At 39.0% G+C, this 144,179-nt stretch overlaps 2 protein-coding genes across 3 annotated transcripts; one reads left to right on the forward strand and one right to left on the reverse strand.

The window, feature by feature from the left end:
* Positions 1-9,652: 9,652 nt before the first annotated feature.
* On the reverse strand, positions 9,653-77,182 carry PDHX (pyruvate dehydrogenase complex component X). 2 transcript variants are annotated; one of them, XM_055300884.1, is made up of 12 exons: positions 72,473-72,602; positions 71,407-71,548; positions 61,929-62,009; positions 50,034-50,134; positions 43,898-44,097; positions 41,058-41,156; positions 32,573-32,747; positions 30,844-30,991; positions 23,724-23,782; positions 20,250-20,408; positions 16,134-16,198; positions 9,653-13,266 (listed from the first exon to the last, which is right to left on the reverse strand). In XM_055300884.1, the coding sequence occupies exons 2-12, from the start codon at positions 71,462-71,464 to the stop codon at positions 13,008-13,010; spliced, it is 1,404 nt and encodes a 467-aa protein (XP_055156859.1). In that variant the 5' UTR covers positions 71,465-71,548; positions 72,473-72,602; the 3' UTR covers positions 9,653-13,007. The 2 variants fall into 2 exon arrangements, with proteins under 2 accessions (XP_055156859.1, XP_055156858.1); XM_055300883.1 differs by lacking the exons at positions 71,407-71,548; positions 72,473-72,602 and adding an exon at positions 76,998-77,182.
* Positions 77,183-77,548: 366 nt separating this feature from the next.
* On the forward strand, positions 77,549-99,020 carry APIP (APAF1 interacting protein). Its single transcript, XM_055300885.1, has 7 exons — positions 77,549-77,722; positions 87,275-87,375; positions 91,903-91,951; positions 93,129-93,246; positions 95,163-95,298; positions 97,933-98,100; positions 98,703-99,020. The coding sequence occupies exons 1-7, from the start codon at positions 77,666-77,668 to the stop codon at positions 98,800-98,802; spliced, it is 729 nt and encodes a 242-aa protein (XP_055156860.1). The 5' UTR covers positions 77,549-77,665; the 3' UTR covers positions 98,803-99,020.
* Positions 99,021-144,179: the final 45,159 nt, after the last annotated feature.

Consider the following 144,179-nt stretch of genomic DNA (forward strand, 5'->3'; position numbering starts at 1 on the left):
CTGCTGCACGTTCTATTACGCATTTCCACATAGGAGAAGGTAAGGTACACTGAGATAAACTGTCTCAGTGCAAAGATGGAGCAGTAGCAAATAAAACAAATCACATGGGTTTGCTTGCTTCTTTTTCCAATCTCTGTTCTCCAGGCCCATAGCAGTCTGCCTGTCACATCAAGTTAAACATTCTGCCTTGGAAATCATGCAGTCACAGAGCTTGAGGAAGCTTGCAAATGGAAATGTCATTACTTTAAAGAAAAAAAAAAAAAGGTCTCAAGTCCTGTCCTAATCACCTCCTATTATTGCTCCTATCTGTAGCATAGCCTGTGCGCTAATGCGCTTCAGACTCACCAAAGGCCTTGGAAACTGCTCGGGAGAACAATTCGATGCCTAATGATCCCTGAAAAATTCCTTTCATGTTTTTCTCTGGACACTGACTTTATATATTTTCCTTGAGAAATTTTGGGTACGGCTAATTAATATACACACTAGAAATGTTACGAGCGTGTGGAAATTAGTTTATCTGGTTTCATGAATACTGGCTCCCTGCTCCACAGGAAGCCATGTTTTTTTCCTCTCACATACACATTTTATGAGAGATTTCTCATCATAAATTTAAAAGTTTAAAACTTTCACCCGAGCTGAGGTTCCTCAATTTTCATCAGTAAGTTCATTGGCCAGGATGTGTTACAGCGACAAAAGCGATTTCAAAATTGCTGGCTCAGTGACTCTCAGCATGGCAAAGAAGAAAAGTCTCTCATGTTGTTACTGTCCTCAAACATACCCTCTCTGCTCAGATGTAACCCCTAGTTCCTCTTATTTGGGCCACATTTCCTATTTCACAGCTATACAGAGACAGGTTCTGGAAACTGTATGGTAAAGGTAAGGTTCCTACGTGTAATGCAATAGGTGTATTTCTACAAAATATGCATGAACAAGGGTTTTGTAAGCACCATTTAAAACTATTGGAAGGGTATTTTCTAGGGAACTTTCTGTGGATCTTTTCCAAAAACAAGAAGCCCTTTAGAAAAATATCCATCTCTACTTCATGTGTTCTAATTTCAGGTTTTCATGGACTAATTACAAAAACTGATGGAGGCCACCATTCTTTTTCCTTGATTGAGCTGACTTCACACCCACATAAGAGCCAATCATGCTTGGTTGTTAAGCTTTACTAAACAAAGATATTTGCAATATAGACTACTGAAACAGAAAACTTCCCCATGAGTCAGTAGCCGACCCCAGCAAAAGATTTCATGGTTCTGACTAACCAGCCCACAACCTTTTGTACCCAGTTCCGCTTTTTTTGGTGGTCTCTACAGTCGAATTTCTAGTTAGGAACTGAAAAATTGGTTTGGTTTCAACTTCCGTAGGGTAAGTAGTGGTGCTAGCCATGATACCCTGGGAGTTTCAGGATCTCAAACACGTGAACACTTCCCCTACCTGAAGCCCCCACTCTAATCTCTGCCCCATGGTGTTCCAAACGGACATTGTATATGAGCAGAGAAGGCCAGGCAACAAAGACATCTTGTTAGAGGGACTCCTGCATCAAACCCTGGGGAGCTGGCCTGGAATGTCAGCACTCTCACTAAAGGATTAGTTCCTAATTCTCCTGAAGCACCTTAATCACCTATGAGGTCTGGGTTTTGTAGTTTCAGGTCTTGCCTCAGACCAATCTCCAGGCATAGGGCCCTGGATTCTGTATTTTAAAAGGCATATTGGCCACGGTCCCCACTACCCTGTCTCCCCTATCCCCACTACCATGGGCATTAAGGAAGTATGGGTTGGAGTTGGAGGGTGGAAAGCCAGCGATGTCTGGAAGCTGCCTTATACCAGCTTGGGAGAGCTGACTGTCAAAAGCAGCAGACTGTTTCAAGAATTTTGCAAGGCCTTATTAAAAGCTAAATCATACAAGCTTATTATTTAATAATTATCAAAACCAAAAATAATACCCACAGTTCATCACCTCCTACTCATTTACTATTATCTATGTTCTTGAGGTTTTTCACATCTATTGTATCTGTACCAATGGTGGGAAATGCTATATAATGGTGTACGGCTGCGTGCCTCTTCCCAACTCTGCGTTCAATGACATCACATTGGTAGCTTGAGGGCAGAGCATTTATACAATAGGCAAAAGCTAAAAATCAGGGCTTGATTTATTGTTGACTATCTCCAGGCTTAAGAAAGTGACAGGAAAATGTAAATAATGTAGACTGAACTGAAAAATATGTCACACGTAGGGGTTCAGGGCGGCACAGTCAGTTGAGTAGACTGACTCTTGGTTTCGGTTCAGGACGTGATATGGAGACCTGTGTCTGGCTCCCGGGCTCAGTCAGTTAGGAGTCTGCTTCAGATTCTCTCTTCCTCTGCCCCTCCCACTAGTGCTTGCTCACTTTCTCTAAAATAAAGAAGTAATTCTTTAAAAAGCAAAGGTCACACCTATAGCTGGCAGATTGCGAATAGCACAAAACTTCAGCAAATACTCTTCCAGTATATCTGAAAATGGCCCAATTTCAGTAGAGAAGTGACTCTCTCTTCATTGACAAACAAGTGAAATTCCAACATATCCCTTTGTTGTTTTAACTTTCATCTTAGTCTTTCATATAAAGTAAAATCAAGCAACATTCCTGATGGAAATCATACTTATTCATCAACTGCAATTACAGTTTGGCTATGGATAAAAGAGTTCCATAAAAACCAACGAATGCAGTCTGTGAGAACCAATGAGCTATATAAAATTTACAATAAAGAGGACTGTATGTTCTATTATTATTTATGAATTGCATATTTTATTGCATATTATTAATGTATTTACACATTATTATAATTCACAGTATATATATTCTATTCAATTTAATTGTATATTTTAGTATTTGTATCTCAGTAAAATTTATAATACTTACATTTGATTATATGTAAATATACATTCTCCCCCAGAGAGCCAGTTGTTAAACATTTACAACACACCACTGCCTAAGTCAAGAACAAAAACAGGTTGAACAGCTTCCTTGGCTTCTATCCTATAGGTCCACACCCTTATCTTAGCCGTTTAGTTTACCATTCTCCTGTCAAGAAAAACACCAAGAACTGTACAAGAATACAAATCAAAAGGAAAGAGATTTTCCTAAAGATTCAAAACATAATTTAATCTGCTTAATCTGGGATCCCTGGGTGGCTCAGTGGTTTAGCACCTGCCTTCCACCCAGGGCGTGACCCCAGGGTCCTGGGATCGAGTCCCACATCAGGCTCCCTGCATGGAGCCTGCTTCTCCCTTTGCCTGTGTCTGCCTCTCTCTCTCTCTCTCTCTCTCTCTCTATCATAAATAAATAAAAAGTTAAAAAAATTAAAAAAATAATCTGCTTAATCCAACTCTTCCAAAGAAGGCTGGTTTCCAAGTAGGGACAGCTTTGGGCTGATCTGACCACACCTGCCACGTGGAACACAAGAAGAACCCTAACAGATGGCAGTTTTGGCATCAAAGCCTAATACATATCATCCCCCTTGAAGCTACATCAGATAGTTCCTTGGGAGCAGAGGACAGGTGAATATGAAGGCATCCAAGTAGGTAGCGAACAAGAGGAATTTGACTCTTACTGTCAACTGTGGTATATGTTTGGGGTACATAACAAAAGGATCAGTGAGGAATTCCACTTTTCATCAACCAGATTTCTACTTTTCATCATTTACACATGTGTGCCATGGCTCCTTACATATTAAAATTGTCTTTGCTTGTGATTTAAAATTGTCTTTCTAAAGGTGAAACAGAACATAGTTACCAAGCCAAGATGTACAGAAATCTTAAAAATTCTGTTACTTTGGGCGCACCTGGGTGACTCAAGTCAGTTGAGCATCTACCTCTTGATTTTGGCTCAGGTCATGATCTCAGGGTCATGGGATCCAGCCCTGTGTCAGAGTCTGAGTTGCGCTCTGTGTGGGTGTGGAGTCTGTTGAGATTCTCTTTCTCCCTCTCCTCCTCCCCCCACCGTCGTGCACTCTCTCTCTCTCAAAAAAAAAAAAATAAGAATTCTGTTATTTGGTAGTTTTGTTGTTTGGTAACTTTAGGCCAATGCCAATAGCCAACACTAATCACTAAGGAGTTTCCTTTAGTGTTGGAAAAATCGATTGCAATTAAATTTTCAGGTTTTCTTTAAACTAGAATTTAAATAAATAAAAACCCGAAATAAAAAAGCTTTCTTAAAAAAAAAAAAAAAGGCCTGTCCTATCTCTAATCAAATCAGATTCCTGACTGTCCATATTAATCTTGGCCCTTGTCTAAGTGCCTACTTAATTCCAAAACTATTTTTCCATTTGTTAGTCTTACCCGTCCCACCTCACCTTCTCCCTAATGATCTTCCTCTTAAAAACCAAAGAAGCAAAGCCCACCAAATACCTGTTGCTATTGTCTAGGTACCATGAGCTAGAAACCTCTGGTAAAAGAGTCATCCTCCATTTAGAGAGTGTAATTTTTCATTTATGAAAGAAACACAATTGATGCAGATAAAGGAGTTTTCAGTAAGTTGCTTTTGAATGTCTTATGTACAGTATTGCAGACATGAATGCACGAAGAGACCCCCCCTGACCTTCAAGTAGAAGACTCTGCTACCAGCATAAAATGTTCACATACCTATCCACGAGAAAGGGAGACTGGTCTCAGATCTCATCCTCTAGATAGCATGATGTTATGTTAATCCTGATGAATGTTAACATTTTTACTTCATTAGTATGTTCTTGAAACCTAGTCACAGAACTGCTCCAACAAGATTCCCCAGGCCCTTCAAAAAGGAATGTTTTTGATGAAGGTCAGACCACACATTCGGGGATTGGAAGGAAGGAAGATGTGAGAAATCCAATCAGCCAGGAATCCTACCAGATAAGAGCCTTGTGTGACGTATTGACATAATTAATTTGAATTAATAGCCTTGAAAGTGATAATAAGGATGAGAGGGGTGCTGTATAATACTTCAAACAAAAACATACCCAAGATACTTGCAAAACAATCCAGGAAAAATCAAGATATGTTTCTACTAACCTGGTATCTGTCTGGTATCTTATCTGGTATCTGCATAGAAAGAACATGTACTTTTAAGTACAAAGACACTATGTTTTTTTTTTAAAATGATTAGATATTTCTTTATCCATGACTTGTTATCTCATAGAAAAACTAAAGAACTCTGGTCATCACCCAAAAACTTGCCCTGCATATAAGAATGTGTAGGTGTCGTCCTGTTTGATTACTCATCCACATGAGCTACCATCCCTTCACGAATCAGAAAATTAAAGGAACACATCACTCGTTAATACAAAAATCTAGAGGACACTAAATGTCAGATTACTTTGGCTTTAGCCAGACTCATTTCTATGATATTCCTATAGGAGATGCTGAGTTCACAGAGAGGCATTTCCTCAACTCGTGTCTTTGTCATGTGCTTAGCTCCAGAATTTCCTGAGACTGGCATCTTTAACAAGAGAATTCTTTTGCAAGGGTCTGGGGCCAGACTGCCTGCCTTGACTCCTGTCATCACCACTTGGTGTCTGATCTCAGACAAGCTACCTAACATGTCCTCTGTGAAGTACTGATAGTTCTGATTCCTACATCAGGCAGTTGTGAGGATTTAATGAGTTAATAATACTTTATAAAGCATTCAGAAGAATGTGTGGAAGACAATAAGTTAGCCATTTGAATCATATTATTATATTTTGGCGCTCAGCATATGTGTGGTTGGGAGAAGAGAAAAGGTCTGCATCTACTTAATGAAAACTAATAACTAGAAAAACTGTATCAAAATATCTGCCTGGAAAACATATGTCCTGAACAGGATTTCCCAAGTAAAAGAATACTTTGGTTTTTATTAATATGTGCTTATTTATTTGATCAGTTTTCCACTTTTAAAACACTTTAGGAAGCTATTCCTTCTAATACTTCCCAAAGTTATGAGGATTCCTTTAGGAAACGAGGAAGCACACATACCAATGCCCTAATCTCCCAATGAATACTGAGTTTTCATTTTGCCAAATTCACAGGCTCATATATTCTCAGCATAAAGGAATGATGGCTTCTGAAAAGCGGCCAAAATTGAAATTTTATTTTTTATTTATTTTTAATTTTTTTTTTTTCAAAATTGAAATTTTAAAAGGAGAGTTTGAATCTGCTTTCAGGAACAGATATATCTATAAAACTTAGCATATATTTTCACTTTTCTGAAGTTGTATCAAAGCATTAAAAGTATGAGAATACCTGGAAACTCAGTTCTGATTAGCATTTAATTAACAGGTTGAGATAAAATGCATTCTTATTACTTTACCAGTAATTAATAGATGACTTGGTGTCAAAATGAAATGCCCATGGATTGCATAATGTATTAAGTAATGAAATCAAGTTAACTGCGGAGGAAGCAGAGGGGGGCTGCATAGGGCTCATGGGCAAATGAAGTTGGCCTCAGAACCTACTAATTTGATACTTAGCAATAAATATACTGAATGATAAAAATAAAACTTGATTTTTCACTTGTTACTATCATTTTGCTCAGTTAGCTAGAGACGGCAAAGGTCATCATGATTCTCTGAAAATAAATTTAACAGATGGCCCTTGAGATGTGAAACAATGAGCCTGAAGGTACCTAAAGAGGTGTGTGTCCTGGCGATTACTTACTCCATTATCAGAAGGCATTTGCATGCACAAGATACCTTCAAAAAAGCAGAGGCTGGCGAAGAGGTAGGGAAAGAGGTAATATTAAAATATATTTCAATTAAACCAGGCATGAGTGCTTATTCCTAAACTCACTTAACCTTCTTTAGGCATGAAGACCTTGGCAAGAACATTTTCTTGCAGGTAAAGGGATGTAAAGTTTTCTCTGCCCACACAACTGCCCAAGGAGTAGCTCTCCTTCCAACTAAGTTTCTAAGTTCTGTTGGAGTTAAAGTTACTGGAAGGATGTGTATAGGTACTGGGTCAAGGTCATGCAGGATGGACTGCTGACACTTATACATTAGGTATGTAAAAGGTGCCAAATATTTGGCTACTGAAATTTGAGAAGTCAGAAAACAAAAGGGGAGGTGGGCTTAAAAGCACTTAAAACCTGCTTCAAATGTTATCTCCTGAACAAAGTCTACCTCTCAACCCAGGCCCTATGCATATACTTTGAAAATGGACGTGACTGAGTTGCCTATTGCTTATAGGAGTTTAAGTTGATTGAGGGCGATTTAGCTGTAAATCCTAAGTGCTGATGCACAGGAGATGCTCACCACTACCGAATGAATATTCAATTTCACATTTTACTTTTGTTTCACACTTTAGTTAACTGTCTCTAGGAAATAGGGGAACTTATTTGAAATGAAATATTTTCAATATTACCTCTAGCTTACACAGATTTCTGCCCACAAAGCAGGTCTAACAGAGACTGCTATGCTTGAGCTGTCTTATTATTTGGCGTTATTCCACCACCAAAATAATGACATCACATTTTATTCCCCACCCCCTTTCTGGTTGGGCTTGTCAGTTACTAGTTCATTGTCTCTCAGCTTCAAATTTACCCTTCAATGCCTGCTCTAAAATAATGAATGCAATTATTTTAAGCAGTTCCCCTTTAACTGCAAGAACGATGTTAGGCTTTCTCAGAAGACACACGAGGGTACAAGCAGGTGTCTTTGCCCCTGCCATTTGTCCAGAATGGCCCTGCCAACACCATGTTCCCATGGTCCTCTCAATATTCAGATACCATGCACTCCAAGCCTCCCACCCACCGTGCCACCCTGACCCCGTGGTGTAACAGTCCACTGGCTGAGCCTCACCTGTGCCCTGTAGGGCTGCTTCCTATTTCCCTGGTGAATGTGGGCCTATCTGGCCTCGACAGCCCGATGGACTCTGCCAGACAGTGAATTGCAACCAGTGTTCCCGACTAATCAGGTCAATATACAAGACTGGATCCTGACTGATATGGTTGTCATCACAGAAGTCTGGGGCCTCCACATGAAAAATGGGAGAACTACTTTTGCTTCTGAACTTGGGACCAGATTCTAAGGTATTTATTAAAAGTGAAATGTTCTCTAGATCATGTTTTTATCCTCAGAGGAACTCAGCCCCAAGTTTAAGTCTGTATTGTTCTAAGCCTTCCATTCAGAGGGAGAAGTTATAATACTGAAGTTCAGCACCTCAGGTGAACAGGAGTTGTCCATATAAAAACAAGAATACCTTAGCACTTTCTGCAACAATTACCAGAAAGATACAAAGTGAACTACTACAGAAAAACTAGGAGCTGATTTAAGAGTGGTCACATAGCAAACACGTCAGTGTCAGGACTGAGGAATGGGACCTTCAGTTATTCCAAGTGGAAGATGTGTTAACACGCGAAAACTGAACTAACTCGGCAACAGTACTACAATTCACACAGCTATATACTGCACTGTGGCGAGCTTGAATTTGGGTGCTGCACGGACCTGGGTTCATTTCAGCTGTGGCATCTGAGTTGTGTGCCCTTTTTTTTTTTTTTTTTGCGCCACCCGTGTGCCTTTAGCTGAAGGATATAAGCTCTGAGTTGGTTTCATTACCTCGTCTTGCGATGATGATGTCAAAACTGGATAGATCACCTACCTTAAAGAATTGAGATGATGTTAAAAAAGATCAGCAACCACTGTGGTTAGTTTTCCCTCTTGTTTCTTCATTTTATAGGTAAGAATACTGAGGCACAGAAATAAATAAAATTCTTGCCAAGAGCATAGCGTTTTATAGGTGCTAAGTGTGCAAACCAGGGGATAAAACATGTACTAACGCAGTTCTATGGAGGAGAGTAATTTATTAAGTGCTATCCTATACTCTCCTGACAAATGTCATTCATTACCAGACTGTTGATGAGCCACTGAAAATATAGAATAAATGCAACTTATGCCATTAAACATTTAACAACTTACATTTATAGAATACTCTATAAGTGCTATGACTAGTATTTCACTTGATCACAACAGCCTTATCCTTAAAAGACTGATTTTTTAGTGATAAAAATTCTTTAGCAATAAAGAATTCCACAAATCAAGGAATTTCAGAAAAATAAATTATGTGTAAATAAAGGCAAATCACCATAATTAATGACTTTGTGAATAATTTCTCAACTTTTAATAAAAGTCCAGGTTTCCGGGGATCCCTGGGTGGCTCAGGGGTTTAGCACCTGCCCCTTTGGCCCAGGGCATGATCCTGGAGTCCCAGGATTGAGTCCCACATCGGGCTCCCTGCATGGAGCCTGCTTCTCCCTCTGCCTGTGTCTCTGCCTCTCTCTCTCTCTCTCTGTGTCTCTCATGAATAAATAAATAAAATCTTTTTTAAAAAAGTCCAGGTTTCCTTTAGTTGTATATGCCATATGTAGTAGAGGGTAAGTTAGAAGTTTAAAAGTATCTGCTTTCCGAGGAAGGAAAGGCTGCTTGAACATGTTGCAAAAAATATAGATGAGTGATAGAATGTGAAAGTAAGCTTTTCATATGATCAAAGAATAAAAGACTGCTACTAACAGACGCTAATCATTATTTTTCAAAACACATCTTTATGCCTTATAATTTCATTCAATATTACAAGTCTAGACAAACCACACCTTTCCTCCAACCCTGCGCCTGTCCCCATCTGCTGAAACCAATGGAAGTGCTAGAAAACACAACATAAAAGTCCACAAAACAATTTAAAATTATTTTATTGGAAGACTGCTACTTTTTACACTTATAAAAAGTTTAAATGGAGATATACCATCTGCTGGACATAAAACTTAACCTTTTGGAGACCGGTGACATTGGCCTTGGGGGACTGTGTTTTGGCCCAGGAAATTACATCATTCTTGCTGCATCACCTGACAGCACATGCCCACCCCATATATTCATAATACACCACAGCAAACTAACATTACAATATTCTTCATTTTCTCTCTTCTTTAAAGCCCCCTGACCTAGTGGAGAATTTAGTCAATTCACGCTCTCATTAACGCAATAGCTTCCAGATGGTTCCTGCTGACTGCTGTCCTCTCCTTGTTTTGACCTGCCTTTGCACATTGTGGCCAGACTAAGCTTATAGGAATTGTGCAGTTACTTCCTTCTTTAAAAATCAACAGAATTTTCCCATTGGTAAGGTCATATTAAAATTAATGGTTAATTCTTACCTGAAACATACTTGTTTCTTTTCCTTCTTCAGGTCACCTGAGACAAAGTCCATCGTGATGCAGTGTGTAATGAGGACACCTTTCCTTTCAACACGAAGATTTAAATGCTATTTTAATTCTTCTCTCACACTCTAACTACAATCCATTAACTCACAGCACCACCTATCTTTCAATTAAAAGGTTAGAAAACTAGGTTTACTTTGAACAGAATGCCCAAATGATGTCTGGCCTATACAATTTACTGTGAAATTAAGTCCAAAATGCAAATACAAACGAAAAAAAGTCTAAAAATAAAAGTTCCATTTGACACGATATACCAAGGTATCTGTTCCAGTCCATATAAATCTCTTAGTAATGTTTCAAACAAAAAAGCTGGGTGAGCAGTATACTGATGCACAGTATACTGATTCCACATCACTATACTGATATTCACAGAACAGTGAACAAAACTACATTTGTTAATGTCAACCAGAAATTGCAATTGGAGAAGCAGGGCCATTTGACTTTCAAATTCTAATATTCATTGATATTTATTTTCATGCCCAAGTGTTAACTGAAATGTGTTATCACCCTTTTCTTAGAAGTCTTCCCAATATTTTACATGTTTTCCCTGTTTAAATGAGAAAAAAGATGACCAGATATTAAATTCAATGTTTATGTTCTCTCAATGTGATAACTATCAGTACAAGTAAATATCTATTATATACATACAATATAATATAACTATTTATAAATAAATACAAATAAATAAATGAATAAAATGGGGGTGGGAAGGGAGCCTGCCTGTGTAGTGCATAGTTTGTTCTGCATAGTAACCCAAACCAAGCTTACCGTTCTTCTTTCTCAAATCAGTGTTATGGCAATTTCCTTATATAGTCAATATAAATATTCAAGCAAATGAGCATTTGTACCAAAAGCTAAGATGTCAACCTATGAAAAATCAAAATGTCTCAAATGTACACTGCATTCCTCCTGTGTAGTTCACAACTTAATAAGGCAGGCTGCACCAGGCATTAGCGCCCATTTTGCTCATAGGTAAATGGATGCACCACTGCTTATGCACAACGGTGCATGGGAAACAGAATTCCACACCAGCGCTTATATATGTCTGTCTCATGTTCTGTTCCTCAGATACAAAAATTAGGAAAAAACAATGGGGCGCCTCCGTGGCTTAGTCAGCTAGGTGTCTGACTCTTGATTTCAGCTCAGGTCGTGATCTTGGGGTCATGAGATCGAGCCCTGCCACTGGACACCATGCTCAGCTCGGAGTCTGGTTGAGATTCTCTCTCTCCCTCTCCCTCTGCCCCTCCTTCCTGCTCATGCTCTCTAAATAAATAAATAAAATGCTTTTTAAAAATTAGGAAAAAAACAAATAATTTCAGTTAAAACCATAAGTAATTGTAACTTATAAAAGTTATTTTGAAAAAAGCATTTGGTTATAATTTTCAGTGTAACTGTCACTATAACAAAAGTTTTGAAGACTACTTTGGAAGACTACTACTCTTGTTAACCCTGAGTAATTGGGTTATGTGTATTCTTAACAATTGATACATTGGGGCCCTAGTTGTTTTAGAAGCTCTTTTGACAGAGTCTAAGTAATGTGGTGTCTACCACATGGCCTTTTTTCTTGTGATTTCTGGCAGCAGACACTAACACAAGCCTTTCTGGGAGTGGTGAATTAAATTACTACCCAATTTCAGTACAGTTAACTTGCGAATTGTAGCAAAGTTGCTAATAGGGAAAAATAAGCCCTTCTAATTTTTAGAATAATTAGTGAAAATTTCATACTACTGACAGAATAAAAAGAAGAGTCCTTTGCCTACTTTGAAAACTTTCCCTTCCACTCTCTTTCAAAGTTTATATTCCATATCCATTGTTTTCCTAATATCATCATATCTTTCCTCCTGTAGAATTCCTTATAAGCTGTTTCAGGCAAATTACTAACCTACTTCAAGGTTCTGCTAAACTTCCGTGTCCTAACATTTAAAATACAGTAGAATTTTTATTTTTTTCTCACATTTTATTGCACAATACAAACTTGATTAAAATGCACTAAAAAACCCAACATTTTGTGTTGAAAGTAACACTAATTTAAAATGTTTGGTAGGAAATAGCATAATTTATTTTAATATATTCCAACTTAATATGAAGATGAATAGTTTATTTCAGAAAGTTTAGGTATCTTAACTATAGTTTATTACTGAAACAAATTTTTTGGTCTCTCTCTCGCTCTTATTTTTGACTTTTTAATTCTTCTTTAGAAGTTCACAGTGTCATAGAAGTGAAAAATAAGATTGATAGAAACCACTCTAAGACCTATGGCTTTATATACATAAAAAATTCAATAATGTTGCCATAACCCCTAATACAATGTGATCCTTACTTACTATTATCCAGAATAAACTGTACATATATTAAATTGTTCAAGTATATCTAGAGCAGGGCTTATAAAAAGTGAGGTCCCACTGCTTAAATTAATGGGCTTCTCTTTGAAGATCACTTCTAACTTCAACATAATTAGTTCTAACAATTTTTTGACTTTATAATTTATTATACATTCTCATAATATTGTCTAAAATGCTCAAATGAGCCAACATTTAATTTACATCAAGTTTAATTCCACTTTAGTACAGCACCAGAGGTTAAAAATGGATCTGACTAACCAAATGTTCTTTTTTATTAGTTACAGTTTATTTATTTCTACACCATTAAACCCAAACTGAAAATGAAGACAACCTGGGCCAAACTCATTCACCTTTTTTAAATAAATAAACAACTCACCCACATCACGCTTATATACCTAATTGTTTTCCTACAGTGTAGATTCTGGTAACAGCTATACAATTAACTAAGCCAAAGCCAACTTCTTATTTTGGAGGACTAGGCCAGTCGGATAGGATTCTCCAGGTTTGCCTTAAAATTTTCAAGAAACCTGGTAGCCAGTTCATCGTCCACCACTCGGCTGTCACTTGACATTGTGACTGTTATAAGCTGGCGCTGCTGCAGCCTGTCATTCCCCTCTTCATCCTGCTCGAGCTTGAGCACAGGTCGGAATCTCCCAACAGCCAGAATGCAGGCCTGAGGAGGGTTGATCACTGCAGTAAATTCGTCGATGCCAAACATGCCCAAATTGGAAATACTAGGGGAAAACAAAAAGCTCTGAAAGTGGCATATCCTTAATCAAAGAACCCTCTTCCAGAAGCCCATGTTCTCATTCTACTAAAACACTGTGATATAGAATCTTACCAAGTTATTCCAAGGCCAAAGACAAAGATAACTATTTACAGCAGTATCAAAAAACAACACACTTATAAATAGTGTATCTAATATGAACATTCATTCAGCATGAACTGGAAGTCCTTGGAAGTGGGTTAGGACAAGAAAAAGAAATAATTAAAATATAAGAAGGACTGGAAAAAAGAATAAAAATCATTATTCACAAATGAATTGAGTGTGTGTACACAGAAAACCGAAGATTCTACAGATAAACTAGTAGGATTCATAAGTGAATTTAGCTAAGTCACTAGATAAAAAGGTCAATATAAAAAACTATTTTATATCTATATACACGTTGCTGTAGTTAGAAAATGAAATTTTAAAATTTACAACAGTAGCAAAAACCAAATATTAAGAAATACATCTAATGAAACAAATATAAGACCTCTATATAGATTACAAAACAGAACTGAAAGAAACCAGAGAACTGAATAAACAATGGTTTATACCATGTTCACTACCTAGAATACTCAATGCTGTAAAGATGTCAATTCTCCTCAAACTGATCAAAAGATTTAATGCAATCCCAATCAAAACTCCAGCAAGGTTGGGGTGCCTGGGAGGCTCAGTCAGTTAAGCATCTGACTCTGATTTTTGCCTCAGGTCATGATCTCACAGTCCTGGAATCAAGCCCTGCATCAGGCTCGGAGTTCAGTGTGGTGTCTGCTTAAGATTCTCTCTCTCCCTCTCCTTCTGTCCCTCCCCCCACTCATGTTTGTGCTCACACTCTCTCCCCCAATAAATAAATAAATAAATAAATAAATAAATAAATAAATAAATAAATAAATAAATAAATAAATAAATAAAATGTTTAAAAAAATAACCTCCAGTAAAGTTTCTATGTATGTGTCTATATACGGAAAGTGATATGTTGATTCTGAAATTTATTTGGAAATATAAAGAGCCAGGAAAGACAACTGTGAGGGTGAAAAAAATTAGAAGATTTTCCTCACCAGATATCAAAAGTTACAGTTTGGTGGTATTGAGCAAGGGATGGACAAACTAGCCGATTAAAGACAGAATACAGAAGAGACCAAACACATACACACTTTCAGTGCCATGGAGGTATAAGCTTTTCCATAAGTGATGCTGGGTCAACATAATATCCATATGGGGGGTGGGGGGAGAATCATGACCTTTTATCTTCATATCACATACAAAATCCAGTTTTAGATAGATTGTGATCTACATGTGAAAAGTTATAAAGCTTCTAGAAAATAACAGAAAAATAACTTCATGATTCTGGGATAGGCAATAATTCCACACATAAAACAAATAGTACCAACTGTAAAAAAAATACTAATGAATAAAATTTCATTAAAATTCAGAACTTGGGATCCCTGGGTGGCGCAGCGGTTTGGCGCCTGCCTTTGGCCCAGGGCGCGATCCTGGAGACCCGGGATCGAATCCCACATCGGGCTCCCGGTGCATGGAGCCTGCTTCTCCCTCTGCCTATGTCTCTGCGCCTCTCTCTCTGTGTGTGACTATCATAAATAAATAAAAAATAAAAATAAAAAAAAAAAAGGAAATAAAATTCAGAACTTGTGTTCATTAGAAACACCTTGAAGAAAGTTCCTAGAGCAAGGGACAGAGTGGGAAAATGTATTTGAAATAGTATGTATCCTATAAAGGTCTGTGTATCTGGAAATAAGAACCCTCAAATTCCATTTTTAAAAATGGACAAAAGGCATCAACAGGTACTTTATCTGATAAGTTACCAGATACCCAAAAGGCTATAAATGAAAATAGTACTCAGCATCACTAATTTGCATTTCCCCGACCACAAAGAGTACAAAAACATGCTCTAAGAACTGTTACAATTTAAAACCTGACATTACTAAGTGTTGGTGAGAATATGAAGCAATGAGAATTCTCATACACTGTTATTATAAGTATAGATTTGGAAAAACATTTTGGAAAATTGTTGGGCAGTGTCCATTAAGGCTTTTAATTCAGGGATTTCACTTCAGGTCAATAAACAAATATACTCACCATAAGACACTAATAAAAGAATGTTCATAGTGCCATTATTTGTAATAGCATCAAACTGTAAACAACAAATGCCCAACAGTAAAATGGATAGTGGCATACTCATACAACATATGATAAAATACTATATACTGCAATAATAACTGCTTCACACTGCAATGTGGTTAATCTCAGACATTAATGTTGAGTAAAAGAAGTCGGACACTAAGGAATATGTTTGATTTATATAAAGACCACAGGGAGCAAAACAAGTCTATGGTGATAATTTTCAGAATAGTGGTTACTTTGGCAAGGTAAGGGAAGCTTCTGGGATGCTGGTAATGGTCTATATCTTGCTTTGGTTGGTTATACAGGTTTCTCCACTTTTTGAAACATTCATACTATACTCAGTATACACACTGTGTGTGACACTTAAAAAAAGAGCTGATAATAACTAAAGGGCCTAAGTGTCACTATTTTCCTCCAAAGTGCCTTAAAATAACAGAGCACAAGTAGAAAAAGTTGAGGTTTATAAACGTATTGTATTTGTAAATATATTTTTTTAAAGTTGCAGAAACTGGATGTCATTCTGAGAGTACCTGAAGAATTAAGTAGCTAACCCTAGTGAGTTCCTACTAGCCTTGATATGTTGCTTCAATTAAAAAAAGTGTTTCAAAAAAATGAATTAAACAGACTGATGACACAGACTTCTAGGTCTGTTATCTGTTTGATGCTACTGATAATTAAGAGTTTAAATTTTACCTAAAAGATCCTCCTTGGTATTCTTCAGGTAACAGTTTCCCATCTCTTGCTTTCTTTGATAGAGCCTGGGAAAGAAAAACACAAATACAGCATGACAACCAACATCATGTTACAGGGCTGATTTTGTCACTTAAAATATTTGGATAGGGTATGCCTTCATCTCTGATATGCCTTGACTTGACTTTAATACAATTAAAAAATGAACAAGTGCAGAGAGTCTAAGAAGCTAAAAATGTAAATCACAGCTCTACAAAAATTACTTCCCTTTAAAAATTCTTCAAGTGTTAGAATTACCCTGTAGGCCATTACTATGTAGAACATTTCAGTGTTTTCTATAGAAAACAATGAAATTTATTCTGTTTACAGAATTTTTTTCTTTTAAGACACAGTACTAGAAGAAGCCATTCCTGTCAACCCAGTTGGTTTTAAATAATTGTCCATTGGCAACAATCCCATAACCAATATTAGTTTCCATCTTTCAGTATTTCTTTACATGTAACATATACATATATATAACTTCAGACAGTTGTAAAAAAAAGTAGAATTTTGTATTTTACTCTCAGTATTCTAAGCATCTTTTGTGTTGTTAGTCTTTATAATTGTTTTTTTAATGTCTGCTTAACATTCTAAACACTACATCTGCCATAATTCAATCATGTCCCCAGTGTTTTACTTTGGTTCACTGACTTTTCAATTATTTTATATAAATTTTCAGAAGTGGAATTACAAAGTACTAGAACATAAACATTTTCTTGGTTCTTGATTTACAGCTGAAACATTTCCTGAATGAGCTAGTACAATTTGCACTGCCTTGAGATATAGAAGAAAGTAGTAATTTTGTGTCACTATTGGCAAAACTGATTTCTAAAAGCCGATAGAAGACAGATGACACTGAAAGTGACACTAAGTAGTTAAAATTTCCCTTACTTGCACTTGCAATTAACCACACCTATGCTAATTTTTATTTTTAAAATAATGCTTCAAAAACAAAGGAATGGAGGTTGAGTTGTTATATATGAAAAATTAATAATGAACTTATTATGAATGGAAGAGAGAAATGAAACTACTGTCACTTGGGGAGATGAAATAAATCTGAGGCTTAATTTTCTGTACTATATAGCTAACACAGGTACAATTACAATCACTGTTGGCAACTGTTAAACTTTAAACCAGAGATGACTTAATTTTTTAGAAAAACATTCTTTAAAAGTCTAAAAATGTTTTCAACCTATCACTGCGACTTTCTGACAACTGAGATAACTACATATTTATACCAGTTGGATGTAGTTATTTATAAAACTACTTGGATCCAAAATGAAAACTGAAAAGATGAACTTAGACTTAGACTTGTATGGTCCTTGGATTATCAGAAATAGAAGACAATCTACAAATGTATTTTTTCTGCCTAAAGCAATGTGACTGCTCACATGATATAAACAGGCATGTATCATATGAACTCTGAAAGGCATTTCTTTTAAGGCAGATGATCTCAAGAATCCTGATGAGTTACCAGGCTAAAACAAATAGCACAGATATTCATTTAAAAAACTGGATTGCAAGTCCCCATAAATTTTTTTTTTTTTAAATCTCTGTAAACCCTAAACATATCAGCAGGACATTCTTAGCAATGAACTCTAAAAGCCTGGAATAAGAATAATTCTGAGGAGGATCACTGGTTTTGAAAATAGTTAATTCTCACTGGGATTTCCCAGCAATGTAAACTTAAGATCAAAACACATGTTACCTGAAGCCTCCAGCTTGAAAGGATGTAATACAAGATGATCAGCAAATATTTTTACAATAGGTTACATTCCTTACTAATTCACTTAAAAAATTTAACTGCATAAATCAAGGAAAACTTTGCCTTACTTTTAAAATTGTTACAATTAGTGAAGAATTAAGAATGGCATGGGATCTAAGGTTTGTTACTATATTATTTTATGTTTAGAGATACAAACTTGAACTCAGCAGAGGCATGCCTATAGCACCACACAAAGAAATCCCTGAGATTATCGAGGGTCAAGAAGTAAAAACTTAGAGCAGGTGTTCTTAACTCAGGTCCATAAAAGGAGTTCCAGAAACCTACAAACTCCTTGAAAAATTAATCTCAGTAAAGTTATTTTTTGAAAATTAAAAAAATAAATTCACTGGGCATCTGTGATCTTTATGCACTCTTGTAAAATTGGCTATATGGCAAGAACAAAAAAGACCCTCAAAATCAGACAGAAGGGAACAGATCACAAATAAACAAGGGAGCCTCAAAGACTGATCAGTTGCATAAAGATAGTAAAATAGGTAATGTCAGAAAGCTACTTTAGCTATGGAAGCCATAGAAGGCCTAAGAAAGGGGCATCTGAACTGAGAAATGCCCAGATTTAAATAAATCCTCACTTCTACTGTTTTCTAAATGCATTACCTTGGGCAAATTTCCTAAAGGCACTAAAACTCTGTTTCCTCAATATTGAAATGGGGAAATGAAGGCTTCAACTGTAACATGGGACTAAGACAATTAAATCAAGTGCTTGGCCTAGTATCTGGTATATCCTAAGAAGAAGAGTGGAGTGCTCCTCACAGACAGCAGGGTGGGAGAGAGAATGGGAAGCAGAGAGAAGTAGCCAGAGCACAGTGAACCATAGGATTGGTGGGAATCCGAGGGAAGCTTCAAGGCCCTGGGACATTCCAAAGGGTTAAGACTGCCCTTCCCATCGCTGAGAAGCTGCTCACATAGCCTCCTTACCTCCGCATCCTAGGTTCTTCCAGATGTATTAGCATAGTAAAATTAGTAACTTGGTCAAAGAAACCTTCTTGTAATGGTTAATTTTTAAAATTTAATATAAGAAATATACAAACAATAAAAAACAAGAAAAATATATAAAGAATATTAAATTCTAACTCTATAGTTAAATGCAGTCTCATCTGAATTTCACAAAAACCCTAAAACAGATGAATTCTCATTGCTGTTGAAGACTTTTGATGAATAAAAGGCACATAACTATCTCAGTAAACCAATCTATATTACTTTGATTTTTGAACTGGTCAAATTACTGCTCAATTAAGAAAAACAGTTTTATTTTTATCTTTAAAAACATACTGCAGATCTTTTCAGTGGGTAGTTAATTAATTTGGGGATGCCTGGGTGGCTCAGTGGTTGAACATCTGCCTTTGGCTCAGGTTATGATCCCGAAGTCCTGGGATCGAGTCCTGCATCAGGCTCCTTACAGGGAGCCTGCTTCTTCCTCTGCCTGTGTCTCTGCCTCTCTATGTCTCTCATGAATAAATAAATAAAATCTTTAAAAAAAAAAGTAGATTAACTTGTGTTCATGTATTTTGGGCAAGTTTATGTATATGTGTATATACTATCCACGCTCCAAAGAAATCTTATCTTCTACTTTTAATTCCTCCTTATAACTTGTTCATCCACTATGCATATAACTGGTCTTTGGTAAATGAAAAAAGAAAAGCATCACTTAACTAAATGAATCTGAAATTTTCAATTCTAACACTATAAGAGCCATGATATTTCTGTCAAAAAATACCTTTGGAAATTATAGTGGTTGTCATAGCTGACCTACTGCCTATGTTCCTGTCTATTCAATGGGATATTTTGGGGGAAATCAGACTCCTCCATATGGGAGCTATAAAAACTGCTTTTAAAGAAACTCAGAAAAAAATTCAGTACTTTTGCCTCTGGAATATTAAGGACTTTTAGTGGTTTCCATTCTAGAGAGGAAATGAATAAAATCAATTTTGAAGAATAAAACACTGAACAGTGAAGTCTCTCCATTACAACCTTCATAGAAATACGGTTTCAGCCTTAACTTTAAAACTATCTAAAAAAACAAACAAACAAAAACTATCTAAATAGAGTTGAATTTTAGACTTTGGGAAATAAAGCATTCACCTGTAACTTGAATATAGTTGATCCTCATTTATCTGTATTTCAGAATTTTTGAATCTTAAATGTTCTTAAAGTAAGTCATACTTAATAAAAACTTAAAAACTTTCATATGATTGATGGTCACTTGGAAATACATCACAGTGTGACTAGTTCATGTCAAGACTTTACCATAAAGTAAATACTAACACTTTGAAAGCACAATATTTCTTAAGACATACCTTTACAGAGTCAGCAATTTCCTGTATACCCTTAGCAGCAGCATCTTTTATGATTGGTGTAATTAAACCTTTATCTGTTGCCACAGCCACTGAAATGTCAATAAAGGGCAGTTGCTTTGGGCCCTCTCCATCCCAGCTTACATTAACATCTGGCATTTGCTAGGAAAAGGAAAAAACATGTCACTCTAAGGAAACAGCTTTATTTATTTATTTTTATTCTTTTTTAAGCAGTAGCTTTAGTAGACCAAGGTGGTTACAGAAAAATAACATTATTATGCTTTTCTGAAAGTGAATATAGGTGGACAAAAGCAAATAAACGAAGACTCAGTTTGAAATAATGGTTTGGATCTCTGTATTAAATGTTTCTATGTTCAGGAAAAATAAACACACCATGTTTTTTAAGGCAAGCTTCAAGAAATGCTGATGTACATGTTTTGATCTCTTTACAACAGATGATGGTTAAAAAAAGGTCTCCCTTTGTTAAACCTGATTGCTAAAAAGCATTTAACATTTGTTATACTTCCTGCCTCATATGCTGACCGAAATGGCCTTGAGGAGAAAAGGGGAGGGGACAGGGTAGCGACATTCAACCACATTCCTCCTATGGCATGTAGGAAGCTCTATTTTCTAGCACAGCCCTGGGAGAGATATCAATCATCTGGCCTTTAATAAGTGACTTCTCTATTTAAAAGAGATTTCCTAGACTTCATAAACATATGACAAACGTATGAGCATGCTTGTATTTAACATATATACATGAAAAGAGCAGAAGAAATCAGTAAACACCTGGAGACAGTATAAACTGACACTGTTGCCAAGTATCAGAGAAATTAAGCTGAAAAACAGAAATTAAAAACTAATTTCTTTTCTCAAAAATTCTTTGCTTTGATAACAGCCTACCTAATCATACTTATGGCCACACCCTGGAGATGCATTCCCCACCATACATGGGCTTCTCACCGTCCTGCTATGCTCACTCCCACTGCATTGCTTTATTATTTATTTACTTATTTGTTTGTTTGTTTGTTTATTTTTAAAGAGAGAGCGAGAGAGTGAGCACATGAACACATGTGCAAGTGGCCGGGCAGAGGGAGAGGGAGAGAAAAATCTTAAGCAGGCTCCACACCCAGCACAGAGCCTGATCCAGGGCTCCATCTCACAACCCTGAGATCATGACCCGAGCCAAAATCAAGAGCTGGACACTCAGCCGAATGAGCCACGCAGGCACCCTCTACTGCACTGCTTTCAACTGCTCTTGGTCCTTCTCTGTCTCTTAAGGCTCAGCTCTTTCATTCAAAGTAATCAAAGCTTGTTTATGTTAAAATAATAAAGACTGAAGTCCCTAACCCCCAGAAAATGTTAAATTCTTCGTAGGAAACACTATGGGCCTTAAAAGAGGAAAAAAAAAATCTCTCCTAAGTGAGAAGTATCTGGTAAATAAATGTAATTACAGAACTATGTAACAAAAACCTATGGGCCTCAGTTGTAGTCAAAGGAAAAATTCATATTCTTAAACCTTCTTATTCATATTCCTAATTATAATAATTACACATCCACATTTTCTAACAAAATATTTTCAAAGAAAAGTCTAACCTAATCCCATTCTAAAGCTAAGGAAATGACAGAAGGAACACATAAGGCAACAATATAAATGGACTGAGGACACAAATATGCAATAATAAAAGACAGAGTTTAAAACAATGCCAGCACTGAGAACATTAAAATAATATAAGAAGCAAATTTAAATGATGGGATAATAAGTTTGGGAATCCAGATGAAGTCAGTGATTTTCTGGGAATATAGAAGTTCCCAAAATCAATTCAAGAAAAAGCTGAAAATTAAACAGTTCAATAATTACAGGGGAAAAATGAGAAGGTTGTCAAGGCTCTTTCCCCCAAAATAGAACTACACTCATATTTTTACTGGTGAATTCTATAAAGCTTCAAGAAATAAAAACCTTTATAATATTGAAATAAGCACAGAGAAAGGAAAGGGGAGAAGTACCTGAATTCACTTTAAGAAGCCACTAATTTAAAAAAAGAAAAGCTTGACAAAACTAGCACAAAATTTAAATTACAATTACTTATGTTCTCCTGATACAAAATTATGAAATGAAATGTAATGAACACTAGAGATTCACTTAAGGAGGGCAAGAATGATTCATAATTCATGATGTAATTCAAAATATTATCTGGTCAAAAGGCAAAAGCCATATGAACACTTAGATATGAATGGCTAAGAAAAGGCATGACTTTAAAATTCTCTATTACTGTACTGTTCAAGAAATAAAAAGAAATATCTTGTAAGTATATATTAAATACAGCACTTAACAAACAGTGATCCAGAAAAACAGCCCAGTCACAGAAAGACAGGGCAGAAAATGGTGCAGAGCAAGAAGGCAGGAAGCCTGGGTTTCAGATCCAAACCCAATTCTAGACGCCTGCCTCAAACCTGCTCCTCTCCCACTTTGCCAATGTCAGTACGTGAAAAACTTCATTCCTCCCACGGCTCGGGCCCAAGTCCTTATCCCTTCTCTCGCATCCCACATCCAATCCATTAGCAAATCTGGTTGGCTTTACCTTTGAGATGCACCCCAAATCTGGCCTTCACCCCAGCTTCACCTCTAGCTGCTACCTTAGTCCAAACCACTGTCCTTGTCCACAGCCTCCCAGGAGAGCACACGGCTGCCCCCTGGCCTCCCCACAGGCTGTGTTCCACAAACCACCAGAGGACCCTCTCCATCAGTCCTCTCTCAAAACCCTCTGAAGGCTTCCTTCTTCATCAAAAGAAACTCCCTAGTCTTCCCAGGCCACCAAGGCTTCATCCACTTTAGGGCCCTCGCAACTCCTCCCTCTTTCTTCTGCTTAATCTCATCTGCTACCTTTCCTCCTCCAGAAACACTGTGTCCCCGGCACCGCAGCATGTTTCTCCCAGCCTTCTGCCTGCAGTTTCCTTTGCCTGGAGCACTCTTCTAGCCGAGAGCTCTGTGGCTCACATGCTCTCTTCCAGGCCTTGGTTCCACCACCACCTTGTCAGAGAGGCCTTCCTGGACGAACTGTGTGCACCATGATACCCCTACTTATTCTGTAGCGCTTCCTCTTTCTCCCAGTACTTTCACTATCTGACAAATACTGGTCTCTTCCAACGAGACTATAAGCCCCAGAAGAGCAAAAACGTGTCAGCTTTTGTTCACCACTGTTTTCCTAAATGTCTATAATGCACTCAGTACATGACAGGAAATCAGTTACTATTGGCTGAATAAATGACCTTTATTCTGCTATAATTAGCTGTGAGTCCCAATGATTCTCAGTTTCATCTGTAAAACTGAGGGCATGAGATTAAATGACATAATATTTTCAGCAATATGATTATATAATTTTGGGGACTTAAAAATGACACTTCTATTTACCATATAAAAATCCCAAGATATGAGTCCATTTTAGAAGCCAAAATGATTTGGGGTCTACTACTTACTTTAAGAGTAACAGCTGCTGCCTTAATTATAAAATCATTCACTGATACTTTAATGTCATCTGAAAGAAAAACAAGCATATCAAAATTAGCGTTCATAATGAAATTTTAACATTGGCCATTACGATTTCAAACTTGTTCATTAATAAATTACAATGAAAAATATTACAGGTTTTTGTTTGCTTGCTTAGATGGTACTGAGTCTCCTAATTACAAAAACTTCTATATTATTTGAGGTCCTGCATAAATAATATTAACCACAAATGTATAAGATTACTTCTGGACCTTGATTACAATTCTTTTAAATTGCTCAGATATCATACACGAGAACCTGAAGGACACATTATAAACATAATTAAAAAGAAAAGAACCAACTCCTGTCTCTAAAAACACAAATGGTCTCTCTACGGTGATTCATTCTTTTTCTCTCTCACCCTTTTCAAATGTCTTTATCCTGCATATGCTTTATAATATTACTGATTATACTTGAACAGTGGTAACATACAGTCATTTTAAAGATCTCTGTATCTATCTATCTACCTGTATCTAGAGAGAGAGATTTTTTTACTAATGGAGTGTATACCAAAAAAAATTTAAGACCACTGAGCTGCTTTTTAACTTAACAAAACAGGATATAACAAAGGCCAAAGATGAAGCAATGTTGGCACAGGTCCTAGTGCATTGAACAAAATGAGGTTTTCTGTCTAGTTTTATGGTGATTCCATTTGAATCAATTTCCTTCCAGTATACATAATGATTTCAAGATAAAGCTAAGGTCCCCTCCCTTCCCACAGAGCTGATCATAACAAAAGCATCTGATTTACACTTTTGCTTTTCCCAGCGGGTAGGAAAGTGTTGCAAAATGTAAACTACACTTGATTCCCTACTGCAAGAGCTTCTAGAAAAAGAGTTTAAGATCAAGATCTACTCAATGGTATGTGGCAAGATACACAAATCCTGTTACTATAGTATCATGGAATTTAACATGAACAATAGCTCATTCTAAAGGCATGCTGGAGATTTCAGAAAGACATGAAATGAATTATCATAAATCCAAATACTGCCAAACTGTCATGGTAACCACCACCTGCTCATCCAATTTATAGCTCTTTTAATTCAGATTTCCATAGACATAAATATTTTTGTTGCTTATTTAAAACCCCTTCAGGAGTAGAAATATCAGTGGACTTCCAGTGCTTACAGAATTTTAATGATAGCCACTGAAGACATGGTCAGTATAAATTCAAGTATGTTGACATATTTTATGAACTTATTATGCTTACCTTTCATGGCTCCCTTAACCTCCTCTGCACTTTATCTACTACCCAGAGGTATCCACAGTGAAGACTTCCCAAACCACCATTAGCCAATGCCAGACCACCTATTTACTGCCAGAGTGCATAATGCTCATGTAAATTCTCTGCCCTCAACATACTCCTGAGCTGGTCACTTTCTTTGTTGTGAATCACAATTCTCTTACTGGCTTCCTGTATCACTGTATTCTTCTGTTTTCTTCCACTTTTTATCATTCACTCATTTTCCTTCCCTTCCTCTCAATGGTGGCACCTTCTCAGGCAAGAACTGTCTGTTTCATGGTTTTGATACTATTCATACAACGATGAATCCTTCAAATGCTAACTCTTATCCTGATGCATCAGAAGCTTCAGACTTTTATATCCAATTTCTCATATGATACTTCTAACAGGCATTGAAAATCAAAAAAGTACAAAGGAGTTTTTTTTAAGATCTTTTATTTTTAACTTTTTTATTATGGAAATTTTCAAATATATAGAAAAGAGACTTCCTGGTGACATTGAGAAGAATAGGAAATAGTTTGTGAGGGAACATCAAACATTTTCACTTACATATCATTATAAAACAATAAAGACACACTTATAGAATGTTATATAACTATATAAGAAAGAGTTCTGGAGATAAATAACGTGGGCTCTTTGAAGACCCCTTAGAAACTTCCTAGCTGCAAGGACATACCAAACTTGATACTAAACTAATTCACCTTTCCACTGAAATAGTACTGTTTCCTGCCTCATGAAAGGAAGAAACCAGAAAAAAATACTCTCCTAGTAATCTCTATATTATGACTAAGCAAGTACACTTAAAACCTATATGGAAGGTGCCAGGATTAACTTTTTGAATATTGATAATTTTCTCGGAAGTAAGCTTTCCATTTATTTCCTTGAACTTTTAAAAGGGGTCAGGTTGTCTTCATATGAATTCTTCAAAGTCTGTATCTAAACTGAAATATCAGTCTGTTGTTGCTTGAGATGTAGAAAGCCACAGGAGAAAATTTTTCCCACCCTAATAGGGCAGGGGGAAAAGTAGGGGTTACAAAATCATAACATAAGTCTGTTAGGAAGTCAAGGTTATAAGGCAAACAAGTGACTGAACATCAAGGGTGATAACTCCCCTCAGAGGATGGACAAACACATGAAATGATTTAACCACTATCAAAGTATGAGAAAGTATGGGACAAAGTACGGGACAAGGCACGTGAACCGATGGGGATATCAGCAGAGATATGGAAACCATAAAAAACATTCAAATGGACAGTTGAGGAAAAAAAGCCATGCAGTTAAAGATAAATAATTTTTTGTTAAGCTTCAGAGACTAAACATAGCTGAGAAAAAGTCAATGACCTTGAAGCTAGATCAACAAAAATTATCTAAACAAAAACACAAAGAGAAAAAAAAAGGATGAACAAAAATAAGAATTGGTGCTCTAAGAGCTTTGATTATGAATGTTCAACTGTTTGAACTGTCCAGAGTTCCAAAAGAAAAAAAAAAAACACATGGAGAGAAGTGAAAACTAATGGTTAGTTTTCCAAAATTAATGAAAGACAACAAGCCATAAATCCAACAAGCTAAGAGAAACCCAAAGAGGATAAACACAGTTCATTTATTTTTGAGAGCCAGTGAGCAAGTGCAAGGGGACGGCAGGGAGAGGGTGAGGGAGATCAGCACAGAGCCAGACGTGGGGCTTGCTCTCATGACACCGAGATCATGACCTGAGCTGAAATAAAGAGTCAGACACTCGAGCCACCCAGAAGCTCCTCATTTTTAAATTTCTTTAAAGCATAGTTGATTTGCTAAAGCAAAAACACATCGAACATATATGCCGGGGCTCACACTGCACCATATGTAGAAATAAAACAGGACAGTAAGAGCACAAAGAATAAAGGGCGGAAAATGTAATATATTGTGAAGTTCTTACATTATACATGAAAGGGTGTGATAAGAAGAGATGGGACAAATGAAAACAAAGGACGAAATTATTAAATGTGAATGGTCTAAATAATTAAAAGACAAGAGTATAGGATTAGATAAAAATCATGGGATCCCTGGGTGGCGCAGCGGTTTGGCACCTGTCTTTGGCCCGGGGCGCGATCCTGGAGACCCGGGATCGAATCCCACATCAGGCTCCCGGTGCGTGGAGCCTGCTTCTCCCTCTGCCTGTGTCTCTGCCTCTCTCTCTCTCTCTCTCTCTGTGACTATCATAAGTAAATAAAAAAAATTAAAAAAAAAAGGATTAGATAAAAATCAGAAAAATTATATGCTGTCTGCAAAGTTAGTTTGATTATAAAGACAGAGATAAGTCAGTAGTAAAAATATACAAAAAGATATAAAAAGATAAGTCAGAAAGAATAACTATCAATATCAGATAAGGAAGGCTTTGGGGTAAGAAAGATTATATCAGGAGTGGACAGGGACATCGATGACAAATCTATTCATCAGGAAAACATCAATATCCTAAATGTGTTATGTGCCTAATAACAGACCTTCAAAATGATGTAAAAACTGACAGAACTCAAAGGGGAAATAGATGAATCCATAATTATAATTGGGGGTTTCAGTACTTTTTCCAAAAATTGAAAGAACACATAGGAAATCAGTAAGAAGGGGCAGCCCCGGTGGCGCAGCGGTTTAGCGCCGCCTGCAGCCTGGGGTGTGATCTTGGAGACCCGGGATCGAGTCCCATATCAGGCTCCCTGCATGGAGTCTGCTTCTCCCTCTGCCTATGTCTCTGCCTCTCTCTTCGCTCTCCCTGAATGAATAAATAAATAAATCTTTAAAAAAAAAAAAAAAGAAATCAGTAAGAATATAAAAGACATGAACACTACTACCAGTCAACTTCACCCGACATTTAAAGAACATTCCTCAAAAGTAGAACGCATTCTTTTCAGGGACACCTGGGTAGCTCAGTTGGTTAAGCGTTGAGTCAATTTTAGCTCAGGTCATAATCTCAAGGTCTTGAGTTCAAGCCCCATGTCAGGCTCTGTACTCAGCTCAATCTGCTTGAGATTCTTTCCCTCTCTTTCTCCCTCTCCCTCTGCTCCTCCCCTCACTCATGCACTCTCAAAATAAAATCTTTAAAAAAAAGTAGAACACACATTATTTTCAAGTACACATGAAACATTCATCAAGATAGACCATATTACAACTATAAAAGTCTCAAAAAATTTAAGAACATTGAGGTCATACAAAGCATGTTTTCTAAGCACAATGGAGTTAAGCAAGAAATCCTAAAAGGCTGAAAAGTCCCCAAATATTTGGAAATTATACTTCTAAATAATTCATGGATCAAAAAAGATATCTTAAGGAAAAATAGAAAACATCTTGAATTGAATGTGAAGAAAAATAAAAGACATCAAATTTTGTTGAATTCATCTAAAGCACTGCCAAAAGGGACCTTACCTTAAAAGCATTATATACTTATATTAGGAATAAGGCTTATTATACTATATTATACTTTATATAATATGTATAATTATAATATATATGTTACAGTATAAATATATGTATTTATTATATATAGTATAATATATATATTACACATTATACTATATATATCTCAGCTTTCACCTTAAGAAACTAGAAAGCAAAAGAGCAAATTAAACCGAAAGCAAACAAAAATTATAAAAACAATGGAGAAAGTTAATGAAATCAAATGCTCATTATTTGAGGAAATCAATAAAATTGATCAATATCCAGCCAGACTGATCAAGAAAATAAGGAGACATAAATTACTAATATTGAAACTAGGGACACCATTTCAGATTATGTAGAGGTTAGAAGTATAATACGGTAACATTATGAATAGCTTTATGCCAATACAGTAGACCTCCTTATCTGTGGTTCTGCTTTCCACAATTTCAGTCATCCGTGGTCAACAGGAGCCCAGCAGATGATCCTCCTGACTTACTGTCAGAAGGCCACCAGAAGCCTAACACTGTGTCACAATGCCCACATCATTTACCTCATGTCAGCTGATCACATAGGCATGTTATCTCACAGCATCACAAGGAAGGTGAGTACAATACAGTAAGACATTTAGAGAGAGACCACATTCACTTAACTTTTATTACAGCATATCATTATAATCGCTCTACTTTACTATTGTTGTTAATCTCTCACTGTGTCTAATTTTTAAATTAAAGTTTATCATATGCATAGAAGAAAACATAGTATGTATGGGGTTTTGTACCATCAGTGGTTGATCCACTGGGGGTCCTGGAATGTACTTCTGTGGAGATGAGGGGGGGGGACTACTGTAAATTTCATTACTGAGGTACATAAAAAAATTCCTTGAAAGACACCAACTACTAAAGCTCATTCAAGAATAATCAGAAAACTTATACCTATTTTTGTTATTTTTTTATTTTTAAAAGATTTTATTTATTTATTCATGAGAGACAGAGAGAGAGACACAGGCAGAGGGAGAAGCAGGCTCCATGCAGGGAGCCTGACGTGGAACTCAATTCCAGGTCTCCAGTATCAGGCTCTGGGCCGAAGGCAGTGCTAAACCACTGAGTCACCCAGGCTGCCCAACTTACACCTATTTTTAAAAATTGAATTCATGGTCAAAAATCTCCCCACGAGAAAAATCACAGGCCTAGATAGCTTCATTGGTGAATTCTACCAAACAATTAAAAACTACCTAATTCTACCCAAACTATTCCAGAAAATAAAGGAGAAGGAAACATTTCCCAACTCCTTCTATGAGATCTGGTAACAAACCCAGAAATAAACATCTTCAAGAAAAGAAAACTACAGGGTTTTCTCATGTGTACAGGTATAATGATTCTCAGAAAAATTTTAGAAAATGGGATCAAGGGAACCCTGGGTGGCGCAGCAGTTTGGCGCCTGCCTTTGGCCCAGGGCGTGATCCTGGAGACCTGGGATCAAATCCCACATCGGGCTCCCGGTGCATGGAGCCTGCTTCTCCCTCTGCCTATGTCTCTGCCTCTCTCTCTCTGTGTGTGTGTGTGACTATCATAAATAAATAAAAATTAAAAAAAAAAAAAAAGAAAATGGAATCAAGAAATAGGTGAGAAAATTAATGACAAATGAGTTTTATATGAGGAATACAAGGTTAACTCAACATCTAGAAATCAACCAATACAATTTACCAAAATAATAGAGTGAAATGGTATATATACAAAAAAGCATGTGATAAAATTTAACATCCACTTATGCTTAAAACTCAGCAAATTAGGAATATGAATTTCCTCAACCTAAAAAAGGAATCTACAAAAAACCTACAACTGATGTAAAAGTCTGAATATTTTTCCTAAGACCAAGAATAAGACAAAAAATCTGCCTTTACCACTTACCATTCATTATTGTACCACAGGTCTTAGCCAGTACAACAAAGCAAGAAAATGAAAGCCATACAGATTGGAAAGAGAGAAAGAAAACATAAAAATTTGTATGTCTCCCAGCAACCTTAGTTTTAAGTGATTGCTGGGAGGTACATTACCAATTTCATAACCTGAAAGTTCATTTTGAAGAAGAAATTAAAAAAACTGTAAAGCAGAGGGATATCTAAAATATGTATGTAAAATCTAAAACACTCTTAAATCATTTGGGGATTTTATACTAAAATGTTAAGGACTGCTTGGTTCGGATATCATACCAAAAAGTATGATTTACTCAGTACTATGGAACCAGTTTGTTTCTTATAGGCAAAGTGAGCCAATTCTTTTCTCTAGCACTAAAATGCATCCAGATGATAAAATTGAAATAAAAAGCTATACATGTACCTTTATAAGTAAAGGACTTCATGACAGTTAGCACATGTATTAAGTAAGTTTAACTTTACTAACCTTTGACCAGACTTTGTCTAGCTTTTAAAACAGCTCCGAGGTCACAGTCAGCAGTAGCATATGCATGCGGCACAGTACTCTTAGATTCAGTTAACCTCTTGGCAATAACTCTTCGAATATTGCTAGCAGGGATTTCAGTGAATGTGCCCTGCAAAGAAATTATAATCTGTCCATTACACCATAAATGGAAGGGGAAAAAACAAACTCCATAACTAAAATATATTCAGTGTCTTAGCTTTTGTTAATAGTTAAAGATCAATATAGGAAAGTACTATTAAAATTTCTTAGTATAAGGAGGAATATAAGAAATCCAAAGAGTTTTAACTTTATAGTATATGACTGTAGAAAATAGTAAAACTCATGTTTTAGTTGTAAGTGGGTCATCTTATGTTACTATGTTTAAGATGATCAAAAAGAAATCTCCCAAGTCATGAATAATTCTTCCATTAGTGTGTGTGTGTGTGTGTGTGTGTGTGTGAAACAGAGACAAAGAGATAGACACACACACAGAAGCTTCTGTCACAAATACCATGCCTTAATAAAACTCAAAGCATACAATAATTCAACAAACCAACAGCAGACAATTCTTACTTATAAAAATGGTACACAGTAGAAAAAGATAATTCAATATATTAAATAATCTGTCAAACTATTTCCATTTTGGTTTGTAATTTATATAGAAATTGCACAAGTATCATATTTTCCAAAAATTCACAACATGAAGTATAAGTGAGATATTAAAATCCTCTTGTAACTTTACTTATTGTAGCTTTCCGTTTTGTTCCTTGAGCCTCTGACAAAAGCAAGATGGACCTTACACTACGTGTGATTCTTTCCTTACCCTTCGCTCCATTCTGGGACTAGATCACAATCATATGAGAATAATAACTAAGCAGCTAAAAATACACTTGATTTCTTAGGAAACATTTTATGTTGACAGAGTACTTGCTCAAATAGAATAAATGCTCACTCTATACCATAAAACTTTGAAAGTAAGATTTATCTTCTGAATTTGAATAGCCTACTTCTTACAAGTATAAGATTTGATTACACATATTTTTTTGTATGTGCAGTATGAAGTATGAACTTATTAAAAAATTTTGCTTCCCATGAAATTTATACTATTTGCAACTATTTTTAAAATGTCATACTGGAATACATTTCTCCACTAGAAAGAACAGGATAGGTTTGTGTGTTTATTTTTTAAGTGTCCATTCAGTTTTACATTAACCTGATTATCCTGCATTTCTTCCAATGGGAAGCAAATGACATGAAAGATACTAAGAAAGGGAGGTAAAAAGAGGCAAAATGGAGTATTTTGACAACAAAAATGGGCTGCTATCCTACCTGTATCTGAGAAAGAACATCTAGGTATGTGGCCTCTATAATTCTTCACAGGGAGACTATCAATTCCCTCAGTCAAAATAAAGCACCCACAGAAGATGGCTAGTGGCACCTACCAGTTAATAGTACCACACCCAAGGAAGTACCATGATTACAGAGCATACACACATGGCGCTGAATCTGGAAGTTAGCACCACACAAACAAATCGGGTTTGAACTAGGCATCTGCAAAACAAAGCGTATGGAGTACTTTTTTTTTTTTTTTTTACCACTTTCAGTTACTACTAAAATGGATTCGTAAAATTACTTGTAAAAGAGACAGTAATGGTTTTATTTTCTTTCTCACTTAAATCTGAAAAATACAAGTCTACTCAAACGATATTACCGGTACATTAGGTTGTCCAGGAGTTGACACTGGTGGGATCATCGGCCGTGAGTAAGGTGGTGTGGCTGTGGCCTGTGGGGGCAGAGGCACTGTGGGAGTGGCTGGAGGGGCTGGAGTGGGTCTGGATTCAGTAATCTTGCCGGTTTCTTTCAACTGCACCAGTTTGAGAGCATCCCTGAAGATAAGAGAGAACCATGATTAACAACAAGGATAAAATGTTTAGTAAGTGGGTATGAGGTACAGAGGGAAGGTACTGAACTAGAGATCTCAAGGCTAAAATACAAAATGAATTATTTTAGATAAGCAAATCTTATCTGTTTTGCTGATTTATATTATTCATGCACTACAATATTTGGACATTTCCAAAAACTGAACAACAATTCAAATTTATCAAAGTATTGGGTGTAGGTATCTTTAAAAAGGAAACTGTCTTTTTTTGCGGGGGTTGGGGGGAGTATCATTTGGTAGATGAACTATTCATAAATTAAGCCATACTCTCATTCTTTACACTTGGTCAAGTAATTTTCACATGGCATTCAGAAAATGTCAAGTTTATTACGATTTTTACTACGATATTCACTAAATTACTGGATTTTCTAGTACAAATTACCTTGTTTATGGCCAGGAAATCACACCATTTTAAGTATTGTTCAATATGTTATCAGCACCATCTAATGAAATAAACCTAACCCACAGCATCACTCAGAATGAAAGAAAACCAAACTAGTAATAGACTTACCTTGCATTAACGGTATCTTTGTTTTTTAAAAGGATTTAATTAGATTACTATATATATCAAGCTTTTGATCTATGTAAGTTACAGTGGGTATGAAGTAATATATTCTCTTAAAACAGCTTTTTCAAAAATTATAATATTTGATAATTCAAAAAATTCTTTTCAAAAACAAAATTTTATATTTTAAAAACTATTTTTAATCTAAATTTTTTAAAAGGTTCTACATAATATAAAAACAACTTCATAGTGACACAAATTTAAAGGCAAATAACATTCCTTAAATTCCTCATAGTTAATTTTGTTACGGTTTTTTAAAAGAATTATGAGGGGAAAAACCTAGCAACTGCTGGACACGTTTGAAATGACAATCATCCTCTCCTACACAAAACCTCTTCCTTAATACCTTATGGCAACATGGTAGGCAGAATTCTGAGATGGATGGCTCCAATATTCTTGTATATACAGAATTATTACCTGATATACACACCCATATAATCTCTTGTGAGTATGGGTCGGCCTGAGTATGATGGATGTCTCCCCATGATTAGGTTACATTACAAGACAAAGGTGATGGATTTTGCAGACATAATTAAAGTCCCAAATCAGCTGACATTAAGTTAATCAAAAAGCAGAAGTATAATTACCCTGGTGGGATTAGACATCAGATAAGCCCTTTAAAAGGAACCAGGAATTCCTGGAAGAAGAGATCCAAATGGACAGAGTCTCCTGCTGGCACTGGAGAAGGGAATAGGCATTTGTGAGCAGCCTGTGGAGATGACCATGAGGCAAGGACCTGAAGGATGCCTCTAGGAACTAGGACTAGTCCTTGGTTTAAGAGCCGGCCAGGGGCCAGACTCTGACAGCCCCAAGGAACTGAATTCTACCAACAACCATAGGAGCCTGGAAGAGGACACCCACCTTTAGATGAGACCCTAGTGTTGGCCAAAACCTTGATTTCAACCTTGTGACCATAAGTTGAGAACCCAGCCATGCTAGGCCTGGAATTCTGACCTACAGAATTGTTAGATGCTAAATAGGTCTTAAGCTGCTACATTTGTAGTAATTTCTTACACAGTAATAGAAAATTGACCCAGGAATCCCCCCATGTGTATTGATACTGGTTTTAGAAAAGAGCGTTCATCCTTTCTTTATAACTGGTCCAAAAAGGGGGCATGGAGCTAACCCTAACTACAACTAACTTACTTGTTTCAAAATTAAAGGGTTGACATTTAACAAAGGAAGTCAGATTGATGAAGTCTTACATGTTTTACCATCTCAGATCCCTAATAAACATTAAGAGTGGGAGTAAAAGTGAGAAAATGAGCCTCTTATGCCTACATTGTGTAATTATGTAATCCTATACCAGTCCTGTGAGGGAGGTATTATCACTCCCAATTCATAAATGAGTAAATAGGCTCAGAGAGATTAAATTTCAAATCTAAGTCGGTATTTCTCAGTTACCTACTCTATTCTAGGTGTTGAGGATCCACTGTTAAACAAGACACTTTATTCCACAGGAGAGTCTATGTTAATCAGGCAAACAAATGGCAGATATAGCTGCGCTATGAAGAAAATAAAGCAGAATAATGATATGAGTGATAGGTGAGAGGAGGGCTTCTTTTAAAATAGGATGGATGGTCAGGGAAGGTCTGAGGATGTGGTGCTTGTGTGGAATGACGTGAAGGAGCAAGCAGCCACGAAGAGCTGGGGAAAGTGTATTTCTAGGCAGGGAAAAATACAGCATCTTCTAACAACAGAAGGCAGACCAATGTAGAAAGAGGAGTGAACAAGGAGGAGAGGGTTAAAAGATGAAATGGGGACTGGCATCAAACCCAGGGATGGCCAAGTCCAGAGCCTGTGCATTTTCTACTACTTTACTCACACCTGTGCACATAGTACACAAATTTTCTCGCATGAACAGACTAGAATACAGTACATCTCAGGTTAACAGCAAGTCTGGGATTGAAGGAAAAAATGTGATCTACCTAATCTAAGGCAAAATATAGGACCTCTTGACTCTGGCCTCGAATTCACCACACAAAAAAGTAGCAGGGGCATAACCAGATAGTGCTGGTTCTCAGAGCACAACATTGTGATCGGAATGGAAAGAATGAGGGAGAAGAAGAGGTGCGTGGCCTAGGGAATGACCTTATACACGGTTAATGCTTTTGACAAGCTTACTTCTGTTTGGAAATTAATTTTTAATTTACTTATATTTGTAACCAAAAGTACCATTTTCCAGTTAACTATGATTAACATTTACATGTGAAATAAATGGCTGACAATATCATTTCTGAGGATTTATGCCATGAGCCAAAACCCTTGCCAGATAAATAAAAATACGAGCATTGAGGGGCGCCTGTCCGTTAAGCATCCAACTCTTGATTTTGGCTCAGGTCATGATCTCAGGGTCATGAGATAGAGCCTCACATCAGGCTCCACGCTCAGTGGGGTGTGTGCTTAAGGGCTCTCTGCCCACTCCCCCTACTGGCATGTTCTCTCTCTAAAAATAAATAAATAAAACCTTAAAAAAAAAAGAGTATTGATATATAATAAGGCCTTCTGTTGTTGAGTCAGAAAAAAATCCCTTCACCAAAAGATATTTAGCTTTTAAGAGCTCTTACAAGTCATAGCCTAACACTACTAGTCCCTTTCCATTATATAAGGTAATTAAATACATCTAACAAAACTAATCTGGGTTTTAAATCAAATTAAAGGGGCACCTGTGTGGCTCAGTGGTTGATCATCTGCCTTTGGCTCAGGTCATGATCCCAGGGTCCTGGAATCAAGTCCCGCATTGGGCTCCCCACAGGGAGCCTGCTTCTCCCTCTGCCTGTGTCTCTGCCTCTCTCTCTGTGTCTCTCATGAATAAATGAATAAAATCTTTAAAAATCAATCAAATTAGAGTTTAGCATTAGAGTGGCATATCCAAAACACATCCATACCTTTTTTTTTTTTTTTTTTTTTTTTTTTTATGATAGGCACACAGTGAGAGAGAGAGAGAGGCAGAGACACAGGCAGAGGGAGAAGCAGGCTCCATGCACCGGGAGCCCGACGTGGGATTCGATCCCGGGTCTCCAGGATCGCGCCCTGGGCCAAAGGCAGGCGCCAAACCGCTGCGCCACCCAGGGATCCCCACATCCGTACCTTTATATGGGGATCACTAATTTACTCTCAGGCATCAGTTAAAAATAAACAAACAAAAATAACAATTGAAGAGATTAAAGACTAAAATATTAATGCCTGAATATGTCTACTTAAGAAAAGATTTGTCACACTAACGGACACATTTATATTTCACTATGCGCATAACTATTTTATCAAGAAACAGGCAATTTAGTTTTATGGTTGCAGTAATTAAGATTCTTGGGTAAAAAGGCTCTTGGTAAGAATAAAAGTAAGAAGAAATAATTAATCATAAACAAGTAAACAGAAAATCAATTCTGGCCACTGCTTCACAGTAAATTTTTACTGCTAACTTTACACTTACATACCTAATAAAGTGTAAATGTTAATTATTGTTTAATAACAGCCAACAATTTAGTTTCTATAATGCAGAGAATGCTTTTAATGATTTCTGTCCATGAAATAATTAATCAGATTCTACTTGAAGATTTAGGTAGGCATTAAAAGCTCTAAAAATTAGAAGAAAAACAAATATGCCACACATTTCTGCACAAAGGCAGACAATGCCCTGGTAATTTACTCAGGGTAGAACCTTCTCTACCAGGATCCCTTAGAGAGTAATTCATTTCAGTGAGCTATGACTTAGTTTTAAAAAGAAATACCACTAATATTTAATATAATTATATATTAATTATAATATATATTATATATTTATTATACTAATATAATACATGCTACATACTCACCTACCACACCTATCAAATTTTTGATACTGTGATATGAATACAAACATTTACTACAACTATGATGTAAGACAGATATACCAAAGATGTTAGGTTACAAAGAACGAAAATGTATTCTGTCTCTGTGGCCCCAGCACTAGCTTTCTTAAAATACATACACAAAGTCAAATCTATATGCTTTTGTGCAACATATATTCTGAGCAATATGTTTGGACAATATATTTGCTCCACTGCAACATTTAAAATAGCAACCCTAACACTGAGGATTTACTTCATAAACAATGGATCAGAGGCACTTCCTCAACAGCTGGAACTATTCTACTTGCATTTTTAGTTGAGAATGGAAGAAGGAAGGATGTCCCTCCAAATTTCAAGAATCTGTGCTAAGGTACTTTAGGGGAAGCTTAGCCTGCACTTTTTCAATCTTATCAGAAAATGACATTTTTGTAGGTGACAGCAAGTCGGTTTTTTCCAAAGTCCACTTTAAACTTAAAACACAGGCATCTTTAGTAGTATATAAAACGAAAATCCTAAATAACATATGCTTTCAGGATCTATGTTTTTCTCATGAAACCTTTTGTAAATGTGTCAGATTTTGAAGACAAAAGGTTGAGTTTTATGGTGCAGAGTTAAAGAATAAGGAAAGAAAATTGAATTAGGAGGAGGAAGACGGCAAAAATATTAAAAATAAAATTATTTTAATAGTGGTTCCTTGGGGTATGCAGCAAGACAAATACCATTTTGTTCTCCTTAATAAATGTTACATTCCTATTATAACTTCAGTTCAGGTTAACAAAAAGATATTTATTTGTTCATCATATAAGCACATATGGAAAGAGAAGGGAAAAAGGAAAAAAGGGCTATTTCATTCCTCTACTGTCACACCACATAATGTCTTCTAAAATATCACCTAATAATTGACTTCCAAAGACTTTTCTCAGATCACACCTTAACTTTTTATCCAGCTCCTAGATAATCCTCCAACACAAGAAAAGCTGCCTTCTAAAAGTTTACCTCTAATTGATTATCTCAATTATAACTACTGGTCTACTGCCTACCAAACCTCCCTCTTTTTTTTTTTTTTTCCAAACCTCCCTCTTAAGTTCTGAACTGTCTCCTGCAAATAATCTCCACCTCACTGATCCTGATGCCTACGTGAATTGTCAGCACTGACAAAAGGCTTCAGAGCTAACAAGCACTCACTCCACCAAGACAAAGGTCTTATTTATATTTATTATTTGTATTTAATACCTATTATTTGTATTATTATTATTATTATTATTTGTATTTATGGAGCCAAAATTTCATTACCCAGACCAGAATCTCAAATTCATTCCTTGATTCATTGCTATCCTGGTCTATGCTCCACATTCCATCCTTTAGGAAGACTTCTGGATCCTGTCCTTATACTACTACCTAGATCAGTAATCTCCCTTTTATTTCTTCCATTTACATTCAGGCATTTTACCTTTTACCTGAATTACTTTATAAGCCTATTTTATCTCCTAACCTCAAGTTTTTTTCTGCTCCAATGTGTCTTATACAAATTTGCAAAATTAATCCTTCTAAGGTACAGCTATGATAACTTTATCAAAGATTTCACCAAATCTTGATGAATTAAATACAGACTCTCTGTCTTATCCCTCAGAAATATAGGTAAGTCTACCTGGTTATAAAGAAAGGTGCTTTATCCCATTTTTATGGAGAATTTACTAAAACTCTAGATTGAGGGCAGTCTGGGTGGCTCAGTGGTTTAGCGCCGCCTTCAGCCCAGGGCGTGATCCTGGAGACCCAGGATCGAGTCCCACGTCAGGTTCCCTGCATGGAGCCTGCTTCTCCCTCTGCCTATGTCTCTGCCTCTCTCTCTGTGTCTCTGTCATGAATAAATAAAACCTTGTAAAAAAAAAAACATAGATTGGTAGATTAATAAAATAAAGGTACAAATAGTAGGATGGATATGGGGGCGGGGACTAAGCTTAACTGGCTATGAGAATACTTAATTTTAACTTTTTATGGTTAAGTGAAACCATTTAAGTCCTTTAAATAAAAATTCACAGTCTAGTATACAACTTTTCAGTCAGAGATCAGGACAGCTGATTTCTGACTCATGTAGTATGGCAGGACTCACAGTATGTGTTTAAGAAAACAACATACACAGGTCTAATGAACAAATCAATAAGGGTGTAACACAGATAAATGAAGCTACCTAAGAATTAAACCTGAATTGCTCATCATAAAAGAAATGCCCCAAAATAAACCAATGTTTTAGTGAAGAGTAAATTAAACCCAATGAAAAAAGGAAAGAAAGAAAGAGAAGAAAGAAAGAAAGAAAGAAAGAAAAGAAAAAGAAAAGAAAAGAAAAGAAAAGAAAAGAAAAGAAAGAAAAGAAAAGAAAGAAAAGAAAAGAAAAGAAAGATCCCTTGGTCCAGCACTGCCACTTAATAATTTCATAACCTTCACTAATCTCAACTTAAAAACTTTTAGCCAATATTACTGATCACAGTTATCAACAGTAAATGGGGAATAAGCATATTGCTTTAAAATGTTAACTCAATTTGTTTTTTTTTTTTAAATTTATTTATTTATTTATTTATTATAGTCACACACAGAGAGAGAGAGAGGCAGAGACACAGGCAGAGGGAGAAGCAGGCTCCATGCACCGGGAGCCCGATGTGGGATTCGATCCTGGAGACCCGGGATCGCGCCCTGGGCCAAAGGCAGGCGCCAAACCGCTGCGCCACCCAGGGATCCCTCAATTTGAAGATGTAATATTACTGCCAATAGAAATGTAACACAAATGTGCCTGGGTGGTACAGTTGGTTAAATGTCCAACTCTTTGCTTTGGCTCAGGTCATGATCTTAGGGGCTTGAGACTGAGCCTTGCTTTGGGCTCCATGTTCAGGGCGGAGTCTGCTTAAGACCCTCTATATCCCTCTGCCCCATCCCCCTCCCTCCACGCTCTCTCTTTCTCTGAAAGAATACATACCACTATGGCAATTTTACATTAGTCATATGTCTGAAGGATTAATCTTTGTCCTCCCCACTAGACTAAATTGCAATAGAGCAGGGGCCATCTGTTCTCATAAACTCTTGAAAGAAACAAAATGTAAACAAATGGAAAAACAGATCAGTGCTCTGGAATAGGAAGACTTAGCATCATTAAGATTTCGATTCTTCCCCAAGTTAATTGTAAAATGTGATACAATCCAGTAAAAACACCATCATTCCCCTGTGCCTGAACTGTTTAAAATTCACTTAGAAAAAATTATAAAATAAGAATAAGCCAAGAAAACTGGTCCATTGGGAAAAAAAAAAGAACAATGATAACTCTAACAAATTTTAAAACCTACTATAAAATATTTATAATTCTGAGTGTGGTACTAAACAAATTAGGTGCTAACTTATAGATAGTGGAATAGAAGAGAAAATCCAAAAAAAAAAAAAAAAAAAAAGCCAACAGCATATGGAAATCAGTTTGATTATCCAAGTGACTAAAATCCAAACAGATAAGAATGAAATTATTTTTAAAAGTACATTTCCAGGTTTAAAAAATTTAAATGTGATTGCAAACTTATTTCAAACCAACATAAAACAATATAAAAAGTTCACTGCTCTGTAATCTAATTTTCTGCATTTAACACCATTTCTAAGGATCCGGCTTAGTGACCAAATTAGAACCATTCTTCATTAATGCTGTAATTACTTCAAAACAACCCTTGCACAGAATACAATTTTGTACTCACAAAAGCAATTAAAAATACAAACGAACAGTATACATCCTTTTAAATCTTAACACTGAATAAGCTCTTCTTTAAATACTTTCAGAAAAAGATCATGATAAATAATGGAATTGGTTATTATAAAAAAAGCACAAACATACTCTTTAGTGAATATACCCCGAGGGCCAGTGGCTGTGCCCTGGCTAGCATCCAGGGCGTGTTTTTCCAGAATATTACGGGCAGCTGGACTTAAACGGAACCTAAGAAGAAAACAGAAGATTAACAAAACCAATAAACACTCATATTTGAATCAAATATACCTAAACATCAAAGGTTTTGCCGATAATTAGAAAAATAAAACTTATAATAAAGTTAAAATGACTCCTGTTGATAGTCGTAGTCAAATAAATTAATCTGTACTAATCTGGTTTATTTTACTAACAAAACATTTTCATACACATTTACTTAGTTACTATTTCAAAATATTCTTTTAATAAGAGTAAATATTCAAAAGGACAGAGCTTCTATTTTTACTAATAATTTTTCACATGACTCTTCATTAAATATATCAATAAGGAAATAACTACTCTTCCTTCACTTTTTTGTGGTAAAATATACAAAAGATTTACAATTTTAAATGTTTTTAGGTGTACAATGCTGTGGAATCAAGTACTATACCTGTTGTGCAATCATCGCCACCATCCATCTCCAGAACTTTCTCTCACACTGAAACTCTGTACCCATTAAACAATAACTCCCCAACCCCTACCCAGCCCCCAGCAACTCGCACTCTACTCTCTTTACCAATGTGACTACTCTAGGTAACTTATATAAGTGAAATCACAGTAATTGTTCTTTTGTGATTGGCTTATTTTACTTAGCATGTCTTCAGGGTTGACCCATGTCTTGTTATGTGTGTTTGTCAAAGCTGAGTAACATTCTATTGTATGTATGTATATAGTACATTTTGGACACATGAATTGTTCCTACCTTTGGCTACTATGCATAATGCTGCTATACGTGGCTATACAAGTATCTCTTTGAATTCCTGCTTTCAATTCTTTTGAGTATATAGCCAGAGGAGGAATCACTCGATCATATGGTAATTCTACTCTTAATTTTCTGAGGAACTGCCGAACTGTTTTCCACAGTGACTGCACCAATTTACATTCCCACCAATGGTGCACAAAGGTTCTAATTTCTTGATACATCCATCAACACTTATTATTAACAGCAGCCAATCCAATGAAAAAGTGGTAGCTCATTGTGATACTGATTAGCAATTTCCTAATGACTAGTGACACTAAGCATTTTTTCATGTTTATTGGCTATTCATGCATCTTCTTTGGACAAAATGTATTATCTGAGTACTTTGCCTATTTTAATTGGGTTGTTTTGTTGCTGAACTGTAGCCTTCATATATTTTAAAAACTCATTATTATTTACATGAAAACATTTTTACATTACATATACTCCAAAAGAGTAAGAGGCAGAAACTTAGGTTGATTGTTAGACATGGAAACTGAAATATACCAAAAGGTGACACAACTACTAAGTATCTACTCTTTGACTGAGACCTTTAGGCAAAGCAGCAAATACAATGACTATACAGTCAAATAAAGAAAATGAGTCAAAGGGGTTGGGTCCAGAAGTTTATAACCAAGAAATGGAGAAGAACAAATGTGGTACTTGCTGCATTTCAGATAAATAGCTCTAGGTGATATGGGCTCAGTGCCATCAAATCCTCAGATTTTTCAGATGAAACTGAAATTTTAGATTTTTTTAAATGTAAAATTAACTACAAACAATTCAAAAAATTTATTTTAAAAAAATCACTGTATGGGCCAATAATGTGCAGTTCACAGGTCTGCTGGCTTTTTTTAAGGCTCCATATCCAGTGTGGAGCCCAATGGAGGGCATGAACTCACAACCCTGAGATCAAGACCTGAGCTGAGATCAAGAGTCAGATTCTTAACCAACTGAGGCATCCAGGCACTCCAGGTCTGCTCGTTTTTAAACCTACACTTCGGGGCCACACACTCATTAAGTCTCTAGTGATGAATCTTCACAGAATGACAGAGCACACACTATGATCTCTGCAAAAGGAGAAGAGTAGTTAAGTACATTCATTACCCCGCCTTATGATTTCCATGGTAAAGAAGAGAAAATAAAGGGAAGTTAAAGCAATGCAGTGAGAAATGCTATGTGTGGGCATGGAAATTTATTAACTCAGCATTTCAAGAACACTGACAAGAATGGACTGGTGAACTGAAGGAAAAGATTTGAAACCGTATGCATTTTTATTCAAGTTCAAAAGTGGTTCTTAAGAAGACTTTCCTCCATGAAGAGCTTCTTCTTATAAAGGAAAAGTAATTTTGTGATTGTGGAGAATGTTAAATGCATGAACTTATTAAAATAAAATCTTCAGACTCCGTCAATTAAAGCCATGTAAAGCTGAAGTAAAATGGTATGCACCAAGTACCTGTGTTATACAGGGACAAAACTGGGCTCAAATCCTCAAATCTGTATCAGACACTCAAATGAAGAATGGCCATAAAGGCATGCATGGTAAGATGCTAACTCCATTTTGTCAGTTATATGTATAAAACCGGAATTCACACTGCGGTAACTAGAATTCCATGGGTGGAAACATGCTCTGAAGTTTGGTTCATTGAACCCCAATGAACCAAACTTCAGAATCCTAAAACTGGACTTCAAATTCAACATGGACACAGACTGTTTGCTTTGATCTCAGCTGGCTGAGCAGGGCTTTCACACCACCTGGAACATGGCAGGTATTCAATAACTACTTATTTGTTGAATGAACGAAAGGAAAATAATCATTCCCAGATCTCAGTCACCTAAGGGAAAAAGGGAAGATCAGCCACTTCCTACATAAGGTGCAAAGATGTTTTAAATATGGTAATGACTAAAATATCCTAAAAGCTGCTTTAACATTTTTTTCTTTTTTTAAATCAGCATTCCAAATAAACATACTTACTGCAGTTTTCCCAGTATGTGTTCCTTTTTGACAGGAGTAGAAATCTGTGGTTCGGGTGAGGGGGAAGGCACTGACGGTTTTGAAGCTGGTGATGGAGGACCTTCATCTTTGGGGATTTCAACATGTTTCCAATCTTCTCCTTCTTCAACTAGCAAACCAATTAGTGAACCTAGCCGTATATTTTTAGATCCTTCTTCAACCTATATTTTAAAAAGAAAATAATTGCAGAGATGGAAAGGCTTATGACCATATGAAGTAGTTTAGGTAATTCTGTATTAATTAGAAAGATCTCTTAACTTGAGGTAAAATCTGCTTTTAAGTCAGCCTGCCTCCTCCTTCCACCTGCCACTATCCTTGCTTACTTTCCCCCTTTCTTCACCACTTTCCCCATCCCAGTTATTAATGGTACATCCTGAAATAAAAAATCTAGAATTTCTCCTCTGACAGCTTTCAAATATTTAAGAGCAATCATTACCATCTTCCTTCTGATGTCAATCAGGACAAACAGGAGACTGTGGTTTCATACTTCAACTATTTGTCTTTCCCAGATAGTTTCTGTATGATGGCTCAGGAATTCCAAGAGCTCACAAGGAATTAAGTACCCAAAATTAATCCTATTACTAACATCAATGTTAAATATGTTCAGTAAACTTAGTCGCTGGAAAAAAGTATATCCCATCATATAAACAGTCTTGGTTAACTACTCTGGCTAATGTTGATTTCTCTTTCCTTATACTTAATTTTTTTCCTATGTATCTATTTATAAAACCTGAGATATAAAATACAATCCCATGAATTTTTACAAGTACATCAAAAACACGGTGGTGTCTCAGCTAATCAATTTTTCATAGATAATGCCAATTAAAAGGATAAATAAGATTGAAGTTTTCTTTAAAAAGTGTATGTATTTCAAACATTTCAGCAACATTAATTTATAAAGAAAGGGTTGTTTTTTATTTGCTTAGTAAGAGAAGTCCCTAGAGAACCTTCAGATGACAATGTTTTTAAGTTCAGCTCTAGAAGAAAATGTCATATCTTTAAAATTTTTATTATTCTCTTTCAATTACATTAAATAAAGTTCATTGCAGATGTAATTTAATGAATACTAGAATGAGAGGCTACAGGATATTCGCTAATAAAGTTATTATAAATAAGAGTGTAACTTCTAAATTGGGCTTGGCATTCCTGATTAACATTAAATTTGATGCTTATTAGTATGTGCACTATTTATGTATAGATGAGGAAAGTGAAGCACAGAAAGGTTAAATGACTTGTTCAAGATTATAAGGCCAGTAGGTATCCAAGCCAGGATTCAAATGCAGTCCAACATTACAGGTAAGCATTCAACATGCCAAGTACCAAATCTGTAAAAACTGCACTCACAGAAAAAAGATGATCACATAGCAGTTCAACATCATGCTCCTACTTTAAAAAACAAGCCTAACAGAGAAGAAGATATAGACTGAATTATAATTTATTTAGCTTTTAATTCATGGGAAACACAGACTCATTTACCACTTCAATGTCATTCACTCAGTTCAACATGAAAAAATTAGAACTGAGAATATTTCCCACTTAGTAGAATTTGCTCTGAGCTTTGAGGGTTTTCTCAATTAAGAATGTTATAGTCTACAGAGGAGAATCAACTGAAGGTCGCACAACTTCAAATTTCAACCATCAACTTTCGAACAATGAAATGCAACTTTGAAGGTGACCAGGCAATTTAATGAAAAATAAGGGGGGAAAAGGGACCTAACAATAAAACCATGTTGAAAAAATACATTCTTAAAAAAAAAAATACATTCTTTAGAGAAACACCAGTGATAGTATTAGAGTGAGATGCAGCTAAGAAATTGATTGAACAACATGAAAGTTACCAAAAATATATATTTTTTGCTGTTTTTTAATTTTAGGATGATCAACAAAAGGAAACATTTCTTTTTTTAAGCTCTATGCCCAACATGAAGCTTGAACTCACGACCCAGAGATCAAGAGTCACATGTGCCACCAACTCACAGCCAGCCAGGAGCTCCTAATGGAAGTTTTTTGTTTTCCTATCCGTGGATTTTAGTTTTCAGAAAGAATTGTATTCTTGAAAATTATTTTGAATAATAATGGTCTATCAACGTAATAAAAACCTATCAATTAATGTTTTGCCAGTCAATAAATTAAAATTTCAGAAACTTACGTAAGTTTAAATAATCTTAACCCTTTTCACCCTCAAAAACATCCTCGTTTGTAATAAATCATATAGTAACCCTACATATGGTAGAAGCCAAACCAGACAATCCTCAATAAACTCTCCAAATAGGGGTGCCTGAGTGGCTTAGCCGGTTAGTGTCTAACTCTTGATTTCAGCTCAGGCTATGATTTCTGGGTTGTGAGATTGAGTCCTACATTGGGCTCAATCATTAAGGTTCTCTCTTCCCCTCTCTCTGCCCCTCCTCTCCACCAAAAATAAAACCAAAAACTCCAGATATGTCATCCTAATATTCTACTTTATTGACTTAACATTTAAAATACCTGCTATTGGGGCATCTGGGTGGCTCAGTGGTTGAATGTCTATCTGCCTTTGGCTTGGGCCATGACCCCAGGGTCCTGGGATCAAGTCCCGGCTCTGGCTCCCTGCAGGAAGCCTACGTCTCCCTCTGCCTAGGACTCTGCCTCTCTGTGTCACTCATGAAAAAATAAATAAAATCTTAAAAAAAAAAAAACCACCCCAAAACACCTGCTATACAATTTTCTGAATAAATTTAAGACTAAGCTTATGAACTGGTACATATGTAAAAATTTAAGGTTATCTGTACTAGTGGCTAAATAAGATATTAACAGCTTTCTCATTAACTGAACTAAACTGGAAATGAATCATAAAATAATCTAACAGCAATTATTCTTTATTAACATTATTAAAAGCTTCTAAGCCTGTTTCTGGATCTAACTGAAATGTAATAAATATTTTATATCTAAAATGGAAATCCAGATACAAAAATTACTAATGAGAACAAAGAGATATGAAATTGGGCAGGGGGAGGTGAACAATACTAAAACCTTTCAAAGCCTATGTAAATAAATCTCCATGAAGAGCAAGATACGTAATAATTGCTAATGGTTTCAAAAATGTGTGCAAGCTAAAAGCTAGAGTTTTATATGATCACTTGCCTTTTATAAAAAGATCAATTTCCAACTCATTGATTTTCAAAGTAAAGATCTCTCTCTATATTCTTACTAAAATCAGTTTATTATGTGTACTCAAATGAGGAATATTCCACAAAGAAAGACAAAGGTATAACTTGCACGGCAGTGGAAGGGCTGAGTGCAGAGTATGGTAAAAGACTAAAAAACCCAATAATATCACCTAATATCACCTTGTTTTTTTCTTTTAATCCATAAAACTGTTACATTGTGACATGAATATGCTCCCATTCCTATTATTCAAAACACATGTGGAATAATATGAAAGCCATAAAGCCCTAAAATACACAATCTTTTCTTTGACAAGGAAATAGCCATTTGTGCTGCTAAAAGCCCTTATCAATCATATCTCCCTCTCAGCCCCCTGCCTTTTCAGAGCATTAGAGGCCAGATGAATAGGCACTACTGACCTATAACACTGTTAACAATCTGAAATGCATTATGAAGCAGCTAACTGGGAAAAGCTATCAATTCTGGAAGACTTTCATAGTCAAACAACCCAGAGCTAGGGCCAAGAACACAGCTTGCCGAATGCACACAATGGTCCAAAATGTAGCTGGGTGCATTACACATGGTAATTCAAACAATCATTTCCTTTTGTCAAAATGCTGCATAAATTAGTTGAAACTGTTTTTGGTATGAATATATTTTCCTTGTTATGAAGGTATAGAAATTTTAGCTTTCCATTCGTATTTCCTCTAAGGAAGTATTTTCAACAATATGTTTTAACATGGCTGTTAATATTGTAGATGAGAATCTACAAAGAAGTTTTGATAATTAGAAGGTAAAAAGCAACATATAAGTGACTAGAAAAAAACAGAAAGGATTTTCTAGTAAGAAACACAAATGAAAAACTGTATACAGATCTATATCTAATTAGGCTATAACATTCCAAAGTGTAGTCTTTGGATAAAATGTACAAAGGAAGGTGCTGTATCCATTCTCAAAACAGAGGTGAGCTGGTTTTAATCAAAATTAAAAAGAGATATGCAGTGTCTCCTCCAAATCAAACTACAGAGACACAAATGGATACTTACTGTTCAGTTGCAAACAACCAATTACAAATTATTTAGATGAACATACAAATTGACATGGGGATTAATAGTCACTAAGAGCTGAGTAATTATAATAATGAAAGTAGCAATATTTATCAATGCTTGGTGGATGACGGGTCTTATAATGAGCGTATACAGATTATTCTCAATCTCTATTACTGCCCCATGGCGCAGATATTACAATCTCTATTTTATTATGAAGAAAAAGGCACAGAGAGATTAAAGAATTTGCCAATCACAGGTGGAGGTGGCACCTGAGTGCCCCACTCGGTTGAGTGTCCAACTTGGTTTTGGCTCAGGTCATGATCTCAGGATTGTGCGATTGAGCCCCACGTTGGGTTTCACAGTCAGTGTGGAGTCTGCTTGAGATTCTCTCTCTCCCTCTCCCACCCCCTCCCCCTGCTTGTGCTCTCTCTCTAAATTAAATAAACCTTAAAAAAAAGAATTTGCCAATCATTACATAACTAATAACCAGCAGAACTTATTAACTCTATGAATCAGGCAGTGGGGTAACTCCAGAGCCTACAATCTTAGCTCCTACAACATACTATTACATGTTCTAGAAGTTAAGAAACAATCCATCAGTGAATATACCATGCAACCCTAAATAGGGTTTAGCATTTCAATTCTCATATAAATTCTAATTATTTCATTATAAAAACAAAATAGCTATTATAGAATATTTAGACAATAGAGTAAAATAGAAAATATAGGGTAGGAGGATCATTTAGTTCCATCTTCCAAGAACTGACATTTTTATAACTTTATTCTAATCTTTCCTATATATATTTTTCTTTAAAATCCTATGAGATTATAATCATTACCCATACACAATTTTAAATGCATTTTTTCAAAAAATTTTTGAATTTTTATTGATGTATAACATCATGTAAAGAAATTACATTTTTTCCTAGAAACAATTTCTAACAGCTACATGATATTCCACATTTTCTTCTTCTCTGTTAACCTTTCTTTTATTGCTAGACATTTTGACTAAAGGTCTGTATTAATGGCTTCTGCTTCTAGCTATACCATTGCAGATCAAGGTATAGCTCTATATTTTAAATTAGTTATAAAGTAAAGATTACCCAGAGAAGAGTATTTAAAATTACTGCATATTTTTAAATTTAGATCACAAAGGAAATGACTTTGGTCTTGCTAAACCCACAAGCCTATTTTCCATTAAAAAGCTCACAAAACAGAAAATATACTATCAACAGACAAGACATTCAACTATACTCGAGTATGTGGAATATTCTAAAACATATATTTTTATATTGATACATTTTTAAATGATTACAAAAATGTCCAAACTGTAAGGATAAGTCAGAACTGGACAGGGCCATTGAATGTGGCTATGAAACCTGCAGACAAGAACCTGCACAGGACAACTTAAGAGAACAAAAGCTGAACAGATGGTCACTTTACACACTTCTAATCCTGGGAGTAGATAGACGAAGGGGATAGATGAAGATAGGGTTTCTTGGTTTCATGTGATAAGACTAAAACACTCTTTCTTTCTGATTTTACCAACTACATATTTAGAAATTGCTAGCTCTAAGCTTTAATCTATTGCTTTGTCTTCAAATTCTCCCTCAAAGAGCCTTCTCTCTTCCCAGGCCAGAATGGTTCTCATTTTCCACTAGGGAACCCAAAATACTGAGCACCACTGTCAGGCTGAAATATTTCTATGTTGCCTGATCATCACTGGCTATTCTCAGACCTTCAGACTAGAATATTTTAAACATCTGAATTAAAAATATACTATGTAGATTCAGAGAACACAACACTATAAATACACTACTGAAAATAAAAGGTGACTTTAATTCAAGGAACTTCACATGTTAGAGATCTTCATCCCGTTGAAGACAATCAAAATGAAAACTTACCACTATTTTGGCCAAGATGCCATCATCACTTGCATCTAAGGTAACCACAGCTTTGTCAGTCTCTATTTCACATAAGGCATCTCCAGTACTCACAGCTTCACCTACAAAACAAGACTGGGTTTGTTTTGTTTTTTTAAAATATGAATATTAGTATATGGGCTGGAGTGTGTGTTAAGTACATAAAACACGAAAAATGAATACCAAAATATTCGGTAGCTAGCTCTGGGTTGTAGAATTATAAGTAATTCTCACTATGTAAGTATGTGCTTGTATGTGTCTTTATGTATGGTTTGTTATATTTTCCAAAAGGTCTATAGTGGACATAAACTACATTTGTTATAATAAAAAAAAACTACAAAAGATCATTGAGCAGGTATTAAAAATGAAATCACATTTTAGAAACAATAGCAACAAATGCATATTTTCATCCACAAATCAATTCTGGACCCATTTCTTTCTTTTTAATATATTTTGACTATTATCCCACAAAGAGAAAAGTTTTACAATTAATAGCACTTCTGAGTTAACATTGTAGGGTAAGTTCAGAAACCCTGTTGGCACTGTAAAACATAAATAATAAGGCATATTAAACAAAGACAATGTCAAAGACACAACTGAGGTCAAATAAGAAACATTTCTGTGCAACAGAAGCAGTATGGAAACAAAAATGTTAAGCAAGACCTGACTTGCTGTTTCTGGATCTAGAAACAGGTGGGGGTGGTTAGCAGTGAGAATGCAACAGTTTCTTTTGGAATAAAGAGAGCTAAGTGATTTGCTGAAGACAGGGATGCAAATCAGAATCTCCCCTTAAGGCTCGGGCTGGGTCAGTGCCCCCACTCATAACAGGAGGCTGACAGAGGCAGCAATCAAGACCTGTTGACTAGGACTATGACTTTAATCAGAACTGTAGGTCTAGGAAAGTGGGGAACAAAACCACCACCTCAATTCCAGAATCTGAGCCAAGCCACCCTCTAGCTCCATTATACTGCACCTCCGGATATCTCCAAAATCAATAGCAAAATCCCTAGACTGGGTGTGGGGAGAGGGTGAGAATGGAGGTGGATGGGAAGACACTGAAACACAAATGAAAAGCCTTCTGCTGAAAAAGAAATGACAAAGTTCCAAAAACACTCCAAAAAATTTAATGCTAAGAAAGAAAACCACAAAAACCAATAATGGAAACAGAAATTTGTTTCAGATGCAATTTACTGAGTGCAACCTCTCAGAGATTTTTAAATAAGTATTTGAGGATGTTTAGAAATACAAAATGGAGATAAAAGATCCATCACAAGAATAAGAGATAAAAAACAATGTACAGAAATGAAACAAAATGACATCACATAGGAAGAAAAATAGAAAATTTTGGAAATGAAAAATATAGTCATCGAAATAAAAAGAAACAATGGGATGTACTATCTAGACTGGACATAGTGAACTGAAGTAGTAAATTACAGGCAGCATTAAGGAACTACCTTGAATTGACTATAGGCAGAGAAAAAGGTTAAAAATAGAAGAGAGCAGTAAGAGACACAGACAGAAGCTGCAATGTTTATTCTGTCAAATGGATTTTCCAGGGCAAGACTGGAGGGAAGAGTGGCAAAGCAATACATGAAAAGAAAATTGCTGATAATTTTCTACAATGGAAAAGAAATACATATCCTCAACATGAAGGAGCTCTGAATGAGTTTAGAATAATTGTAACCTAGGATGTATTGCCTAGAAGAGGGCACTGGGAGCCTTGTAGCTTGCCTGAAAATAACTGTATCTTGACTGGGGGTGGTAACCTGGTTATATGTGCAAGTAAAAATTAATTGAGCTTATTATGCTTTATGCAATTTATACCTCACTAAAAAAAATTAGCAGAAAAAAAGTATCAGACTGTATGAATCCACATTAGATACACTGTAGTGAAATTCCATACAATAAAAAGAATATTAAAAGCTACCAGAGGAAAAACAAACAAACAAAAAAAAAACCAGATTACTTCGACGGAATGACAGAGCCAACTTCTCAGAAGGTGTAATAAAGGTCAGAAGCCAATGGAGGGAAAAGCTGAGGAAAAGTAACTATCTAGAATTTTATATGCAGCCAACCCATCAATCAAGAGTGGAGGAAGAGTGGGCACCTGGGTGGCTCAGTCAGTTATGTGTCTGACTCTTATTTCGGCTCAGGTCACAATCTCAGGGTTGTGGGTTGTGAGACTGAGCCCCAGGTTGGGCTCTGCTCTGGGGTGGAGTTTGCTTAGTATCCTCTCTCTCTCCCTCTCTGTCCTTCTGCCCCTATTCACCCTCCCTCCCTTTCATTAAAATAAACAAATAAAGGAAAAGGATTCTTGAGACATATAAAGGCTAAGAAAATTCACCATCTTTTAATGAGCTATTAAAAAATGCAATTCATCAAGAAGAAAAATGGACACAGAGGAGACCCATGGACTATATGAAACAAGCTACTACAGAAATTGATAGGACGGTAACTATGAATCATTTAAAAGTTAATTTCTGAGGGTTTAAAAAAAATGTAGAACTCAAACTCTAAAAACAGCATAAAGCATGCTAAGGACTTTGATATAAATAGGCACAAAAAATGTTTAAGAACTCTAGATATTGGCAAAATTAACTATGTATCCAAAATACTTACTGATGTACACCCCTCCAAAAACCAGAAATATAATCTTCAGCATTCCACAAAGCAGAGGAAAAATTAAATAAAAACTATTATCCAACTGAAGACAAGCACATGAAAAGAAAAAAAATTTATAAAGCCACACCAAAATTATAGAAATAAGTCTGAATGTATCAGTCATTGTAATAAATGTAAACAGATTAAAACAACCTACTAAAAGCAGCAGAAATGATCAAAATGAATACAAAAAAATAAAATCTGGATAAATGTGGCTTACAAGAGACAGACCTAAAACAAACCAGGATAAAAATACCTGGTTTAGAAAAGCATGTAACATACAAATACACTCCCTCACACATACACCAGAAACAGCTGGTATAGCAGTATTCATAGGCACACTCAATAAAAAGACATAAAGGAAAATCTAAAATGCTAAGATAAATATGCTCTGAAAGTTCACTGTACAGAAACTATTTCATTGTATACCAAGATGGTGATATAGATGGTTATATTATCTCAGTTAAAACAGTTTAGAACTGTCAATATAAACTATTTTAATGAAATAAACACATCTGTTAGATGATATTTACGGAACACCTACAAGGGGATTATTGGCCTAACCTCAAACAGATTTTCCTACTCAACAGATATTTATTAAAAATGCTTTAGGGCACTGAGGATACAGCAGTGGTGGTGGTGGGGGGGGGGTTAGTTAAGATTCTAACCTCAAGAAGCTTGCTTACTTCCTAGTGACAAATTGGAAATTATGGTGGGATTAGATAAAGTTAGGATGCTATAGGAACATTCAGGAGGGGTATCTAATTTAGTTTTTGCAAGGTGAAAGGCTTCCTAAAAAGTAATATATACATTTACATAATTATGTATATTATATACATATTATATATAAATCTCATAATATAAACATAAACAGCATAATATTTATATATAATACATATATAAATCTGAGCCTGAAAAGATGAAAAGAAGACAATCAAGTAAAGAAGCAGTGATCCAAGCAGAAGGCACAACATACCCAAAGCCCAGGAGGCAAAAGAGAACAGGAAACTTTGGAGGAGCTGGCTAATAGTACCTGAGAGAAGCAATGAGAGATTAGGCTGGTGAGGTAAGCAGAAATCAGACCAAAAAGGAACCTTGTATGTCACACAGAGAAAGCAGATTATATCATCTTACACACTTCTTTATAATGACAGATGTTTTCATAGTTAACACCTAGAAATTCTGTCCATAAGAAAACAGTATGTTTCATCACTTGTGCTCACCCCCTGCAAATTCTAAACACCCTTTAAAAACCATAGATAAAACACACACACACACAAAACCGAACCAGATTAACCATTGATGTCAACCTAGATGACTTTGTTCCTATTCCTGAATTCCTACAACAGCTGTAATTAATTTGAAATGAATCACAAATTGCATTATAAAATGTTATACTGCTACAGTTACTTGTTTTTTTCAATTGGGTTTTCCTACTTTTTACCAGGTTATGAGTTTCTTCACAACAGCAATAAGACACCTCTTAAGTGTTTTACATTCTACCTCATTACCCTGGACTCCAACTAGTGCTTCATATATAATGAGTTTGAGATTAAAACACTTGAGGAAAAAAACTGCAGTAATTTCACAAATCCTCATGTCATCATAAGGTATACATCAAACTATCGCTTGTATTTCATTTGGTTCTAAAATTTGATTTGTAGCATGTAACAGTAAATATCTTGGTGGCCTATTTCCTTTCTGTGTTTTAATTATATGTACACCTACTCACATAACACAGACATATAGATTAGTTATATGAGAATGTCTAGAGAGAGAAAATGGAAAGAAACACAGAGAAGGGTCAATCCATTATACAGTGAGCTTTCCCCAGAAACCATAGCAAAGTTTAAAACATTGCATTAACTATATAAGGGCATATTACCCCTAATTTTATGAAACTAAGGTTCTAGCTATCAGTAATCAAACATAATATAAATATCACAAGAAAATTTTGAGTCTAATAATAAGCCATGATGACTCTAAATAGCCTCAGTTTTGGCCTTAACAATTTGGTGCTATAATTGAGAAAAGATGCAAAGCAGAGTGGTTACAAGAAACTTTTCCAACTCAGACACAGGTTTGATTCCAAGCTCTGACACTTCCAAGCAATCTTCACCAAATTACTTAATCTCTCTCTCAGGAAGGTTTTGAATGCATAGCTGTTAAAGAAAAAAGATCATGGAACTGGAAATGTTAGGTTAATAACTCATCACATACATCTTCAAATAAAACACTTCACAACATCTTTAGATAAAAACATTAGGTATGCTATTGAGGACCATCAAGAACCAAGACTCATTCTCACTCCCTAACCCATACTGTCATTTCAAACAGATCATTCAGCAAACATTAGTATAGAAGACGTTATACTAAGCACTGTTAACACAATGTTAAGACACGGCGCTGTCCACAAAGAGCCTGGCGTTTAGAGGAGAAGGCCGAAAAGCTAGGCCCGAGGATCATGGATGATGTGAGGTGACAGATGGCTCCTGAGCTGCCATGTTGCAGAGATGGCAGCTTTGCAGTGTCCCTGCCCCATCTCCTTGTGGCGCATGTCAGCAGCCGAGGTGGAGCGGGCCCGGAGCGAGAGTGCGGGCCCCAGGAGGGGCCAGAGCAGAGGCCCGCCCGGGGGCCGCTCCCCAGCACCGAAGCCAGCATCATCGTTGGTTCCTTTGTCCAGATGGGTGGCTGCCGGAGCTGAGGCCTGGAGTTACAGAGGCTTCCCTCTCTCTTTTTAAATTCTGCCTATGAAGTAGAGTCCTGATCAAACACAATGGTCATGTTTATGAAGTAAACACATCCTGTGACTTTAACAAAATAATTCGGTCCTGCCAAAAATTAACCAAAAGTCTTTATTGAGAAGGTGTATATGGTGGTAGTGGTGGGAGCAAGCTAGCTTTTATCAGTAAGACCACATAAAATCACACCTACATGAACATTAAAGGAAAAAACCTCTTCTTAGTGCTTGGTTGAAGTATAGTAGCAGCTACGATTTGAGAAAAATATTTCAATTGTTTACACAACAAATACTAGGTAAGTAGGTAAATGACACTGTACAAGACAGTATAGTAAAAAATAGTAAAATCAGACAGACCTGCTTCAAGAAGTTTTTAATGGTACTGAAGAGTACAAATAAGCAGGCCATGGCCATCCCACCCAACCAGGGCTTACTGTAGTGTGGGATGACAGACCAGGGGCCCCTAGTCACTGTTTGCCAACCCTTTTCAACTCATCACACAAACGCAAAATATTATTTGCACAATCAAAATCCCCAGGCAACTGTGTTCCTAGGCCATGTGAGGTCCTACCCTGAGGGTTAAAGGCAGAAGTAGCAGTTTGAGAAGGGAACAGCTGGGCAAAGTTAACCTCCCTTATATCCTTCTGACCCCTTACATTTTATATGTTGCCCATTTCAAGTGCTCAACACACTCGCGGATAGGGGTTCCCCACTATATGGGACAGGGCAGACAGAGAACCTTTCCATCGGCAATCAGTAATTGCACTCACTAATTCTAAAATAGTGACATAAGAGAAATAGTAAATGTAAAAAAGCACAGATGTAATGCTGTTCAGCAATAAAAGGAAGGCACTGGTGAAACAGGCTACAATATGGTAGATGGAAGAAGCCAGTCACAAAAGACAGCACATTATAGGATTCCATTACAGGAAATGCCCAGGAAAGGCAAAATTTGAGAGCCAGAAAGCAGATCAACACTAGGGATAGGAGAAAGAAGTGACTGCAGTCAGGCACCCAGGATCTTCTGAGTAACAGAAATGCTCTGAAATTGGATTTTGGTGATGTTGCACCAATCGTTCTACTTTAACTAAAAATCATGGAATTGTGCATGTAAAATCACCAAAATCTACGATATGTAAATGGTATCTCAATAAAGCTGTTAAAATTGTAATATACTGGAAAAAATGGTGAAGCTACCTGTGAAATGCATGTTTCAAAAGTTTTCCATTTTAGCATCACCAACATGGATACAAATCCCCAGAAATAACAGATATCAGAGGTCTTCTACAGGGGAACCCAGACCCATTATAGCACCACAATGGTACCTACGGATAACACTTCCAACACTGATGAACTCTCTCAAAACGCTTTACTTCAGAATCTTATACTCTACAATGAGATACAGTCTAAAGACTTACGCAAAAACTATCTGAGATAGTCGTAATTTCCAGTCACATGACAGAAGGAACGTCCACATAAAATGACAGTCCCTAAGGGAAAGCATCAAAAGCCGTAAATATCACTGACGACACACATCCTTGTCTATGTTCCAGTACTGGGACTAAGTACGTACATGCCATACTGCCTCAACCTAGTTTGTTCCAGTATTTCATGGTATGTGCTGAAATAGCTCAAGAAAGAAAACAATGTTTTTCATACCCTCAAGTAGTTGCTCACAAAGGGGGGAACCAGAATGTCTTCCTCCTTTTGTCATTTTAGCAGATTATTTCAACTGGTGAAAAAATAAGCTATATCCATGTCAATTAAACTGAAAATATCTGAAACACATTTTTCTCTCCAAATAACACACTTGTAAACAAAGATGTGGAATTACAGTTCAGTTCACCTTTCAAGAGATTCTAACATTGTGTATGTTACCTATCGTTGTGTCTTCTCCACAAATTTTATAATCCATATTCTTTTCTTAACCCCAGACTGAAATTAGGTATTGTAATACTTGTTATAAAAATGCTTCGCTAACATTCATTAGATCAGCAAAGATGGGAAAAATTTACATATTATTGCATATTATCAAGACTTCAACAAAACAAAACAAAACAAAACAAAACTGAGTTATCATAGAATTCTGAAGTCAGGGATGTATCTTAGATTTCAACCAGTTCAACTCACCCCCGGATATTTCAGGGCAGAGTGGGAACCCCAAAGGACAAATCATGATTCCCAGGCCAGAGTTCCTTTTGCTGCATCTTTATCACCTTAACTTAAAACATACACAGCCCTAACTGCCCCTTCCCCCGATGACATTAGTAATTGTGAATTACAGAGTCTCCAACTTTCAGGAAACATTAAAAGTCTGTAAGACCAAACTGCTATCCATTAAAGGTTATCAAATCATTAGCCTTTGCTTAAAAATAAACTAGACTTCTAATTAAATATATCACTATTCTTTATGAAGAAAAATTCAATCCTCTTAATGTTTGAAGGTCTAAACTCATTGTTTCAAATAAGAGTGACCATGCATTAAAAAGATCTCAAGATCAAATTTTTTAAAACGCAGCTAATAAGAGAAAATAGCATAAAGTTTGAGGCAAGATTTTAAATGTCTTTAATACAGAATGACTGAACCAAGCTATCAGAAACGTATCAAGCACCAAACTTAGACATACAGTCACATAAATGTACTGTACTGTACATAAATGTTAATGAAAAAAAGTAAGTCATGCTCAAAAGTTCACAATGAAATCATAAACATGGTGAACGTAAAGAATACTGTGAATTCCTGAGAACCAAAAATTAAGATTACTCTCAATTATTTACAATATATTAGTAAAGAAATGTTTCTCTTCAATTGGCAGAACACAATTTTAAGAGCAACCTTCAGGGAAACATGCTCCAGGGGCTTAAGCACATCCTGGCTTACCCTATGTGAAAACAGCACAGTATAATCAAAAGGAAAAAAGAACAGGATGATGAGACCATATTTCTCCTGGCTCTTCATCATATTCTCCATATTCTAGTGGATGTGAAGAACTTATCAGATTGCCAGTGAGCCAGCTGCCAGTGAGCTAGAAGTCTAAAAGATAAATGTGGTCCAAAGAATCCCTCTTATCTACTTGCCTCAAAATGTGAAAAACTTTAATCTTTTTATAATAACCCGAAAAGGCTGTTCGTGTCTGAATCATTATGTAATGACACCAACACTCTGTCATATCGAATGTAGAAATAGCAAAAGCTCTGTAATTCATCAGAAAAAAGAAACCTAAAAATAGACTCCAATTGATTACATTATTTATAAAGGTGAAACTTTCTTAGATACTGATAATTATTTTTAAAGATAGCAGCCATGCAGGGCCAATTGCTCAGAGTGCTTCCTAATGAAGCACTGGCTCTTGTGATCTATGTCTTCCTCAAATTCTAGAAAATTCTCTGCACTTTTGTCTTGAATATTACCTTTTTCTCATTCTCTTTTTGCTCCTAGAATTCTTGCTACTGGATTACTGGATGATTTTCATCTGATTCCCCATGTCTCAACTTCTTGTTCATATTGTCTACTGCTTTCTCTAGGCTGCATGCAAACTAAGTTGCATGCAACTTCTGTTCACTAATTCTTTGCTCAAACTTTAATCCAACCTTGAGTTGTTCGTTTTCTAGTTTTAAAGGCAGTATTTTTTCATTCTTAGAAGTTCTGTTTGTCCTTTTCAAATCTGCCTAGACTCTCTGGAGAATATCTATCTCTTTTCAGATTTTCCATTCCTTGTCTTACATGTTTAGTCATTTTAAACATATATTTTCATGATTCTAATAATTCCAATTAACTGAAGTTCTAGTAGGTTTAGTCTTGCTGCTTGTTATATGGTTCATGACTTTTGCTCCTAAAAGACTGCTTCCGTGTATGTTATTAAATTTGATATTGTGAACTCTTTGTAAGTGGGACTTTATCTGGGAATCTTGTATGGCTTGGACTGGAGGCTGTGTCCTTCCATAATAATGGCCTTTGCCAGGTAACACAGGAAGATTATCAGCCCAGAACCACTTTACCTCTGCTGTGGGTTCCCAGAAAATGCAAGTATTCTAAATGTGAACCTGAAAGCCTCATGAGGACAGGCCTATGAGAGCAAATTTTCTAGGAAGTAGGCATTCTTATTCCATACATATCCTAAATCAAACAAATGAATCTGCTTGTTATCATATGGCATTAAATTCCATCCATATGCTGATGACTCTCAAATTTCTATCTACGAGTCAGACTTCACTCATGAACTTCAAATCCAAAACCAATTGTCTATTCAACACCTTCACTTCAATGTCTAATAAACATCTCAAATTTACCACATCCAAGCCTAAACCTAATTCTTTTTATCGCCCCCCCCCCCCAAAAAAAAATCCTGGTCCTAATTTCATTTATTCTTCTTTTATCTCAGGCCCAGTGGAGCACATGGCTCCAACTCCCACTCATCACTGTGGATGCTACTAGCATTTGATGATTCCCCTTTTTTTGTATTTAAGCATTACTTACTATTAAGAAATTTGTTTTATAATTTTCTATCCAGTAGTGAGCAGAAGCCTTACCTCATTACTTCGATGGTCATACTGACCCAAAGTCCTCAGGGAATTGTGAATGAGCAAAAGGGACTACTTAAATCATCTATAGTTTGCTCTTGATATCAGAGTGCCATTAGGGCCTGCTCCATTCAGTGTAATCTAACAAGACTCAAGAAAGCACACAGAAATCACCCCCTATAAAATAATCATGAGTGTGGATACACCTTGGCTTTAGGATAAGGACCCTTACAGACTGATAAGCTAACAAATGGTATTCGAGATCCTTCCTATAATCTATCTGACTTCACACACATACTATGTCTTAATCCAGCCCGAACTACCTATTGCCAAAATATATGTCATAACATCTCACTTTCAAGATTTTGCCAAAGTGTTTACATTACTCAAGGTGTCTTTTCTCACTTTTTAAAAAACAAATAAACAAACAAACAAAATCCATGTATTCTACAAGGACCAGGTCAAATAGTATCTCATCCGTCACATTTCTTGCTTTTGGCTTACTCTTCCCTTGCCAACATATTTACTGATCAACCACTTATGTTGCCAGGTGTGTTCCAATTACTATGCTAGTCATAAAAGAGAAAGACATACCAAGCTATATTCCCTGAGGAACAAAATTAAGTAATGCTTCCAACCAGACGTGATACCTTGCACAGCAAGAGTCAGTCATAGTCATCTGGATAGCCTCATTGTATCATACTCCTAACCTCCATGCTGGTCTAATCCATGGTCCCAAGCTCCTGCTGTGAGGTCCATTTTGTAATCTATCTTGCTTCCTTTCCTAGCATCCCAGTCTCCCTCAAAGAACTGAGGCCTTCTCCTAAACTCTCAAGTTCATTTAGCTACAGTTCAGAAGTAAATATCTGTAGTCTTCTTCCCAGTCCCTATGCTTGTCATCACTGGGAAAAGTGATACCATGAATGGCTCTCTCTCCTGGAATCACAGCGTAACTGTTAGACTGAATTCTTGCCCACTACCTAAACTCATTCAATGTTATTTTACAAAGCAATGGACTGGACCACTCAATAGCAGCGTTTGTCTGGATGTGACCTCTGTGTCTGGTGAGTCACATACAAGTCCTTACTAGGCCTACTCTCTGGAATCAGACATGCATCCTAAGCCATGTCATCCATAGGCTCCCCTCATTCTGTTTTTAACACCTGGTTCACCACTTCTTAAGCTGAAGCATAATAATGACTACAGGGAACCATCTGCTCCATTTTTCTGTATATCTAACAATCTCTAACAGGGACTAGAGATTCATCCTCTTTCTTCCACAAAAGTTTAACATGTTACACAATGAGTAAAGCACAGGGAAAGATGGTTGTATCGAGTGCCGAAAAAGCTACCCCCAGTCAATACCTGCATGGGAGAAGGTTACTCTGACACATTTGGCAATGACCAGAGGCGGGGAAAAAAGGGAAAAAAGCAGCCACGAGAAATATAAAGCCCCCTTCTTCAGATGCCTTCACATGAATTGTTCCTCTGCCCCTCTGTATGATAGAAATATAATACATTTCACTATCGAGTTGTGCTAGAATCCTTGTCTACTGCTCTTCTTTTGAGAGTTTTATTATGCTTACTTATTTGTTCTTGTCAATAAAATTTATAATCAACTTGCTTTGCTTCAGGAAACACACACATATATATAGATAGCATCATCATAAAGCCACAGTGAACTTAAGGGGATCAACAAGTTTATGATGTTGAAACTAAAAGCTAAGTATAAAAACTTAAAACAAATGTCTCAAAATATTTTACCATTCTCTGCTTGTGAAAAGACAGAGGCTAAACCCAGAAAACCTTTGCTACACTATGTATTACCATGGGGAAAGTTTATTTAAACAAACTTAGTGGAGGATATGATTTATATCGTGTTGTGCAATACACCTGATTGGAAAAGAATCCAAAACTATGAAATAACACAAGGTGTTAGTAATGTACCCACTCACCTTCCTTTTTCAGCCATTTTACAATGTTTCCTTCTTCCATCGTAGGAGATAGCGATGGCATCAGTATCTTAATGGGATCAGCTGAAAATGAAGAAAAGTAAGATTAGCCACAAAAAAAGAATGTACCTCATGAGGCATCAATAAAAAGTTCAAATACATTAACATCAAATTCAGTTTGAGAAAGAAAATATTTCAAAATCTAAAAGACTCAAGTGGTCAAACTAAGCATCCAGTAAATAATAAGGAAATGTAAAATTCTCATTTTTTAAAAAATTAAAACTCTTTTTGGAATACTTTCAATTTCTTTTTCATAGTTCCCCAATCCTCTACATGTATTTTCAAGCCAGATGCTTGTAAGATTTAAAAAAAAAAAATTGATTTATGTTTTACCTCCTTCTTCTTCACAGTTGTCACTGCAAAAAAATATTTACAAGGAACAAAGGAAAAGACAAATAAGAAAAAAAGAAAAACAACTAGGGTTCTGATAACCTACAACAAAGTAATCAAGATTAGACTTTAAGAAATTTATTGTATCTTTTATTTTCCTCTACTATTACACTATCCAAGTAGCAAAGGTTCTTGCCATAAGTGTGAAAGATTTGCCTTGTTGAACAGGAGCAGGCCAGCAAACCTGCATGGTTAAATTAATCTCAGACTGTGTTCCATACAACATTTCAACTGGAATCCAAAAAGGTAGACTCAAACCAGGGTGACCCCTCAGTGAAACACAGCTACTTTCTCCTTAGATATCAAAAAAAAGCACACTCTAGATATTTGTCCAGATGTGCTTTCCCAACAGGTCCAGTGTCCAGGACCATACTCCAAGAGCACATAACTGGTATAACTCATAACTCATATAACACTTAAACTAATAAAGCAGTTAATAGCATATACCAGCTCCTTGCAGTAGTCACAGTAAAAAATTACAGTCCCTGAAACCTTCCACAGAACCTATTTATTCTCTCCTCAGATTATTCAACTCTCTGACCCCAAAAAAGCAAAACACTATATTACATCTAATATATTTCAAATGTGCAAGAGCACAGGATAGGGGTTCTTTTTTTTTCCCACTGACATTTTAGGGTTAAAAGCAAGGGAACTGACCACTAATGTTAGAGGAGGTTCAATATTTCCTTTGGGAAACTAAACTAATTTACAGTAACTTCAAGCAGAGAGTTCCTATGGCTTCATGGTAAAAGGAGTTCCATCTCCGAAACATTTGGAGAAAAGCTTCTATCCTCTCTCCACCACACACACAAACCTGCTTCAGTCTCCTTCTCATTTTCTCTTAAGAACTGCCTGCCTTGGGGTGCCTGGGCAGCTCAGTCGGTTAAGTGTCTGCCTTCAGCTCAGGTCATGATCCCAGGGTCCTGGGAATCCCTGCTCAGCAGGGAGTCTGCTTCTCCCTCTGCCTCTGACCCCCACCACCACACACATGCTCTTTCTCTAGCTTGCTCTCTCTCGTCAAGTAAATAAATACAATCTTTAAAAAAAAAAAAAATTGCCCCCCTTAAGGAACTTGCACTTTCCTTTCAGCTCTTCCATGCCCAAGGCATAAGTGGACCTGCCTTTCAAAGGCAGACAACAGGCCTACCTCTGTTCCTGCCATCAGGGCCCACTCGGTGTGAGGAAGCAATTCAGATATGTGTGTTTGCTTTCTATACATAAACTCTCCTCAACAGCAGCTCAAACACTAAAAATGGGATTATACTGGGAAGCCCAACTGTAAAAGGCCACAGATCTACGTCACATCATCTAATCCAACAAAACCATCACACTGAACTGTGACTTTGAGCTCCATCTGACTTTTCTGCCTCTCTCTCAATGAATATCAAACTCTAAGGACAGAAAAGTAGAATTATCACTCCTAATACCCCAAAATCGGTGGAGCCCAAACCAAATTCTAAGTCAACACACCTATTTCGTCAATGAGACAAGTACAAGCCACCAATTAAGGGCTTTGAATTCTTCTTGCCTAGCTCTCAAAGCTATACTCTACACACTGCACTACTTCTCACCATTAATTTATGATCCTTACAAATATGGACCCTTACAAATATGGATCATCAATTAATCACTAGTTATTCATAGTCAACACACCCAGAAATTCAAACACAGCAAATCCAGTATCTCAAGTCCATCTGAACATACCTTCAGTCAAATGTCCCAACAAACACTTTCCCTATCTTGGGCTCACAAAAATTCTTGTATTAAGAAACCACTTTTACTACTGACAATGAATATTTTGTATGTAGAAGAAAGCAGGTACTCATTAGGTGCATCGTATCTTGAAAGTAAGGGAGGAAAAACAGCCACAGTGACTTTCCTAATTCCTGATAAATCTTTAATTATTATCTATTAATAATTAATGTATTATCAATAAGCCATACTTATTATTAAAATCTGATTTATTGTTAAAACACGGTTATCACAGAAGAGACTGGTGAACATGGGCCATCAACTCCTGTGTTTTATGTCCCTCAAAAACTTTCTCAGGGGACACCTGGGTGGCTCAGGGGTTGAGTGCCTGCCTTTGGCTCAGGGCGTGATCCTGGAGACCCAGGATCAAGTCCCACATCGGGCTCCCTGCATGGGGCCTGCTTCTCCCTCTGCCTGTGTCTCTGCCTCTCTCTCTCTGTGTGTCTCTCATGAATAAATAAATAAAATCTTAAAAAAAAAAAAAAAAACTTCCTCAGGACGCCTGGGTGGCTCAGCGGTTGAGCGTCTTGCCTTCAGCTCAGGGAGTGATCCTGGGATCCTAGGATCGAGACCCACATTGGGCTCCCTGCGAGAAGCCTGCTTCTCTCTAGTCTCTCATGAATAAATAAAATCTTAAAAAAAAAAAAAAAAAACACTTTCTCAACAGTTTCATTTAATTTCCCAGCTACACCTAGTTGAAATTCAAACCATGACTGTAGTATGGCTTAAAAACATCTTCGCATTTTTTTTCTTCAGTAAAATAAGTCCTCATGGACTAATAAATCCTGAATGAGTAGAAAAGAATGCAAACTACTATGCAAGACCTTGGTGCAGTGCCATCCATAGTGCAAGATTCCTAAGTGAATTAGAATTCAGGGATGTGCATTTTAGGAAAACACAACACACACAGGCAAACTTAACATTAGTGATGCATCTCCAAATCTGAACCATAACAAGCCTTTGCTTAATTACAAGAATTCTTAAGAAGTTCTCAAAGCCTGATAAACTAACCCCACTTAGAAATAATAAAATGAGCTTTCTTGGGATCCCTGGGTGGCGCAGCAGTTTGGCGCCTGCATTTGGCCCAGGGCGCGATCTGGAGACTCCGGATTGAATCCCACGCCGGGCTCCCGGTGCATGGAGCCTGCTTCTCCCTCTGCCTATATCTCTGCCTCTCTCTCTCTCTGTGTGTGTGTGTGACTATCATAAAATAAATAAAAATTAAAAAAAAAACAATACTCAGTATTAAAAAAAAATGAGCTTTCTTATCCCCTACATTATATGCCTCTTTCATTTTCTCATGGCTTGATGTAGAAAATAAAAACATTTACCTTCAAAATGTTTAGCAAGTCCAAGCCTCCACACTTAATTTTTTTAAGCTCATAGTGACAAATGGGGTTGAAAAAAAAAGCAAACAAAAAAATCACCTTCTTCTAGCACCATGATAAGAAGTCAACCTTTTCTTGAAAAACACAGCTTCAAAAAAGGCCCACTATATTCTTTCCATCAAAAAGTTCAAGGCTGGTGTTATGAGATAGAATATTTCACAATCACACACATATGAAATTTATATCAAATAGAGTTCTACTTTAAAGCAACAAAATAAATGAACTTCAATGATTCTATGTCCAGATTCCAATCTATGACAAACACTAAATCAAGTCTTTGAAAACAAAATCTCGTTTCAGTATTTTTATACCTTGGCTCCAGTTGCCATGATACAATTCATATTTATTTTATGATTCTATCTCTATTATAGTCTCTCACCTCTGAGACCTTCACTTTTCCATTATTCCTGACATTAAGGACTACATTATGAAACTTCTGTATTTATTAAGGATTATTTTCCAAATTACCACATCAAGAACTCAAAAATTTTCATATTTTAAAAATAAAAAGAACATAATCATTCCTCATACAGCCACCCTTCAAGGATGAACTGAAATTGCTTCTCTGAATAATGACAATAAAATATAAAAATTCTGTAATAGATCACTATCCTTACTCTGAAATGAAGGTGACAAAAACCAAAGAAAGACATTTTGGACATCTCTCTAATTTGGTACTATCTCTTGACTGATTACACTAGCTTACTACAGAAAGTAAAATGTGCAATGTAGTTTCTGATTAATCTAAACAATCTACCCTCAGATTTTCATGCCAGAAAACCACTTCAAAACATAAACATTAGTTTACTAATAATGGTACATGTTGCATTCTAGTATATTCTCTTTTGCCTGGAAGAGTATACATATATTTTCCAAATAGATTTTTCTAGTGGGAAAGTAAGCATGCAATCAAATCAGCTTTGAGTGACAGGCTGAACAAAATTAATATCTCCCCTTTATAGCTGTTGTCAATTCTTTTCAGATAGTATGGGCTTTTTTCTAGACTTCTTGGAACTTTGGCCTACACTTGGTATTTTTAATTTCGTTAGAAATTAAATATAACTTCCCTTTTCATTCCAGTAAGTAGTGCATCCTACTATCTTCCTCCTGTCAAACTGAGGCAGCCTTGAAATGAGCACCAATTATATTTCCTACTAATAACTGAGGACAACTATGAATAAGAATAAAGGAAACGTGCTTTATTCTTCACGAATCATACCAGTTATACTCAATTAATACTCAAAAATACAGTCCAATTTTAGTGAGAATTTACCTCTTTGGTAATCATTTTAATGTTAGCCTTTTATTCCTTTCTATCAAACTAACAAATTCATAGCTAATGGCTTACAAAGTCTGTCATTCTGTAGTTAAAAATGTGTTTTAAAAATTTTAAGATGACTACAGCAATGTACATTTCCAGTTTATATTTAAAACAATGATTTTTAAAAGTAGAGAGAGTCTCAAAAGTCACTAAAACTGTCCTAATCTTTTTCGTTCTTCAACAGAATGACACAATAAATTAACATTTTTTGCTTCGTGTATTGCTGCTCTCCTTGTCCTATCACGCACACAAGCAATCAACCAGTCATTGAGTTTTCTAAGTTTCTCAAAGCAATTTCTACATTTCTCCAAATCTGCTCTTTTAATCTTTCTGCAGAATAATTCTGTCTTCAACTTCAAATATATTAATCTAATTCTACTTCTTGTCCCCTAAAGAACTTCTTTTATCCTATGAACAAAACACTCATACTTCAGTAAAATCAATTATACCAAAGCTTTAAAATGATGATCTATACATCAATTCTAAAAGATCTCCAGATTAAAAAAAAAAAAAATCAACATAAGCAAACTCTTAAAATACAAAAGCAGAACAGAATGCTTTATGGTTAATATGAAGCAGATCTAGTTCTATCACTGTGACTAAAATAAAGGAAATTCATCAGTTTACATGTGACACCGCTTGAAGCATCAGGCTCTCTAGTCCATTTATGCGACTATTACCCAAATACACAAAAAACTCTGGACCAAGTGAAGAAGTAAATTATACAATATTTTCTTAGTGTGCCTCTCTATTCTTCACATTAATTTGCTTCTTCACTAATAAGGAGAGATGCTACTCATTCAGTCACCTTTCTTTCCAATGCAAGAACTCATTAAATATAATTAATCTTTAAAATATCTGTCAAAAATAAAACAATCCTGCCATCTGCAGGCTGGAGGAAATAAAGCACAATGAAGTACAAGTAATTTAAAAATCATCACCAGGGCCCAAAAATAGTATTAACACTGATCTTTGAATAAAGGTGGCTAAAGCAAATTTTTTAAAAAATGAGTGCTTGTCACATGTCTTCTTTATTCAAACAGTGATTTTGGTGTAGTACCAGCATAAGAATAAATTAAAATGTCAAAGGACTGCAGAAAATACATGCCTAATAATAGTTTGTAAAAATAGCATTTACAGCTCCTACCATGGTAAAACGTAGCCCACAAACAGTATATATGGCATAATCCATTTCCTACCTGCTTAGCTTGTACACACACAAAGACTGAAAGGATATACTCCAAAATGGCAAAAGTGGTTCTCTGGTTGGCGATATTATATAAGTGCTTTTTATTTCTTTTATTTCTTACAATGTACATTGTAACAAAAAGTCAGTCAGTCTCAAAACATTAGCTATTTGTTACTGACAGGTGGCACAAAAAAGGTGAAGCGGGTGGACTCTGCAGACACCCAGAGTTGGCTAGATGGATCATAATATCCCGCTTTACAACTCCTTCCTCAAGTAATGGAAGACTGAATCAGTTCCCTTTCAAATCCCCCGCCTAAAGGTGAAGGTTTCCTTTCTACTCTACTCTCTCCTTTACCTAATCCCGCCTCATTCTCACAGCGGCTCTAAGTCTTGATCTGCTTTAACTGTAGTACACATCTGAAAGCCAAACTCTCATTAAAATCATCAGCAAATGTTGTACCTTCAGTGGTGCTGTCAGAACATTCTCTACCAAAGCTGAGGAGCCAATTAGGTCTGAGTTCCTGTTATCCTAGCCCCAGACCAATAGGAGGCCGGAATCTTGACCTCAAAAGGATTATGGTTTAAAGGGTCAGTCAAGATATACACACATGTACTAGAGGGTAGTAGATAGAAATGCCCTAGGAACACTGCAGAGGATTGAGAGCTGAATACTAGCTGATCAAGAAAGGAAAAAAAAAATCTGTGCTAGTACCACTTCATACACATTAGAAGGGCTATCATCAAAAAAACAGAAAACAAGTGTTGGCAAGATGTGGAGAAATTAGAAACCTTGCACGTTGTTGGTGGGGAAAGTGAAATGGTACAGCTGCTATGGAGAACAGTGATTCCTCCGTGAATGAAACATGCCATTACCATTTTATCTAGGCCTCCCATGTCTGGGTATATACCCAAAAGAACTGAAAGCAGGAACTTGAACAGATATTTGTACACCCATGTTCACAGAGGCATTATTTGTCACAGCCAAAAGGTAGAAGCAACCCAAATGTCCAACAACAGATGAATGGATAAACAAAATGTGGTAGATACATTCAATGAAACATGATTCCACCTTAAAAAGGAATGAAATTCAAATACCTGCAACAAAACGGATGAACCCTAGTGAAATAAGCTAAACAGAAGAAGACCAATGTTACAGGATTCTACCCATAGGAAGTACTCAGGATATGCAAGTTCCATAGTGACAGAAAGTAGAATGGTGGTCACCTGGGGCTGGGGAGAGAGGGGGAAAGGGGATGTATTAGGGGATACGGAGTTTCAGTTTGGGTGGTGAAAAAGCTCTACAGGTAGATAGATGGTGATGATGGTTGCACAGCAATGTAAATGTATTTAATGCTATGGAACTGAATGTATAAAAATAATTAAAATCATGAATTTTATGTATATTTTGCCACAATAATTTTAAAAATTTGTGTTAGGCAAAGAGAACAAGGTGAGGGAATGAGCAGATATTCCAGATGAGGGGAACATCATTTGCAAAGAAGGTAAGAATTATAGTTCAGCTTAGCTGGAGAGTAAAATATAATGAAAATGAAAAAGTGAGCAGGTAAATTAAAAAATATGTTGGGACTACTACCTTATAGTAGTCTATAGTACCTTACGGTACTGTCGTAACTTAACCTTAATACCTCATTAATGGGTTGATGCTGTTTAAACAGCAATGGAAAGCCACAAAATTTTTTTGAGCAAGAGAAGTAACCAAAATTAAAAACAAAACTTGCTTGCATTTCTATATAAACAGCTAATGTTCACAAATCTATAATTTACAGGAAAAAAGCACATGCTTTGAGACAGTCGCAACTATAAGCTTCACAGAAGAATTGAAATAAAGGCTTTTAAGTACAAAGTGAAGCTACCCATGACTTTGTTACCTATTCTTCTCTATCCACTTAGACTATTTGATTTGAGAGATTGAAAAGGCACCTAGGATCTTCCATTAGATCTTCCAAATGTTAGGCTTTACTTCTAGCAGTGGTAGAGAGAAATGAGAGACATTTCTGGAAGATCAATTTCATGACACAGGAGTGAAGTAGAGAAGGAGAAAGACAAGGAGATCGGTTTGTTCATTTATTCAACAAATATTTATTCAGCGCCTACCAGGTGTTGGGTGTTCTTCCAGAGGTTGGAGATAGCAAAAGTGAATAAAAACAGGCAAAACCCCTACCTTCATGGAGTTGACATTCTAAGAGGGGAAACAGAAAATAAATATGACATGTCTGGCAGTAGTAAGGAATAAGAAAAGAAAGGCAGGTAAGGGGACGCAGTGATAGTGGAAGAACTATTTTATCAGTTAACCAGAGGAGGCCTCCTTTAATAAAGTGAGCAGAGCTGAATGGAGAATGCCATCCCAGGATCTGATAGAAAAGCTTTCTAAACAGAGGAAAAAAGCAAGCACAAAGAATGAGCAGAGTATGCCTGGTATGTCTGAAACACGGAGGAAGCCAGCATATGGGAGTGGAGTCAGCAAGTGAGGACAAGTGTTGTGAGGTCAGAGCTGAGGCTGGGGGAGTGGAGGGTTCCTGTCATATGGGGCCTTGTAAACTACAGTCAGGACTTCAGATCTCATTCTGAGTTTACGGAGAAGTCCTGGAGGGTTTTTAGCAGAGAACTGACATGATCTGATTTATAATTTAAAAAAGTACTCTGGATGGCTCAATTGGTTCAGTGTCCGACTCTTGATCGCAGCTCAGGTTTTGATCTCAGGGTGCTGAGTTCAAGCCTTGTGTTGGGCTCCACACTGGGCATGGATCCTACTTAAAAAAAAAAAAAAAAAAAAAGCAGCAGCAGCTCTCAAAGCTGTACGGGGAACAGTCTGTACTGGGAACAGTCTGTACTGGGCCAAGGGTGATGATGGTAGAGATCCCTAAGATCCGTACTGGGACACTCCTGCAATAATCTAGAGTAGAGGTTGTGGTAGCTTGGACCAGGCTAGTTGGTGAGGAGTGGTCACATTACATTTAAAAAGTAGAACCAACAGGAATTTCTGATAGACTGGATGCACCATATGAAAGTCAGGAGTCAGGGATGACTCTAATGAGCACACGTGAAATAACAAAAACCAAAATTAGATGCCACAGCTCCAAAAAGAAAATCTTTCTTCCTATCAAAAGTGCCCAAAGAGCCTTATAAACTATGTAGACTTGATTCTCAAATGCATACAGAAAAATCCCATTAAACACCAGGTCAGTTATATAGACCCTGTGCTTACTCTTGGGCACAGCACTACTAGCCTTGGGCCACAATCCAGGGAAACTACACTTGCTTCTTCCAAGAATAAAAATTATACTCGTTCTTTTCCCCCATCTCAGCATAAGAACCATCATATTTATAAACAATACAGTACTTGGTTGCTTCAGCACTCACCTGAAGTATAAAGTACAATGACTGAAAGGTGTGAGTCAGGAGGGTAAAGATCTCCCATTTGCCGTTCAAGAACTACTTGTCAGCTTTCCTGATACCACTGTGTGTACTTCATCAACAGGCTTGCTTGTGCTCAGGCTTCCACCTGGGTTTAGCCAATGGGCAGCATAAGCAGGAGATGGGAGAAAGGAGAGGGAGGTCAGGGAATTTATTTCCCCAGCTCACTCCCTATGGGGTCACCCTGGCTGTTGGATCCTTTAACTGAAGGATACCCCTCCACTACAGTTCCTGCCCACAGGCTCCATCCTTTCTAGCTCTGGCGACTTCTCCCTTCCCATGCCTCTTCATGCCTGGGAGTGGGGACAGCATCTTGCTCTAAATACCCCTTAGTACAGCATCATCTCTACAGCCTGAATTCACAGAAAGTTGTAAGTTCTCCCCAAATTACCCATTTTTAGACTGCCATCTATTCTCTGCCAGGACCCTACAAAAAGACTCAGAAGGGTAGCACTTAAGTAATAAGAAAAATTTCAAACCACAGGGGAGGTCAGTCCATTTGATGAAATAGTATAAATCCAGATTTTCAAATTACTGTCTTTATATAAACGTATTTTCTAGCCATTTGTTTATAATGGGAATCCCTACACAAAATCATACATTTCTTGTTCTCAGATATGGTAAATATCCTTGCAAAGAAGCACTATTTTCCACAGGGAATGACAGAATGTTTATGGAAATAGCCTGGAGACTAGGCAGTGTTTATAGATAAATTACAGGGAGACCCAGGAGTTTCCTGGAACTACATAGAAAATTTTGCATGTACACATTCTTCTCAGAAAGTGGTAGAGCTTTTATCAGTTTTCAAATAGATCTGTGCCCACCAAAAAACCAGCACTAGAGATTGCCAAAGAAGCTCTCCTGAATTATAAATATGCCAACGTGAATTCTTCCCTAAAATGTTTCATGTAATACAAGAAAGTCCTTGATTGCAGTAAAGTATTGAGCAGATCACTAGCTATAGTAAATGTACTGCCTACCAAGTACAAAGATAAAAATAAAATAAAATCACCATTCCTTCCATTTTGTTTAAGGAATTCGCTGATTCTTTCATACACTTAGTATCCAGTGGTGCATCTGGAAGGAGGCTGGCCAGAACTGTCGGTAGCCCATGGTGTAGAACTACTTCCTCTAAGTGTGAGAAACCAAACACGACAGAAGAGGTTTCAGCTTCCAATACCAGTCTTCTTGCTATTAAATTATAAAATTAAAATTCTACTTGAATCCATTTATTCTGCAATCTTGGAACAGTACAAAAAGAAATCACCATTCAAGAGTCTAGCAAAAAAAATAAAAAATGAACACATGCCTAAGTTTGGGGGTTTACACATTTTGCTGAAAAGGCAAATGAAATGAAGCTCAAGACAACAAGGCACACTTACGAATATAGGTGGCCCACAAACAACACATGTTTGAACTCTGCAGATCCACTTAATTGCAGGTTTTTAAAAAATAAGTATATTGGGAAATTTTTTGTAGATTTGCAACAATTTGAAAAAACTCAGAGACAAACCACATAGCCTAACCAAAAAATTTAAGAAAAAGTTAGGTATATAAGAATACAGTATATGATACACATAACATACAAAATATATCTTCATCAATTTTATGTTTTCAGTAAGGCTTCTGGTCAACAGTAGGCTACTGGTACTTAAGTTTTGGGGCAGCCAAAAATTATACACAGATCTACAGTAGAAAAGTATTCACGGTCAATGCCTCTAACCCCCATGTTGTTCCAAGGTCAACTGTATATCAATTAGAAACTTACAGATGGGAGGGCATTAACACATGCTCTAACTCTTTAAATGGTTCTGCCACCCTTTATACAAAGTTCAGAATTTAAACTGTTCTTAAAAACTTACGATTATCAGATTATCACAACTATCACTGAAATACTATTTCATAATGCATGTTACTAAAATATGTTTCACTTCATTAAAAAAAAAAAAAGCTGTTCACACAGAATATATACATGGTGAACAAAGCTTCACCATGCTGACACTGTTCTGCTGATGGCTATGGCTCAACCACCACAGACACTGAGGTAGACTGGGATTGAGGAAACAGGCTTCGGTGTCAGGCAGCACTGGGCTGAAATTGTTCTACGTTCTATCATCAGAGCACAGCTTTGGTGGCTGGGAGGACTAAACAAGCTGTCATGTAAAGTGCTGAGAAGGAAGGGTACAATGGTACATCCTTAGTGGTCAGTACCGTTTGTTACACTCAAATCCTCTCCCCCAACTTCTTTCTTGCTAGAAAAGATCAAATTTTATTCAGTGGTATACCTTTCTTGTGAACACGTGCTCTGAGTTAGTGACCCCATTGCCCAGTGTCTTAGTCCCTTCAGAATGCTGTAACAAAATACTTGGTGGCTTATAATTATACAACATTTATTTCTTACAGTTCTGGAGGCTGGGAAGTATAAGATCATGATGCTGGCAGATGTGGTGCGGTGGCTGATGAGGGTCCACTTCCTAATTCACAGATGGTGCTAAGTACAGGGCATAGGTCATTGCTTATGAAAATGCTGCCAATACACACCATTTAAGGAAACCAAAACTCCAAGGGTGACTCCCATGGGCAGACTTTAAGATCCTGGATGGATGGATGAAAGTAGAATTTTTTCAGTAAGTGCACTTAATTCATATAGTCTACAGATTACCAAATAGTTGCTTCATTTTATGAAACTACAATTTCTACCAAGCTCGGAGAAAAATGAGCCAACACCATGTAATTCATGCTTTGTACAACAAGTAGCTCAAGGACTGCCACATGTATTCAACATGGCAAAACAAAAACCTGTACATGAAAAGTCAGGAAACAAACTTGGATTCAGCATTAGGGAAAAAAACCCACAAAATGAAACAGGATGTCCAAACACCCAACAACAGCTACTGGGGTAGGCCAAATAATACCCTTGCGTCCCCCCTCAGCACCCCAAAGATGTCCCACATCCTAACATCCAGAACTTGTAAATATGTTATGTTACGTGGCAAGGGGTAATTAAGGTTGAAGAAGGAAATAGGTTGCTTAAAGAATAGGCGTTGAGATGGGGAAAAGAATCCTGGTGGGCCCAATGTAATCACCAGGATTCTTATACATGAGAGGAGGAACTAGGAAACTAAGACGGCTCCCCTGGGATAGTGTCCTCCCTCTATCAGATGACGTTCGGGTGGAGTTAGATATGCTGCTCGTGGTGTGCAGGAAAGGAGGTAAAATGTCATGATGCTTCAAATGAGGATTGCCTAAGTGAGTTTCCATTTTCCTTTAAACTGGTTCTAAAGAAAACCCCTGAAAACTGCATACACCTTTTTGTCTGTCCCTTTTTCTGTAGAGAAGGTCTAAGGCATTCAAAGATTCTCTAAAGAATCTATTTTACAAACAAGGTTAAGAACACTCTTGTTAATGCAAATTGGGGTAGCCACTCTGGGAAACAGTATGGAGATTCCTCAAAGAATTAAAAAAATAGAACTCCCCTGACTCAGCAATTGCACTACTATGTATTTACCCAAAGGATACAAAAATACAGATTTGAAGGGGCGCATGCATACTCATGTTTACAACAACAATAATCAACAATAGCCAAAGCATGGAAAGAGCCCAAATATCCACTGCCTGACAAATGGATAAAGATGTTTTTTATATATATGTATATATGTCATGGAATATTATTACTCAGCCATTAAAAAGAAATCTTGCCATTTGCAACTATGCGGGTGGAGCTAGAGTGTATTATGCTAAGTGAATTAAGTCAGTTCTATAAAGATAAATACCGTATGATTTCATTCATATGTGGAATTTAAGAATCAGAATGGATGAACACATTGGAAGGAAAAAAAAAAGAGAGGGAAACAAACGATAAGAGACTCTAGAGAACCAACTGAGGGTTGATGGAGGGAGGTGGGTGGACGATGGGGTCAATGGATGATGGGTATTAAGAAGGACACTTGTTATGCTGAGTGCTGGGTGCTATACGTAAATGACAATTCAATGAATTCTGCTCCTGAAACCAATATTACACTATAGGTTAACTATCTAGAATTTAAATAAAAATTTGAAGAAAAAAAAAAAAACTCTTCCTAAATTATTCCCAACACTGAGCTTTTACCATTTCATGATTTTCTAAGGTGGTGAGTCTCAAGGGGTAGCCCATCAGACACCAACACAAAAACATCAAGACTCTCCAAAGGTTGTTTGTAAAATGAAGACGGCTGAGCTCCACCCGGGACCGAGTATCTGGGAGCTGGAGGAAAGCTCAATATTTAATAAAATGGGGAAAGGCAGTAACAGGGAATTCTATACACGGTGAAAGTACTACCACTCCAAGAGGTATTTTTTAATGAAAAATTAAGCTGAAGAAACTGAAATAAATTGCTCCCATTACCAAATCTTAAAATCTCAGGGCACCCATCTCACCATGCGACTCTGTGTAACTGATATTTATCTATCCATCTATCTATCTATTTATCTATCTATCTATCTATCTATCTTCTGAGCCTCAGGTAGCTCAGGATATGTAAGGCATGCCTAGTGCACCTGATTTTTTTTATATATATATATATATTAAAACTCGTACTGCGGGGACGCCTGGGTGGCTCAGCAGTTAAAGTGTCTTGCCCTCAGCTCAGGGCGTGATCCCGGGGTCCCGGAATCGAGTCCTGCGTTGGGCTCCCTGCATGGAGCCTGCTTCTTCCTCTGCCTGTGTCTCTGCCTCTCTCTGGGTCTCTCATGAATAAATAAAATATTAAAAAAAAAAATTCGTATTGCGGAGTGCCAGGATGGTTGGCATGTAATACATCACACAGACACAAAAAATGTCAGCCATATCCCCTGCCCACACGTAAAAATAAAAATAAAAAAATGATGATGATGGCCTAATGATGATGATGATGACGCCCGGTATTCCATACTGTTAAATACTAAAAGGCTTCTGTTAATAGCGTTCGTGTCATTACTTAACGCCAATCTTCTATGATAACTTCCCCCTCCTAAATTTCCACTCTTTCAGGCGCACGCTTCTCCCTAAAGCATCCTTCCGCACCCCTGTCGGGTGACGCCGCGGGCACCTGCAAATTAAGTCGGCGGCGAGTGGTCGCCCGGGGCAACCCGAGGGGCCTGGAAGAAAAGACGTCCCCATGGAAACGGGCCCAGAGGACGGCGACGAGCGGCTCCCGGGGGCGTCCGAACCCCAGCAACCTCGGGCACCGGGACAGCTCTCGGGGGGGGGGGGCGGAGGCGAGGCTGGGAAGTGGCTCGAAAAGAAAGAAAAGCACACCTAGGAGCTCGTCTCCGCGCGGCGCAGGTCACCACACCCCGGGGCAAGGTCACCGAGAAGCCCTCCCGACCCGGGGCCCGGCGGCCCGGGGGCCCGGGGGCCGGGGGCGGACTCCGCTCCCCCCGCGGCCAAGTCCCGCGGACCCCGTCCCCGAGAAGAGGCCCCGGCATCACACACCCAGCTGGGCCCGGAACCGAAGAGCCCCCGACCCACAGGCCCGTTACTCCGCTGCCCCAGAAGCCGAGCGACCCCGACCACTCACCCCGCAGCCGCTGCGAGCTGTGAAGCCATCTCCAACTGGCCCCGCGGCCGAGAGGCCACCCAGAAGCGCCCCTCGCCAGCGCCAGTCTCCGGCATCCGCCGAAGCCCAGGAGGTAGCGCAGCCCCCGGGGGTCACAGCCCAGCCTCCAGGAGGCCGCCATCTTCCCGGCCGCGTCGCGGGCTGCCCGCCGCGGAGCCTGATCGCCCAGTCGTCAAGGCCCTCCGAGCCCCGCCCTCTGTCATGTTAGCCACGCCCCTAGGACACCGGCGGCGCCTGCAGAGGCGCGAGCCCTCCAGGCCCGCCCTCTGTCATGTTGGCCACGCCCCCGGGACGCCGGCGGGGCCTGCAGAGGCGCGAGGCCCTCCCAGGCCCCGCCCCCTGTCATGTTGGCCACGCCCCCCGGGCTCCGGCGGTGCCTGCACAGGCGCGAGGCCCTCCTCAGTCCCGCCCCCACCCTGGTTGGCCCCGCCCCCCGCCCGGATGTCCGGTCCGCGAGGCCCTCCGAGCCCCGCCTTCCGCCGTGTCTGCCCCGCCCCCGGGCTGCCCTCGGCGCCGCCTGATTGCCGTTGCGGCCTCCCCAGGACTGGACGGTCGGTCGCAGGTGGCACCGAGCGCGGGTCCCGAGGCCGCGCGAAGCTAGGAGGCCGCGGGCTCGCGTCGTCCGGGCCATGTCGGGCTGCCACGCTGCGGAGGGAGACCGCGGCTCGCGCGGCTGCGGCGCGCAGGTAGGGGCGGGGCCGCGGCCGCCGGGTTGGCGGGCAGGTGCGGCGCCGGTGGGCGCGGCGGCGGGAGGCGGGCGCGGGCCGCGGGGTCGGGGCGCGGGGTCGGGGCTCCGGGCCAGAGGCACCTCACAGGGGGAGATGCCAAGGGAAGCAGCCAGCGCTGCAGCGGAGGTGAAGCCGAGACCGTCCGCACGAGCCTTGGATTTCCTGCGCCCTTGGCGACCAGCTCGGGGCTCGGGGCTCGCAGGCAGCGGGCGGGCTGCAGCCCCCCCCCCCCCGCCCCGCACTCTGCCTGCCTCGGGTTCCAGTGCTCCTGGGATGCTCGCGGAAAACCCAGCCTCGGGCTGCATCATCTCGGTCGCCGGGCAGGCTCCTAGCCCACGGTGTCCTGGAACGCCCACGTGCTCAGGGACACAGCAACGGTGAAGACAAATGGCCTGGGGTCCGCGGGAAGACTAGGCGAGCACGCAGCTACAGTGTGCGGAGCCCTGCTTTCAGAAGCAGGGAAAGCCCCACCCCACCCCCACCCCACCCCACATTTCCCCTCCTCTTTTATTCCTTCTTAAGACTGAAGGTCCGTCCCAATTAAAGAGTAAGAATAACATGATATGTTGTAGTGAAACACTTGTCAGATCGCGTGCGAATAAGTAACTCCCCAGGTTAGCAAAGACTGTGAGGCTGGCGTGCTGGACTTGGGGGGCCGGGGGGCGGATGAGGAGGAGGAAGGCCTGGCACATAGGACACCTAGCTGGGCAGGTGAGGAAGGGAACCTGTTAGTAGGATCGTTGCTCAGGGGTTTCAGCAGCACATGTGCTGATGCCCCCAGTAGATAAATCTTGGTGAAATAACCATCTACCTGAGCATCAAAGAGAGTCGTCTTCATCAAGGGGTCTGAGAATGAACAGGAGTTCTCGAACCGAGCATAGCCGGCAGCAATTGGGCAAACAGGCATGTTTTTAGTTCAATCATTGTTCATTTAAAAAAAAAAAAATTTGTCTTTTGAGCCGACCTTTCAACATGGGGAACACTTCAGGCTGCTCTTAAAACTTTAGGACATCTAATGGCCCTGGGCTCATCTATTCCTTCATGCAATCTGGGTTGAGCTGACCAGTGAGTACCACCGACATGTATGCGCTTGCCAGGGTAGGTACCACAGCTCAGCCACTCACAGGTTTGCAGATTTGCATATGCACTTAAATAAACCACTTTCTGTAAGCTTGATTCAGTCCGTGGGCCACGGTTTGTAACCTGTGATGTAGGACTTTTTGTAAGGTAGGAGATGCGATCTTTTTTTTTCTTTTTTTTTTTTTAAGATTTTATTTATTCATTCATGAGAGACAAACAGAGACACAGGCAGAGGGAGAAGCAGGCTCCATGCAGGGAGCCTGACGTGGGACTCGATCCCGGGTCTCCAGGATCACGCCCTGGGCCGAAGGCGGTGCTAAACCGCTGAGCCCCCCAGGCTGCCCAGGAGATGTGACTTTTTTTTTTTTTTTTTTTTATGATAGTCACAGAGAGAGAGAGAGAGGCAGAGACACAGGCAGAGGGAGAAGCAGGCTCCATGCACCGGGAGCCCGACGTGGGATTTGATCCAGGGTCCCCAGGATCGCGCCCTGGGCCAAAGGCAGGCACCAAACCGCTGCGCCACCCAGGGATCCCCTAGGAGATGTGATCTTAATCGAAACAGTGCTTATTGAGCAAAGCACTGTGACAGGTGTATCTATATAGCAAGGGCATGTTCCCTATTCCCTACCTTTTAGGGGGAGCTATGCTTAGCTGGGAAATAAACCAAGAACTACTTCTATTTTGTAATTATACCTTAGCTGTCACAGTATCCTGTATATATTCACCCTGAATATTTGTTCTTTGCTATTACAACACAAGGCCTTCCAATACCCTTCCCTCTGTTGTCCTTGACCTCATCAGTTCTCCACCCTCCCCTCCACTCTAGCATCCTATTCCCATGGCAAAATCCTCCCCTGCCCAACCACTGCCCCTTCACCCCACACTTTTTTAGGGTGAAGAACTTTTCTTTTTTTACTCACACAGTTCCCTCTGTGTAGCCTCTATCATAGGATCCTCCATCCTGTATTACAAATAATCACCTTTAAAAAAAAATAATCACCTTTATTTAAATGCCTCCCACTCAGAACCCCCAAGGGACGGGGGAGGGTGTCACTCAACTACATACATTTGTGTCTCTACAAATATTATTGTGTCCTACTTGCAGCTAGCTCCTGAGCACCTCGTGGCAGCCCCCTGAGGAGCTTCCCTTCACATAGCCTTAATTGACTATCCCCCAAACCACCATCTTACCTCATCCTCTCCTCTTAAGCCAACTTTGAAGGCAACTTTGGCTCCAAAATCACAAAGAAAATTAAGCTATTGGGTGTGAACCTCTTAACTTCAATCTCTGCCTCTTTCCACCAATGTTATAATGTAAAGGTTAAGCACAAGACCTCTATTGCCTGTGCAAATTTTAGTTCTGCCAGTTGCCATCCAGGTGGTCTTCGACACAATAATCTTTCTTAGAGTAATACAGTTGTTATAATGATTAAGTTAATTGTGCAGATAAAGCCTTTGGAATAGCACCTGGCATAAAAACTCCATAAATGTTAACTATTTTTGTAATTACTTACATTATTACATATTTTCCTGCATTATTCTTTCTCCTCCTAAGGTAAATACTTCCCTGGTCCGATTCCAGCCATTCTGTCTCCACAAAGTTTGACCTGTTAGGCTTTTGCTTTCCCATGTCATTAATCTCTCCCCCCTCCTCTAACTTTACCTTTTAGTGTGTAAAGAAAACTAACCAGTTTTTTTAACCAGTTTTCCCTTCTGTTTTCCTATCCAACCTTTCACAGCAACACTGTGAAAGAACTCTCTGCCTCTAAGTTTTATTCACTTCTTAACCCACTGAGATCTGGCTACTACACCCAGTCTCTTGAAGCAATTCTTTTTTTTTTTTTTAAGTTTTTATTTTTTCTTGAAACAATTCTTAAGGTCATGATTGACCTAATTTACAAATATAGTTGGCCTAGCAGAACCCCAACACAAAATGAACTCTAGTAGCCATTGTTTTTGCAGTTGCACTGAGCTACATTCCTAGAGAAAAACCACAAAACTACCTATATATGAAGCCTTGCTTCATACTCAACGTTTCAACCTCAGACTGGCATGTAACACTGCCCAACAACCATCCTGGTTTCCCCAGTACCTTGCTGCCCCACTCCCCGAGATGACTAGTTTATATCTTTTATTATCTTTTCAGGCCTCCCATACCCTGTCCCCACATTGTTACTCAACTGATAACTTTGTTTATACTTAAGAAAATAGAAGACAGGGACACCTGGGTGGCTCAGTGGTTGAACGTCTGCCTTCTTCAGCTCAGGGCATGATCCCGGGCTGGGGATGGAGCTCTACATCGGGCTCCCTATAGGGAGCCCGCTTCTCCCTCTGCCTAGGTCTCTGCCATTCTCTCTGTTTTCTCATGAATAAATTTTAAAAACAAACAAAAAAAACCCGACAACAACAAAAAAAAGAAAATAGAAGGCATTGGATATGAACTTACCTTTCTTCCACAAAGCTTATCGATCTGCTTAAACATAAACCCTTCTCCTTTCTCAAGATTGAAGAAGCCCAGTCCCTCCACTCATGCTCAAGATCTCCTTCCCTTCTCACATTCAGAAATTGTTTCTCTCCCTCTCCCCGCCTGTCCTACCATGGATCAGTTGCCTCTCAGCAAGAGCCTTCTCAGCAGCTTGGCTTCCAAGTCCATGGGTGATCCGGCCTTTCTATTCCTTAAGCCTGTCAAGCACTGTGTCACTCCAGGGCCCTTACGTCTGCTGTCTTCTCGACCTAGGGTACTTGCCATTCCCCGATACAAAACCTTGTGTGTGCAAACACATTCAGCACACACTGGGGTTTTTTTTGTTTGTTTTATTTTTTTTTTTTTTTACAGTCTGTAGGCTTTCCTTAACCACCTTAATCAAAGTCAGTCTCTGCTGTTTCTCTAAAGTTCCTTGTTTGGTTCCTTCTTCCTACTTATTATAATTTATTCTTTGCTTTTTAAAAACTATCCCTCAGAATGTAAATTTCTTTAGGGCAGGGACTTTGTCAAGTGTTCATGGCTGAACTGCCAGGAAATGCAAGGCATAAGGTGTACTCCCGCTGTGCCTCAGTAAGACTTAGCTCAGCCATGCCCCCGCCCCGGAGCTTTTCCTAACTCCTGCTCCCTCCCACCACTAGCTTCTCACCCCCCCTCCAGTAGCTTCTTTGGACTGCCTTGTATTATATATTGCTGTGTCCTTTCATAACTTCTTTATTAGCTTGTGAGCTTCTCAAGAATAAGGGTTTTATCTTAGTCATATTCATTTCTTCAGGGCTTGCAGTAAAAATTTGCTGAATGAATGAGTGAGAAGGTTCTATAAGTACCAAAGGAGAGGTACATAGAGCAAATGCTGTGGTATGGAATTAGACGAGGGAATGAGTGATCCCTTCCTGCTGGGATGATGAAAGAAGGACTCACAGGTGAAGTGAAGTGGGTAGGGAGTGTGGTATCAAGGCAGACAAGCAGGAATCTGACAGCTAGAGTTGGGATCATTAAAAATCCAGCATGAGCAGTAATAGTGCAAAGAAAAAAAAAAAGATGCACTTAGGTAGCAAGAAAATATGTCTTAATTAACTAGTGTTCCATAACAAATACTCCCAAACCTTAGGAGTAGAACATAAGTACTTATTGTCTCACAGAGCTTCCGAGGACTACGGATTCAGAAACATTTGGCTCAGGGTTCTGGCTCGAGGTTTCTCATCAAGTAGCAGTCAAACCGTCTGCTGCTGGAGCTACTGTTTATCTCAAGGCCTGATTACAGCTGGAGGGTCCACTTGCAAGTTTGCTCACATAGTTGTTGGCAGGCCTCCATTCTTCACGGATATTTGTCCATACACCTCCAGTTCTTCACCACGTGGCCTTCTGCGTAGGCCCAGTACCCTTACTATGTAACACCTGGCTTGCTGCCCCGGAACAAGTGATCCAAGAGAGAGCACCCAAGACAGTAGCTGTAGTGCTTATAAAACACTAAGCTGATCTCAGAAAGTGATGTACTTTCACTTCTGTTGCACTGTCTGTTGGTCATGCAGACCAGCCCTGGTACAATGTGAAAAGGGACTACACATCGGGGTGTGAATACCAGGAGGCAGGGATCATTAAGAGCCATCCTGGAAGTTGACTACCCCAGCTGGGTTGACTAGAACTGAGAGATTTATATAAACATAAACTGAAGGGAAATATCTGAAAGACTAAATTGGAGCAAGAAAGCAGAAGGACTGAAATAAACAGACCAAGGATGTGGCATCTGAACATTACGTGATTGGAGGAATGCGGTTCAGTGATGAAAGTAGTATATTCTTTTAGCTAACAGGAGAGTGGAGGGTAAGCTAGAGGAAAAAGAGAAGAAGGAGAAATTTTAGGCAAGAAGATCAATTAGGGAAAGATACCCTTACTCTTCCCCAAACATCAGTCCCTTGAAAGAGTTTTTACTCAGCTGTTGCAAAAAAAGAAAAATAAGGATAATGAAAAAGCGAATTTCACAAAATTAATGCATTCACCTTAAAGGACTGCCTTTTATTCTGAGATGATCTTTCCTACTTTATGTTAAAAATGTGCTTTCTTTTTTGAAAACGGTGATAATAGATGGATAAACATAACAAATGTGATTAACTTGGCAACCTTATGTTGGTCCCTAAAATTGAAACAACAAACTGCTGGCCTATCTAGGGAAGTCTGGGAATCAATGATTCAGATATTCAGCATAAGGAAACTGATCCCCGGGAAGGGTCACTGATTTGCCTGGGGGCACCCAGCTATTGGAGGGGGTCAAATCTGAAGCCAGGCTCCAGGTCCTCTCATTTCTTCTAATCAGTGCTCAGCTGTTGTGAAGAAGGCGGAAGGGAGAAATAGGGCTCTGAGTGGAGGCAAAGTTGCAAAGAAAACCAGTATGCACAGAGAGGAGAATGACAGAGAAACAAAGCCCGGAGACGGAGAAGATGCTGACAACCTGGCTGTGCCTGCATCAGATCCCTTCCTTAGACCAGTATCAAGAATTTTGAAAGACAAATGAGCAAAACGAGATCACTAGGTGTCTTAGGCCCATCTCTGAGCTGTTGTGCACTCCGTAAACTGTAGAATGCTGACAATGCAGATGATCATTGATCGTAGAAATGTGAGCGATATTCTGCCCTTCCATTTGTTGCTGCCTGGTGGATATTGCGCAGTTTTTCCTTATGTGTAAATCCAGGATTCCTGATTACTTTATAGGGATTTGTGTTTTGCGTTCTCTTTGGACACAGCTATATCATCTTTCTGATTCCGTCATTAGTTGATGGGTTAAATAATATCTTTGATTTGTTTTTTTTGTATTTGTGTGAGAGCCTCCCAGGAAAACCTCTGTCCAAGCAATACATGTCTCTGTTATGCTTAAATTGAAAGAAAAGATGGGGGAGGGGATTAGAGTCATTATCATTGTTAGCTGTGAGCAGGTATCTCAGTGACAGTGGAGTTGATTTCCTTAAAATAATTAGGTTGAAAGATTAGAAAAATAAAGTATTGACTCAACAACTTTTTAGGCTTTAATGTTTTTAATGTATACAAAATACTGTTAAATGTTTCCCCCTTTTTCCTTTTTGTCTATCTTATTGAAATAAGTATTCTGATATTTACTCTCTTACTGTTCTGAACAATTTAGATGACTGCATTTTACCCAATATATCTGTTAGTTCTCACTGCTCAGTGATTATTTTCCTGGAAATTATAATTTTGTGGGTTTGAACAGTTGAATGAAACTGTATTAACAGCTGCCTTATCATTGTTATTCCTGCAGCATGAAGCCGGCTAATTGCTGTAATAACTCAGTACTGGAAAAGACAAAAGGAAAAGGGGAGAGACCCATAATAACAGACCATTTTCTATAATGTTTGCAACTTGCTATGCAAATTGACGGTTTTAACAGTTGGAAGACTGCAGGAGTCTTCTCATTAGCTGTACTTTAATATATAATTAAAATATCATTTGTATCACTAAAAAAGGAAATAGTAAATTATACAGGGCATGGATAATTCTGGCTAGATTTTGTAAGGACAGATATAAGGAAAGCCAATACAGCATTATTATTTTTTTTTAATTCAAGAATTTTTAACACTTCAGAATGGGAAGGAAGGTAAAACTTCCAGTCATAAAATAAATAAGTCACAGGGATGAAAAGTACAACATAGGGAATATAGTCAATAATATTAATAACATTATATGGTAACAGATGGTGGTGAGCATTGAGTAATATATAGAATTGTCAAATACAGTATATTGTACACCTGAACTAATATAATACTGAAAAAAATGGGAGGGAAACTAACGTTGACTGTCACATGTTATCCTGGATGCTTTATCTTCATTATTTTCTCTTTAAAAAAAAAAAAATGACTCATCCATACCTGGAAGCCTGTAGCACTATATCTCATTTTACCTCTCACAATGTTTTCATTTTATGGATTAGTAAACTGAAATCCAAAGTCCTATATAAGCAATAAGTAGGGTAATGTAGGTTTGACTTTATGTCCATTAACTCCTAAGCCTGTGTTGAATCAGAACTTTAAAAATTTTTGGGATGCCTGGGTGGCTCAGTGGTTGAGCGTCTGCCTTAGCTCAGGTCCTGATCCTGGGGTCCTGGGATTGAGTCCCACATCAGGCTCACCGCAGGGAGCCTGCTTCTCCCTCTGCCTATGTCTCTGCCTCTCTCTCTGTGTCTCTCATGAATAAATAAAATCTTTAAAAAAAAAAGAACTTTAAAATTTTTTTAACATTCCCATGTCCTTAATTTTATATTTTGAAGTCCACTCCATCAAATTATCATTTATAACAAAATGCAATGTATATGTAAAGTATTAACAGTGAATTTGGAAAAACACCATAATTTCAGAAAGCCAGTTAAGTAGCTGAAAATTTGGTCTGTTCGATAATCATCCCTGTTCGGACTCAAAAATGTTTTTCCCCTTTACTCAGTGCCAACATTTAGCTAGGCAAGATTCCTTGCTGTGCTTTTGTGCACAAAGGGTCTGTTTCTTGTTCACCCTTACCTGGAGTGTGTCGCCCCTTGTCTTGTCTCAAACCTATGGAGGGATTTTCTATTAGATATTCCATTCTGAGCACATCCTAGGTTTAATCTCATGTTTCTAGCAGCTTGCATAGCTATCAGAATTGAAGCTTAAGCTCACCGGAGTTCTGCAAATACCTTCAGGGAAATTATGACTTCAGAGCTTCCCTCCCAGGTAGACTCTCACCCTGGTTTCTTTTATGGCCCCTGTGAAACCGTACTTCTTGCCAGCTCAGCAATTTAATTTGAAATGTTTTTAAAAACTGTATTCAGCATTTTTGTTATTTTCAAGTTAAGAGTCATATTTCATATTGCTAAAAATAAAAATACTGTTTTTTGTTTTCATTAATTTTGATTTTTAAAAATGGGGGAAACATAAGGTTTTTTTCCTAAAGAAGTAATCATTAGCCTTAATAAAAATAAGTTCTTATTTTAACTAGACTTACTGTGCTGATCATTTCACAATATATATAAATACCCACTCTTTATATTATCCACTAATGTAATGCTATATGTCAATTCTACCTCAATAAAAATATGTAATTAAAACTCAGAATTTATCCCAACATATATACAGTTGTTCCTGTGTACACATATCTTCATTGAAATGGGCCCAGAAAATACTCATTATGATTGCTTCTGAGTGAGTCCTTTCCATGTTATTTTCTTGACTTTATATTCCATAGTGAGTATACATTGTTTTTGTAATAAGAGAAAACAATGTAATCACTGTGGAAAAAAGATTTTAGAATAAAAATAAAACTGAACTAACACAGAATATGAACACATAGCTCTCATATGTATATCATGACTTAATTGAATGTTTTGTGTAAAGAAATTCACTGGACAGACTGAAGCATGTTCCTCTCTGCCCTAGATTCTGTTTTATTTCAGCCATTGTAGTAGACATTTATATATACTGTACATTTCTCCACCTTGTTCTTGCAGCCTGTCCCTTCATGCTGGACTAAATGGCCTTATTCTTAATAATTCCAGGTTGCAACATAGTAGATCCACTTTCTAAACATTAAAAATAAAGTATGTTTTATAATAGTTTTCTCCCCCATGGTACCTTCTCTATGGTAGATTTCCTTAAAATTCCTTACATTAGCTTTTTTTTTTTTAAAGGATTTTATTCATCTATTTGAGAGAGCACAGGTGGGCTTGGATACATGCATGAGTGGGGTTTGGGGAAGAGGGAGAAGGACAAGCACACTCCCCGCTGAGCAGTGAGCCCCCTAAGACAGAGATCAATCCCAGGACCTTGGGATCATGACTGAGCCAAAGGCAGATGATTAACCAACTGAGCCACCCTGCTACCCCTTACATCAACTTCTTAACAGAGACGTCAGCTAGAAAATTCACTTGATAATATAATGTCTCTTGGAAAAATCATTATCTTCTTTTTAAGGACAAAGAACATCCAAGATACCTGATCCCAGAGCTTTGCAAACAGTTTTACCATTTGGGTTGGGTCACTGGGACTGGAGGAGGAATTAGCTTGAAACATGGGTAAGTTTGGGGCTAATTTCACTTCTGGGAATTGTCCAAATAAGTAGCACATGAAGAGCCTAATACGAGTTCTATCCAAAGAACAACTGGTGCCCAGTTTTATGTGATACTAAAAATACTTAGTTTCTAAATGGAGTAATGAATATTTGCATAACTAAATAAGTGTGCAGAAGTTGTAGATACAATAAATACCTAAGGATTTAAGAACCACAGTTTCTAATCAGAATAATTTAGTCCTCAGTCTTTGGAGTACCAAAGTTAAATAACATGCTGCAAGTATGTTCATATGGCTAGAATTAGAAAAGGTCCCCTCTAGGTGGACAGGATTTGTTGTAAAGGTTCAAATACATATTTTAAAGTCACTTATATAGATTATGAACCATCAAAAATACTAAACAATACATTTTATTGTCAAAAAGCAATATGCCTTTCTACATGCATCATCTGTCATCATTAATAGATAGCACCTGCTGGCCTTTGTTGCTTAGAGGACTAAACCAGGAATGAATAGCATCTGATTGCTCATGAGATACATCTAGTATTTTTCCTCCAAGGGGAAGTAGTATGTAATCTACTGACAATGAAAATGCAGGTTATGAAATCTCATTCTTCGCAGTGTTTCTGGAAGAGGATGATTTTTTTTTCTCCTGAAATGTTTTAGGAATAGTATTGTCTGAAGACTGAATGTTAAACTGAGTAACTTGATTATTTTTTTACCCTAATTCACTTTCTTTAACAAAATTGAATTACTGTTAACACTGATCTAATATTGAACATATATAAGTAACAGCCCCTAGGAGGCTGCATTTCCCAGAAAGGAACGGAATGCAAAATTTAATCAGAACATCTATAACAAAAGGGTTTTTTCCAGCATACCACAAGATGATGCCAGTGAAATTTCATCTTTTTTTTTTTTTTGTATATTTTGTTATTAGAGTTCAATTTGCCAACATGTAGTATAACACCCAGTGCTCATCCCGTCAAGTACCCTCTTCGGTGCCCGTCACCCATTCACCCCAACCTCCCGCCCACCTCCCCTTCTACTACCCCTTGTTCATTTCCCAGAGTTAGGAGTCTCTCATGTTCTGTCTCCCTCTCAGATATTTCCCACTCATTTTTCTCTCCTTTCCCCTATAATCCCTTTCACTATTTTTTATATTCCCCAAATGAAATTTCATCTTTTTCAAATTACCAAGTAATTCCTGGAATATATGCTGATCTGTGGACAACACCAGTAGGGGCTTTAACTGTGGCAGTGTAGGGATGCATTCCATCTGGAAGAAGCATGTTCCTCATGGGACATCGTACATCCCTCTGTGCCTCCTCTCTCACCATCAACTCAGTGCTCCTGTGTCAAGTCAGCACTTCACAGGTTTTCAGGAGATGCAGCCAAAACTTCCAAGTTGACTTGTTCAGAGCAAAGCCCTATGGTAACAGCATTTGTCTTTGTTGTTTCATTTATCCATGTAGTTGAGTTCCTAATAATTTGGTTTCTCAGCTGTGTTTGTGATAAATCATACTCTGAACATTGCCTTTAGATAACTGCATATACAGAAAGTTTATGTAGGTACAAAATAGAGCTTTCTACCAAACTGAGTTACTATAACCATTTGGTAAGTAGGTCTTTTAAAAATGGAAACTAGATAAGGGGTTATTGCAAATCTGGAAAGGGAAAGGGATTTATTTTTTTTAATCATGAAGACATAAAAGACTGTGTTCTTTCTAGAATTTTGCTAACCCATGCACTGAAATTGTATGTGGTCACTCTAAAGCACTCACTGGTACCTTTTAAAATGAAATGGCTTTTACAACACTACAATAAATTTATGGGGACATTGCATCATAAGCTAAAATGCTTTGCCCTTACTTAGATTCTTAATGGGTGAGGAGCTCCTCCTGGAGGTCATGGGTGGAAACAGCCACAATTTTACCGCATGGTTTGGAATCCTTAAATTTGTGCTCCACAGAATAAGATGGGTAATTTGTAGTAAAATGTCTAATTCTTTCCCTAATATTTAAATGACTCCATAAACCCACATCATTAACTTTATTCCCTATGTTATTTTCATACTGTTAGTGAAACTCTGGTTTTCTTTGTCTGATGCTTAAAGCAAACTATTTTGGAATGAAGGATCAACCCAGTAGATTATGTTTGGGCATAGAAAATTATTTACTGATTCCAAGGTTTGGCCCAGACCATTCTAGATTATGCTACTTGTGTGTAGTCCCAAAAGATGTATATAAAAGCTTAAGATACATATGAGAGTTAAATCAGAAGGAAGAAATGGAAGGCCAGGAAAATGACAGTAATCATAAGCAATTCCAGGATACTCAGTAGCCATTGTGTTTAGGTTGGTCATTGACATTCACATTTAGTATTTCCTGTTTTCATGGTATGATATCAGCATGTGTCAGACACTAATCATGTGGCATGCTGTCAGAACTAAAATTAATAAACGCATACTGTAGACAAGATAATTGAGGTATAGTTAAGATTTAAATTTTTTAAGATAACTAGACAGTCAATAAAAATAGAAGCAACTGACCACCGATATATTATGAACCCTTGTCCCCCTCCTTACCAATGAGTGAAAGAGCAGGGAATATAGACAAATTCCAAAACTTAATGCCTTCAAAATCAAAGTGCTTTGTATTTGCCTCTTACAGCACCAAGTAAAGACTTTTAGTCTTTGGCATGTTTCCCTCCTAAAATAAAGGCTTTATCGCCTTCTTATTTTTATCCAGATATCTCTTTTGTAGGTGTGAAAATACTTTTTTCCACAACCTATTTATTTATTTAGCTAATCTTTTAATTACCCAAATCAGTCTAAACTGATTTCTGTTTTCACAAAGGCAGCAATAAAAACATTTTTGATTACTAAATCAGTTGAATAAACAGAATATCCTGGGTTTTTCCACTTTGTAGATGGATTTTATTTACCAACAGTCTGTCTTGAGCTTTATATGGGTCTGTTCCCAGGATTGCATAAATCTCTCCCCACGCAAGAAGAGACTTATCCTACAAGTCCAGTCACTTCATACCACACATGATTCTTGAATTTCTTCCACATTACCCAAGGACAAAAGATGTGGATACCTGGTATTTGGACAGGGCCCTTTTTAACAGTATGATCGCTACCAACTCCACTGTTTACAGAGGAATGTCACTCCATGGTTTTCTTAGGCAACAAAGCTCTAAAGCAAGCTACATCCTGAAAACAAATGACTGAACGTAGCTGGCTATGCTTTGGATTTCACTCCCATTATCAGGCCTTTGTTTTGTAGACTTTAGTTTATAAGTGGACCCTTAAAGGAACTTTCATTTTTATCAGTCACAAGTCTAGGTTTAATAATAACCCCAACTGGATTGATCGCTTGATTCAATATAAGCCATCATCCTCATTTTCATTAGGAAACAGTTAATATTCAGTTGTCCCTATATCCATGCCTCAGTGGCAGAAGCTGGAGTGTGCAGGTGCTGAGATTTCCTTCATTGGCATGTATGTGGCGGCTCCTTAATACCCTCTGGTAGCAACTGAAACTGATAAAGGAGCCAAAGGACCTTTGTTGAGGGTGAAGAGAATTTAGAGAAGATTTTGAAGTTAATTTCCAAATCCTATTTGAGAGTACTGTCTGATAAATGGTACATTATAGCATCTCCCTTAGCACGGAATTCTGTAACAGAGATCTCCAGATGTAACATGCCTTTTATATTTTTAACTTTCCGCAGTTGTTTTAGCTTCATTACCGAATATTTTCACAAGAGCGATGGGCTTTTCAAAGAGGAAGCGTTTGTTCCACCCAAAAAGTAGCCCTGTGTTGATGCTGTAATTTAATAAACTGTCCAGCAGGGGTCCCTGAACTTCATGTTTTATAAGAAGAGCATTTCAAGCAATAAAATTAAACTTGATCCCCTGCAAGACAGAGATCTACTCCTCACGAGCATATTTTCTTCTGATTGGATTTTATAATAACTATTCCACGTTTAATAGGATAAACTGCTACTCATGCTTAAAGATGATAAAGACCTGTGTTTTCAGAGTTGCTTATTTCCCCTCACCAGGTAAGTCTGGTGACCATTGATTTTGCCCTGTAAAAAGAAATATATGTGAAAACTATCAACATTTTACTGTGCCACCAGCATTATAAAGACATTACAGTAGTTTGGTATTCTTTCTATCCAGCCTATACTGTTAATTAAATCAAGCAGCTCTCTCTATGACTTGATTTATAAAGAAAATTGATGATTGGGACGCCTGGGTGGCTCGGCAGTTGAGTGTCTGCCTTCAGCTCAGGGCGTGATCCCATAGTCCGGGGATCGAGTCCCACATCGGGCTCCCTGCATGAAGCCTGCTTCTCCCTCTGCCTGTGTCTCTGCCTCTCTCTGTGTGTCTCTCATGAATAAATAAATTAAATCTTAAAAAAAAAAAGAATATCGATGATTGGACTGCAAGAATATACTTGCCTTTGGTCAAAAGCAGAACAGTAGAGCTAAATAAATGCAATTTCTGTATTTTGTGTTACCAGCGATGAAATCTACATTGCTCCTTCAGGAGTGCAAAAGGAACGGATTCAGGTATGTTAAAGGGATGCTTCTTGACCCCAAATATCTTTTCTTCTCTACATGACTATTGTTTTGTGAAATTGAATTTTAAAAGAAGTTTTTTTGGGGGGGGGGTAATATTGTTGACCCCAAATATCTTTTCTTCTCTACTTGACTGTTGTTTTGTGAAATCAAATTAATTTTAAAAAAAGTTTTGAGGGAGGTAATATTGTTATAATTTAAGTAACTAATCGATAAACATCCGTTAACTATTAAAAAAATTTTAAGGTGATTAAGTAACCTCCATGAAACTAATGTTTTGAATTCTCATTCGGCCTCTAGAGGGCACAAGTGAATAGCAATCTTTACACAGTTATTATAATTTTGCAGCAATTGTAACACCATCTGTATCAGGCTAGTAGGGTAATCACATTGATAGTCTCAAATGGACCGAACTGGCTCATTTTTAACAATAGCAAAACTATTCCAATCTAAAATTATAAAGACATTTCAAATTTTGGGGAAGTCTCATTCCATATTAATGCTTAGAAGACTCAAAATCTAGTTAAAACAGACATATAACACTTAATTTTGATCTAAGGCATAATTCTTCACTAATGAAACATATATATTCTAGTTTGTAACAAACCCTGGCAAAGGAAAGTCACGAGTCGGAAGCATGCATGCCCTACTAAGAAAAATCTGTGGATATACTTAACTGCTTGAACTTAAAAATAATATACCTTATTGAGGTGAACATTTCTAAGTGCCAGTTAAATTTCTCAGGAGATTAGAAATTCTACTCTATATTTTTCCTCATATCATGAAATATGAACAAGAACTGTAGCACCCATCTCAGAATGATGATTTCTTTGCATAGCTTCTCTGAAATAATAGTTGTGAAATTGTAGGGAAGAATCTAAGAAGCTACACTAACGAAGTAACAGCAATATCATTACATACATATGAAATTTTCCACATCAATTGTTTCTTCAAATTCTAAAGGAAGACTTTTAACTCTCTCGAGATTATTTTTATCAGAAAACATTTTATTTCTCAAAATGGCTAAAACATTTTGAAAGAGAAACTATAGACATTTAAAATATGAGTTAAATATGTATACATATATATTAGCACACACAAGAAAGGGGACACTTCTAACTGATAAAGTATAAGCCTTTTTTTTTTCTTTTCCCCCCTCTATAAACAGCCTGAAGACATGTTTGTTTGTGACATCAATGAACAGGACATAAGTGGACCTCCACCATCTAAGAATCTTAAAAAAAGCCAGTGTACTCCTCTTTTCATGAATGCTTACACAATGAGAGGTAGGCAGAAAATGGATTCAATGTAAAGAATATTTGCTACAGAGTAGGTTCCCTAAATTGTAATTATTGTTGTATTTAACATTTCTTGAATACCTACTATGCATAAGAATTTTAAATATATTAACACATTCAGACCTCAAAATCAGCCTTGTGGAAGGTCCACTGTTACTCAGTTTCATATACTGGGAGATTTTCCTAAAATAAATAGCTCATGAGTGCCAGAATTCCAACCTAGTATGACTCCACTAGATTGTCTGATTGACTAAATACGGTATTTATAATCAGATTCCCACTTCTAGTTTAAAGTTATACCTCTGGGAACTTATAGTAGAAGTAAGCCAAATTACAAATGAGGGGATATTGTAGCCTTTAGTGGGACTGGCCACTTTCTTAGAAATGTACTGTACAAGGGGCACCTGGGTGGCTTAGGTAAGCATCTGCTTTCGGCTCAGGTTACCATCCCAGGGTCCTGGGATCGAGCCCCATGTGGGGCTCCCTGCTCAGCATGGAATCTGCTTCTCCCTCTGCCTCTGACCCTCCTCCTGCTCATGCTCTCCCTCTATCTCTCTCTATCTCAAATGAATAAATAAAAAATCTTTTTAAAAAATGTACTGTACAGGGACGTCTGGGTGGTTGAGTGTCTACCTTCAGCTCAGGCCATGATCCCAGGGTCCGCCCTTGTAGGAAGCCTACTTCTCCCTCTGCCTAAGACAGAGACTCTGTCTATCTGTGTCTCTCATGAATACATAAATATATAAAAGTATTTTTAAAAATAAATTAAAAATGTACTATACAATAACAGTAGGAGCCTTATTTTAATTCCCAGAATTTTTGGTAGAAAATCAGTCTGGAAAGGTTGAACCTAGAGGACAGTGTGAAAATAGAAAATTATAACTGGTTCAACCATAGCAATAAAGTCATAAGAACCATGCTTTAATATAGCCACTGAATGAATTGAGTATGTGATCATGCTATATTCTGTTTCTGGACTTTGTCAACTGCTCTTGAGAGGGTACAACCTCAGGGACAGATTCTAACAGCATGAAGCACCTTTCCCAGCAAAAAGCTAAATAAACATCCAATTGCAAAAATGGCCATTACTGAATTTTATAGCATACAAATCCTTTTCAGGTAAATCCATTACACTTAAACTTAAAATCTCTACCACCCCTTATGCTACCAGGACGTGATCTGCACTAAGAAGCCTGACTTGATGATTATGGGTCACATTGACCTCGGTTCAAATCCAAGTGCTGCCACTACTGTCTGTGGACCATGGACAGTTATTTCACATCTCTGAGCTCCCCACTTCCTTGACCATTAAGGCGGGGAGATAGAATCTACCTCTCTGATTGTTGTGATGACTCAAGATCAAGAAGTAACATATAAAGGGGATTTGTCCAGTGCCTGGCACAGAGGAACCCCTAATTAAATGGTAACATTTTCACTATGTGATTTTTTTAAGTTTTTGTTTGTTTGTTTTTTGAGAGAGAGAAGAGAGAGAAAGCACAAGGATGGGGAGCAGCAGAGAGGGAGAGGGAGAAGGAGACTCCATGCTAAGCAAAGAGCCCAATGCAGAGCTCCATCTGGGATCATGACCTGAGCTGAAGGCAGATGCTTCACAGACCGAGCCACCCAGGCACCCTGATCTCCATGATTATTATAGCTGTACTTCAGACCATCTAAAGCTACATCTTGAGCTCGTGTAAAGTACCGGGCATTGCCCGGATGCAGATAAAGCTTAAAACGCCTTTTGCTTTGCAGCTCTTCTCTTACTATTTCTCTCTTCCTCCCTCCCTTCCTACCCTGCTGCCTACTGCCAACTTATGATTCCATGCCAAGAAAAACAAGTTCCAAATCATATACAAATAAATATATGTGTATTATATATAGATATTTTTTTCTTCTTCCTCCAGGAGCAGGTGCAGTGATTCATACTCACTCTAAAGCTGCTGTCATGGCCACCCTTCTCTTTCCAGGACGAGAGTTTAAAATTACACATCAAGAGATGATCAAAGGAATAAGGAAATGTACTTCGGGAGGGTATTATAGGTATTTTTTTCTACTTTTACTTAAGTAATTTGTAAAGTATTTTTATATCTTTTGATAAAGAGGCTATTGATCTTTTCATGCCTTTAATGAGATATTGTGGAATCTATGTTAAATAGTAGCCCACTTACTATTATAGTATTATATACATCTCTTCTTCTCAGTGACACAAATCAGATGCCTCTCCTCCTCCTCCCCTACCCCAGTCCCAACCCCAACCTTGGTAAATTATTAGCAACATGAATAATGAAATATTTGTCAGAGTACAGTGAAAAACCCTTGGCTAAGCTTTCTATAGAGATGGAAAGATTATGTTCTGTAAGGAAGCACCCAGAGAGCAGGATCTCCTCACCTTCACTTGGTATCCATGAAGCCTTGACTGAAGTTTCTGCTTCATTTTGTTTAATTTAGTATTTCTAGAATATTTTCGTATTTATTCAAGTCGTACAATTATTTCAATTATGTAGATCTCTATATTTTTATAATTTTTCAGTATGGAAGTGACTAGATGGTATGGAACCTTCTAGATAAAATCAAATAAATACACCAATTCACCAAAATGTAGCAATTATTCACCAATCTAGAATATAGGGATGGGAAGAAATGTGTCCTCAGTGCTCAGGTACAAGCTAAGTAGTTCACTTAAATGTACTGGCACTCTTACTTCTGAGCTTTTTAATTTGCTAAAGGGCCTTATCTTGCTTAGAGGAAATGGGTGCCAGTTTTTCTAAAGTGTTCTAACAGCAATATCTTATTGTTACTCCACGTAGCAGAATGTACAAGTTTAAACTAGTATGCCGAGAACTTAATATGGTTTTATTTTGGTTAATATTTATTGTATGCCTACAGCATTCCTTAGCACTGTCGAATACCTATTTACAAAAGTTAAATGTTTAAATTATGAAAGTGTACATACTAAAGAAAGTATAACCCCAGATTGCCTTTCCATTCTGGGTCTCGAAGGAAGCATTATGTGTGCTATTTACGTCCTCAGCATTTGATGGCTTTGGTAAAGAAAGAAAAGTAGGTCAGAAGGAGGTATGAAAGGGTGCCTAGAGGAACAACACAGTAGAATTCCACCGCCTTTAGAATTCTGTGGGGAAAAGAACGTCATGAAGGAAAAGATGCCATTGCTTATGCACCATAACATACACATTTCATAGATTAGTCTAAATGTTTCAGAATTTTAAGAATACAAACTTTTTTGAGATACCCTTTGCAATTCTATTTGAGCCTGGCTGGGAAATAAGTAACAGGGTCATTATCACCACTCAGGGCACAGAGCTGGTTCTTTTTTTTCCATCTTCAAGTCCATCTTGAAAAACAAAACTTTCAAATACATACCTAATTCTCAGGGGAGGTTCCCATATATAAGTGTAGTTGTCCTCGCTTCTGGCAGCAGCACACCTATGGTGGTGTGAAAAGTTCACCGTGTAATGATCAAAGGACCATCCTGGCTCTGTTCCTCATTCAACTCAGAAGGATCAGTGTTCTCTCTGTAAAGTGGGTGGTTTGGATTGCATTGCAGGTCTTATTTGCTGCGATATGATTTTATCCCCGAAAAGATATCTGATTATTCAGTATAGACCCAAGGAAAACATATGTTTGTGATTCTCTTGGCCAATATTAGGAAAGATGTGGGATTAGCAGTTCATATCCATATTTAAGAATTTTTTTTAATTACCTCTGTTTTACTTAAATGAAATAAAATCTCCATACTGTTAACGACAGTAGTTGGCCAAGTTATTTATCATATGACAGCTACGTAACCTATACTTGTCCTAAAGTTGCAACTTTTGATAAAACTCTATGTAGACCTTTTTTTTTATTAAGTTTGGCCATTACAGAGGTAGTGAAAAAAGCATATGTTGTATTAAAGAGGCAAGAGAAATTCATGTAAAAGGGAAAACATGTCCGAGTTTGACTGGGTATAAACAACCTCGAAGATGGACTTAATTTTACCAGTAACTAAGTTACTCACTTAGATATTCTTAAACAAACAGAAAGGAAATGCATATGCCAATTTTATCACATGTATTTCCTGAAAACAGGGTGGAAACAAAATAAGTTCTAATGCCATAAACTTGAGAATGTTCTGAAAATACCATACTTTTAATAGTTATTTCCAGAAGGTTCTTGCTATCCCAGTGCCACAAACTACACCTGTATTTATTTATTTTTTTTGCCTGAGACACTTTGGGGCCTTGCAGAGATAAAATGATTTTGTATCTTTGGGGAAATTCATACTTAATAAGTAGTTAAATTGTTAATCCTTTCTATGCTTTTGGTTCTTGGATCTATCATTTCTCATCTCCTATTGAAAATATTATGATTGTCATTGCTTCAAGGAAATACTTGTATGATCTTGATAATTTCTTTGTTAGGTTTTGGTATCCTATACAAATTTCTGCCACTTATACTTAGAATTGGAATAATACCTGCCAAATTCCCAAGGCGTTTTTTTGATACAGCTGTTTATGCAAGATATACAGAGTAACATGCAACATCTTGTCCATAATTTGGAGTGGCTTTCAGATATAAAGAGAATGTCTGTTTACTTGAAAAAAATTATAAACTTTACATATGTATACCTTTATCTGTTTTAATGGAGAAAAAATTGCTTGTTTTGCCCCATAGGTATGATGATATGTTAGTGGTACCCATTATTGAGAATACACCTGAGGAGAAAGACCTCAAAGAACGAATGGCTCGTGCGATAAATGAATACCCAGACTCCTGCGCGGTCCTGGTCAGGCGTCATGGGGTGTATGTCTGGGGAGAAACCTGGGAGAAGGCTAAAACCATGTAAGTATCAAACATAGGATACTTGGGATGACAAATCACATACTCTAAATGTGAAAGGGAATGAAGTCTGTTTTATGATTTTAAAGGAAGTATGATTTTTGGTTGTGTGTTATTGGTCAAATAGGTCTAAATTTTAAAAGCTTACTATTTCTAGGCACCTGACTTGAATTATGTATTCATTTATTAAGAAATATTTATTGGACAAGCTAGTATTTGGCAAGGTGCTATGCACTTGACAAAGAAGGAAACACAGATCTCATTCTCCAAGTTTAGGGCTAGAATAGGAAGAATAAAGTTAACCCAAGTTATATAATGATTTGCTTCACTAATTTCAAAAAGGGACATGTGGCAAAAAAAATTTAATTTATCTAACTAGTATATTTTTTATTTCCTGAGAAGCATGTAATATGATTGCATGGTTCAGTATGATTCTTTCTATGTTTTAATGCTGGAGGCAAAATGAGAAGAATTTGGCATGGAAGTGGGGAAAAAAAAAAATGCACGAGGAACAAAGTTGTCTTGATGGACAGGAGAAATGTGATTGATAGGATTGGAGAACTCTGTTTCTCTGAGACCTTCAGTTCTTTGGCTTTTCTTTATAGGTGTGAGTGTTACGACTATTTGTTTGATATTGCCATATCAATGAAGAAAGTAGGGCTGGATCCTACACAACTTCCAGTTGGAGAAAATGGAATTGTATAAGCCAAATGAAAGTTTAATGATATACACAAAGTTGATCTTAATTATTACTCAAATGAAACTTGACTGTTCTTTTTAATGAATTGAACATTTCCATGATACTACTAACTTGTCACTACTGAAGATGACCACCCTGACTCTCTTCTGACATTGGATGATATTTGCTTATATTCTTGTAATTTTAAATGACAATGCAGTGAAATAAAGAATTTCATAATAAATGTTTTTTTTTACTTTTTCTTTTAAATCCTTAACAGTCTCATTTAAACTAATTCCTTTTTTATGTACACTCCCAGAGAACTCTGCTTTACTCTTTAAAGTTACTGATAATAGAGAATTCATGAGAAAACTTCCATTCGTTATGAAATAAGCATTTTCATATTTTAGTATTGGCATCGTAACACTTACGTGGAAAGTTAAAGCCAAATGTATCTCTCAGTATTGATGTCAAAACAATTTATAGATTTCCCCTGTATGATCTATGCTTCCCTGTGATAAAACATAAAGCACTCATTATATTGGAATCAATTGTGAAGTTCCCACTAACTCTCGTAGCCAAACAAAGCCTGACTAAACCAGTGATATAATCAGAAAGTGCTTTCTTTAGGGTAGCCAAAAGCAACATCACCTTGATCATAAAAGTTTCACTTAGTTAAGGCTTTTTTCACTTGAGGGAGAAAAATCAGTAATGCACCATGTCCACAATCTTAATCTCATACACCCCCTCTCCGTTCCCAGTCCTCTACCCTTTAAGTTCATTTACACTGGTTCTTTCACTCCAGCCTCTCGATCATACCCTTTGTCATTATCCAGAACCCCGTTCCTGTCCTTGCTTCCTCCCTTATGAAGCCTGGATGGCAGCCCCACATTGGCACCACTTTACCACAAACATCCTAACCCCCTTGTACCTTGCTCCCTCCATAACTCTCACCTGGACAGCCCTCAGCCCTTGTGAAGCCACGTGCTTGGCACCTGTACCTGTGCAGCAAGGCTTGATAGAGAAACATTACACAACTCTGTTGACTGATCTCACTTCAGATTTAGAACCACAAATCTCAGGCACTCAATCCTGCCAAACAAACTTTCTGTAATTCCTTAGTAAATTCATTTTTCCAACCTCATGACTGTTCCTCCTAACCCTTTCATCAGCTCTCCAGCATTCTCCTCCTCCACCAGATGACAACCTCTCATACTTGAAAAGATAAAAAGAGAGTCATTCCAAAGAGAACTAATCTTTCCAGCTCACGTTCCCATCAACCTTCCTGCCTGCAGCCGCCTTTGCCACTTCCCTTGTACAGAGTTGGTTCTAAAGCCAATTCTTCCACTTAGGCCTTCGGTCCAGTGCCCTCTGACCTTCTCGGGGGCTTTGCTTCTGCAAGGATCACCACATTCATCCCACTTTTGTATTGGCAATTGTTTACCCTCTTAACAGGATTTTTTTTCTTGGTATAAAAACATACTAAAATATCTATCTTAAAACACACACAAACTTTGCCTTCAACCTTCAGCTCATCCAGCACCTTCAGAGCAAAAATTTTGTAAAGAGTTGTCCATTTTTCTATCAACTGTTCTCTCACTTGTTCCTTGACCCACTTCCTCCAACCAGGCCACAGCACTCCACTGAATCAGATTTACCTGGAGTAACAACCCCACCCACCCACCACCACCATATCCTCAGCCTCTTTGAAAGCTTCCTTTACTTCTTTGCTCTGAATGAAACCTGTCTCTCCCCTAAGACCCAGCTTCCCCTGAGGCTCTCCTTTCAAAGGGTGTTACTTCCCACTTCCTCTATCCCTAGGGTGAGATAAGTGAATTTCTTGAATGTGAAATGTCTTTCCCCTTCTTTCATTCCATCATACTCAGCAAACCTTTAGTCACAGCTAATTCCAACTACACATCTGCACCTGTGTGCCTTAAGGTGGCTGAAGGAAAACACATAACCATGTTAAGGTCCAGTGGGCTTTTAATGCTGCCCGGGAATTTTACTTCCCTATCCTCATCCACTCACCCCCACTCTCCTTGACAAAGGTCTCTTCAAACTTCAAACACTTCCTCCCTGCATATTCACTCTTGGCCTATGACCCTGAGTGCTATTCATTGAAAAAAAAAAAAAAAATAGAAGTCATCATGAGAGGGCATAGCATAATATATAGAGCTGTCAAATCACTAAGTTGTACACCTGAGACTAATGTAACATTGTATGTCAACTATACTTCTATTTAAAAAAAAAAAATCAATTACACAGAAGAGCTTGCATGGGCTTGTACCTGTCTGCCTGGACTCTGATGATGAGCTGTCCATGCTTCCCACTAAGGCTAGCCTCTTCACTTAAAGAGATCTCCACCTCTTTCACAAGTAAGGACAATACCCACGACGGAATTTCCAACTGCCTGAAGTCCTCCCAAGCACAGTTAATGGTAACGCCATCCTTCCAGTTGCTCAGGCTCATAATCTTGCTATGGTAGTTTCTTTGACATGCTATCCATCTAGCTAATCAAATCCTATCTGCATTAGATTCCAAGTGTACCCAGAATCTCTTAACTTCTCACCGGGTTCACTGTTAACCACTGTTAATGGTGCCCAAGGAACACCATTTCTTTCTTTTTTTTTTTTTTAAAGATCTTATTTGTTTATTCATGAGAGACACAGAGAGAGAGAGAGAGGCCGAGACACAGGCAGAGGGAGAAGCAGGCTCCATGCAGGGAGCCCGATGTGGGACTCGATCCCCAGTCTCCAGGATCACATCCTGGGCCAAAGGCAGGCGCTAAACCACGGAGCCACCCGGGCTGCCTGGAACACCATTTCTCACCTAAACGATCGCAGTTGCCTCTTAACCACCTTCCTACTTCAACCTTTGCTCGGCACCCCACTCCTGTCCCCGATGGTCTACTCTCAACACGGCAGCCTGCACAATCCTGTCAACATGGAAGTCAGCCAGTGTCACTCCTCTGCCCAAAACCCTGGCTTCCTGTCTCACAGTGAAGTCTCCATTGCCATCATTCAATTACCCTCCTCACTTAACTCTGCTCCAGCCACACTGGTATCCTAGTGAGTCTAAACTTTACAGGTAATTTCTTTGGCAGGTGACTTCCCCCTTTCAATGCTCTTCCTCCAGACATCTGCGTAGCTCATTCACACCCTCTGCTCAGTCAGGTCTTCAAATGTCACCTGTGTGGTTCCCCACACCCACCCACCACCCTATTTTAATGACAACCCCCTGCCCTACCCACCTCATCTCGAACTCTTCTTCCCTGCTTTAGTTTTAGTTGTAAAGCACTTATAACCAACTAGCGTGCTATTGTAAAAATTAATAAGGGGGAACCTCACTAAAAAAAAAAAAGTCAGGAGGTTTCCACAGGGGGAGTGATCACACCCTACCACTTGGTAGTCAATTGCAGACCCAACAAGAAGCAATGGACTTGACCTTGCATGTGAATACTACTCTACTGCTCCAGCTGGGAGAGGATAAGCTTTCCTTGTCCCTCCAGCAACAGCTCAGCCAATGAGGAGCCACCACACTTTAGACTCCCAGTTTACTCCAATGGACTTTTAGTTCCTAACATCCCTTCTGAATTACCCCTTTTCTCCTCAAACAAGCATGTCTCTCCTTTGTATCCCTGCCCCCTTGCCTATGGTTTTGCTGCAGCTTGTATGTCCCAGATTGCAATTGTGTTTCTTCACCCTGGAGTAAACCTATCTCTTGCAGGTAAAATAACTGGTAGCTTTTACTTTTATGGTCAACACAGTGATTTAATTGTTCACCTTTCCCCCCTCACCAGAATATGAACCCCACGGAGGATAGGGATTTTCGTCTGTTTTGTTTACTGGTCCCTTGAGCAGGATCTACTATAGAGTTGGTACTAAATAAATATTTGTTGACTAAGAGTTACCAACTTTTTGCCAATACCCATGATCAGTTCTCTGTATTTTGTCTGACTTTACAGTTGCAAATTCCTAGTGATTATTAGCTCCTTGAAACGTTTTCCTCTAGGCTTCCATGACCCCGGGATTTGCAACTTGTGTGATTTTATACTCACCTCATTAGCCAGGTCTGTGGTTCTTTTCTTCAGTATTTCTCCTCTATCAGACCACAGTGTTGGAGGGCCCCAGGGCTGTCTGCCCTTAACCATGCTCTTTATCTTTACTTTTTTTCCTGGGAAATCTCAGTCAGCTCCACAGCTTTAAATATTACCTACATGCTGATGACTCAGTATTCTATCTCCAGCCCAGACCTCTCCTTTACATTCCGGACTTGTCTCCACCTCCTACTCCTTACCCCTTAGATGTCTAACAAGTATCTTCAGCCCATCATGGCCCAAAACAGTGCTATTGATTTTCTTCCCTATAAGTCATCACCCTCCCTACCCACCCCCAAACATTTTCTGGATGCTTATGCTAAAGAACTCTTTGAGGCAGACCTGTCTTTTTCACTACAACCAAGGAAAATGCCTAACACATGTTAAGCCCCCAGTAACTATTCGTTTTCTGGGTCCTAGGTTTTATAGTTTTTGGTTACTTCAGCCTAATATCATTTTCCTCATTTTTAAAATGAAGCTAATGAATGAGGTAAAGTACATTAAAGAGCAAACCACAGTGTTTGACCTTTAGTAGGTATTCAATACTTCAGTAAATATTAATTATCCTTCTTTCTATAAGTCCCATTTAGTTCTCATAAGAGTGTTTTGAGGGAAGTATTGTCCCATTTTTTTTTTTGATGAGGAAATGGAAGCTCAGATAGGAAAAATAATACATAGAATATAAGAAAAAGTATATCGATGTCTTACCACAGTGCCTCAAACTATAAATGCACCCAAGGCATTTAACTCAAACTATAAAATCTGTCTCCTGAACAGCCCTCACTTAGCTATCCTCCCGGGAATTGTAATGCAAGGAAGTCATTGAAGTCCTACTACACTGTAGCACCTCTCCCACTGTATGTTTCTTATCACTGGAAGTGCAGAAAAGATTTGCAAAACCTGATTTTGAGGCTGAGAAATAGCTGGTGGAAATCTGTATCACCCAGTTGTTGTTTTTTTTTTTTTGTTGTTGTTGTTGTTGTTTTTTAAGATCCCTATAATGTGGATTGCTAGGAGCTGAGGTCCAAAAGTAAATACAAATACAGCTCTGGGGGAGCTTATTCTCAGCATCTGACACATGGGTGTTGAGTGAATATTTGTGCACAGGGGCAACAGGCATTCTTCAAATGCCCTTGTGACTAGTGTTCTCTCTATTATTCCTACTTCTTTAAATAAGGAGGGGAAAGGTTGGTTATGAATGAAGGATTAAACTGGTAAGAGATCTAGATCAAACACTTTTATTTCATTAAGTGCAGGACATTCCATTGGCTCTCAGATTGAATAAGGGATTAACGTATTTTCATCAAAAGTATGTCATTTTGTTTTTCAACTGATTTTAGAGCTGTTTTGTCCCACCCAGCTCTCTTTTGTGAGAAGTACCTCAAAATAATATAGTTCCCCAGAGAATGTCCCAAACAAGTAGAAAGGTAAAGTTATTGCCTAAACGAGAGTTTTCATCTTGTATTTCAGTTTGCTCAAATACTCCGCCTTAGATGAAGAAAACATATTTCATCAGCAATTCTAGTCAAAGTGGTCAGATATGGGACTCACAATTGGTAGCATTTTTCGAAAAACAATTAGAATTCTCCCTCCAAGATCCTTTAAAACAGAAAGAGAAAGAGAATTTAGTTTTATTTCATTGATCTATAATCTAAAATCATCGAATCATCACATTTTCAGTGATAATCACTGAAATAAGTATCCTTTTATGTGGCTATAAATTATAAGCAGTGTTCACCTCTTACACTGTCACAGTTCTGATTGTATAATTTTGGAATTTTGTGTTGTTGGAAAGTATATTTTCTGAAAATTCAATAAACTTGGCTTAAAAAAGAAATACAGTTTTCCACCATTTACTACTGTTAAATTATAAAAATTCAACCAAGTAAATCTCAAGGATTTAACTTACTGGCTTTCTTAATCGATTCATGAATTGGGCAACATCGCATCTAGCAAGTAGAGAGGAGTTCAGGAGTTGTATGAAAAAGCAGATTTATATAGGAAGGATAGGCAAGAAGCTATTAGCCAAAGGAAAAGATTGTTTCAGGCAAGATCATCTTTGCTTAGGGAGAAGGGCAGTGGGTTTTATCAGGCAGGGTTGAGAGGGTCCAAGTGACAGATTGCCTCTGATGTTGGTCAGAACATTCCTGACTCATGTAGTTAAGACTATATTTCTGGGGAGGTTGAAACTGAAATTAGGTTAGGTAGGTATTAAGCCCACTTTGATGACTTGGCCTAAGTCACATCATTTGGTTATGGGGCCTGTGGTTTTCTATTTAACACTGCCTCTTTATTTAAAATTCTATGGGATTTTCATTATTAGACCTCTAGAAGCCAGAGAATAAGCAGGGAAATTCTTATCATAAATACTATGTTAATTTCCTGAATAATTATTCTTGAAGCATCCTCATTTACAAGTAAAGGTTGTGAGGATAAAATGAATGTATTCATGTCATTAGAATCGCCAGGTGCAATTGTAGTAATCATAGCAGTTTGTATTTTTAGGAGTCTAAGCCCTGTGGTAAGGACCATCATTTTTTTATTTTTTCATGATTCAACAAATTTTAATTTGTATAGATGAATTTATTATAGCATATTTTCAATTTCTCACTACCCTGAAAGGGAATTACCTTCTCCTGACACCAGTATACATTTTTTTTTCTTTTCAGATTTTTTAAAAATCCTGGTTAATTAACATACAGCACAATATTATTTTCAGGAGTAGAATTCAGTGGCTCATCACTTACATACAAGACCCAGTGCTCATCACAAGTGCCCTCCTAAATACCCATCACCCTCCAAGCCCAATTCCCACCCACCTCCTTCCAACAACCCTGTTTGTTCTCTGTCTTTAAGAGACTCTTATCATTTGTTTTCCTCTCTTTTTTTTCTCCTTCTCCTATGTTCATCTCTTTTGTTTCTTAAATTCCGCATATGAGTAGAATCATGCATTTGTCTTTCACTGACTTATTTCACTTAGCATAATACACTCTAGCTGCAACCATGTGGTTGTAAATGGCAAGATTTCATTCTTTTTGATGGCTGAGTAATATTCCAGTGTGGGGGGAGGTGTACCACATCTTTATCCATTCATCAATTGATGAATATCTGAGCTCTTTCCATAGTTTGGATATTAATAATGCTGCTATAAACATTGGGGTGCATGTGCTCCTTTGAATCTGTATTTTGTATCTTTTGGATAAATACCTAGTAGTGCCATTGCTGGGTTATAGGGTAGCTCTATTTTAATTTTTTGAGGAAACTCCACACTGTTTTCCAGATGGCTGCACCAGTTTGCATTCACCAAAATCTATTGCTTCCTGTATTGTTAATTTTAGCCATTCTGATATGTATGAAATGGTATCTCATAATGGTTTTGATTTGTATTTACCTGATATTAGTAATACTGAGCATCTTTTCATGTGCCTGTTAGCCATCTGGATGTCTTCTTTAGAAAAATATTTATTCGGATCTGCTGCTCATTTCTTAACTGGATTATTTATTTTCTGGGTGTTGAGTTTGATCAGTTCTTTATAGATTTTAGATATTATCCCTTTATCAGATATATCATTTGCAAAAATCTTCTGCCATTCTGTACGTTGCCTTTCAGTTTTGCTGATTGTTTCTTTCTCTGTACAGAAGCTTTTTATATTGACATAATCCCAATAGTTTATTTTTTTGTTTGTTTCCCTTTCCTCCAGTGATGTGACTAATAAGAAATTGCTGTGGCTGCAGTCAAACAAGTTTCTGCCTGTGTCCTCCTCTAGGATTTTGATGGATTCTTGTCTCACATTTAGGTCTTTCATCCATTTTGAATTTATTATTGTGTATGGTGTGAGAAAGTGGCCCAGTTTCATTCTTCTGGATGTTGCTGTCCAGTTTTCACAACACCATTTGTTGGAGAGACTATCTTTTTTCCATTGAATATTCTTTCCCCCTTTGTTGAAGTTTGGTTGACCATATAGTTGTGGGTCCATCTCTTAGTTTTCTATTTGGTTCCATTGATCTATGTGTCTTTTTTTGTGCTAACACCATATTGTCTTGATCACTACAGCTTTGTAATAGAACTTGAAGTCTGGAATCATGATGCCTCCATCTTTGCTTTCTTTTTTCAGGGTTGCTTTGGCTACTCAGGCTCTTTTGTGGTTCCATACAAATTTTAGCATTGTTCATTCTAGCTCTGTGAAAAAATATTGGTGGTATTTTGACAGGATTCCATTAAATGTATACATTACTTTGGGTAGTATAGGCACTTTAATAATTTTTGTTCTTCTAATTTGTACGCATGGAATGCTTTTCTATTTCTCTGTGTCTTCTCCAATTTCTTTCATAAGTGTTCTATAGTTTTCAGAGTACAGATCTTTACTTCTTAGCAAGGTTTATTCCTAGGTATCTTATTATTGTACATGGGATTGGTACCTTGATTTCTCTTTCTGTTGCTTCATTATGGTGTTTAGAAATACAACAGATTTCTGTACAATGATTTTATATCCTGCAACTTTGCAGGATAAATTCATGTATGAGTTCTAGCAACTTTTTGGTGGAATCTTTTGGGTTTTCTACACAGAGTATCATGTCTGCAAATAGTGAAAGTTTGACTTCTTCCTTGCTGATTTGGATGCCTTTTATTTCTGTGTCTGATTGCTGGGGCTAAGACTTCCAGTACTATATTAAATAGTGCTGGTGAGAGTAGACATCCTTGTCATGTTCCTGACTTCGGAAGAAAAGCTCTCAGTTTTTCTCCCACTGAGGATGATAGTAGCTGTGGGTCTTTTGTATATGGTGTTTATGATGTTGAGGTATGTTCTCTCTATCCCTACTTTGTTGAGGGTTTTTATCAAGAATGGTTGCTGTAATTTGTCAAATGTTTTTTCTGCATCTATTGAGAAGATCATATGGTTCTTATCCTTTATTTTATTAATATGGTATTCCATGTTGATTGATTTGCAAATATTGAACCACCCTGCAACCCCAATATAAATCCCACTTGATCATGGTGAATAAATCTTTTAATGTACTGTTGGATTTGATTTGCTAGTGTCTTATTGAGAATTTTTGCATCTCTGTTCATAAGGGATATTGGCCTACAATTCTTCTCTTTTAGTGGGGTCTTTGCTTTTGGAATCAAGATAATGCTGGCCTTGTAGAATGAGTTTGGAAGTTTTCCTTACATTTTTATTTTTTAGAACAGTTTGAGGAGAATAGGTATTAACTCTTCTTCAAATGTCTGGTAGAGGGGTGCCTGGGTGGCTCAGTCTGTTAAGCATCTGACTCTTGATTTTGGTTCAGGACACAATCTCAGTGTCAGGGGAATGAGCCCTGTGTTGAGCTTTGCACCCTAAGTTGGACTCCATGCCCTACACAAAATCTGCTTGAGATTCTCTCTCTCCCTCCCTCTCTACCCCTCCATCCTCCCCCACCCCAAATAAATATAAAAAGATAGATATAAGTGTCTAGTAGAATTCTCCTGGGGAACCATCTGGCCCTGGACCTTTGATTGTTGGGAGATTTTTGACTACTGTTTCAATTTCTTTGCTGGTTATGGATCTGTTCAAATTTTCTTTTTTTTTTTTAAAGATTTTATTTATTTATTCATTAGAGAAACGAGAGAGAGAGAGAGAGGCAGAGACACAGGCAGAGGGAAAGGCTGTGAAGCATGAAGCAGGCTTCATGCAGGAAGCCCGACATGGGACTCAATCCCAGGTCTCCAGGATCACACGCTGGGCTGAAGGCAGCACTAAACTGCTGAGCCACCCGGGCTGCCCATTTTTTTTTTTTTAAACATGTTCAAATTTTCTATTTCTTCCTGTTCCAGTTTTGGTAGTTTCCATATTTCTAGGAATTTGTCCATTTTCTTCCAGATTGCCCAGTTTGTTGGTCAGTGTGGTAAGGATCTTTAAATACAATATATCCAGCTTTTATAATAACCCTTGAAAGTATTATTTCCCTTCCTTTTACAGATGAAGAAAATTAAATTCAGAAGTTAAGTTACCCAAGTAAAAAATTTACCAACCAAGCTCATTCAACAAGCCTTCTGCACTTTCCCACATTAACTTTATCTCATCAATGTAATATCAATTGCTTTTATGGGTATAAAGAGAGTTTGAATCTTAAAGCATATGTGGCTTCTGAGATAGGCATTAGGGACTTAGGAATCTAAGAACTTTTAATATGTTCACAAAGAAGCATCTTTGTCTTTACTGACCTAATACTTCCCAAATCTTTGGGGACCATTTATCGATGATGCATTGAGTTTCCATTTATTATTCAACTGTATGACTAATTTTTATCCCTTTAAATGTACATATAGTGTTCTATTCCTTCTATTAGTTTACTTATGCTTTTACTTTCCTACTTGATATCATTTTTTTTTATCTCCAGAAGGAAAAATAAAACTAAGAAAGCATTTTCAAGTGACCTACATCTTAGGTTTGAAAGTTAGTGAATAAAGATAAAATTTCCAATAGTCAAAATTATCTTAAAAATTCTTTCAATCACCCATAAAATATAGTACCATATATGTGATTTGTGAACTTAGCCTAGTCTTTTTCATTCTTTCAACAGTAAGTATTTATAGATGGCCCTCAATCATACCTATTTCCCATCTTGAATATATGGACCAAGTCATCCCCAACAATTTATCTACTATTTGAATAATGTGGGTTTTTTAAAAAGATTTTATTTATTTATTTGAGAGAGCCAGAGAGCACAAGAAAGGGGAACAGCAGAGGGAAAGGGAGAGGGAGAAGCAGGCTCCAGATGAACAGGGAACCTGATGTGGGGTTTGATACCAGGACCCTGAGATCATGACCTGAGCCAAAGGCAGACACTCAACCAACTAAGCCACCCAGGTGCCCTAAATAATGTGTTTTAAAATCACTCAAATATTTTTCCCATTGGTTTCACAAATGTTCATTGTTGGTTTCAGGTTTCATTGCATACATCACATTTAAAATAAGAAAAAATGGATATTGCCCTGGTATACAGCCTCTTTAAGTTAACTTTTTCATATATAATACCACTGGAAGTGGAACTCACTAGCTAGCTAAGATTCCTTCTCTTTCTTCAGGTATGAATGAATGATTCAATTAATAAATTTTTCTTTCCTATCCTCTAAATATAAAAGGTTGTGTGGGTGTGGGTGTGTGGGGGAGTGTGTATAATCTTATGCTCATTTTGGCTTCCTTTATTTAATAAAAACTAGGTAAAAAGCAAAGTATCCTATCCTAAGGAAATACAGTATATTAGTGTAATAAGTTCTCTCTGGAAGCAGGCAGTTCTGTTGGTGTCCAATGCAAGGCTCTCCCAGTTGAAGCATTGATGGTCATCTGTAAGCCTATCTGTTTGATATAAAGGTACTAAAAGAAGGATACACCAAAGGAATGAAATAGATAGACATCCCCAGGCACTGAATGCTCCTGTCCAACCCTAGGTGGGAAATCATGATCCTTCAAATGATATGGCTGCAAAACTAGGAAAATAAGTAGATGTCAATAGATGTTGAATGAATGACTCTTGCCACCCCCCATAAATATTAAAGCAGGTGGGAATTTGGAATAAAATGAAATGTCTGCCTCACCCCCTCCTCCCAATTCCACCAGGAATGGAATGAACCTAAGAAGAATGAATGCCATATTAACTTTGATATTATGGACATAATTGATCATGATAGTTAATGGGCTAGGACTGGGAAAGTCTTAAATCCCTGCTTGGGACAGCATTGAAGGGGGAGTTATAAGTAAACAAATCAGTCAAATATTACATCACAAAAGAGGAGATTAGAAAGAATAGGATTCCAAAATCTTGTTGAGGCAATAAAGCTTATCTAATATCTCTTTATTGAAATGTCTTTAATTTTTATGAGTCTTCCCATTAGCAAACTATGAATCACTTTATTCATTAACTATGTTTAATAAAAATAATTGCATAAAATCTTGTAGTTTAGCAAACACTTCCACTCTCCTAGTCATCTTCTCAACAGCCCTGTGATTGCACTGTTACCACCTTCCACCCACACATAGAAGTTTCTGGGGAACTAGCACCCTGTCCTACGGATTCTCATAGCTCTGTGCCCACACGTAGCAGACAATCAAAAAGGCTTTAAAATTTTTTTTTATTTATTTATTAGAGAGAGAGAGAGAGAGAAGCTGCAAGGCAGAGGGCGAGAGAGAATCCTCAAGGGGAGCCCAATGCCAGGCTTGATCCCAAGACCTCGAATCATGACCTGAGCCTAAATCAAAAGTTGGCCACTCAACCAATGGAGCCACTCAGGTGCCCCCAAAAGGCTTGTTTTTTAAGTATAAACCTCAATATTACAAATGAAAACACAGATTCCAAAAGGTTACCTTGATAATACCTGTAAGTCGCAGAGGTGAGAATTCGCCCTAAACCTTTGGCTCTAAAGTCTGTGACATTTGTCCGACCTGGATGAACAAATAATCTTTCAGCAAATACAGATATATGCATTTGATTTCTACATTTTTAAATCGTTCAAACTTAAAATGCACATGGGGACATTTTTAGGTTGACATCTGTTTTTATTCCTCATATAAATTCTTTCTCGCATTTTAGTAAAACTGCATACATATTTTAACAATATTCATAGAGGTGGTTAACATCAAAATATTAGAATATTAGGATGTTATTAAAGAAACAATTATTTTCCTTTCCCTACAATTAGCATAGGCTCCTGATAACCTCTGTCACGCAACTTAGAAATGTGCTGATTCTGTTTTAAATTCAAACTTCTAAGGGCTCTGCACCTAAATGACACTTTCCAATGGCACTTTCAAAACCATTCGTTTTACAGGATGCCAGATCCAACTCTGCCCTTTAAATTCTCTTTACAGCAATTATTGCAGTTAATTTAATCACATGGTGTCTCTAACTGGTGATCTTATCACACAATGGAATGAATGAACTCATTCCAATCTGTGTTCATCAATGTCATAGCAGCAATCACTGTGTGCATAGAAAGTCTCTGAAAAAGACTTCTTTCCTCCATTCTCCTAAATTTCAGGACCTCCTGTAATCTTCTCCTTTGCCTCTTTTTATCCAGAGAGCAAAATCGAACTCTTACCTCACTTAACCAATCTCCCTTCCCAGCCAAGAAGGACTGTTAAAAACCTTGTTCTGTTGTGAAAGCTGGCTGCTGTGAAGGATATTGCTTTTGCCCCAGGTGACTTCCTAAGAATTACCTTTTAGCATTTACAATGATTCTGACTCACCACGCTTACAAATAAGTGTGATTTTTAACCCAGGCCTTAACTACTTCTAGCTGTTAATCTTCAATCATTCAATGCCATTCCCATATTCTTTAGGCATTTTTCCTATTTACTTAAGAAACAAATCACCACCTGTAGTCCCAATATGAAATAAAAACTTGACCCTTAAACCAAACCCACAATATACGAAAGTGTGTATTGTCACTTCTAATCTTTCATAATGCTTTCACACCCTGAGATTGTGGCTTTCCTATTTGTTCTCCTTTTTAATTTCTTCTGCCCACCTTTTACATAATAAAGGAGATTTTATTTGTTGCTTTATTCCCCTCTCCTACTCGCTGGGGGGACTTTTATTCTATTCTATTCCTTTTATCTTCTGTCTTGACTTATACTTTCTCTCTGACACATATTCTCAGCATATGTGCTAGCTAGCACTTTTACTATTTTACATGAACCTTGAGCAGAATCACTTCCCTTTCTTCCATTGTTTGACTGACATTTCCTAGGAATCTTTTTTTTAAATATTTTATTTATTTATTTGAGAGAGAGAGAGAGAGAGTGGGGTGGGGTGGGGAGGGAAGAAGGAGAAACAAGACGTCCCGCTGAGCAGGAAGCCCGATTGGAGGGGAGGGGCTCCACCCCTGGACTCTAGGATCATGACCTCATAGCCAAGTCAAACCTACTGAGCCACCACCCTGCCTGCTATCCCACGGAGTTCTGGAATAACCGACGGTCACCAAGTCCTACCTGCCCTCTGGCTGCAGGAGTCAGCACATGACCTGGCCAAACGTGGCACACCATCCCCCTGTCCACAGGGAATGTTCCAAGTTTGAGTTTCTTGACTCAGGCAGAGCTGCAAAGGCCATCTTCCCTGCCACACAGAGGAACTCTGTCTCCGGTTGAAGAGAACGAAACCAACCAACATTCAAAGAGAAACATAAAAAGCAGATATGAAAATCGAGCTCTGACAGAGAACTATCTACTGAAATAGTGAGTTTCAGTACCAGGATTCTGCAGTGCCTCCGATTCACCTTCAGCCTTTTGAGTCAGAAGGGGTGAACAAATTAGCTTTTTTTTTTTTTTTAATTTCAGTTGTTTCAAGATGGGTTCTTTCATAATAGAATCTCAACTGATACCATGTCTGACTAATAACAGAAGCTATACAGTCCTGTGAAATAAAAGGTTAACTCGGATGTGGAGGGGATGCAGGCTTCTCTGAGCAGGATTTCCTCCAGGATTGGCAAGCAGAAAGGATGCTGGTATATCCGTGTAGCTCGGAAGCTGGGTTGGTTCATGCACAATTTTTCCCCACACATTGTTTTGAAGGCACCAGGGCAAGCTCTCACAATGAGAATGTTCTAGAAACATATGAAAACCTTGGGGAAAAGCTGAAAATCTGCAGAAGTTCATTCTTTAATGCAAAGGAAAAGAAGATGGCAGGGGTGGGGGATGGTGAGAGTGGGGCTGATTTAATTATCTCAAAAGCTATTCTTGGGGATCCCTGGGTGGCTCAGTGGTTTAGTGCCTGCCTTCAGCCCAGTGTGTGATCCTGGAGTCTCAGGATCAAGTCCCACATCAGGGTCCCTGCATGGAGCCTGCTTCTCCCTCAGCCTCTCTCTCTCTCTCTGTGTGTCTCTCATGAATAAATAAATAAAATCTTAAAAAAAAAAAAAAGATGTTCTCACTTCGTTAAGTTGGCCAGGGGGGCAGGTGTCATGAAGATACAAGAAATTTCCCCTGACATAAAACAACGGATTAATGAGGAAAGCTTCAGACTGAATCAGATTTTAAATTTGCTGAAAATAGAGTCTTTTAGAAGCAGCACCTCATAAGAACTACATCTTAAAGGAATTTTAAGGAAAGAAATGATTAACTAATGGTAATGCTCAGTGTGAATGCTGAAGAGAGCTAACCGTGCTAGTGTTTTTATTATTACTTTTACTTGTGCACTGGTGTCATGGTCCCATAAATATAGTAACATGAGGTGCTTTGCCTCAGCCTTGTTGATTCCATATGCCATACACACTCACACACACACACACACACACATATTTAATGTATAGCATTTATATTTTATTTATATATACCTACACTCATTCCGAAAAGGATTGAGGACCACATACAAATTTACATAATAAGATGATTTGTGGGGAAAGGAGAGGAAAAGGAAGAAATATAAATATAAATAATTAACATTGAAGGATAAAGTTGAGACTAAAACAAAATGCATGTTTAAAGCCCAGTGTTTAAATAAAATCTTTAAAAAAGGGGAGAGTGGGAATCCCTGGGTGGCTCAGTGGTTTAGTGCCTACCTTCAGCCCAGGGCGTGATCCTGGAGTCCCGGGATCGAGTCCCGTGTCAGGCTTCCTGCATGGAGCCTGCTTCTCCCTCTGCCTGTGTCTCTGCTTCTCTTTATGTGTCTCTCATGAATAAATAAATAAAATCTAAAAAAAAAAAAAGCCCAGTGTTGGTGGATATACTGTTCAGATTTTGTGAAAAATCAGATGGCAGTTCCATAACAACTCAATTTATTAATATTACTATTCATCTCGTGCTGCCCACCTGGTTGCTGCCCACCTGTTGGCTTAGATAAAAAAAAATAAGAATATAAACTCAGTAGAATTTAAATATTTTTACCCATTTGATTAGCAAGAGGTATGATAGACTTTTAGATCCATAAGTAAAGGAGTTTTATTTAGCTTTCCCTTTTGGAGCTTGAGGATCCTGGTACATAATAGGTGCTCAATAAATATTTGTCAAATGAGTATTTTTTTAAAGACATTATATATCCTTAGGTCTTGAATTCTTAATTTATTTCCATTTTGTTTATTGAGTAGATTTTTCAACTTAAATTCATGTTTGCAAGGTACATATACATTTAACATGATAAAAATATTCAAATAGTGCAAAGGTGCATATCCTTAGAGTATTTCTTCCTTCCACTCTGTTCTCTCTTGGCTGCCTACTTCCTCTCTTAGGAGGAAACCAATTACCAAGTTCTTGTACATCCCTCCACAGACAGTTAAGCAAGTATACGAATATGTCTATGTACATTTATCTTGGACACAGGGATGTAGGACCAGATCCCTTTTCATGAAAGGACTTGTTGCTCCAGCTTCTATGAGTGCTATCCATAGACACAGCCTTTAGCTGTCAGCCCCATTCAGAGATCATCTCGGCTATAGAGCTGCTTACCCAAGGCCATGATCTTCCCAGGGCAGCCCACATCTAATGACTCAAAGAGAAGGCCATTTCAGCCTGACACTGGCCATTTGTGATGGAACAATTTAATTCCAGAATTCTTTCTTCACAGGGTGACTTATCCCTCTGTTCAACACTGCTTCTGCACCCCCACCTGCCACAGGTAGGATTGCTAATAGTCCTGGTTTTCTGAGGACACAGGGGGTCTCCAGGATGCTGGATATCCAGTGCTACAATCAACATGCCCCAGGAAAACCAGGATAAATTGATCACCCTATCCACATGTGTTGATCCTAAGGATACCACCAAATCAACATTCTGTACACTAAACCTGATCTCCAGGTCTGTGTCCTGGGCTACTCAGCCTGTGACAGCAGCAAGAGTGGTCTGAGAAAGCAGGTATAAAATAGAGATGGTGAGCTGAATCTCTTATCACCAAGCTGGCATCTAATGGTAGGTGGATCCAATAGCCCCTGGTAAAAGGGGATGGTCCAACTGTGAAAACCTTCCCTGATGGTAGTTTGGGTTAATATACCAAGGAAGAGAAAACACTAGCACACACAGTTTTTCAGGCTTTTGAAAATTATGGATGTAGCAGTCATTACAAGGACAGTAGGATTGATGGCTACTGTGACCATCATTCTGGTAAAAGATAATAGAAGGCTGACAGTGATTAACAGGCAATTGGAAGCCAACAGTAAAGTTAGAGGCTCCCATGGCAGCCAAGAGACCCTCATCAGCTAGAGTAGAAGAGCCAGAAAAGCTGAAGAATAGGCTCAGGTTTTAATTATCGGAATATCTGAGATGCAAAGAATGTTCAGCTACCAACTTGGGCCAGTCTACCATCACAAGATCAAGGTTCTTGATGGGAAAGAACAGACCTGGGCATATTGGATAGGAAATCAGCATTGAGATCAGCATTAATGTCCCTGAAAATCTTTAATTCCCAGATTCCCTGAATTTTCTGAGCCTGCAAAAGTCAATTCTGCTTCCTATTAAGAGCTAGCACTCCTGCTGTCCTCTCCCTCTCAAGACAGTATCCCCCAAGATCTACTCCCACCTCCGCCTCTTGGCCATGGAACCAGGATTAAGTTGTAGAATAAACCAGCCAAGGTTGTGCTATAAGAGAGGAAAGGGACCCTCAGGGAGCAATAACACCCAGCTACAGGTATAGGCAGGATCCAGGGCTGTGCTGTGGGATTCTAAGGACTTAAGGTGGGGTACCTGAGTGTCTCAGGTTAAGCATCTGCCTTCAACTCAAGTCATGATCAAGTCCCAGATTGGGCTCCCCACTCAGCGGGGAATCTACTCCCTCTGTCCTTCACCCCATTCTCTCTCCTTCTCTCCCGAATAAGTAAATAAAATATCTAAGGACATAAGGCTGAGACATAAAGCTGGTTAGAGGAGAGTTAATTTATTTTCCTTGGCAAAAGGGGATATATCTAAGTGCTCTGTAATTGTTAGATTCAGAGTCCGAGGTGACAATGATAGCTGGAGACCCAAAGTGTCATCATGACCCTCTGTTAGAGTGAAGTCAGAGGGAGCCAAGTTATAAATAGATTGTTGACCAAGTTCTGGCTCACTGAGGGCCCATAGGGCCCATGGACCCACCTACTGGTCATTTTGAAATATATTAAAATAGATGTAGTGGTACAACCTCCACATTGGATTCTTGGCCTGTGAAGTACAATCTATCAATTACAGTACAGAAGGCTAAGTAGAAATCATTAAAACTGCCACCTACCCCCAGCCAAGATACTAAATAAAAAACAAATTAATATCCTTGGAGGAATAACAGAAATTAATGCTACCCTTAAGGATCTAAAAGAGGCAGGAGTGGAGATCCCTGTTTTATCTCCATTTAACTCCAGATTGAGTCCCTACAAAAATCAGGAGCATCTCTTGATGGATGACAATAGATTATCACAAATCCAACTGCAGTTATCATACCAGATGTAGCATCTTTGCTAGAGAGGATTAACATAGCCTCAGATACTATGGAGCCATTGATTTTTGTATCAGAAAAGAGGGTCAAAAAGAGTTTGTCTTCATGCACAATGGGCAATAGTTAGAGCTTTCCTCCAGGGCTATGTTAGCTCTCACTCCCATAATATAGTCTAAAGAGATTTTGACTTTCTGTATATCGTACAGAACATATATTGATCCACTGCATTGATGTCATTATGCTAAATGAGCTGAAGGAGCAAGAAGTAGTAGCTTGGATGGGAGATAAACTAGATTCTGGGACTTGACACATGAGGGGAAAATTTAAAAGTCCAGTAGTTAGAGGTGTCCTAGGATATCTCATCTAAAGTGAAAGACAAATGATTACATCTTGTACTTTCTACTAAAAAGAAGAAGGCACAATGCCTAGCAGATTCCTTTGGGTTCTGGAGGCAACATGTCCCACACATGGAAATACTACTGTTCCCGTCTGTATACTGAGAGTCTTGGAAGGCTGCCAGCTAGGAGTGGGATCCAGAGCAGAAAATAATTCTACAGAATCTTTAGGTTGTGGTGCAGTCAGCCCTGGTTCTTGGGACACATGACCCAGAAGATCCCATGGTATTGAGAATCTGTGGTGGAAAAGATGTCATGGATAGTTTATGGCAAGTCTCATTGCAAGAGTTACAGTGCAACAAGTCCTGGACTTCTGCAGTGGAAAATTATTTGCCTTTTGAAAACTTTAGTGTGCTTTTGTAGAGTTGTAGAACTTGTCTGTGAGACAGCAATGGTGATGGTTAGTTTTATGTGTCAACTTAGTCAGGCTATGGTGCCCAGATGTCTGGTCAGACATCAGTCTAGATGTTTCTCTGAAAGGTATTTTTTTAGATGTGATTAACATTTAAATCAGTAGACTTTGAGTAAAGCAGATTACCCTCCATAATGAAGGGTAATCTCCTTTCCAATTAGTGAAAGGCTTTAAAGGGAAAGATTGTGGTGCTCTGAGGAGGAAACAATACAGTTCCCAGACTGCTTTCAGTCTCAAGATTGCAATATTAGTATTTCCTTGCATCTCCAGGCTGCTGACCTGCTCTGCAGATTTTCTACTTGCCAGGCCCTCAGTCATGTGAATCAGGTTCCTTAGAATAAATCTCTCTCTCCATATGTATGTGTATGTGTATATGTGTGTATGTATAACATATATAATAAATAACCGATATGTAACCAATGTATCCCTCCTATTGGTTCTGTTTCTCCGGAGAACCCTGACTAACATACCACATGACCATGCATCCAGAAGACCTGTCATTGTGTGGGGTTTTCAGATCCACCAAGTTGCAGTGCAGACAGGCCTAGCCACAATTCAAAAGAGAGCAGTGGAACACCTGGGGCCAGGCATGAGTTGGCCCAGAGGTCACAAGAAAGCTGCCAGAGGTTATACACTGAGTTGACCCGTAGGTTACATGGTGGATTCTGTACCACCAACTGACAGAGAAGAAAAAAGCCTGGACTTGCTTTATGCATGAGTCAACTCACTATATGGGTATAAGCCAAAAGTGGCCAGCAGCTGCACTCTATTTCCATCTAGGGGTGGCCTTGAAAGACAGTGGTGAGGCAAAAATTCTTTCAGTGGACAGAGTATGTAGTGATGAATGTGTCACCCACTTTGTATGGACAAAAGAAGTGGTCCAGCCTTAAAATATATACAGACTCATTGGCAGCCACAAATGGCCTGACTGGCTGATCAGATGCCTGGAAGGAGAAAGATAGGAAAATTGGGATCAAATTGGTTTGGAATGGAAGCATGAGGATAAACATGTGATATCAGGCATGAAGTGTGCAGATTTTTAAATCACATGTTAATGCCCACCAGAAGCACATGATATAGAAGAAGCATGAAACAAGTAGACAGCATGACTCAGCCAGTAGATGTCATCCAGCCTCTAAGTCTCTCTGATTATACCTCCCACAAATTGTTTGATTAATTATTTAAGAATGAACAAATCCTCAGTGGACCACACCCCTAGTAACTAAAACCAGCCGCCAACTTTGGCATTCACAGCCAAGTTTTAGGGAAATATTTGAAGACTCACAGCAGGAAACAGTAACCAAGGGACAGATCTAGAGGCTCTGATAGGATCATGACTCTTCATGGCTATGAGCTCATTCTTCTTCCATGCCTAGACTTGACCTGGAATTAAGTCTCCCTGGGCATTCAATACTAGGATGCATTTACCCAACGAGTATGGTGATATTGTCACCTTCAAATGAGCTACCGGTCACTTCGGACCCAGTGATCCTTCTTCATCCATGCCTACTTAGCAAGGACTCCAGCCAGTAGCCACACTGACACCCTCTCAAAGGAGCTCAAACTCACATCGTTGGAAGAAACCAACCTTCTCCCCTAAAGAAAGTTTATATAGCTGCCTTCACTGGGAAAACATGAGGGAGTCTAACTAGTATGGCTGCCCCAGCAAACTGTCATTTTTCTACTAAACTTTTATTACCATTTTATAGCAATGGCAGGGTACTCAGGTGGAAATATCCAAAAAGTAGCTGGAAAAAAAGGTCTAGGCTTTGGAAAAAGAGTATCTGAAAGATCTCAACAGATCAGTGACTCACCCATTCATTCACTCATTCATTTATTTAACAATATTTATTGATCACCTACTACATGTCGAGCACTCTGCAAGATGCTTGCGATTTTCAGTAAATAGGACAGAGCTGGTCTCTGTTGTCATGGTATTCAGAATCTGGTGAGATCATAGAAGGATTAATTGAAGCCATGAGTATAGGTGATCTTTCCAAAGGCGAGGGGAAAGATTGAGTTTGGGGGAGGGGCACATTCTAGAGTCTAAAAGAGAAAAAATAAACCAATATGGGAAACAGAAAGAGGAGTGGAAGAGTGGAAATCAGAAAAGCATAGCGTCCAGTTTAAAATGCAAGAGTTTCAAAAGGAAAAGAGAAGGCAAAAGATCATCTGCTGTAGAAAAATCAAGAGTAAGATTGAGAAAAAATATATATAGCATGATATTGTTAAGAATATGAACTTAATTTCTGAAAAATAAACTTTGGGTCCTGCCTCCTTCGTTTACTGTGGATGTGACTTTGGTGGGCACTAAAATGCTTTCTTTAAGGGCTATATAAGTGAGATCACATATGCAAAGTACTCAGTATACTGCTTAATAAATAGAGGTTTGGTTTTTTTCTTCTGCTTTGGGGTTGGGTTTTTTTTGACACCTTTGAATTTGGCAAAAAGGAGAATCAGAGTATTCTAAAAAATTTGCCTGAAGTCCTTAAACTTTAAAATCCAACAGGCTCTTCATAAGAAGTTCTAGCATCTGACTGTATCTCAGACCAACAGTCCTCCACTACACACCCCTCTGATAAGATGTAGGAAGAGGGGGCAATACAGGGGACATTTATGATAATAATTTAGGGCCACCATTCAGCGCTCAGATGCCTCAACCTTAGCTTAGAGGATGTGGTCAGTCACACAGCTGGAAATCGAAGCAAAGTATATATCCAGGCTCTCACAACTCAGAACTTGGGGCTGAACTGGACTCTGTCTCACACAGCCAGTGTAGCACAGGAATAAATCAAGCATGAGACTCACTCCAAGGTAGAAGGCCGCAAAATCTTTTTCTCTTGCCCTTGCTTGGACCTTGGAGGCAGGGTATTGGCACAGAACTGTCAAAAGAAACAGTAGGGCCAGCATAGAAAGCACTGACAAACACAGATCCCAAAAGGGAGATGGCTGCCCTTGGGGAAGACTGGAAAATGAAAGCCTGATGTCTGAGGGTTAAAGATAAGCCCCTTTTCTGAGAACACTCAGAAATTCGGTAGTGCAAGAACAGACACAGGTATTTCTGGTTGTGCTGCTGTCAACTTCAGCTCGAACTTAGACCAATTAGGTCCTGTTTGATGAGTTGGTTTCTCAAACAAGCAATCTGTCGCAGATTTCCCAGGACCTGACTTTCTCAGGTTCCATAAGCAGAGAGGATCATCTGAGATGTCAGTGGAGAAGGCTCTACCTTCCAGTCTTCCCAGTCTGCAGATAATGATCTTGTCCAGAAGATTGCCAGGCAATTAAGAGCAGTTAGGGTTCCAAATCATACAGTCCTTATTCCAACTGGGGAAGGATCTTTCTTTCTTTCTTTCTTTCTTTCTCTCTTTCTTTCTTTCTCTTTCTTTCTTTTTCTTTCTTTCTTTCTTTTATCTTTCTTTCTTTCTTTTTTTAAGATTTTATTTATTTATTTATTTATTTATTTATTTATTTATTCATTCATGAAAGACACAAGAGGCAGAAACACAGGCAGAGGGAGAAGCAGGCTCCATGCAAGGAGCCCGATGTGGGACTTGATCCCAGGGTCTTGGGATCAAGCCCTGAGCCAAAGGCAGATGCTCAACCACTGAGCCACCCAGGCGTCCCATCTTTCTATGCCTTAGCTTAGGCAAATAGAACAAACACTAAAAGCCTCATTCTCTACCATGTCACTTTCCTAAGACCTCCCTCCCATCCCAAATCTATTCTAGAGCATCTTCTACTGTGTTCCAGTTGGTCCTAACTCTTATCCTAATGAACTAAGGGGACTGGACCTTCCATTTCTGAAATGGCTTTACCAGCCCATGTTCACATGGCTGGATTTACCACTGGGCCTACCTTTGACCTACTGCGTGTGCCTCTGTGCCAGCCAGGGCAGCAGAGGGGCAGGAGTGGAATTGCCACAATGTTCACCCCAACAGAAAGGAAGAGGAACAAGTGTTTATAGTGATGTCTGGCTGGTAGATCTTAAAGATCCCTAAAGCTTAAGGTCCAAATGTTACATTAATCTACATATTAGCCTCATGGCCATACAACGAAATTTCAAGGAGAGTCCTTGCCAGGGCCACCTTCTGAGTACATTGATACCTGGTATAGGTCATTGACTGGTCATGGGACAGTCCAGCCCATTACAGTGATAAAAATGGATTTTTCTACAGATTTCCACCGTGGGATTTAAATTTAAATAAAAAATCTTGACATTAGGTTGCTGGGTGGTGAGGATAGGAATAAAACAAATATTGCATTTTAATTTTTTTTTTTGCATTTTAATTTTTGCTCATCCATTTGTTCAACATGTATTTGATGAGCATTTGCTGTGTGCTGGTTACGGTGCTAAGTGCTGGAGATGCAGTGTAAGCAACACCAGTCAGGTTCCTGTCCTGCCAGAGCTGAAAGAAATTAGGCAAATCATCTTACAAGTAAATTAAAAAAGTGTAATGCTCCCAAACAGGGCTATGGGGTAGTATGAGAATGTAGGAGAAGGAAATTTGACCTGGTTTTGGTGGGACTGATGGTGGCATTAAGGCATATCTTAAAGTTTAATTGCCAAGAACCCAGAGGCATTAACAGCTCATCTCACCTGGTAGCCTTGGGAAAGCCTTCGTTATGGTGTCCTCCTCTATTCTCAGGCTGCTCCATGTTCCTTTCTGGGTGACAAGAGAAGACTCTGAAGTATCCACACAGGTTTGGGGGCACATTTGGATAAAGAAGTCCTCCAAGTAAAGAACATGATTTTTTTTTGATTTACCAAATTCAAGGCTGACTATGCTCGTTGCTACTTTCTAAATGAACACCTATCAGCTAGAATCACAATACATCCATTCTATTCAATCCTTTTGACACATAATTGTGTCAAATTCGTATGGTTTGGGCTAACTCTATAGAGGCTTCAGAAAAAGAACTTTTAAGTGCTGACACGAGAGAACAGGGCTGACCCTTAAAAGCATACGATGAGGAACCGTGCCCAAATGGTGTTTTTGCAATCCAAGGTTCAGGGAAACTCTGCAGTAACACAAAGGTGTAAAAGACCGCTAGACTGGGTCAGGAGGCTTTGGTTCTAACTACAGCGAGACCACGAATGTTTCCTCTTTGACTTCACCTAAGCTGCTTTCTGCCTCTGAAGCAATAGTTCACCATCTGGGAAATGAGGGGTTTGACCTATAATGTTTAAAGTTCCAGCCCTTGAGACTCTATTCTACTCCTTGCTACTGTAAGAGCAAGACTGAACAGTAACACATTTTTATAATCCCCAGCTCTGAGTATAACTGTCTCTCATTTGCTGTGACTCCCTTTGTGGACAGGTGCAGACAAATGGCAACACAGCCCATATCTGTCCGCCCATCGCATGTGCTCCATGTGGACCTAGATAGGAATAGATGCACCTTTCTTGGTCAGATGATTTGTGAGTTAAGAACTCAGATTTGGATCCAAGTTAGCTGGCCTTGGCCTTTTACTCCCTGTGTGACCTGGGTAGCTTATTTCAGCTCTCTGAGACTCTATTTGCCCATCTGTAAAGTGGGGATGACAATCATTGTGTCTCAGGGTTTCATGTGTCTGACATGTGATAAATGGAGGTAAATAACTTTGTGGTTATGTGCTAAAATGCTGGATCCAGACACCTGGGTTTGAATCCCACGTCCACCATTTATCAGCCTCACATCCTTGGTCAGATTACTTACCTTGCCCTGAATTTCACTTCTCAATCTGTAAAATGGACATGATCATTACAGCTGTATGCTTCAGATGCAATAATCCATGAAGCACATAGAACAGTACCCAGCTCTTGTTAGAACTCAATAAATTTAGCTATTATTGTTATTCGGTGGTAGATAATACTTAGAGTACACATTACACATCAAAAATGCAAACATTGAGCAAGAAACCATTATTGAGAACATCATCCAAGGAGTCAGAAAAACGATTAACCTAACTACTAGCTAAAGCAGACACACATTAATTACTGAGCATTTTGTTTTTCACCCTTGATGAAAATAGAGACACTACTGCTCAGCCCTTAGAAGCTAAATCCAAAGGAATCGGACGCTTTCTGAAGTCCAGTTGGGCCAGTGGCCCGCACTGTCTCCACTCTGCTCATCAGCATGACCACGTGCCAGCCTGCAAACCTTCGAATCTCCTGACGGAAGAGCAAGTGGTAACCACACAGGGCTTAGGCCTGCAGAGAGTGAGGTCATGATTCAGGGCTTTGACTCCGTCAAACAGTGCTGACAAAGACACCCTGTTTTCCCTGACAGAACAGAATCATATTACTGCACACACAAGTGTCTCACACCTGGGAAAGATGAAATTACACTAAAGCTTAATCCTCTGAAACCAGCTCAACAAGAAGTCACTTAAACATTTAGGTTAGGAGTTGTCTCCTGGCAAAGAAAATATTGCAAGGCCACTGGGCAGTTTTGACTAATTAGAAGGGCCTGGCTTTGTCAGTGGAAATAATGTTTGATTCTTTATTCTCTTTATTAATTATACCTTGAGAGGTCCCAACACAGCCTCTTTTAAATGAACACACTTGGGTCTTCCGCACTCATCTTATTAAGGGAAGAAATCAGTCCCTCGGTGGTTACATAAGCCTATGAAAGCGAAACAAGTAGATTGTTTCAAACAAGACATTGATACCACATATTTCATTAAAAAGAAGTATATGAATTCATCCCTTTCAGCAAAACTGAGCTTTGCTTTGATGAGAGCTGGTGACAATTATTTACATGCTAGAAAGCACTCGTGAATATAAACCCACGAGTTTTGGTTAGAACCAAAACTGGCCAGACAGAAGTTTCACAGTCTTTATCTCTGGGCTTAAGTCAGAGAAGGCCAACATTTGGAAGGACATTGAGACAGAAATCTTCCAAAGAGCTCTGCTGCACGCCTTCGCGGGGACACACACCATCTCTTCCAGCGGCCTGTCCTGCAGGAAGGCTGATGACCGGCATCACACAGAGAGGTCAAGAGGTTTTAGTTTGGAGTTTTATGGGAAGTTAAATCCATGGAATATCTACCAGTTGATCTTCCTACCAAATGCAAAACAATGCAATGGTGCGGCAGGGGGATTGAGGGGGTGGTCAACCAACATTTTAAAACTTAACAATTTGGAATCAGATAATACAAAGCAAAATATTAAAATAAAAAATGGGGGGTGGGGCCCTGGGTGGCTCAGCGGTTGAGCATCTGCCTTCTGCCCAGGGGGTGAACCCAGGGTCCTGGGATCCAGCCCCACATCTGGCTCCCCACAGGGAGCCGGTTTCTCCCTATGTCTCTGCCTCTCTCTGTGTCTCTCTCGTGAATAAATGGATAGAATCTTTTTTAAAAAATTAAAATAAATAAAAAGTAGGAAACACATGGCAAACACTCAAAAGACACCAAACTTACACAACAAAAAAATAAATGTTCATAATCTCTCTCTTCCCAGCTATCCCCATTTCCTTCCCAAGGGGCACCCAGGTTACCAGCTTCTCATGATTCTTCCAGAAGCATTTAATCCATTCCCATTTCCTGAAACATACATGCACATACAGATGGTGAAAACCTAACCCAATATTCTCTATCTTGCCTTTCCCACTGTATGTGGAAGATTTTGGTGCATCAATAGGTATGGGACAGACTCACTCTTTTTAAAGACAGCAAAGAATTCTATTGTGTAGTTGCCCCATAATGGATTTAACCAGTTTGTTAGTGGAAAAGATGTAGTTCCCCCCACCCCCATCTCTCTCTATCACAAGCAATCTTGTAACATACATGTCCTGGTATGCACAACACCATATCCATGTGCGGATGTACTTGCAGAATGAATTCCTAGCAGTAGAATGGTCTGGGGAAAAAATCCATATGTGTGTAGTGTTGAGAGAATCTGCCCAATTATCCTCACAAAGGTTTTGCCAATTGACCCTCCTACCAACAGTGTCTGAACATGGCTGTTTCCCACACACTGGCTGGGCCAGTGTGTTACCAAACCTTTTGATCTTTGCCAAACCAACAGTGACAATTATATCTTACTCTTGTTTGCATTTGCATTTTTCTTTTAAGAAGGCAGAGCACCTTTATAAATGTTTAGATGGCTTTGCTTTAAACTATCAGTTCATGTCCTTTGTCTCTTGATTTGTTGGTCTTTTTTCCCCCTTATTTTTAATTAAATTTTTTTTTATTTTGAAGATTTTTACTTATTTTTTATTTTTAAGTAATGTCAACACCCAACGTGGGACTCAAACTTACACCCTCGAGATCAGGAGTCACATGCTCCACGGACTGAGCCAGCCAGGCACCCCTGCCCTTATTTTTTTTTAATTGACATATAACATTGCATTAGTTTCAGGTGTACAACATAATGATCCGATATGTGTATATATTGTGAAATGGTCACCGCAATAAGTCCAGGTAACATCCATCACCACACAGAACTCCCTTATTGATTTGTAAACACACTTAGTACATTGAGAAAAAGGACTGTGCTGTACAGTGCAAATATTTTATCCTCGTGTGCTGTTTGACTTTTGACTTTATGTCATTTCCTTCCATGCACATTAAAAAACTTTTGTTTTGCATTGTTGAGTGTATCAAGCTATTCTTTAATGGTTTGGGTGGAGGGAAGTGGGGAGAGGCCACCAATATTCAACTGACCAAAGTCAAAACTGACCAGGGACCAAATTCCTCAAAATGACCCACACATTTAAGTTTCCCCTGCTTGCCTTTCAAGCCCCATTTCTATAAATCCTCCCTGGCGCATTGAATTCCAGCCATATAAACTATCTGCATCTCCCAAAACAAATCATCTTACCAGCTTGTTTGTTTTATACATACAGATGATGGCATAGGCCTTTCTTTCTACATGGAATGTATGTCTTAATCCTGTCCTCTCCAATTCATCTGTTGGGCAAATTCCTGTTTGATACAAAGCAATTCAAATATCATCTCCTTTGCGAGATGCCTGTTTCATCTTACCTGTACACAACTAGTTATGTAGCATTTTCTATGAGCCCCTCTGGCTCTGATTATACGGTTCAATTCATACCTTAAAAACACCAGTGATGTGGGCTCTCAAGCCAGGCTGGGTTCAAATCGTGCCTCTATTCCTTATTTGCCGTGTGACTGACCTTGAGCAAATTCTTTATCTGTAAAGCGGGGATGATAATAATACCTCACAGGATTACTTTGGGAATTAGATGGGTTAATCTTTGCAAAACTGTTAAATAGCACTTGTGTTGAGAACAGTACTTAATGCACAGAAAACGCTTACTAAATAAATAAAAACCTATTGAACCCAGTGCCTCTCTAAGCAACAGACAGTAAACCTGCAGAAGGCAGCTGTGCTCCAATTTATCTTCTTTCCTGTCTATCTTCCTTCCCAGACCTTGAAGATCTTGAAAGAAAGGGCCAGATACCATGCTTTACTCAACAAAGTCCTTCCACGAGAGATTGCTGTGGGAACATTCAAGGAGATAAGTGGAGTAGAACCAAGCTACGTCCTTGGGAACGATTCCTGTAAAGATTTAAGTCAGTGGAAAAATACGGATTGTAGATACAATTCAAAAGTATCCTAGGAAGGGGAAATGACCCTCACATGGGGCCCTTTGAGCCTTGGAAGTCCTAGGCAGCTCTTATCAAACATATTAACATATACCCGCAACCATCCCAATTTGGAGGCAAAAACATTTGAAAGGCTCTTTCTAATTTGGCTTTCAAAATTATTTCCGACGGGTAACTTATTTGATTCACACTCGATACAACTTCTCAGCAATCGTTGGGTACAGAAGGAGAAATTTTAGGTCGGAAAATCCAATCCGCACGTTGTTTTTCATTGTAATGAGATCCTTATGAATATCAACTTTCATAATTGATGAAGTTGACAGATGCTGTAATTTGCAGCGATGCCAGTCAACATTTTAAGATTCTGATTTCACAACTTCCAGAATTTAGAAGCATAACATTTCTTTCTTTCTTTCTTCCTCTTTTTCCCCAGGTTGCAGGTATTTTAATTGGTTCTGCAAATGTTCTCGCTGCGAGCCCAGGCGCTGAGGCCCGTGGTGCCTAATGGGCAGAGCCACCCTGCTCGCTCCAGGCCCCGGGGGCAAGTGCGATCCAGCTTTATGCTGAACAGGGCAAGCTTATTTTCTCTGTTGAAACCAAGTATTTCTGTGGAGGATTAGTTGGATACAGCCTTCCTCAGGGAACCAGCTGTTTTTGAAAGTGAATGCCTAGTTCATTCAGGAGGTGCGGCTGGAGGGGAGACATTGTCCTTCTCATCTGTGGAAGGTCACCAGATGTAGGCCCTCGTTTCAGCTCAAAGTCTGCTTTTTTAAAATATTTTATTTGTTTATTCATGAGAGACACAGAGAGAGAAGCAGAGACACAGGCAGAGGGAGCCCGATGTGGGATTCGATCTCAGGACCCCGGGATCACGACCTGAGCCAAAGGCAGACAGACGCTCAACCGCTGAACTCCCCGGGGCGGGGGGCCCTCAGCTCAAAGTCTGTTAACACTCAGCCCCAGATACAAGATCCAGGATCAAAACTACTGTTTTCTGTCACGAGCCAGTTCTTCTGGCATGAATGTCCCAGCTTCTTTGACACCTGCCTTAGAACCTTTTCTCTTTCATTCTCAGGTCCCCCTGGTGCCAGATGTCACCTATCACACCCCTGGGGACTGGCTGAAAGATCTTATCTTTGAACGAAGAGCAGGCAAAGGTAAAAACAGACCGAGGTGAAAGACATCACTTAACCTGATCCAGGTGGTGGGAAAAGAATGCCAGAAGGGACGATCCAGCCAGACGTGAACATCATGTTTGGCAGGCAGTTATATGAACCGCCCCGCGGTACAGGAGTAAGGATTGGTGTTTTGCACAACTCGAGGGGGCAACATTCACTCGCGGAGTCGTGCAATCTCGTGGGCCTGAGAGCAGGGGTCACCTGCCTCTTGTGTCCAGGGAAGGGAGACGCAGAACCGTCCAGGAGAGGGGACAGTACCCCAGCAACTGGCCCGTATGCTACGGGCATTCCCAAACAGCCCTTTGATTTCATGCCCAACTCTTGCTACACCTAAGATTTGCATAACCCCGTCCTGGGGAGATTTGGGGGGAAAACCAAGATTGAACCCTGGAACCCACGCCAAAGCCTTCAATCGCTGGAGACTGGGAAAAGGGCCTTTTTTTTTTTTTCATTTTAATCTAGTTTCTCTTTCTCAATAGCATTTAAAGGACCAACGTGTTCTGTTCTGCAGCCCTGGAACTCACTATTCATGGTAAGTCATTACCTGTGAGGACTTTATAAGGGTTATTGGAAGCTCAGCTTTACAGTAAATGGAGTATAATTTACACAATAAACTGCAGTCCCTTGCTTAATTACTTACCTCACCTATAGGGAGTTTTAACTCGTTTCTCCGGTCAAGGGTTTTACTTAGGGCCATAACTATGGAGCTGACATGGCTATGAAACACTTTTGAACCCCCCAGAATAAGACTTCTTGACTACACCTAGAGAGCAACTCGCCAAAAACAATGAATGGTGTTTCACAATCTGAGTAGGTGTACTTCATCTAGCTAACGTGTAAACAAAGGAGCGGTGAGTTAACAGCTCTGTAGTTGGGGGGGCGGGGGGGGGTGGCTCAAGAGCAAGCTCAGCTGCTGGAAACTCAGGGCAGCTTCACTGGAATCCTGTGACACTGCAGGATGTAGGCACAGCAAGGTGGCTTTGGGTCTGGACCAAGGGGGGGACAAAAGCCTCCTTTCTCTCTCTGGAGCTCACCCATGTACATGAGGATGTGATGTCAAGAGGTGGGACTCCAGAGCGGACTCCGAATCCTTCCATGTAGTGTTTTGATTCCAGACTTTTTTTGTCGTCTGGTAAAAACCACCAGAGACTTGCAGGTAGTCCCAGGGGGGAGAAGATCAACGTTGCACTTCCACCTTGTCCTCTGGTTACCATCGGGGGATTTGCGTAGCAGGAGGCCATCTTGACTTTAGGGAGCAGAACCACCCATGCCCAGCCAGACAAAGGAAAACAGAAACCTTGGAAGAAGAAAAATAATATTGGAAGGTACTAATGGAATCACTGGAAGAGTAACGATCCGCATGTCGGTAGCTAGCACTTGCCCATGCTTGCTTAAACGGGCACCTTGTACCCTAGCAAGTTCTGACCCCCTTCCCAGCTGTTCTGGAAACCCCCGGCTGATGTGCCATGGGCATTCGTTTTCTGTTCCAGCCTCTGCGTTGATGACATCCAGTTCCCAAGATCCCCTCCATGATCTCTGTGACAGTCCTGGTGTCTGGACTCTGGCTGTCCCTTGCTGCTTCCGGAGCTGCTAACCCGAAAGGGGCCAACCTGGTGCTGGCTTTTCACCTGGGCCTCAGAGTATCCCAGGACTTACGGAGCCCCGTGTGAAGACAGCTCCTTCGGCTTCTCCTGCATCCCTTCTCTCTGGAAGACTTCAGACTGGACTCCCACAGGATCAGCCCGGTCCATGCAGGGACTGGTGTCTGAGACAGACACGATTCTCTTCTCTGCCTTTCCTTACCCCTTCTTCTCCTCCAGCCCTCCCTCCACTCATGTCAATACATCAGAGTGAACCCCAATAATCTGCATTCTAATGAGTCCCCACAGAGGCCAGATATGACCTGCTGAGAAGCAACACGGCGTGCATGAAAAGGCTGCATAGCCTGGTGGGTAAAGATGAGTCAGTCATATCTAGATCTGAATACAGGCTCTACCACTTACTATGTCCTCTCAGCAAGTGACTTAATCTCCATGACCCGGTCTCCTCGATTACCAAATGGAGCTAATAATAGGACTTAGCTCATAGGGTTGTGGTTAGAATTCCACTAGATCATTCATTTATGTATTCCTTATATAAATACTTTATTGAGGGCCTATACTGTTCCAAGCACTATTCTAGGTACTAAGGAAACAGCAGAGAAAACAAAAAAAATACAAAACAAACCCAGACTTCTGTTCTCGTGGAGCTTAAATTCTGGTTGGGGAAATAAACAGTAAACAGAAAAATAATATAACTTTGGTTGTGATAAATTCTATAAAGCACAGAGCCTGGTTAGGGCATGGAGAGCGACAAGGGCTGAGATAGCACAGTCAGGAAAGGCCTCTCTGGGGAGGTAGCATATGAACACGATCGGGATGCAAAATATTTAGCCTAGATCAGACATGGAGTACTCAGTAAGTGAGACCATTCACAATAGTACTTTCCAGGTTCATGTTCTTGAGAAGCTCATAGACTATGTGCCTGGAAGTGTGACAGGCCATTTATTTTATTTTTAAAACGACGACTCTAAACAACATTAAAAACAACACGTCAGCTCATTTCACAAATGCAACTGCTAGTATTTTAATTATTCTATCTCATTAATTCTTGGTGTCCCACCCCTGGCCACCTTTCTACTGGGGGCCAGAGCAAGGTCCAGGACTGGATGTCTTGACCACTGGTCCGCTACCCCACAAAAGTCTGTAGGTGCCTGAGAAGGGTAGCAACACACTTTCCAGCATGGGGCCACAGTTGCCTTTCATGGAATCTGGGCTATAGATGGGGAAAGAAGGGACTGGGAAGGGACTGGAGCACATTCAGTAGACAGCTCTACCACTCAGGACCACAATTCTGTTGGTGGTAGATGAGCCAGTGTACATAGCATCATTGCAGTATCATCTCAAGTTATCAGGAAACTTTGAACCTCATATTGCTGTGAGGCAGACTTTTTCAAGGTATGTTCCTGGAAACATTTGTTCTGTAGGGTTCCATGTTCAAAATCTTTGGAAAACACTGCAGACCAAATTTCTCTCCTGGAGATTCACAAGGCGTATTAACAGAGTAGATTAACGGACTAGAGAAGGTCTGTGGTAAAGAAACTTGATGAGCCTCAACTGACCTATAATTCTCTGGCTACAGAATCCCTTTTTTTCTCATTAACCTGCACTTTTGGAAACACTAATATAAAGAAAGGGCAGTACATTTTAATCAATTCCTCCCAACTCATCCTTCTAAAAAATCTTAGAAATAGCACAGGCATAGGCAATCAGTAATGTGGGGTGAGTGGCTCCATATATAGGGTTCAAGATCAGTGAGGCTGTATCGAATACACGTTCAACTCATATTCAGACTTATGGGCACAAAGGAGTGCTCTTGCTTCAAGAATCACAGTAACATTTGATATTTTAGAAAGGTTTTGGAGTTCCTTTTTGGAAGACCCACTCTCAGAATTAAAAAATTTGGAGGTGGCAAGTAATCTTCAAGAGCATATGAAGCCATGAGTTCTGAACCATGTCGTCAAGACATTGTGAGGTTTGTTAAGAGTAGTTTTTAAAACACGTGATAGCATTACAGATTGTGAATGATGTTTCAAAAAACGAACTAGAACAGTGTCAAGGTTATCACTACTATATTACCCCCTTTTACTGCATTGCATTCCAGTATTCTTTTTTTGAGTGAGAAAAGGAGGTGGAGTTACAGCCAGCCTGCTGGGAATTGCCCAGAACCCATAGCCTCTCTTACTGGTGCCAAGGGACACACCCATGGGAGTGTGTCCTGCGTGTAAATCTTATCTGTCTGTTATCTGATGGCAGAAGCTGAAAACATGCTGAACTAACACAAACCCCACATTTTACAGATGAGAACACGAAGGCCTAGAGAGACAGAAAACACGCCTAGACCATTCAGTCAGGAGACAATCTATAGAACCAAGACCTAGGTGTTCTCTTCTGACCCTGGACAACTTGGTCTCTTTGGAAGAAGCTGCTTTACCTCAGGGTCCTCAGAGGAAGAGCCTGAGATGGGAACTATAGTATTAGGGACTTACTGATTTATGTTATAGGTTCTTTTTTTTCTAAGATTTTTATTTATTTGACAGATAGAGTGAGAGAAAACATGAGCAGGGTGAGGGACAGAGGGAGAACAGACTCCCCACTGAGCAGGGAGCCTGATGTGGGGCTCAATCCCGGAACCCCAGGATCATGATCTGAGCCGAAAGCAGACACCTAACTGACTGAGCCACCCATGCTTAGTCCTCTGTACATTATGTGTTCTGTCTATAACATAAATATCTTGTTCACTCAATCCCCACAGGATCCTTCCGTGTCACCCAGTAAATGGCCCAGTATTCCAGCGTGGAATATATTACCTCCTAAACCCAAAGAGGTCCAGCAAGCACTATGCCCTTTTCTTTGTTGTATAAGATACAAAGCACAAACACTTGACCTTTCCATTAGATAGGATAATCCGGTATGGATCTGATATTATATCCAAATCACCGGATCCCTAAAAACTTCACCAATGTGGCAAGTCCCTGAATTCTTAAAGCACATATATATGTGTATATATGTGTGTGTGTGTGTGTGTTTGCAAAGTTATCCAGAGAATTTGTCATCTCTCATCAGGTTTGATTAATATGATGTCAATATAGTGGACAAAGGTGATGTTCTGCATAATTATCAGATGGTCTACATCCCTTTGGACTACATTGGGACTGGAGGGGGGTGGAATGGATGTGGTCTTAAGGTAAAACTGTGAATGTATATTGTTGCTTGTAACATATGCACGTCCATTACTTCCGATCCTCCCTTCTGATGGGTATTTTAACCACATATTTGCCAGGAAAAAGCTGAATACCATATACATGAGGATGTGTCAATCTGCTCTAGTGAAAAACAGCTGAAGTTGGTGGGTATTACTCGGTTAAGTTTTCAGCAGTACCTAGTTATACCTCATGATTCCATTTTTCTGGGGCCAGATTGATAAATTAAATGAGGATATAATGGGGACTACCACCCCTACATCCATTATGTCTTCAAGGATGGTAGTAATCTGTTGTTCCTCCTACAAGGCAGAGTGGGTATGCTAAATTCAGCAAAGGGTGTAGTTTGGGAGACTGACTCATGGCCTTTCCTACTACAATTGCTTTCACTCTGTAGGTCATAGAATGAGTACAAATATTCTGCAAATTGCTGAGAATATCTTTCCCATTTATACATTTGGGAGCTGGGAAAAAGACCACTGGATGGACTCATGGGCTCAGTTTATCAACTGTGAGACAAACCTGGGTTGGGGCTCGTGTATTACCTGCCTTGCATAAGCCTCTTCTCTGAAAAGGGTCCTGATGACACTTTGGGTTCTCTAGTATCAGGACCATTTCTGAACTTGTATCCAACACACTTGAAAGAACTGGATATTTTCCGTTCCTTGGTGTATAACTACCTGTGTAAAGACCTACAGGTCTTTTTGGAGAATCGCTACAGTACATACTTGCTATTATGCTTCCATATCTTGTCACACGAAGACCCAAACCCTTTTACAGTGGGATCTGGATCTGAGAATTGACTGAGGTCTGGTCCTGGGTAAGAAATCCTGGGACAACATGACCTATCAGCCATTTTCACAGATGACTTCAGGTCGACCTCCCTGGATGCCATTCTGACATTGCTGCCCATTGCAGGAACTACATTCACCCTGGCTTCTGATAGTGAAGTGTTACTATCTGGCCTCTGCTTTTCTGGGACGTTGTTATTATCATTGATACTAGGGAGCCTGGTTCTGAAACAGCTTCTTCTATTATCATCCCCAGCCGAAAGAGAGCAGCCTCTACGGAGCTTCTCAATAATACTGGCACCTTCCCTCAGGCCCTCCCAATGCACTCCTTTTCACATTGGTAGATGGAGGAACAAAGTCAGCTTTGGGACTTTCTGTCCCATGTAGTTGACCTATTCCAGCATGCTTAGTTCTCTGAGACTTTTCATCTCTTCCCCATGGTCTACCAGACAGTCCAGCCTCTCAGTCTCATTTAATGCAACCTATCACTCATTCTGAGATACTAACAATGGCCACAGCCATCCATCAAACACATCTCCTGAGGCCCTTAATTCCATTTTGACAAATATCCTCTTGTGCTCCCACCTCCTAGCATCCTCATGACCCACTCTTAGGCATGCCCACCCAATCCTTGATGGTACACAGTAACCAGTTCTTGAACCCTCTTTGGCATATAATTCCTCTCCTCTCTTTGCAGGTTTTTCACTTTCCCCATAGTGTTATGCTGAGATTTGACCCTAATTATAAGGCAGGTGGCCAGGTGGTAGATGGTCTTAAGAAGGGCCCATATTACCTTATAAGGCACTAGCTTCATCTGAGGCTATTACCTTCAAAAAAAAAAAAAAAAAAAAAGGAAGGGAAATCTATCTAGCTTCTGACAAGGGGAAGTGCAGCCATTTATGTAGGCCAAGGGGGGGAGGGGTCAATGTTGTCAAGTGCATGTTCCCAGATGTCTTCCAAATCTTAGGCTCCTACTCTTTTCCTATCATCATTTTGTCTTTGGCATAGACATTTGCCTAAACTCTGAATTCAGCCTGCTTTGAAGTTCTGTTCTCTTCACAGTAAAGTTCTGTTCTTCCTCTTCAGCTCCACCTGCCTCTGGCTGCAGAAGATGAGGTCTCTAAGTGTCACCGAAAAGGCTCTCAGCTTTAAATTGCTGACTTATATTTAATCCTTGCATTTCCTCTCTTCAGGGAATCAATGGCACTTGGCACCAGTCCTCCAATTCTACAGTCTTGGATTTGCTCTTTGCTCCATACCTCTCCAATGCCAGAGACATGGCACTGACTAATGCAGCCCCCAGTTCACCACAAGTGGAATTCTTAGCCACTGTATGCTATAGTGTGCCAGAGACTCTCAGTACTCCCACCTACTGCCAGGGAGGATCTTTGCTGCCATTGAGTCGGTGAGCGATTCACTTCTAGGTCCCCATCTTTAGAGTCTATTTCCTACTTTGCATGCAAGGCCCATAAGGGAGTTCTGGATATTTTTTATCAAGTGGTATTCTTATTAGATTAAGTCTTTAAGTGATAATTCTGATGTTGGCAACACTCACTTTGGGGCATAAGCTCAGGAATGTGTGAATAAAAATCAGGTTCATCTCATTTGATAAAAGCAGATCATAAAAAGTGAACGATTTATACTAGAATAAATTTAAATCTGCCAAAAAAAAAAAAGATTTTTAAACGATGTTCAGCTCCCTTGAGATTAAAGCAAGGGGCTCTCTTTTCTCTGCTTATTACGTTTGCAAAAATGTTACTGAGGATGAAGTGAGAAAAACAGTCTTCAGGTATTTGTGGTGGACCTGGGAATGGGTATAGACTTGGGAACATAATTTGGTAATATGCATCAAAACCGAAAAAATTGATACCTCTCCCAACCTAATAACTTCACTTCCAAGAATTGATTACAAGAAAATAATCAGTGATCCCAAAAAAGCTATGTGTTCAGGGATACTCCTCTAGCATTATTTTATGCTAGTGAAAAATTGAAATCTTAAATGTTAAAAAAATATAAAATGAGGACTTAATGCTACAACATTTAGATGATGAAATACTGTGCTTTATGATTACCTAGCGTGGATTGCAATTCCATCTTTCCCTAACGTTATAACTCTGGGTGAATTAATTAACATTAATTAATTTTCTTAAAATGGAAATTGTCATAGTTCCTATCTCAAAGGGTTGCTATGTGCAGTACTTAGAACAGGGACTGGCTCACAGAAGTGCTATTATTATTGTTTAGGAGATACAATATAAGGATATGTTAATGTATTATATGAATATTTACATATAATATATTAGCCAATTGAAAAAGTAGTTGTCTACCTACAATGTGGTGTCAGTTTTTTATGATTAGCCCTATTCTTAGGTCAAAGACTGGAAAAAGTAAACAGGTAAACCATAAACATTTTGCTCTCTGATTTCCTTTATGCTCTTGGAAATTATTGAGGATCACAGACAAGTTTTGTTCATGTGAGTTATAGTTAGAGAGGGTTATTATATTCAAAATTAAAAGTAAAAGATGGAAAAGCACAGGTGTGCACAAGCACATGAGCTGCTAGAACAATGGTGTGATCATGTGTCATGTACCTTCTGGAAAACTCTGCTCTACACTCATGAAAGAGTAAGCCATGAACCAAACAAATAATGGTTTGGGATTATTATTAAAAGAATTCAGACTCTGTGGACCCCCTAAAAGAGTCTCGGGACCCCCAGGGGGTCATACGCTGAGAATGTTACACTAAACCATTAACTATTAACATAAACCCTTCATATACTTTTCTTTATTGTCTTCTGTATTATTGAACCTCTCTATAATAAGCATATATGAATTTATAATTACAAAATATAAGAACAATTTAAAAATATATTTGTCATAGTCATGTCACATGAACACACATTCAGTTGGATGAGGGGTTCTTCTACCTAAATGGGAGTCCTGCATTTTCCTGAGCTCTGAGACAATTCTTAGAGATGTCCAAGAATGCAGGAGCTAGTGGTTCTATGCAACTGACTTTATTTTGGATGCTTCACAGAGGCAGACCATTACCTAAAGAAAATGCTTTAGAAACTCTGAGGAGGAAGCCAGATCATAGAGAGAGGGCTAATGGCTAGTTTTTTCTGACATGCTTATGCCCAGAGTAGGGGTGTTGCTCCACGTAAACTGTTTAGCCACAGATCAAAGAAGCCTGTTCTGGACATCGTCATACATGGTGATCACATGGTCTCAATGACGGTCACCTTGTTTAGTTCATTTCTGGGTGCTCAGGGCTGAGCATAGCATGTGACACGTAGTAAGCATTCACTCTTTGCTAAATGAACCATGTGTGAACAAGAGCAGCCCACAGGCGGCCTATAAACTGCCAAGGAGTGCTGTAATAATAGTTTCTTCTTTTTTTCTTAAGATTTTATTTATTTATTCATGAGATACACAGAGAGAGGCAGAGACACAGGCAGAGGGAGAAGGAGGCTCCTCGCAGGGAGCCCGATGTGGGACTCCATCCCCAGACCACAGGATCATGACCTGAGCAGAAGGCAGAAGTCTTCTTCTCTCCCCCTCCCTCTCCTTTTGCCCTTCCTCCTGCTCATGCATGCATGCACTCACTTCTTTTCTCTCTCTAAAATAAATAAATAAATCTTAAAAACAACAATAACAACAACAAAAATGAACCAGGGGTATCTGGGTGGCTCAGTTAAGTATCTATCTGCCTTTGGCTCAGCATCTCAGGGTCCTGGAATCAAGCTGCCTCAGCATGCCTGCTCAGCAGGGAGCCTGCTTCTCCTTCTCCCTCTGCCCCTCCCTGCCTCCTCCCTCCTGCATCTGCTCTCTCTCAAACAAATAAAATCTAAATATCAATAAATAAAATAAAAATAAAAAATAAAACTCCACCCTTAGAAATCCTTGCCTCTGACTGAAGCCTGTGAGATGTGGTTTTCTGAGTATAGGTTACAAAGTCTGTGGGGACTAGAGGTTGGCAGGAGGAAGGAAGAAGGAGCCTGGAGTAAGTTGAAAAGGGGAACTGGAGAGGTTGGGAGGTGTGGAGAGGCCACAACAACGTGTGGCTGGAGGAATTGAAGACCCACACAACCACCCCCACTGGAATCTGAGCCAACAAGCGGAAAAGCTCTCTTAACAGGCTGAGCTGACACCAGAGCTGCCTGGAAACCATGTTAGGGAAGGACAGAGTATGCAGATGGGCTCAGTCTTCTGTTAGTAAGTCAAAGACCCTGCAAAGACCTCACTCATTCAAGATGGTGGCTTTCATCCTCCCCACATCTCAGCAGAACCTTAAGCAGCAGAACAACATGCTTTTGGCTTTATTTTTTTTATTTTTTATTTATTTATTTATTTATTTGCTTTTGGTTTTCAATGAATTCAAGCAAGATGGAGTGCAAGGAACATGACAAAAGTGTCTCCTGGTGAGAAGGCACATTCTGCATAAAGAACTAGAGAGCGAGGAGAAGAGGTAGGAGTAGACGCCAGCCCAAGGCAGGTGAAAAAAGTCAAGAAGAATGTGATCAACAAAGCGGCTGAGTGACTGGAAAGGTGTTTGTGTTTTTTTTTTTTTTTCCAGGCACTATAGACAGAGACCACAGTAACTTGGTGAAAAATGTTTGCTGAGTGTGTATTAGAATGCTGCTCCGTAGTTGGTACCTGTAGAGTATCTGCTTGGAATGTTACTTTGGCCCTACCTACTTCCCTTTGCATATGCTGTGTGCTCTGTCTGGAATGCCTTTTCCACTTTACCACTTACCTCAAATTCACTCTTTAAGACCAAGCTCAGAAACTCTCCCTTCCAGGCAGCCTCCTATGATTCTTTCCACCCTCCCACACTTGAATGCCCAGCAAAGTCTGAATTTTGCTGCTGGGGATCCATAATATCCTATGCTGGATAGCCATAAAATGTGCTTTTTTAATGGACGGACTCAAAATAATTTGCATCTGTCACCATCGCCCTGGCTGATCTGATGTTTCTTTTCTTTTTTAAAGATTTTATTTATTTATTCATGAGAGACACACAGAGAGAGAGAGAGAGAGAGAGAGAGGCAGAGATACAGGAAGAGGGAGAAGCAGGCTCCATGTGGGGAGCCCGATGTGGGCTCTAGGATCACACCTTAGGCTGAAGGTGGCACTAAATCCCTGAGCCAGCCGGGCTGCCCTGGTCTGGTATTTCTTCAAGGGCTAAATCTTGTTCATCTTTGCGTCCCCAGGGCCTAGCACTTAGTAGAGGCTCAGTAAACATTGGTTCCATTAATTTTGTTGATTGTCTACTCCCCTTGCCCCAACCATTGACTAATCATAGACATTTAAGTGAGAGGCAACTCTTAGAGCACAAAGAACAAAGTCTGGGAATCAGAACGGATTTCTAGTCTGGGTTCCATAACTTTCAAGATCTCTACCCTTCCAGGAGTTACTCAAACTTTTTTTTTTTAATATCTTTTTTTTAAATTTTTTTAAATTTTTATTTATTTTATGATAGTCACAGAGAGAGAGAGAGAGAGGCAGAGACACAGGCAGAGGGAGAAGCAGGCTCTATGCACCGGGAGCCCGACATGGGATTAGATCCGGGGTCTCCAGAATCGCGCCCTGGGCCAAAGGCAGGGGCCAAACAGTTGCGCCACCCAGGGATCCCGAGTTACTCAAACTTTATAAAAGGTCACACAAGAGTCGGCAGGGCTAGGCTGTTGTTTGGGCCTTGATAAGGAACAAAGTCCTTTGACCCTGGGGATTCCATAGAGCTGAACGTTCAATTCTAAGCTGCAATCCTTAGTGGTCCCTGAAGGGGGCACTGGGGAACCTGCCCTGGGACATAGCTGAGAACCCATCATGCCTTCTAGGGCAGGCACACACCAGGGCAGGCTAATGACAGGGGGCCTTTGTCCAAAGTACCTTAGGTGGAAAGACCCGAGATGCCCTTGCAGGACAACAGGAGTGGCTGAAGGAAGCAGCTTTCACGCAGCAGGCGCATCCATGTCTGAGGAACTCTGACAGAGGCTGGCCTCTGGGGTCCGGTTTCCCTCACCCCCTCCTGTCTGGAGCATGGCCATCCTAAGGCTTCTCATCCTAAGAGCAAATGACCACAACACTAAAAACCTAATGGAAAAGAGTGGCTGAACAACCAGACTTTAAGGCCAAGGAAGGGAAAAGGTGGGAATGAGGAAGAGACTAGAAGGGTTTAAGGGGGTCGGGACTCATGGGGGCTGGATGTTGAAGAGGCTGCCCAGAAGACAGGGTCCCCTAAGGGACCAGGAGAGAAGCCCTTCAACAGGTGGCTCGGTCAGAATCCATTCCCAGATTTCAGTCTAAAGGAGGACTCTGAGGGACCACAGGGCAGTTGCAGACAAAGGAGAGAGCAGCTCTATATGTCCTTCTGGATTCACCATTAGTTGTAAGTGAACTATGTTGAGCAATGAATGGGCTGTGCCTTCCTGCCCTTCCAATGTTTCGAGCAAAGTCAGGACAGTTGGTAAAGATGGCTAACTGTCCTCTTACAAGAGATATTTCCTTCTTTCCTTCCTCCTAAGCAATAGACTCCCCTCCACATTTCAGCTGAACATGCAGCTATCTTGACTAAAGATATTTAGTTTCCCAGCCTCCCTTGATGCTAAGCTTGACCATGAGACTAAGTTCTGGCCCAAACAATGGATGCAGAAGCAAGCATGCAACTTCCATGAAATGTTCTTTAAAGGAGAGTGTGTGTCCTCCCTCCTCCTTCCAACTGTCTGGGAATGCAGATGTGATGGCGGGGGCTAGAAGCAGCCCTACTGGGGCTATGAGGTAGGATCTTCATGTTGAAGATAAGAGAGCAATAACCTAGAAGAATTCTTGGCCTTTGAAGACCGTGAAGTTGCCACGTAGCTGGCAATGCATACCTCAAAAGGGAAACAAACTTGTACCTCTTACTTTGGGTCATTTGTCACTCAGCCAAGCCCAGTCTTAACTGATACAAGGTGTTCCATAATAGTTTCAAAAGCCAAAGTCCTCAGTTTCCCTGGGGCAGGGCGGGAGTTGGGGGGGAGACATGCAGGTCAATGATATGGAGCAACATCTGTTGAGGGCTTACTCTGTCTGACACTGTCCTAAGCACTTTACATGCATTAGTTCATTTAATCCTCACAATAATCCCATGAAGTAAGTGTCATATTGTTCTTAGTTTATAGATGAAGAAACAGGAACGAGGCAAATTAAGTCACTTGCTCAAGTTCACATGGTGAGCAGTAGAACTGGTATCTGAACCCAGTCAGCCAGGCTCCACACTTCAACTCTTAACCACTTGTGTTAACTAAAATTTAATCATACCAGCAGTCCAAATCAAATCAGTTTTGGTTGTTCCCTGTCTTGCTCCAGATCCCCTGGCCTTGCCGCTCACAGCCCCATTCCCTTCCCCTGGTGACATTTACCATGTCATGATAACTCCTTTCATGACTGTCTTCTCAAAAGACGGACAGTCAGTGAAGTCGAGCTCTGTGTCTGTCCTGTTCATTGCTGTATACTTGAGACCTAATCGTCCTTGGTGTTCAGTAAGCGCTCACCAAGTATTTGTTTATGGGGAGGGATAGAGGGAGAGAAAGAGGGCGAGGAGAGGGAAAGAGAGATAGGTAAGGATGGGAAAGGGGAGAAGGGGAAGGTGAGGAGAATGGAGGGGAGGCATGGGGGGAGGGAAATGGGTGGGAGGGAGAGGATTAATCAGAGCCCTTCATCCCCTTGCCCCCCACCCCCATATACGCCGGTGGAGCCCTTTCTGGACACTTTCAGCCCAGCAGATCCCAGTGCCCCCTTGAACCTGGTGAGCCCTCCATTGGGAGTAGAGAAGTAGGATGTATCCATCGATTCATCAATAGATCCAATAGGACTTACTATGCACCAAGCAACTTGCTCTGATCGGGGGATATTAAGGTGATTGGGAACAATGTCTTGACCTTGTGCAGCTTAGAGCACGGGGATAAACATAAACAAGAGCACAGAAAAATAATGACAACTAAGATAAGTACTCTAAAGAAGGGGCATGCCCTGAAGATGGCATCATCTGGTATGCCTCTGCTGTAGTGGTTGAGGGGTGAGGATGGCAGGAACTTTCCATCAGAAGCGGCATCCCTTGGGGAGGAAGGGATGTTTGAGCCGCAGCTGCTGGGTTGGGTGAACCCGGGCAGGGTTTGTCAACCTCAGTACTATTGACTTTTGGGGCCAGTTCATTCTTAGTCTTGGTGGTGGGGGGAGGCTGTCCTGGGCACTCTACCATCTGTAGCAGCAGCCTTGCCCTCTCCCCACTAGATGCCAATCATAGCACCACAACTGCCCAGCTGCGACAATCCAAGTGTCCCCAGACATTGCCAGATGTCTCCCACGGGGCCGAATCACCCCCAGTTGAGATCCACTGAGCAACGCCAAGAGGCCGGGTGCTTGGGGGATGGAACTGGGTGGGAAGGGGAAAGATATGTCAGCAAGGAGGCCCGGGGTGGGAGAGCAGTGCGGCCAGAGGGGCTGGCCATGCACTGAGAGGCAGGCAGGGCCAGCTCCTGGAGGCTGAGATAGAAGGAAATGAATTTTGTCTCCTCCCTGGTGAAGAAAACCTGCAGAGAGAGGGTGGGAACCTACAGGGCCAGTGACAGGATCTCCTGACTCTAATCACTGGGATCCAAACATGAAGAAAGAAGCCTCCATAAATCTGGAGCCCTGAGACAATATTAATGGAGCTGGGTTAGCACATGCAGCCCATCCACCAGCTCCAGGGCTGACGAGGGGATGACAGATGAACCCCAGTAGGGCATGAGGATGTGCCAAGGGCTCCATTTAATAAATCAGCTGACACTCCCCTGCATTTGCATTGCTAATGGCGAGACCCAAACCTCAGCTGTTGCTGCACGAACTTGTCTGCTGCCACCCCTTCTGTGGCTTCCCAGGAGAGTTGGCAAAGGGCAGCCGGGTGCTGAGAGGTTAGGTCTGAAGCACATTGCAAAACCAGCCTGGGGCTGGAAGGTGGGTAAACTGTCCAAAAGCTCTGGCCACGGATATGCAGGCTTGGTGTCCTAAAGGGGCACCTCGAAGCTGAGCCAAGGGGCCCCTAAGGCAGAACCACCCTGGAATGGGACACCCAGGGTGTCCAGCTCCCACACGCATCCTCTTCTGGCTCTGGAGCAACCAGGCATTTCACCAGGAATTCATTTGCCAACTAGCTGTGACCTCCAGGAAGTCTAAGTTAACTATTTGGGAGCTGTTTTCTCCAAAACATGCTAAATTTTTTCTTTTCCTTTGTATTGGGGGGTGGGGGTGGGGGTGGGTGGGACTGGGCAGCAAACGCCAAATGTCAGAATCATCTAGGAGCCTTTTCGACGTATACTCCAGGCCCTATCTAGCCCTAAGGTTCCCACGAGCACTCGAGGGAGTGTGTCCTTCAAGGATCTGTGCTGCCGAGTCTTCCTCCTGTGGCAGATTCCAGGATAAATTGAAGTCACCCTGCCCCTGATCCTGTCTTTATTTAAAAGGCTGGTATGTTTTCCTTTCGGACTTTTTTTTTTTACATGAATTTTTAGTTTTAAAAATATTGCATTGGAATATTACCTTGATGACCAAGGTTTTCAGTGTCCCTTAAACGACTATTATATTTTAAATTGTGGCAAAAGAGCCATAACATAGAATTTAGTGTCTGAAGCATTGGTAAGTGTAAGTGTAAGCTTACGTGCTCAGTGGCATTAGACACATTCACACTGTTGTAAAACCAAGAGTGCCACCCGTTTCCAGAAGTCTCCATCTTCCCAAACTGAAACGCTATATACTCATTGAACAGCAACTCCCCAACCCCTCT

Source organism: Nyctereutes procyonoides, unplaced genomic scaffold, assembly GCF_905146905.1.
Source record: "Nyctereutes procyonoides isolate TBG_1078 unplaced genomic scaffold, NYPRO_anot_genome, whole genome shotgun sequence".
NCBI lineage: Eukaryota > Metazoa > Chordata > Mammalia > Carnivora > Canidae > Nyctereutes > Nyctereutes procyonoides.

Excerpts from the sequence above, each read along its gene's own strand:
- APIP (XM_055300885.1), top strand. The coding sequence starts at position 77,666 with ATGTCGGGCTGCCACGCTGCGGAGGGAGACCGCGGCTCGCGCGGCTGC. Across the intron at positions 91,952-93,128 it reads TGCAAAAGGAACGGATTCAG|CCTGAAGACATGTTTGTTTG; the intron begins GTATGTTAAAGG and ends CTCTATAAACAG. Across the intron at positions 93,247-95,162 it reads GAATGCTTACACAATGAGAG|GAGCAGGTGCAGTGATTCAT; the intron begins GTAGGCAGAAAA and ends TTCTTCCTCCAG.
- PDHX (XM_055300883.1), bottom strand. The coding sequence starts at position 77,157 with ATGGCGGCCTCCTGGAGGCTGGGCTGTGACCCCCGGGGGCTGCGCTAC. Across the intron at positions 23,783-30,843 it reads TAGACAAAGTCTGGTCAAAG|ATGACATTAAAGTATCAGTG; the intron begins GTTAGTAAAGTT and ends TTTTTCTTTCAG. Across the intron at positions 16,199-20,249 it reads AAATTGCTGACTCTGTAAAG|GCTCTATCAAAGAAAGCAAG; the intron begins GTATGTCTTAAG and ends TTTCTTTCCCAG.